The sequence below is a fragment of the Dermacentor variabilis genome, chromosome 3 (genome assembly GCF_050947875.1).
Source record: "Dermacentor variabilis isolate Ectoservices chromosome 3, ASM5094787v1, whole genome shotgun sequence".
Classification (NCBI taxonomy): domain Eukaryota; kingdom Metazoa; phylum Arthropoda; class Arachnida; order Ixodida; family Ixodidae; genus Dermacentor; species Dermacentor variabilis.
Genome location: NC_134570.1, coordinates 39,844,972 through 39,989,150, shown reverse-complemented (window position 1 = coordinate 39,989,150; position 144,179 = coordinate 39,844,972). Strand labels below are relative to the sequence as shown.

General features: G+C 45.5%; 5 protein-coding genes across 5 annotated transcripts in view; 2 read left to right on the top strand and 3 right to left on the bottom strand.

The window, feature by feature from the left end:
- LOC142574481 (scoloptoxin SSD14-like) overlaps positions 1 to 12,179 on the bottom strand; it is a 14,513-nt gene extending 2,334 nt beyond the window's left edge. The window contains exons 1-5 of the mRNA XM_075683545.1: positions 12,079 to 12,179; positions 8,152 to 8,274; positions 5,102 to 5,199; positions 3,688 to 3,880; positions 663 to 826 (exon numbers count right to left, since the gene is read on the bottom strand). Coding sequence (XP_075539660.1) covers positions 663 to 826; positions 3,688 to 3,880; positions 5,102 to 5,199; positions 8,152 to 8,274; positions 12,079 to 12,179 — 679 coding nt within the window. The remainder of the gene's footprint in view (positions 1 to 662; positions 827 to 3,687; positions 3,881 to 5,101; positions 5,200 to 8,151; positions 8,275 to 12,078) is intronic.
- A 16,780-nt stretch (positions 12,180 to 28,959) lies between these two features.
- On the bottom strand, positions 28,960 to 58,074 carry LOC142574480 (scoloptoxin SSD14-like). The gene is made up of 13 exons (XM_075683544.1): positions 57,980 to 58,074; positions 55,396 to 55,584; positions 53,809 to 53,931; positions 51,061 to 51,158; positions 47,810 to 48,002; positions 47,069 to 47,232; positions 45,943 to 45,999; positions 44,081 to 44,234; positions 43,062 to 43,130; positions 39,305 to 39,374; positions 38,329 to 38,516; positions 30,477 to 30,714; positions 28,960 to 28,989 (listed from the first exon to the last, which is right to left on the bottom strand). Exons 1-13 carry the CDS (start codon positions 58,072 to 58,074, stop codon positions 28,960 to 28,962), a joined length of 1,668 nt encoding a protein of 555 aa, XP_075539659.1.
- A 9,054-nt stretch (positions 58,075 to 67,128) lies between these two features.
- Positions 67,129 to 77,899, top strand: LOC142575451 (RRP15-like protein). The gene is made up of 5 exons (XM_075684831.1): positions 67,129 to 67,204; positions 67,742 to 68,049; positions 71,588 to 71,667; positions 74,748 to 74,898; positions 77,719 to 77,899. The coding sequence occupies exons 1-5, from the start codon at positions 67,186 to 67,188 to the stop codon at positions 77,821 to 77,823; spliced, it is 663 nt and encodes a 220-aa protein (XP_075540946.1). The 5' UTR covers positions 67,129 to 67,185; the 3' UTR covers positions 77,824 to 77,899.
- Positions 77,900 to 83,250: 5,351 nt separating this feature from the next.
- Acox3 (Acyl-CoA oxidase 3) lies at positions 83,251 to 123,587 on the top strand. Its single transcript, XM_075684829.1, has 14 exons — positions 83,251 to 83,613; positions 86,555 to 86,788; positions 87,875 to 87,949; positions 88,028 to 88,117; positions 89,488 to 89,720; positions 90,905 to 91,001; positions 92,665 to 92,847; positions 97,199 to 97,321; positions 103,225 to 103,345; positions 104,348 to 104,581; positions 106,524 to 106,678; positions 108,970 to 109,102; positions 112,192 to 112,346; positions 119,520 to 123,587. The coding sequence occupies exons 1-14, from the start codon at positions 83,464 to 83,466 to the stop codon at positions 119,634 to 119,636; spliced, it is 2,100 nt and encodes a 699-aa protein (XP_075540944.1). The 5' UTR covers positions 83,251 to 83,463; the 3' UTR covers positions 119,637 to 123,587.
- LOC142575450 (neprilysin-like) lies at positions 123,321 to 141,513 on the bottom strand. The gene is made up of 3 exons (XM_075684830.1): positions 141,157 to 141,513; positions 138,609 to 138,728; positions 123,321 to 130,644 (listed from the first exon to the last, which is right to left on the bottom strand). The coding sequence occupies exons 1-3, from the start codon at positions 141,244 to 141,246 to the stop codon at positions 128,947 to 128,949; spliced, it is 1,908 nt and encodes a 635-aa protein (XP_075540945.1). The 5' UTR covers positions 141,247 to 141,513; the 3' UTR covers positions 123,321 to 128,946.
- Positions 141,514 to 144,179: the final 2,666 nt, after the last annotated feature.

Here is a 144,179-nt window from a genome sequence, read left to right as displayed (position 1 = left end):
CATCGGGACGATGCCTATAGTTCGGACGCACGCAGATGCCGCGCCTGTACTCCGACGAATAAGAGGACAATGTGAATAAGGATGAGCGTTTTTATCAAGGCGCAATGAATAAGTCCCGGTTGCGCTCAGTATTAAAAAGACGACTTAAACTCTTAAACTCCTGCCTTCCTCCCACATCTTAAGTATAAGGAACACACTTAAACGTATTGATTTCATTTGTTTCCAATACTGCCAGTCTTATTTCGTACGTCTGCATGATTTATACGATGAAGAATGCAGCAGATCTATGTATATGTGTGCGTAGTAAACGTTTCCACATATTGAGCGTTTAATAGTAAAAATAAAAAGCAACACTTTCTGTACACTTCGGGCTCGGATATAACTCGAACACTCAGTGAGAATCACTCCACAGAGGCATATGTTGCACACATGCTAGAGGAAATGTTGACACTTTCTATTAAGCTGCAGTATAAAATTTACCGATATTACAGGCGAATAAACAAGTACATAAAAACAGTAAGTCTACGTGTAGTAAACATAAGTTGGAATTGGGACGAAAAAGCTGGAAAACTACCTTTTTTCAATAGCTATAGAAATAGACATGTATAGTGCGTCAGCCATCGTACGAACGGTGCGAATAGGCTGAAACCTGTCTACGTTACCGGCGTCCGCAATGTTCTTTTCGATCTCGTCGGCGAGCTCATTTTCGTAAAGGTGCTCCGGACCGTGCTCGGCCAGCTTCGTCAGCAGCTCGGCGAGTTGTGCCTGGACGAGCTTGTCCCCGCGGCGCAACAGAGTGCCGGTGGCGCTGTTGGAGAATCGCTTCCTGCATCAAAAAAATGGGACCACGCTGTTCCAACTAGGGATTGATATGTTTGTAACGGGGAGATTTCTCTCTCTCTCTCTCTCTTTCTTTCTTTTCTTTCCTTTTTTTTTTTTGATGTGCAGAAACCATTCACAATTATTGTCTACGTAAGCGAATATCCGAACGCTTCTAGAAAGTTATTCGTTCTATGTAAAAAGGAACGATGCGCTAGAAGGCGCGTATTTGTTGCAGTGAGGACATTTAGCCAACGTTTGTGGCTTCCCTGCGCATTTCCGCGAAGAACAGTGCCGCGAATACACACAGTTGTAGGGGTAGTACAGGTAGATATATACATAGAAGCTCATTCGTCACATGTGATGGGTCTTGTCTCCAGCGGCAAGAGCGCCGGCGTACAACCAACCTCCTCTCCCGCTGTCGAGGCCCTCTCCCGCCGCCTCCAACAGAAGGGGGAAGAGAGCGACTGCCTTTCAGCAGCGCTGAAGCCACCACACAGCGTCTTGCTGAGACAGGGAGAGCAACTTCAACGGACGGTGCGATGCATATCTAACCAGCACAGAGCTCTGCAAGAAGAGCGTCTGCTGCTGCAACTCAGAGATGCGCCACTCATGTCCCGATTTGCGGTGCCACCTTCCACACACTAACCTCAACAAGAACCACATCATCTACAAATCTCTCGCGCGACATCAGGTGCGTTACAAAGCGGTATATAGATCGCTTTCGACAGTGAACGCACCGCGAAACTCGGTTGCACGCGACCACGTGCCTTTTTTTTTTTACATCGTCGCCTTTGCATCAGCGGTGAAGGAGCGACCACTGCCAACCGCCGCGAAAGAGCCAAAAAAGGTTATCAATACGCTAGCACTCTTAGGGTACTTCACGCACTTCCTGGAAGGTACCTATCTATGTATGTTTGTGTCAAACTGATTTCCCTCCTCCCTGGGCCGCTGGGTATATCCCATGGTCAAATGGTTGTAGCGCATTGGGCTGCTATACGGAGGTAACAGGGTTCGAAACCAACTGTTGAACCAACTTGGGTCACTGAGTATGTGGCAATGTGCAAATATGTGCCGCCCTTCGAGGAGCCACTTTGAAGCCGACATAAGTCACTGTAGATGCGGGACTGGGTTGGCACCGCTGTTCGAAGAAACTATTTGACGCCGACTTGGAGCACTCGGTATGTGACCCTCGGTCTGCGCTGGCCTTCAATGAACTTCTCTGATGACAACTTGGGTAACTATGTATGCACTGCAGGGAACGTGCCACTCTACAATGACGAAAAAGGCCCCTTAAATTTCGCCTATGCTGAGCGGAATCGAGCCCACGTCCCAACGGTTCGTCGAGGACGGCAACCCGACGCGTTAGCCGGCTGCACCACACATGTACCGGGTATATGCCGCTTTCAAATGAACGCTTTTCAGGACAACGCTTTAGAGACCGGAGCCATAAGCGCACTGGGTATACGTGCGGATTGTCGATGAACGTCTCGCCAACTTGGGTTCCGCCCGTGTCGTTTTTGCGTTCTCTTCCGCTGTCCCCGTCTTTAGTTACGGTCAATATAATAGGCAGTAAACACCAACTAGGCCAAACTGAAGTTCTTCTTGGGTCACTGAATATGTGCCACTGGCTGTGCGGCAAGCCAGAGAATAATTGTCAGCATTCGCAGGCACCGGTGCGCTACGCTTCTCGTCTCGGAGGCCACGTGCGACCTTCTCGGCCGTGCCACTAGATGGCGCAGCGTATCCATAAAGAAGAGCGAGAGAGGAGTCCCCGCTCATACGACTCATACATAACTCGTTTCGACGATGGCAATACGTTGTGTGGCTATACCGATTCAATGCTCACGCATCAATGTCGCCAGTCATTCGGAGATGCGTCCTGCCAATTTTTTTTTTACTTTTTTACTGAATATTTCCACAAGCGACAGAAACAAGCTCAGAACAGTCTCAAAGAGAGCAGAGTTACGCGGCTGTTTTCCCACCACCCGCTCGCGCCGCTACTCGCCGAGAGCTATCACGTGGACCAAAGTGACGGGAAATGTTCAGTCGCCCTGAGGAGAAGCCAACTTTATGGACGCGATGCCTACTTTCAGTCTCCTTCAGTCCCATCGCCATCCCAGTCCAGCGCTGCTGAGAAGCTAGCCTGCGTTTCATCCATCGGCTATGGTGACAGAGGATAACGGTGGTGTTCCCTTGTTTTGCGCATGTGAAGTTGTATGAACCACGTCATAACGACAAATATTATGTTCCAGTATGACAACCTGCATCGCACCAAACTATATACAAGCCATAACGAAACGCCAAACTATCTTGGAATGTCGACGCCGTGAGTAATCACTTCTTACGGCAACAGACGCACAGCTACAATTTGCACAACTCCAGAGCGATAGGGGTAGCCCTGCTTGCGCTTTAACCACAACTCCCATGAGGCATAGAGTTCCATACTAAGTGTAGTAGAGGGAAACCGGCGGGGATTCCCACATGCACGAGCAGTAAAATGACTAAGCCGGGGAGGAAGCGACAGGCATTTCAGAGATGTGAGGCAACTTGCATGGATTACATAGATGCGTCCTCATGACTTCAAAGGCTTCTTTTCGATTTACTATCGGAAACCTACGTTAGCAAAGAAATTAGTCCCACACAAAAATATTTCATTACTATATAAGGTTACGCCGCGAAGCTAGCGCGCCGCTCAAGCAATAAAAGATATGCAACATTCTTTCTCACATAATTAGCGCCGCATCGTATAGTAATTTCTCTCGAGTGCAACGGTTAGAGAACGATTGCAGCGTCACAGGCTTCTCCGGCAATCTTAGCATTAAGCTCGTCTGAGACCAACTTTCTCCGGCTGAAGGGATCATATACCTGAGGGAAGCCGACACTTTCAGTACATTCTTATTGTTCGCCAGGGCGGTGGCAAGGTGCGATCCGACGGTGAAGCCCTCCTTGGCCAAGCGGATGGCCGGCTGGAACACGGCCTTCCAGGGAAGCTTGCCCACCTTGGTGTGCAGAGCCTTCAACCCGGCCAGCGCGCCCGGCACGATCGGAGCGTTGGCGCCTGAGAGGACGGAACGCACGAAATGCAAGCACCGACGCGAGCATGCGCTGATGTTTATTTTTCCGGTGACCATTTTCAACGTCTGAGAAGTGTTCGATGTTACAACGGTTCACATTCGGGAACGCACGCGAGCACCAGCGATTACGCTGGAATGTACGATGAGTCATGGATGAATTGCCGAGGCGCCACGTAGACCAAATATGGACGACCGCTTACTGCCTGCCTGTCACAACAGTCTACCTCAATTTGCCGATTGGACGATGTTCCACAAGGTGAATAGTTAAAGCGCTTATTAGTCTATATTTAATTATTGGCTCGAAAATCACGATTTATCGTAGATATAATTTACGTCGCCTCTTGTAAGTCATCTGAATATGCAGAATTGCGCTATATGTGTGTTCAATGCGATTTCTAAAATATATCATTTTATTATTATTATTATTAATTAGGAGTACTTGCCGCAAGTCATGTTCTCCCCAGAACTGCACTTCAGCCACGAGTGCTCCGGCTAGTGCAAGTTTTCAAGTGTAGCGAACAGGTGAATACGAAACTTCCGAGTGTTCGTTTTTTCTGAGTCCCGCGCGCTTGTATCCTGCGCTTTCAAAACTGTAACGGCTTAGAAGAAAGAACCGCACACCGATAGATCCTCATGTTCGCCACAATTTATGGTATGCGAGCCAAAGTACATCTACCGAACTGGACTTTATGTTATAAACCACTGGAGGTTCATTGCTTTTACGCGTTACATAAGCTATCCAACTACACTCCCCCCATCTCCTTTATTATCAAGCCCCCCAAATAACCTGCCAGCGTTTCACCTCTAATCCATGCTATCTTCTTTCTACATTTCTTAACGTTAAGCCTAACATTACACTTTGCATCGTTTTGTGGTCGTTTACTTACTTTCAATTTCCTGTGCACCCTTCCGTATATCTTTCTTACATTAGGTTGCCAATATTAGAGTATCCGTTACTGTATATATAATGCTCCTATTCAATTTTTACTATCGCTCAGGTTTAGGAATCAAAATTAAATTCAAGTTCAGCGCCCCAAAGCAATCCGCGCTTTTTCAGACGTTCCCGACTGGAATGTGGCCGCTGTAGCCAGGATTTAAACCCATGAGGTCAGCAGAAAGCCCTAAACCACCGCGAAGGGTCCTACAGAATTCCAAGTCACGGTGTGGGTATACCCCGTGACCACGTGGTCAATATTATAGCGTACCGCGTTTCAACGCCGACGTCTTGTTTGAAAACATATCCGCTGTGACGCTTGCCGGAGACACTCCCAGGGCGTCCAGGGCTTGAACACTCATCGTGGACCTGAAATCCGCAGAGAACATGATTCATTGTTCCTTGGAGTCCTTCGAGACGACTCGTGTCTGTAGGTCGCTCTGCATCCGTTATCAGAAATTTACTTCACGCATGACTCTTTGTGGCCAAACTTAGCGTAAAAAAAAAAGAACGGTATTTGTACCTCCTATATTATTTCGACCGCCACCAGAATCAACTTTGCTCGTGCTAACCATGTTACTAAAGCGCGGCGTGCGAACATTGACACCACTATACGGACGACAAGGGCAACAAAAAAACTGACTGTCACCAAAAAGTTCCACAGTGCCGGAGAAAAAGATAAACAAAAAAAAGCTCATCTGCGCATGCTCAAACCCACACCATCTCCATTCTTATAAAAATTAATAAGCTTTCCTTGTGCATTGAAGCTTTGCATATCATTCATTTTGGTAGCACGCCCGCGAGTCAGCCCTCGATTATCGTGCACAAAGAAAGGTTCTCGTGCACAAACAGTTCTCTATCGCGGGTGCAGGCGCGTGTCCAGAATTGACGGAGTGGCGCTGCCTACCCGTAAACAGGAGCCGGTGAGTTTTGTGTCCTCCTAGCGTTCCGCTACTCTGCGGCCCGTCATTTGATAGCTAGCGTGTTGTGTTTTCATCGCTGCTTACGGGTGTGTGCGCAGCACGCCTTCATTCTTACCCGTGACGCTTGCGGCTGTCAAAAAAAAAAAACGTCCAACAATTTCTGTGCATCTGCCACCGTTACAGTACACGTTAGGTTAATATCAGGTGCTGTGTTCCTCGTTAGAGACACTGTCATAGCCAGACATACTTGGACAGTGGTCACAACGGTCGTGAGTGACCAAGGAAGCCAGGGTGCTGTCGTTCGCTTCGTGCAGTCTACTGGCCTGCCAGATAGGCTGTGATAGTGACGCCTGCCACCAATCCCGTTTCTGTACTCCTCCTTCTCCCTTCCTAAATATTTAAATTTCCTTTCCTTCATCCTGGATGCAAACCAGACATTTTCTAGTTAACTTCCGTGCCTTTTCTCTAGTTCTCTCTCTCTTACCAACTTGCTCAACTTTCAGTAGCTTTCAGACTGTAACTGCGAGTTGTACTAACTACCGTCACGTGAGAAACATGATGACAAAGTTGACCGCCGAGGCGCTATGCGAAATTAGCGAGATAGTGTGCATCTATGCGCGAAGGAGAAAATACGACTGAAGAACACAGGGTCTTTCGTGTTTGTCCACATATGCGCTTTCCTTATCACGAGACGCTATGCTGACGACCACATGATAAATAATTCCAGGATATCAGAAAAACGAAATGAATAGATGTCAAAACCGGAGCACTCAAGCCATTGAATAGTTGGGTCTGACGTCCAAAATAGATACCTGGGTTCTATACATACTGCATTAGGACGTCTACTTGCGGAAGCTGGCAAAACTTTAAAGCGAATGCAACTGAATCGTTCATTGACGCAGTAACATACATAAACATAAAGTGCACCTTGGCGTGGGCATTCTGCCTATGTAAATTCAGTAAATTTTTTTTTTCGTTACCAGAATTTTAAGAAAGCTCCCGTGGCATGTATTACAATTCTACTTTTTTAAGTGAACTGCTCGAAGGAGCAGATATTATTTGCACAAGAAATCAAAATTCTTAATTGCCCAATCACCAAAATATCGTTAATTAACTTTACGGCACACATTGCAATCTACGAATTCTAACCGCCAAGTTCGCAAGTCGTATCCACTTGGAACGAATTTTTATAAACACAGCCGCAATACGTGCTTGCGCAAATGCTTGATCACTGCGAATTAGTGCACTTAAGGCGCTATATTTTGCTAGGAGTTGTCAGTTCGCAAAGTCACAAACCTGTTTGAAGCGCAGATGGACAAAGTTTAGGCAAACCCATGCACTGCTTATATTTCCTATGAGACCTGAACCGTCATATTTGCAGCTCCTATAGCCACATTTTAAAATTATTTTTACTGACATGGAGACAAAGGTTGGCGCTCTTATGTGGCACCAGTTACTGCTCGTCGCTAGCCAAAGATAAATGCTATCGCCAAACATTTCCCACAATATGTCACGAAATGAGTCACTAATAAAGTCGAGCTCGTTTACAACGATATGACATGTAAAACGAAGGAATTGTGAGCTGTGCGTTACATGACTTTATTGTCCTGCACAAGCCCCAAGCATTTCGGTATAAAGGCGTTCGACTGCATGCATAGCAAAATCAGACAGCATGAACACAAAGATGTGAGCATGACTACAGATATCCAGAGAAGACCAACACGAACACAGCTGCATATGCAAACACAAGCATGCACATTGCATGCTTGTGTCCATATTTTCACAGACAAGGGTTCAAAACTTTAGTTCTATCGGCGTGAAACGAAACGCGAACAGCGGAGCGCATGGCATACATGAGTGGACGGCGGCATAGCTCGCTGTCCACTCATCACTATTGAGAGACGTGCACATTCGGTTTGACCGCACTGCGCGATGACGCTCCCCCCTTACTGCGATATTTTCGTTTCTGTTCTAGCTCTCTTTTATTGAAAGCGAGAAAAGATGGCGGCGCAAACTGTGCCAAGCGCAGCGCTGTTCTCGTTTCACTTGACGATGGTTAACATACGTAACGTACTGCATGGTTGTTTTTGTGCCTAACTCCACCTTAGATTGAAATCCCGCATAACCTCACATATGCAACTTAAATGTATTACACGCCTAATATATTGGTATTTTCTATGAAAAGCGACAAGCGCTTTTTTCCCCAGTCTCGCTGTTGGCCAAGGGACAAGTAGCTTTACCTTTTTTTTTTTTTTTGGTTCAGTGTGAATGGTCATTGATCTAGCACCAGAGTTCCCTATTGCGAGTTTTGCCTGATATCACGTGATAACAGTCACTGAGTCCCTGCGGCAGGTTTCATCGCAATCTGTCGCGCCAATATGCGTAGAATCCGGCTCACTTGTCGTAAAGGACGGCCATTAGACCACCGCCGATGCCGGTGGCATGTGGTGCGGTGACGCCCATACACAGCAGCGCGGCCACGGCGGCGTCCCCGATGGCGCCGCCCTTGTAGAACATCTCTCTATACGGATAACAGTACAAAGAAGTCAGCTACAAGTTAAGTTTCTGTAAGTTTTCTATAAGGCCCATTTAAGTCGTAGGTTCCTTTAGTATATAATGCATTCACTTTGTTCACACATAAATATTTAGCTATAAACGATAACAATCCTGACATCTGAAACACCGGCTACCTCCGACTGAAATTCCAGTGCGAACGAGCTAGCGTTTTACCAGAAGAGTTATCAACAGAGGCTTGCGTCTTTCTCTGCAGGTAATTAAACAATTTCGTGTTTGCCACTGCTCTGTTATTACTCGAATTTTGTATTGAGATTACATTCTATGGTACCGACCGTCCAATATACCTTCTCTTCTTTCAGTGCGAATTTGTCTTCGTCTTTTTAGCGGTCCAAAAGACGCGGAAACATGTAAAAGAAGTACCGGACAGAAAAGAGTGTCTTCCCTGTATTCTTCTTTCTTTACATGCTTTCTCATTTTCTTGTTTGTTTCTTTCTTTTTTCGCACCGCAAAAAGTATGAACTAAATAGAGCACAAAGAAATTAAGTAGCGATACGTTGCCTTCGTCTGCATTCCTCGATGATGTCCACATTGCACACACCAGCGACTAGTCGTAATCAATACGGAAGGACACGCCTTCCCGCACAGCAAACCACGGAAGCGATCAGGTGACGTTATGGCCGCCCTACCTTGGTCACGAAAATTTCAGACGAAGATAACACGGCATCTTTTTCTTGAAAACCAGCTAAGCCACAATGTCAAGCGTCATGTTGAACTATCCGGACCATAAGATGTCATCTTGCTGCGAAATCTGAGCAAGAAGCAGACGGTGAAACAAACTGGACGACAAACAACGCACTCGCATGCACGCACACACCCACACACGCAATCACTGCAATCACGCAACCACTCTGTCTGGAGTGGTTGCGTGTGTTGTGTGTGCATGAATGCTGGAGTCATATTTTGCGCTCCAATTTGTTTTATCATAACGAGTTACCAACTGGCCCAACAGCTAGTTCTTCTACCAGCGGATGAGCGGTAAACGCAAAATCATTCGTCGCATTGCAGTAGGTGATGCCTACTTCAGCGTTATTCTTGCCGGAACAAAAAAAAATAATAATGCATGCACAGTGAGATTCCACTTCTGTGCGAGACGTCAGTGGGAGCTAGCCAGCATTTTGACATCAGGGAGTTCGGCAGACGTTTTGGAATCTCACTTGGCGACGTCTGCGCAATGCGGCGCGTCGCAGACCACGGCCCACTTCTCGAACGTGGTGTCGACGGGTTTAGGCACCGCGTGGGTGATCACGCCAGCGGAGGACATGACGAGTAGGACAAATAGGAAGCAGCAGCAGCAGCAGCAGCAGCATAACATTGTGGCAAGGTTGCACATATCGTCGACGGCGCTGCGCAGACAGAATATTGGGGGTGGGGGGAACACTTTACACGAGAGTTGGGACGTGCGAATGTTCGAAACTTTCGAATAAGGAATCGAATGACGTCCCATTTGATTCGGTATTGGAGTCGAAATAGTTTTCCATAACTTTTCGAATGCCTCAAAACGTCGACTGCGCCCACTTAAACATACAGTTGGAGCAAAAGTATTCGGTAAGTTTTAATCCCCGCGAGCATATGGGTATAGACATAAAACACGCGTGGTGCAGCAGGCTACGTCACTTAGGTAGCCTCACGTTACAAGCTGCGCAGCGACCGTTCACGCTCTCTGAAGAGCCCTGTGCCTGCGAAGAAACCACTCGTCTGCTGCTGATGTTTTATTTGTTCTTTTAATAAACGGCGTTTCATAACGTACCATGCATAGTACGTGACAGAAACTTGCCAAGGTTAACAATACTAGGAGGCGAGCATCGTTTTATATTAGTAGCGTTAACTAACGCCTGTTCATTATTCGAAAACTATTCGACATTCGATTCGACTCTATAGCACTATTCGATTCGTATTGAATTCGGTCTGAAAATCACTATTTGCGCACCCTTATACACATGGGAAAAGCTAACAGCTACGAAGCTAACGGCTAACAGAAACTTTAGATTGGAGTCAACCGCGACTTTCCTATGCAAGTAATATATTAGTTGGTGGTCACAGAAACTGGTTGCGATGTGTTTTTGAAGTGGTTATGCACAACTACTACGCGAAGTGGCTACAATCCTCGTAAAAACATTGATGAATCCTATCGACAGATATTAGTTCGGCAATGTCTCAGTATATGAGAGCCTCCGGATTGGACGTGGTAACTGATCTATCACAGTAAATGTATACAGAGGGCTTGAGAAAATGTGTTTGAAATTTCCTAAATATCGGGAATATCCGATAGTTCAGCGACATTTTTCGGTATTGCTTTAATCGCATACGCACACATCGTGAGACGATTCGATATCTATTATAAACAAGAAATTGTGAAATTGAGGAAGAATAATCGATTATTTAAATGAAATAGACGGTTTACCCCAATATAAGACTTTGGAAGTCCGTCATCCGAGGTGTTTAAGGCTCACTTACACTACAGGCCGACCCGACACCGATTTCGGTCTGCCAGCTGTCGGCGACAACGTTCTTGCCTTCGTGTCGGCGCCTCTGTCACACTGTATCGACGCCGACAATCTGCCGACGGTCGGCGGAAATCTCGGCGGCGGTACAGTCTGACAAAGCGCCGACATGAAGGTGAAAAAAAAAGAAAAACACCGCTGCCGACTGAAATCGGTGTCGGGTCGGCCTATTTTTAGTGAGCTTTTACCGGCTCGCAGACACCGCCTTTTTATCAAGTCCCGCTCTCTTCACGCTTGTCCAAGAATGAAGCGTGAACAGTGAAGTCAGTCTTGGGCATCTGCTAGGGACGCGACAGAGGGGCTCTTAAATTTAAATTCTGGGGCTTTACGTGCCAGAGCTCCGATATAATTACAAGGAACGCCGAAATTGGGGACTCCGAATTAATTTTTACCACCTGGGGTTCTTTAACGTTCACATAATGCACAGCTAGAACACGAGTGTCCTTGCATTTCTCCCCCATCATGATGCGGCTGCCGCGGCGGGGATTCGAACCCGCGCCCACGGGCTTAGCAGCGCAACACCAAATCCACTACGCCACCACGGCGGGTGGGTGGCTCTCTTCGGCAGTTCAGGTTGTTTTCTAGGCAAGATGACCCGTAATTCGTTACTCTGCAGAAATTAGCAGCGTTAGTTTTTTGCATATGTGAAACCGGTCATGAACGTCTCGGTTGAGGGGCTCCGAATCTTACAGCAGAACGAATCGTTCGACTCGTTCGGTTATAAGGTTATCTAGTCAGATTTTTATAATTCATTGTCTAATTATTACCCGAGTAAATTTAAAATGCATAAATAAAAGCAGTCCCGAGGAATACAAATCACACCATCTTCCCTACTTTAAAGCAGTTTCTAGAGCATTTTATGAAACTTTTCACAACGAAGTTGTAAAATTTATGCTTCGTTATCTGAGCTTTACCACAACCGGCAGTTCCAGCTAAAAGAAAAATTCAAGACATGGGCAAAAACAAAAATTCGCAACAGCTGTTGTACGTTTCATCTTTTCGTTCAAGTTAACGTAGCTATGAAAAAAACAGTGGATCCCGAGCCAAAGAATTTCCCCTTTTCCCCGTATGGTAGCGTCCGAAGTAAGGAATAATGGATATTATCGCCGTAAAGTTTTTTCTTTTTTTTTTTCACATCTCCCCATGCGGGCCGTGTCATTGCACGATGCGTCTCAGTGCGTTAGGCTTAACGAGAACGGTCATTACAGCCCTCGTATTTTAACCACTACGGCGACCTCTTGACATACTTGAAGCCATGGCGGATCGGAATAAATCGAACACCGCCGCCTCCACCGCCAGCGCCGCATGCTCCGCCAATGGCAGTGCCGATTAAGGATGGGTCATCCATGGTCTTGAGCCCTTGACCGTCCGCGAGATTGAGTGGTTAGCTGGTTGGTTGGTTTGTTTGTTTGTTGGTTACGGCGATAATGATGATGCCTTATTTAATGGCACGCACCCACTGTGGGTGATAGGCCACGAACCGGGTGGTATTATGATAAAAAAGAAACAAGGCGAAATAAATAACTAATTTAGGATGCGAAAGAAACCGATAATAAATAAAATTAGTGTGTAATAAGGCAGTCAGCCTTGCCTAGAGAGATTGTTGGTTTGGCTTCTATGAATGACTCATACCCACTATATACGATATTGGCCAAGCGTCGAATGAGTTTGCAAAATAGTAAATGAAATCTGACAAAAAAGGAAACACTCGTGAAAATGTTTGAATAGATCAAAGGGAGGTACCAGCAGCGAGGTACCAGCAGCCCGACGCTGTTCAGATCGGGTTCTCGGCAAGCACGTCATAGATAAGCCTCGTGTTCCCCAGCCCACTCTCAGAACTTTCCGTCGGACTTTCTTTAATCGCGTTTCATCTTTAATTTAATTATTCATCGCGTGCTAATTCTTGTATGTCCTGGTAGTGTAGTATTTGCCGTGTTTAGTGTCGCGTGTATTTTTCATTTGTGTCGCGTATTTTTTGTTATTTCGCGAGTGTTAGTAGTTCCCACGTGGTGGGCTTTGTGTAGCGCGTCGCGTTAGGGCTTGTGTTGTATGTGACCCGCACGCCTTCCGCGAAGCTAGGACCATCTGCTTGTAGTTTGCATATTCTTTCTATCATTATGTCTCGGGCATGATTTTAGTTTATTAAATTGAGCGTATGTTTGTACGTCGCCTCCCGTGTCATGTCTCTGGTTCACGGTCGATCAGGCGTGGACCTTATCGCCGGTCAGCAGTCGAACCATCAATAAATGCATGCAGGGTGGGTTTGGTGTCGCCCCATCCCCTCCGACTCGGAGAGTGCGACTAGCTTACCCCAATCCTTGACAGACACCCATAGAGTTTCTCACTTATTATAGTGAGAAACTCTATGGTGACACCGCTGTGGTCACTGCGACACCATCGTATCGCTCCTGCTGCTGTCAGTACCTGCTGTGCGAGCATAGAAGAATGGTTTCCAGGCGTCGTGTGCGCGCCCCGATAGAAAACAATTACACGCCCTTGATTGCTGAAATTCTGGTGTGAAATTATTGAACATTAAAGCCAACTTATGTTGCCTCCTACGAGTTCGATTTGGCTCTGGTGTCTTTTATTCACTAATGCCGACGGCCGACGATAACCGCACTTTTAACACTCCGTTTGGCATTTCATGCACTTCTCTCGCCCACATTACGTGGGATTGCCAGAACAGGCCACCCAAAATTATTACACCAATATTAACCGGCAAGCTTTCCGGAAGGGAGCAGTGGGAGACTTGGCTCGCCAGCGAGGATCCGGAGATGCAACTAGCGCTCCTCGACCAGGCACGGCGAACCGCTCAAGCCAGCGGGGCCCTCAACTAGGGGCTCCACCCACTCGCTTTCCCGAATGTATTTACCAAAATAGACTCTAGTGACACAAGTAGTGGGTTTTACCGCGAATAGAATATATACTAGCGTATTCCAGGAGCTGAGGTCATGTTTAGAAAAAATTCTATTTTCACTCTTATCATAGACCAAGACGTCTATAGCCGTTTGTAGCCGTTTCAAGACGCTCTTGAGGCGTTCTGTGTTTCGTGGGTTGGAGATCGCTGGGGGGGAGAGGCCTTCTTCCTGCAGTGGACAGAAGAATAGGCTGATGATGATGATAATAATTCTCATGATGATTCAGGGTGCGGACGCCATGGAAGAGAGCTAACATATATCGGACGAAAATACTTGGCAGTATGTACTTGTGCAATACTCTACAGCCGGCAGTGTGTGTGTGTGTGTGTGTTTGTGTGTGTGTGTGTGTGTGTGTGTTTTACCGCGCTTTTATACATTCAGTCATGCAGAACAAACTAGCTCAATTTTTGACGGTACCTTCAGAGGAAATGTGATAAATGAGAACTCGTTCACGTTGAGGAACAGACGAACAGTATTAAGCGGCACAGTTTCCAGCACAAAAGGATCGTTTGCGGTAAGACAGATGGGAATCAGATCGCAGCAAAAGCAACAACGCCAACCAGCCCAGCTCTTTGATTCACGTATTACGCCACTCTTCTAGTGTACAGATGCATGTTTGTAGGTTTTTATTCAGTTCCTTAACGTCCTTAGCCACTGAAAAGAATGATGGTTTGTTTTCCCCTCTGCTGATGGTTCATACCCACTATGGGGGACCGAACAACATTCGAATGGAGTTAAGTACTTTCTTAGGGCTATAGCAGACACAGAAAAAGTTTAGAAACACACACGCGCGCACGCACACACACAGACAGACGCACAAGAACATCAGCAGAGCTTTCATGGCCACACAACGCGAAGGTGGTGCTTTGCCACGGAATGAGAACATGCCTCAGTTTCAAGCTCGAGTCCCGCTACAAGTGCAGTTAGTCCTTCAAAGACTCGCTTCACTACATGTGGCGGCAGTATAGTCTCACATTATATGATGTAGGTCTCTTCAGGGGCTTTATACACACAGAGCACGTTGAAGAAAGAGCGAAAGCAAGCAGTCCCTTATGAAAATATGAGATGAGTTTCACAAGAAAGTCTGACGAGTTTTGACATCACAGCCATTAGACTTTCTGATGAGTTTCTTTGGAATTTTCTGATGTATTCCTAATGTCATTCTAAAACATATTGGCCACCGTCTTTCTGTAGAATTCTTGACGAGTGTTTTTCTTGTGAGCATGAAATGTGTTCCTAATGTGCGCTCCAAAGCAGTTTTCTTGTGACTTTCTCACGTCTTCCTAATGAATCTCTAATGAGCCTATACATTAGACTGCTGGTGCTCATATTACTCCTATAACAAAATTGGCCAACACGTGTGGTAACATTTTCTCATGTGTCCCAATGGCAGTCAGACCTTATTTAAATATGTTACCTGTGCGTGACTGTCTTTGGTGCTTGATATATGCAGCCTGTATGCATGTATGTATGTCCAGCGAAGATGCAGCACTTTTGACAACATGTACATGGGCCCAACATATGCTGCATGTGAGACATTACTCAAAGAAAGATATTTAACAAAAACATTTATTGGGCATATCAATGCTTCCTTAAATGCAGAAGGAGGTTAAATGGAAGGAAAACACAGTATCAGTCTGGTTACGGATGTGATATTTTCCTTTCATTTAATCTCGCTACTTATCACTGAGGAGAGGCTGTTCTTGAGGTGGAGTGTCGTCATCTTGAAGTAAGTGCACGTGTACCCTGCATGGTAGAAAGGACAGAAAATTAACAAAACTTGGCAATCAACCACAGAAATACACACTGCATCACTTGCTGCAGAACGATCTGGAGATGTTATAGTTAGTTCTGCGAAAAATTTATGTGGGGTCGGTTCACACAAAGTTGTTGAGGAACCACTGTGTGGACTTTGGGTGGAGCAGTAACTACAGTCAGCAGAAATTGCTCTTGGCTGTAAAAACGTGCAACGTGGATCAGCTGTGGCGTGTGTACATTTCGTGAACTGCTTCAGCTATATCGGTTTCCACTTGACAAAGGACAGCAGTGTCTGTGGACTGCTAGCGTGAATGAGAAAATCTCACTAATTACTTGGCTTGGAAATAAGCGTAGGAGTGTTTGTGCACGGGCAACCCAATGCATCCCAGAGACATCCAAGTGCCAGTCGTTACAGAATATTTGCATCAGCTACGGGCACAGTTCTCACACATTCCAAGCCTACTATGTCATGCATGTGTTGGCCTCCTGAATGATGGCATACATCCCATTCAAGAAATACACCCCACCATGTCTGGTGTTTTTTTATCATTTAAACCCGAGCGCTGCTTTCAGAGGGAGGGCACAAGTTGAAAAACAAATGCGTAGAAGCATGATAAACAAGCTTGCATAAAAATAATTTAATAAATAAGCATGGTGGTTGCTATCCCACGTCATTATTGAGTATTCCTCTTTGTCATGCAATCATAATGAGCGTTGACTGACACACGTCCCATTTTTGTATGTGGTATTCCTCACTGATTTTGTTGTATCAATCGGTTGCCATAGGCGAACGAAACAGATAAACAATCTAAATCTAGTGCACAGCTTGTCGTGTCAATGCATGGTCAAATGGGACGAGCACACTGGTCCTTTGAGTGAATTATGGTGCTCTCCTAGGCGCATGCTGAGGCACCGGCTAGTCAGCGCGCCCAATGTACCTTGGACCAAATATGCATGTGATCAAAAGAATAGCCTACATTGCCCCTCAGAGATACGAAACAAATTTTGGGTATCTTTAACTAAGCAAGCCTCCAATGCCTGGGTGCCTTTGTCAATTCACTTGCGGACTGCAATGCACATATATTTCCAGCAAAAATAAATTAGGCAGCATATGCACAACAGTCATGTTGTGTGGTCTCCCGTCCCTCGCTGCGCAAATTTTGTCCTGAAAAGTTACATGAACTGATTGAATTGAAAATTGAATCGAGAAAGGCAAGGAGGCAAGCGAGGGTTGCTTGGTTAAAGGTGGCACCAAATTTGTCCAGTACGTGTCAGAGGCACTGTACTGTATTCCTTTCACATGTGGTCAAATGTACATAGCGCAGACTGGCTGGTGCCTAAATATGTAACTATGAGATCACCATAATTCACTCAAAAGACCAGTATGCTCGTCCGACTCGGCCACACATATCCGCAATGGGGCTTCAGGCCGGATTAGGTTTGTTTATCTGTTTTCACCCATGGATGAAAATTGGCAAGAGAAATCAGTCAGGCACACCACATAAATAACAATAAGTGTGAGCCAGCCCCCATTATCAATGCATGAAGAAAGGCATCCTTTGTAGATTACAAGGGACAGAAATTAGTGAGTGCCTATTCACTTACTTCTTTTTATGCAAACACCATTTATCATGATTTTATGCCTTTGTTTTACAACTTCTGCCATCCCTCAAATTAACTGGTGCACAACACAAGTGCACGAGTGCTATTTTTGTTAGTCCTTCCAACAACTTAAACAGTCAGTTGTTAGCCAAGATCATGCTGCGTGGTCTCCCTTCCCTCGCTGCGTAAATTTTGTCCTGAAAAGTTACATGAACTGATTGGCAAATTCAAATAGACACTACAAGTTTTGCCGAGTGGACACAGCTGGTTCTCAGAAATGCACAAAAACAGTGATGGGTATCTGTTGGTATCCTGTAGTGTGTGCAAACTAGCTGTGACATTGCTGCAGTAGACACACTCACAACTGCTACAATGCCTACCAGCATAAATAGGGGCAGCTTGCAAAGAAAAGAATACGAAGAAAGTGAGAGAAAAAATAGAAAGCTTACCAGAAAAGACCTCATTACTTAACTAACTGCAGCACAATGAATACTGGCCTTCCTATTTCATTTCAAGAAATTCGAGTTCATCAAATGTGTATTTGCCAGTGACAGTTATTCTGAGAACAAAACAGACATAATTGTAAATATCAATGTTAAACAATGGTATGCACACTGCGTGCTTAGACCTGTGACATATATGGCACACTACACTTCGAATTCTTACATGGCCAAAAACAGCACATGTGTGTATCATAAGCAGAAAGGAAAACAGGGAAATATATGCTACAGCATAAGAAACAGTTCCAAACAAATAAAACCAAAATAAAAAAGAAACATAGTGCGTAATAGGCAAAAATAAAATGGACTTGCAGCCAAGCAATTGATGCGAGAAAAATACTAAACGTCAGGACATGCGAGGTGTAGTTTTAACAGAACAAGATTACGTGTGCATAATGTCTACAAACACAAATAAGCAGCAAGTGGAATAAAGTTGCATAAATATTTAGCCTATTTAGCAAGATTCATTAAGTAATATGTCGATACACTTATCCACTAATGATACCGAAGCCCACTTTTGTGAACACGTACACTTAAAGCATACCTGATATCTCCATCCAGATTACATGCCGTGCTGCTGCAGCCATGGCCACGGGTTATGTGGACACTGCTGTGGGTCACGGCTTCACCACTACAAAGAGAATTCTGTGTTAACTTATAGCTGTGGCAGAATAAGACCATCACATCGTGAACACATGCAAGGAGCATGTAAAAACAGTCACGAAAACAATGCCTGCACTGGTGCAGGGTGGCAACAGAGCACAAAGTCGAAGTCACTGATGAATGTCACGATAACGGGGACCCCTTCAACAAGGCAAAATTTCACACGCAGCAGCAGCGCATTACATGAATGTTTGTTTACATAACGATTCTAGAGTTTCTTTAATGACTTTATGTAACTATCCCTTGTAATGTTTAGTTACGTCAAAGTTATGGCAACACCCCTTCAAAACAAACCTGTACCAGTAGCACGCTGTGATTGCTTACATTTTTTTTCTCCTAATACTACTCCTAAATCGAAAACTTTGTAAGCAGAGATTATCTACAACGTCGAATCATTTATAAGCGAGGAAACGTCATTGCAGTGAGAATCGGTCAAGAGGTCGATGAGTCGTTATTATGCGACTTCAGCAGAAATGCGGGAGCTCACGCACAAGCGCGCATGATGAACACGATTATTTCCGAACTTAATCTTTCTCATCAGAAGAAAACGCTTATCAAGATTTTCAATTCCGCATTATGGCAATAAATTCGCGCAACTAAACTCTGACACCCAGCAAGCATCGGCATAGGTTTCACTGTTGTCGTGGGAGTTCTCTTTCCTACGTTTGCAAGGCACCCTATGCCCACACCGAGAAGCACGCACAACACGTGTGTAGTTAGCAAGCACGGTTACTCACCTTTTGAATGGCACGACGCGGTCGAAAAGCGCCCTCCAAGTTGCCGATGCTTCGATGTTACTCCCAGCAGACATACCGGTGCATAGTGGAGCAGCAGTGGCACGCTAACAATACGCATTATTTCTTCGCGACGTCCACCCAACTTTCCACGACAACCAGAGACAAAGGGAACGCACTCCACGGCATGAACATCGTTGGTCCACATTTGGCTGGCGCGCCACGCACACGGCGAGTTTGCAGCGAGACACAAGCTGTCTGTGGCACTTATGCGCACGCGAACTAAGTCATATTTCATTACAGCAAACACAAAAACACACGATCAAACAAGCACATCGTTGCAGCTCGCACACCCGACCGACTCGTAAACAGACCGACAGGCTGATTGGATTGGATTGGATTGGAAACGGGATGGTAGGTGGCGCCACCAACAGGTCGGTTGGGGCCGGCCAATGCCTCGGCTAGCGTCATCTGAGGATTTGTGCGGCTGCCTAATTGCGCATAGCTGTTGCAAGACAAACAGAACCGCATATAAGTCTATATTGTAAGCTATAGTTTGGCATAGAAAGAAATTCTATAACGCATTTTCAATTTGAATCGCTTCTGCTATCTGCAGCCAGCAAAAGCATGGCCTTCGAGATCTGAAAATCTTAACCCTATAGGAAGCCGTTGCGGTGACGTTATTCGAACGATTTTCGCTTCGGTTACCTCTCATAAAACCCGTGAATTACGCATTTCGCTGCTCCCCGTGCTACCTGCGCCATCACTTCAATTTAAATAACTTCCTGCTGTCGTTAACATCAACTATATGGCCTCAGACATCGTTGACGTGATCTCCGAGGGACACATGTGCAGTGTGCGATGTTTTAGTGCCAGTTGCAACAGCGTCAGTCGGAAAGCATCAAATCTGCTCGTGTGACGCAGCTTACGCCCCTGTCGTCCGTATCTTGCTTTCGTGTTAGTGCGTTTAATGTGCGCTGGTTGCCCTCCTGTCGCTCGTGCCTTCTGTGTTGATCGTGCTATCCACGAAGATTCCTCGAAAAACCCACATGTCTCGGTAGCTTGCATTTATCCTATGTGGTATGTGCCAGAAATGTGCGCTGGCGTACGATGTGCTTTCAACCAAGTACTACAGTGCGTTCCAGCAAATAGACGCTGACGCTTACGCGCAGTTTTTTTTTTTCTTTTTCTTTTCTTTTTACCCGTCGTGGTTGGTCAGTGGCTATGGTGTTTGGCTGCTGAGCACGAGGTCGCGGGATCGAATTCCGGCCTCGGCGGCCGCATTTCCATGGGGCCGACATGCGAAAACACCCGTGTACTTAGATTTAGGTGCACGTTAAAGAACCCCAGGTGGTCGAAATTTCCAGAGTCCTCCACTACGGCGTGCCTCATAATCAGAAAGTGATTTTCGCACGTAAAACCCCATAATTTTTTACGCACAGTTTTCCATGTCATGATCATGTCAATCTGCACAATTGTCGGTTTGCCACTTAAAGACTAGTAACACATCCGAGAAATCAAACTGCTCAGAACAAGGCATACGCTATAGGATTGCATTGTTTACCAAATGTGATAACGGGGTAACACCATCTTACAGTGCTCTTTAAAAAGGAAAGAAAATGACGTCGTTGTTTTGTGCCTAGCCCTGATATATCGGAAGCGTTTCCTGAGTACTCGGCGCTCACGCTGTGTTATATCGTTTTCATCATTTTTGTCTCTTAGACTGTCCCTAACGATGAATCGGAACCACTTCCACCAAAGGCCAAGGGTCCGAGTGTCTTAATTAACTGTATCCTAATACACGGTTCATTACTTAACATCGTCATCATTAACACCAATGGTCACGGATTGGACTCCCACCAATAGTCATGTGTCCGAGTGCTTTCATCAACTATATCCTAATTAACTGTACATTAATTAGCATCGCCTTCATTAGCGACAAAGTTCGTGGGCACAACTCCTACACAAGATCATGGGTTCGAGTGCTTTCAGTAACTATATATTAATTGAATATGCCTAATTAACATAACCTTTAACAACAAACGCCGTGGGATCGAGTGCCTTAACTGACTATATTAATTAACAGTACCTTAATTAACATCGCCTTCATTACCAACAAAGGTCGTGGGTTGGATTCGCACCCAAGGTACTGGGTGCGAGTGACTTAATTGCTAGATCTTAATTAACTGTGCCTTAATTAGCACCATCTTCATTAACAAAGGCCGTGGGTTCGAGTGCCTCAAATAACTGTATCATAACTGTGCCTTAATTAACACCGCCTTCATTAACACATAAGATCGGGGGTTCGAGGGTGTTAATTGCCTATATCTTAATTAACATTACCTCAAATAATATCGCCTTCATTAACAACAATGGTCGTGGGTTCGATTCCCACACAAGGTAATGTGTTCAAGTGACTTAATTCCTAGATCGTAATTAACTGTACCTTAATTAGCATCCTCATCATTAACAAAGGTCGTGGGTTCGAGTGCCTCAAATAACTGAATCTTAACTGCGCGTTAATTAACAGCGCCTTCATGAGCACCAAGGGTCGTGGGTAGGAGTGTCTTAATTAACAACATAATAATTAGCTGCGCCTTAATTAACATATAAATAACAGGCTTCGACTTCCACTAAGAGTCGTACGTGCGTTCGAGTGCATTAATTAACCATATCTTCAATAACTGTCTTAATTAACGGTGCCTTAATCAACACCAAAGGTAGTGGGTTCGTAGCCTTAATTGCCGCCAAAGGTAGTGTGTTTGACTCCCATGAAAGGTTGAGAGTTTGTAACCTCTTTGTACATCGAGTGCTCACGCCGACAATGCCGGATTTTGCGGCTCATGAGCCATTTAATGCTATCGCATTACAAAGAATTTTTCACGACTTGGCATCGTACACATTCATATATGATGTACTTTGACATTAGCAATAACACAAAAAAGCTGTACACTCCTCTCATCAGAAATCCTAAGGTGCATTGTCATTTGAGTGTCTGATGTACTTGTGATGCCAAAAAACATTAGACGATGCATTTCTTATGAATGTCTGATGTCACCTTAGGAACACATCACGTCCTCTACAGAAACTCATGGTTCATTTTCATAAGGGGTGTTGCTAAACCGAAGAGCTTCTGGTTGGCTAACCTGCGCGGGAAAAGGAAAACGGGGGAATAGAAATAACGGGTGAACATGTGCCCGTGCGGGCCACCTTCGAAAGAGGCACGAACCCTGATCGTCGAGAATCGGGTGGTATTACGGGAAAAAACAAAGTAATCTGGTAAATAAAGCTTTTCTTAAATAAAAAAAAATGCATAATGCAGAAGTTAGCCTGCCATGAAAAATAAGAGAATTAATAAAATGAATTAAGAAAAATACTAGGGAAAAGCAACGGCAGAGTGTGGTAAAGTGGATCTCACCCTTTCGACGTATTGGTAAGGAAGCAGGCGCAAGACTTCCAAGGGATAGCTTAAAGATAAGAATAGCTAAGCTACAAACAAAACACAAATTATTTGAGCAAATGAGGTGGTTTTACCTCGGGACCAAATCTAATTTCCCGTTCGAATACACGAGAAACACAGAAATGCTTAGACAACTGTTGTAGGAATGTGAACGAAATTTGTTGCAATAAAGGCAATAAGGTGACTGTAGGAAGCACAATTTTGATTTTGAGCCAACAAATGACCCAAAGAGCGAACTTTACAAATTGGGATCTTTGCCCTGAAGAACTGATATCGCAGTTTTGTATTTAGAAAAGAAGTTACTACAGCATCTGAGGCGGACAAATGCGACATAATTGTTCCCGGCTCACATGGAATTGCTACATCCTTACGCATGTCTTACTAAAGTCCCACTTACAAAACTTTGTTAAATTTTATAGCTTTGTACAACACATCAACTTTATTCGCTTGCTATTGCGAATGCGCGTTTCTGTTTGTATTGTTGATTTGCAGTGTTGTAAGCTTGATGCTTGTTTTGTAAAAAAAAATGACTTAATAATAAATCTACTGCGACAGTCGGTAGCTTTTAACTGCTGCTAGTGCAATACGCGCTACGAGAGCGCTCACAATCTTCATCGGGTATACCCTGGCCTGAACCAGACACTCTAGTGAATTTTACAGCGTTTCCTTGTGTTCGTTGCTGGTGTGTGTTTTGTGCATGTGCAATATAAATGCCATTTCCAGAACTAATTTCCAGAACAGAATTTCCAGAACTACAGCGATTAGTGAGTACCGAGTACTGCGCAGAATCCGCCATATATTAACTGGATCCAGTCGTAGATGAAGCTTTTGATTTAGAAGCGTCGCGAACTGTAAATTAGAAATTATCTTGCATCAGGTATAGCAGCAACTGGCACTAAGCTTTCGATAGAGAACTAAAACTTCACAGGTGTCTCTTCTCTGTCACATAAGGGTGCGCAATAATTGAGACGAAGGGTTTCTGTCTTAGTGAATGGCTCCGAAGTGAGATATTTTGAGGCGAAAGAAAACAACATTTTTTTTCCTTCTTTTTCTTCCGTCGTCTTAGGAGCGATGTTATTTTGCTCATGCTCCCGAGCGGCTGCCATCAACATGCTTCGTGTCATTGGGTGCCAGAAGAGAGCCGCTCTTTGTGACGATGATGCCCGTGGCTGCAGACATGATGGTCTTCTCTGTAACGCTGTCGCCCAACTTGCGAAGAAGGGATACCTGCGACAGGGCGTTTCGTGTAGGCATGGGTACATAGTAACGTTAGATTGATGGATGTGGCGTTGGTGTATGCACGGGTCCAAAGCCTGTAGGTAAAAGGCTTCAGGTTAGCACCATTCTTTCATCTAGCTGCAATCATCCTCAAACTTGAGCTCACCCACCACTGAACGTGCGTGATTGGCTAAGTGCAGTCACATGGCCCGGAAAAGATTTCAAAGTATTTATCACAAAGCGTAATTTACCCCGACATATACACGAACAAGATTTACCGCACGAGAAAGTGCTTCAAAACGAGTGTTTATAATAAGTTAGTGTCACACAACCCAGGAGCTATTTGTTTTCTGCACGCGCGTGAAGAGGTCTGAAACCTTTTGAGGAGGCGCTAGCGACGCTCCATGTAGGGGGACAATTACTGGGGGAAGGGAGCGCAAGAGGGAGAATGGCGATACCTTCAGTCTTTCCTAGGGACCTTACAGAAGCAGCAGCGCATCAACCAGCATGATAAGGATAGTATGTACCCGAGCGTTTTCAAAGCACACCTGCAGGGGGAAATGTGGCGTTAAAATGTTTGTAGGTATTGTTTAACCTAGGTAGGACATTAGGCAGTATAAATGCAAGAGCTTGGTGGCGCAACCCACCGCCCCGTTCCAAAGGGGATCCGTCAGTCCGTCCGTCCATCCATCGATCCGTCCGTCCATCCATCGATCCGTCCGTCCATCCATCGATCCATCCATCCATCCATCCATCCATCCGTCCATCCATCCATCAATCCATCCATCCATCCATCCATCCATCCATCCATCCATCCATCCATCCATCCATCCATCCATCCATCCATCTATCGTACATGCGGAGCTGCACTGGCTGAACTGGTGAATCGTGTACGAACAAACAGGCAGTCACTGAAAATGTTTAATTAACGAACGCAAGAACTCTATGTTCCACGTTCACCCTTGTCGCTATGATTATGTCTCACCGCAGTACACAAGATGCCTTAATGCATAGCGATTTGCTCTTGCGGCTATTCGTATGCTTCGCCGCGATGCTCTGCTGTGGGTAAAACCTTCTTCCTGGGCAAGTTGGTACAATTTGGACAACACGGCTTTCGGGCGCTCAAAAGATACACACACAAGAGAGAAACACCGACACACTGGCGCCATGCGTGTCTCGTGTTTCTCTCGTATGTGTTTCCTTAGCACCCTAAGATCATATTGTTCTCGCTGCACGCTGTTTTTCAGAAATTAGGAAGCGCCATTGTGCTTCAACGCAAGTCAACTTGTACAAAATGCTCTGCATAAAGCACGTTTGTATTGCGGTGAAGCATACAAAAGCGCGACCGTGAATACGGTACACGCACGGGACACTTGTCCCGGCCCTCGTAGCGATAGCGTATGCGTACCGGGTCGAAGTGCTCGGTCTTGGGCTCCGCAAACACCGAGTTGGGCGCAGTAGAACGAAAGCTGGGCTGCACACGCGTATCGTTCCACACGCAGCTAGGCAGCGTGTACTTGCGAACGCAGGTGATAAGCTGCAATTAACAAATGTTGCGAATATACTCAGTACCCCGTACAGACGCTTACTAAGAGAAGAAGCGATGAAATGTTCGGTCGATCAAAACGAGAAGTATAACTTGGCAATAGTCCAAGTGCACGCCGTGCAGGATATAGGACTGTAAGCCGCAGCCTCGGGATACTAGCTAAAGGACTTAGCGCCAACTACACCAAGCTTTTCGATGGCAACTGACGTTCGGTATTGGCCGGCTGCCTTCGCTTAAATACGAGGGTCGTTCAACTCAATCGGGAACTTTTTTTCTTTTCCGGTTTAAATGGACGCGTAGGCTGGAGGTTTTGTATGCAATAGAAGCTGGAGCTGTGTCCTGTTACTGGTAGACGGCGCTCATTTACCGCGCTTCTGGATAGACTGTTATTCAAGATGGCGGACAACATTGTGAACGTCTACGTGGAACATCGTCTCGTGATGAACTTTTTAGCGAACGAGGGCGTAAAACCTGCTGAAATTTACAGAAGGCTTCAGGCTCAGTACGGTGATGTGACACTCAGTCGCAGTAAGACATTTCAATGGTGTAAGCCTTTCAAAGATGGCCGTATCTCTATTACTGACGATCGCGATCCTGGTGGATCACAGCCCACAATAGTCATACCAGAGAACATTCAGCGCGTGGAGCAGCTGATCGTGGACAATCGTTGCATAACCTGTCGTGAAATTGCAAGGGTGTGTAATCTGTCGTTAGGAACAGTGAACACAATAATACATGCCCATTTGTTGTTCCGAAAAATGAGTGCACGCTGGGTCCCAAAGCAGCTGTCTGCTTTTGACAGACAGAGAAGAGTTGAAGTCTGTTGAGAACTGAAGGAACGCTTTGAAAGGGAAGGCCCGGATTTTCTGAATTGCATCATGACATGTGACAAAAGATGGGTTCACCATTTCACCCCAGAATCCAAAAGAGCACCGATGCAGTGGAAGCATACGAAACCACCACCTTCCAAGAAATTTCGAACAGCTGCGTCTGCCGGTTAAGCGATTGGAAGTGTATTCTGGGATAAACAGGGAATAATTCACGCTGATTTTTTTAACAAATGGTGTCACTATCAACAGTGAGTATTACTGCTGTGTTCTGCTTGATGTGCACAGGAGTTTACGGAAGAAACGTCCGGGTTTGATCACAAAGGGCGTGGTCTTTTTACAAGACAATGCATGACCGCATACCGCTCAACGCACATTCCAAACAATCCAGGAACTTGGCTGGCAGATACTACCCCACACACCCCTATAGTCCTGACTTAGCACCCAGTGATTTCCACCTGTTTGGACGCCTGAAGGAGTTCCTTGGAGGAAAACATTTGAACACTGATGATGAAGTGAAGAATGGTGTCCTACAATGGTTCCATTGTAATAATAAATCTTTTTATACCGAAGCATTTCAGGCGTTTGTTAAACGCTGGGATAAGTGTATAAATGTACCTGAAGGTTATGTGGAAAAATAAACCCACTTTCCGCACTTTGAAATTTCTTCTTCTATTTGTTTTTAAAAAAAAGTCCCGGATTGACTTGAACGACCCTCGTATATGTCTAACAACGTTTGGCTACCGTCACTTGCTAGGAACAGTTCTATCGTAAGAATTAACTTCTTCGTGAATACAGGACTTGTTTCGTTGAGACTACACGCTTCGAATATTCCATGTTCCAGTGAGGACATTTCGCCCGCTTAAGGGATGTAGCAAGATGGACAGCCATCATTTAAGAATAACCGGTGGAAACAGATTCATTCGCGTATGATGTTCAAAGTATGGAAGTCTATTAAAAAACCCGCCGTTTGGAGGTAATTTCGCGCAGTCAACAGAGATTTGCGAATAAGCTACCACCCAAGTGGTTTATTCTTAGTGTTTTTCAAACTGCAATAACTGCGCTTTCAGTCGGCCTTGAAGGTATTTCCGTTCCGTTCCGTTCCGTTCCGTTCGTTCGTTCGTTCGTTCGTTCGTTCGTTCGTTCGTTCGTTCGTTCGTTCGTTCGCTCGTTCGCTCGTTCGCTCGCTCGCTCGTTCGTTCGTTCGTTCGTTCGTTCGTTCGTTCGTTCGTTCGTTCCGTTTCGTTTCGTTTCGTTTCGTTTCGTTTCGTTCGTTTCGTTCGTTCGTTCGTTCGTTCGTTCGTTCGTTCGTTGGTTCGTTCGTTCGTTTTCGCTTACATTGACGATCATCGTCAATGGTTCCTGCACACTTTTTTTCGCTATCTGTGATTTGAGCTATGCAACCAACCACCTTCCTAATCTTTCTTGAAGTGAGCAATTAAAAATCGCAAGAAATAAGATTTCTTTCTTTCACTTAGACGTTTCAAGCACTGCAGAAGAATACGCATTTGGACTGGTTGGTTCATGATTACCAACCAGTCCAAGAGGACGGAGAGAGGGACACAGACCACAGCGCTCACTAACAACCAAGTGTCTTTATTCTTTCAGTCAGCATATATAAATTCTACCGCTATCTCAAAGCATAAAGGCCAGAGAAATTCAGCATGCGCAGCCGAAACAAACTGCAATCAATGAGATATTGCCGAAGCCTTTCAGATTCATAATAGCGGCGAAACATGTGTAAGCCTCCCCTCCATTTCTCTCCTTCCGAAGGAGATAGCCTTCGTATCTCATTGATTGCAATTTATTGCCCTTGCGCATGCTGAATTTCTGTCGCTTTTGCGCTTTGAGACAGTGGTAGAGTGTATATATATGCTGACTGAAAGAATAAGGACACTTGGTTGTTAGTGCTGTGGTCTTTGTTCCTCTCTTCGTCCTGCTGTTTAGCGCTGTTTCCTGATCGGTTCGCGCACCTTTCGTTCTTTCACATAATAGTTTTCGGTACACATTTCTTTCTTGCCTTTTTTATCATCGGAATTTGTCATCACGAACACTTTCTTTATATAGCAGGCCATAAACGTCGAAGCAGAGCTTTGTTTCGCAGCCTACTAATGGCGCGTCAGACAGTGATCTCCCGAAAATTGACACGCGGAGCTTTTCCCGACTTAGAAGGCGAGTTTCCGAAATAGCATATCTGAAAGAGTTATTTATTTCTGTGTTTTTTTCAATGCCTGCCCAGCGACGCGAAATACGGGCGTCACTTCGAGGACGCCAGTTTCCCAGTAGCAGGTTACAGACCATGGGATACGGTTATGGTAGCGCGAACTTTCTTCCATCGCATGTCATGCAGAACAGCGGCAGCTTTGCCGGCCGAAAATTGTCCATGCTTTACCAACAACAAATACGGAATGCGTGTTCCACGGTCCTGTGCCTCCACAGCACCGGACCGTGACTCCTTTGCCTTGGGGAGCAACTGGGCAGACTTTGTAAAAATGCAGGAGGCTGTAACAGAAGAACTGTGTGTAGGAGCAAGAAACTGCTCAGTGGTCATCACGCTATGAGAAGATCGTAGTTTTTTTACTATTTATATTCGATGTTCTTTGAAAGTTTCCCTAAGACCTCAGCAGACGCCGCGATGGCCCAATGGTTACGGTGTTGTGGCTGCTGAGCACGTGGTTCCGGGTTCGATTCTCAACCTCGGCTGCTGCATTTCCGATGGGGATGAAGTGCAAAAAAAAAAGATGTATGATGTGCTTTGCGTGCTCGTTAAGAGAGACGCGGGTGGGCAACGAGCCGATCCGACGACGTCCCGCGTAACCCACCGAACAGTTTCGATTCGTCAACGCCGTATTTCAATTCAGTTCACCAAGATAAAACATGTGCGTGCAGTTTCATGCAATAATCACTGGAGGGAACTCAATAGCACCAGTGTCTACGGGAGCAGCAAGCGAAGCGTTTAAGCCAGCGTGAAACTTGCGGTTAGTAGATAGATTTGGCTTAGGTTGGTCCTTCTGGCTTTAAACGGCTCCGTGACTTTGTAAACTCACCATTTTCAACAAAGTACTGCGTTTTAAATAATTTGATAAGCATTGCTAAGAGTGTCTGATGGGAGGATTCGAACACGGGACCTCGCGCATTTGGAGACCCGATATGGAAACCATTATGCCACGGACGCATGCATCGGCAAGTGGCACAGAACGCCATCATGAATTTCTCGCGGACAACTCAGCGCGTTGACATTTGGCGCGTTTCGATTTGGCCAGCTCGACAGGCTAAACCGCTGCGACTATACCTGTTCGCTGAGTCCTCTGCTTTCACAAAAGTATACGTTGCTTTAAAATTTAAGAAATTGAAGGCAGGTAAAGCGTAAGAAACAAAGCCAAAACCGTTTAAGAATCCACACGCACGAAGAGCAGACAAGCCTGTGTACCACCCATCATTCCCGCAGTAACTGAACGATTGCAGCGCCAAAGTTCCCTTTTGTACATATTGTAGGAAACTCCGTGGTTCTTTATCAGTAAGTATGTTTAGTGCAATAAACGAGAAGAAAGGGGGTTAACCGAGGGACCCGATTCTTATTAATCGTATCATATGAAGCCAACAAACATGGACACCAAGGACAACATAGGGGAAATTACTTGTACTTATTAAGTGAATTAAGAAATGATAAATTCACGGAAATGAAAGTGGATGAAGAAAACAACTTGCCGCGGGTGGGAAGGGATCCCACGTCTTCGCATTGCACTTGCGATGCTTCCAGAGCATCGCACGCGTAACGCGAAGACGTGAGATCGTTCCCCACCTACGGCAAGTTCTTTTTTCCTCCACTTTCATTTCCATTAATTTATCGTTTCTTTAATTCACTTATTAAGTACAAGTAATTTCCCCCATGTTGTCCTTGGTGTCCATGTTTGTTGGCTTCTTATGATATAATTTTAATGCAGGTATATATAACGAGACAAAGTGGTTGCAGGCAGTGCGTTGATTATGGCATTCGATAGCTGGGGGGGGGGGGGCTATTCTGTAAGTGTCCACCTAGTGGACCTGTTCATTTCGTCTGGTTCTAAAGTGCTGATTGCCTGGTGGCACCTGTCTCGTTCTGGCGCGTGGCCCAGCCCAGCCCGGCAGAACTCCAGCAGCAGACAAAATGGCCATGTCCACTAGGTGGACACTTGCAGAATAGCCCCGCCCTCCCCGCCCCCTGCTGTCTAGTACATTATCCTCTCCTCTAGACTCACCACTATAATCTCTCTGTGTCCTTTTACTACCTTCCCATACTGCATTTCCGCTGGCCACCATTTATGTGTCAGCGTACCGCGCTACACCGTTACAATGCGGTCAGCAATAATGTCCTTCCAATCCTTTTCCGTTGTTTGTTTTGTTCATTTTAATAAACCACCATTGAGGCCTACTTCTTACCTGCGCCACTGCAGAGATGGCCGGGAGGCCTCCGCTGCCGCCGAAGGCGCCCACCAGCTCGGAAGGCGTGGAGAACTTGGTGATGATGGTGGGGACCATGGACGTCATGGGCCTCTTGCCGGGACCCAACTGGTTCGCCGGTGATGGGTCCAGGTTGAAGTGCTTTCCAGGCTTGGCGAAGGCGTCCATGTAATTATTGAGCAACAGTCCGGACGAGGACTCGAAGCCACTCCCGAACCTGTGTTGTTAATTTATGCGAGAGACCAGGGGTGACAGTGATGAAGCTCGCTTCGCGACTCCGTCGCTCTCATAATCGCCAGAATTTGACTTAAAGACGTGTATTAAATTCATCCGGCATGGAGCAATGAATGCATGTTATCACGAGTGATCTGTGAATGGCACTATAAGATTATGGCAATATTATTATGCAGAAAACAAAGGTAATGTTGAATAGCCTGGCAAGGGAAAAATAATTTATGACCTGCAGTCAGCCTCTGGAGTCTGCGCAGAAGTATGTTTATCTAGGTCAGCTACTCATACGAGACTGTAATTATGAGAAAGAAATTTACAGAAAAATAAAAATGGGTTGGAGAGCATACGGCAGGCATTGCCAAATCCTGAATGAGAGCATACCACTATATTTGAAGAAAAAAAAAGTACAATCATTGCATTCTACTGAAGGTTAAAGAAAATCGAGAACAATTTAAGGACCGTGCAAAGAGTGATGCAAAGAACATTGTTAGACGTAAAGTTGATGATGCGTGGTGTTTTATGGCCAAGGGCCAGGTTTGGTCAAAGAGCGCCATGACAAGTGCTAATGTTGACGATGTATTATGGATTGCGTGCACAATGAATTCCTCATGGTAGATGTGACACGGTTGTAAAAGGGCCTAAAACCTGTAGCTGTAAGTGGCGTAGAATATATAAGTGCTGAAATAATGACGGCGACCAGGCAGATGTGGGCTATGGCAATGGGCTTTCGTTAAAACATGATGCAATAAAACATAACACTGACACCAGAGTTTCAAGAAAGCCCTTGAATGCAGGGCTGCTAGTCATGTGCTAAAAGTTGCCTGGCCAAATGATTTTCAGGGTGTCAGTTTCGGCTAAAAAATCTAAGACTGCAGATTAAAAAGCGGTTCATTGCTAAGAAAAAATGCAGGGTGAAGGGGCATATTCTTGTGATATACAGCAGGGAAATACTTTTTCCTCTCTGTTTCTATGGCAGGCCACTGAATAAGAACATGGTTGGCTGAGAGACTATTGCCGCACTTAATACAAGTTGGAGGATCGCTCCCAGTCAAAAGGTATGAGTGAGTACCGTATGTGTGGCCTATCCTTAATCGGCAAAGAAGTAATTCCTTGTACCGTGCTGTTTTTCAACTTATTCAGTTCCCCAGTTTTGTTTTTACAATGTGAAGCTTATTCATTGTTTGTGTATCCCACTCGCCTTGTCAATGATTCCTCAATTTGCGGCGCAGAAAAGTCTTTAGGTCTGTGGCAAGTATGGCGGTATTTCCATGTTTGTCGCTAAAACTCACTGACGTAGCCATTTTGTCAGAAGCCTCTTTGCCATCTATACCCCTGTGGCCAGGTACCCAGCATAAGACAATCACTTGGTTGCACATATTTGCAGAGCATAACAAGAGATATAGTTCATTTTAAAACAGAGTTCTTTTGTTTTCGCAGGCTAATTAGGGCTCTCACTACACTTAATGAGTCTGTGAAGAGAACAGCCTTAGCGACGTTTGTGAGCCTTATGTGTTTAATAGCCGAGAGTATTGGCGGCGAGGAGTTACGGAGTCGCCATCTATCGGAAGCGCCTCGCTGGCGTAGTATGAGGGATCACGCGGCGCGCTCATCATAGGTTTTGCTGTCAGCGCTCATTGAAAACACCACGCGGGAGCTCTCCCGGACATTTTCTTAAGTACTTTAGAAACGAGAGAAGGTTTTTACTGTCTAAATAATAATCTTGGGCAAACTGAAAGCACAGAATCGTTTACAGACGCCATCTCTTTACCGAATACGTACAGTGAATTAACGCCATTGTGCACGGTCGACGCGATGGAGTCTCCCGGACCGGCTTCTTGCGTGAAAGGTAGGTAAACGCTGAGGCCAAACTATGTGAAATGTGTTCTTATAGTGTTTGTATAACTAAATGGAGCGTAATAGAATGAAGCCTCAATGCGGCGATCGCACAGATTCGCAGCGACCGACTGCGCGTCTGCATGCTTGTCCGCGCACTGTTTCGCTTTCTCCGCGCGCGCGTTCTCGCACCGTTCCATGAGCTTTAGGCCGCAGAATATGAGCATTTGACAGTATACAAGCAACCATTGTTGCGTGGGAGCTATCAGAGCTGTTCAAAAATAACTTCATTGTAGAGACTTCGACGCCTATGATGACTGTGATGACGACTGTGATGTGCCGTCGCGACGATTCAGTCTTTCTTTTTTAATTCTTGGACGTTTCAATATTATTTCTCGAGTTGCGTCGCACTATATGTTTATCGGTGTCCTCAGCATGCGGTTTCCCGCTGCTTCTTTTTTTTGTAATCCAGTACATTATTTCATAACACAAACATGACCATATGCCATGCTTTTTTTTAACGTGCTTCTTACTGCTCCCTTTCCACTCCAGTGAACTTGCCAGTATCTATAGCATCGACAAGTTCACAGACCAAACCGTCATGACATTAGTCGGGCAACGGACCCGGGCGAGCGTGTCAGTGCACGTTTTTGGAACATCGCAGACCGGGCACCGTAGCAGAAATCTTCCTCGCGTCTGTGCTTGCTGCATACGCGAGTTGTAGCCGATGACTGTTTGCCGGTTTTATGTTTCGCGAGCCAAGCTTATGCAGCTTCTTGTCCTGCGGCTACGTATGAATAAGACTGACACCGGGCTCCGTTGCGTACGTCTGGCACTGCAGCATCGAGCAGTAGCCTACCATGTTGCGCGCCTTCAAAGGCAGCCACTACCTATTGTAGTGCTTTCAATAGTTGTAAAGGAGACACTCGAAGCGGGAAAATATCGCCCCTAAATGAGGACCGCAGGGCACGAGGGAACAAACTCTCATTTCCAGCTCGCTTCGGCGCTCCCGAAGCAGCCGACGCGGCCGCTATGTCCACGTGATCCTTCATAGCACGTCATGCCGACGGTGGCGCCAGATTTTCCAGTGGTGGAGCTCGAGGTCATTAGCGTATGCTTCCGCTGGAAAGATGCTTGTGTGTGGGTTTAGTGCCCCAGATGTGGAAAATGAGGGTCCGAGAGCTGCGTAAGCAGCACCACCAGTAGACCTCGAAGCATCTGTGTAAAATTCAGCGCAGGAATACTTCTCTTTAAGTTCAAGAAAATGTGATTGTGTGTGAGCCTCAGGCGCTCGTTTCAATATTTTTAAGAAAGAGATGTCACATTCGATAGTTTGCCACTCCCAAGGCGGTGGAAGCCGAGTAGGAGCCATTAGGACATTCTCTAAAAAAGGGATGCCTGTTTCTTCTGACAGTGCTTCCAATCGGAGGGACAGAGGCCTGGTGGCTGGGCGGTTACGGAATAGCCTGGCAGTGGACAAGTCACTAATTGTAAAATGATATGGATGCTGAATATCTGATTTAACTTTCAGGGCGTAAGAGAAAGTTAAATATGCTCTTTGTAGATGTAGAGACCATTCGTTGGATTCAATGTACACGCTCTCTACAGGACTAGTCCTGAAAGCACACCTAACAAGACGGATACCCAAGTGGTGAATCGAATCTAGCATCTTCGAGGCACTGGGTGTAGCAGAGTTATACACTATAGCACCGTAGTCAAGGCGTGACCTTATCAGAGTTCTATACAAGCTCAAAAGGCACTTTCTGTCACTTCCCCAGGATGTACGGAACAAGAGCTTCAGAAGGTTCATTGTCGTCATGCACTTCACTTTCAGATATTTCAAATGGGGGATAAGTGTTCATTTAAAGTCTAAAATGAAGCCCAAAAATTTGTGTTCATGGCTCACAGGTAGTTGTCGTCGATTAAGGAAAATAGCGGTTTCAGGTACTATACCTCTCTTGTTCGAGAATAGAACACACGTGCTTTTTTGCGGGTTTAACTTAAACCCATTCTCCTCAGCCAACTTTGACAATTTATTTAGCCCAAGCTGAACATGTCGCTCACAGATGGAAAGACTACATGATTTAAAACCTATTTGTACGTCATCCACGTACACAGAATAAAACATTGTACGTGGTATGATGGTATAAAGCGAGTCCCTTTTTACAAGGAATAGAGTGCAGCTCAGCACGCTACTTTGTGGTACACCCGTTTCCTGTGTAAATAGAGGAGACAGCACATTACCAGCTCTGACGGGGAACGTGCGGTTAGATAGGTAACTCTGGATGACATTCAGCAAATTGCCTCGCGCTCCCATTTCAGCCAGGTCACGGAGAATTCCGAAAGGCCACGTCATGTCATACGCCTTCTCCATGTCAATAAATACTGACAAAAAGAACTGCTTATGCACGAAAGCATCGCGAATATTCGTCTGAATGCGAACAAGGTGATCAGTTGTGGATCTAGCTTCCTTGAAGCCACACTGTAGGGAATCTAATAGTTTGTTACTTTCAAGGAAATGAAGGAGACGCCGGTTAACCATTTTCTGTTAGACTTAAAGTTAGGAGCCAGGAAGAGAGTGGTGTGAATCAGAAAGGAAACAGGAATAGCCGATATTCTAGTTGACATTAAGAGATAGAAATGCAGCTGGGAAGGCCATATAATGCGTAGAGCAGATAGCCGGTGGACGATAAGAGTTACAGAATGGGTGCCAAGGGAAAAGAAGCACAGTCGAGGATGACAGAAAATTAGGCAAGGTGACGAAATTAAAAGGTCATAACTTCAACATGATAGCGAAAAAATATTTCTTACAATTAATTCTCTTATCAGGACATTGTCTTCACCTCTCATTTCCCTATACAATTGCTTCATATATGTATTATCTTTTGATATTTCTCACAATGAAGATTTGTATTACGTGATGAGCCAATAAGAATTTCAAACTACCTTGTTCGTCTACCATTTGTATATTATGTATTAGTATTGAATGTATTATAGTTTAGCGTTGTTCTTTATGGTTTTGTTTGCTGTATTTTTTGTCATAATTTTTTTATACAAGATGAAAATTGTGAGCTTCGTCTATTGTTATCATGCTTTCAATGCGAGTTTGAAACCTATACCCGCGTGCCTTATTTCACTTCAGTATTGGACCCATTAATAAGCCTTTGGCTACGGCTCCAAACAGCTGATGGAAATTTTATGTACGCTTCTAATCAAATAAACTTGACGAATGAAAAATTAGGAAATTTGCAGGTGCAGGTTGGAATCGGCCAGCAAGAGACAGGGGTAATTGGAAATCGCTGAGAGAGGCCTTAGTCCGGCAGTGGACTTAAAATAGGCTGATGATGATCAAACTGATGATGTTGATAAATATTATGAAGTGAATTCTGAAGGCGTTTAACGAAAAAGGGTGGCTGCTTGGTCCCGTTGGTGAAACACGGTTTAAACAACGAAATTGCGCCCCCCCCTCCCTCTGTCCTGTCGCCTTCTTCCTTTCTTCCATCCAGCGGATTGCGCACTAAAAAAGGTTTTGCAAAAAATACAAAAACAAAAAGCATATAATAAAACGTGGTGAAAGTGTCAGCCTATACCATATGCAGGAAAGGGAGCCCTGGCAATTCTATTTTTGTCCTGGCAACACGTAACTGAGTGTTGGAGGACACAAGCACTATCCTAATTGGATGTAAATATATTGTCAAGTAGTAGTGACGGTGAAGAAGGCAGCAAAACTTTGACGAAACTAGTATTTTATTGGGAGAACTTGTGCCCTCAAAAGCAGGCTACACCCAAAGAACAATGATAGCGGCAAGTGAACTTTACGTGCGCGCCTTCGATAGCTGCATTGCGTTGCATTCGATAGCGGCGGCTCCCTTTTATAGGCGGCCACTAAACACGAGACTTTTATTCTTAATCATGATGTAAAAGAGAGTTGTCTTGTCTTTCCTCGCCATACGTGCATAACATTGATTAGGAATTTTATTTTTGTTGAACGAAATCCAACTGTTTCTTTTAAATAAAAAACGCTTTTTGTTCCTGAATGTTGGTCCCCTCCTCACAAAGTCACGCTTCAATCGCTGCATCCACAACTATATACCCTTGCTACATGATGTCCGTGGCCAATGGCTCTGGACCGCTTTTCGCCGGAAGCTTCGCGGCCCATTTGAATCGACCTTGACCGGACGCGGTAAGTCGCGGGATAACGCGGATGGATAAGGCGTTAAATAGCGATGATGGCTTATAACGATCGGAACGTCATCAGCGCACCTGGCGCCGCCATCTGCAGAACTTGGCTTGTGCCATGCTTGCGCCATAAAGTAACATAGTAAACGTAAAGAGCGGACACTTCCGTCAATGCGCCGTCAATGCTACTCGCGGCACCGCCCGCACCAGTTCTTGTCGCCGCAGCGCTGTTGTTTGTACTGGCCGGATCAAGTTTCATAACATTCATAATGATACTGGGCTGCGTGGACATGAGCAAATGGCAGAATGCTTACGCTTACTTAGACAATTTCCAGGGGAGTTTCTGTGCAACTTTTCTAAATCTTTCGTGCGCGCTGTGTGTGTGTGTGTGTGTGTGTGTGTGTGTGTGTGTGTGTGTGTGTGTGTGTGTGCGTGCGTGCGTGCGTGCGTGCGTGCGTGCGTGCGTGCGTGCGTGCGTGCGTGCGTGCGTGCGTGCGTGCGTGCGTGCGTGCGTGCGTGTGTGTGTGTGTGTGTGTGTGTGTGTGTGTGTGTGTGTGTGTGTGTGTGTGTGTGTGTGTGTGTGTGTGTGTGTGTGTGTGTGTGTGTGTGTGTGTGCTACTTCGCCGAGCACATACGCATAAGAGGACATGTTTAAGTATTCTAGGCAACATTATAAGTATTCTGAACACGGTTCGTTATGAATTTCGCATTATTCTAGCGTAGCTCCCTTTTTGTTCCTGGGAAAGGCCACGGAAGTTTGAAGGTGTCTTCCTTCACCTAACGCATTGAACGCAGCATATTTAGGGGCAATGTAGAAGACGCTGACACAAACGCTGACACGACACGTGCTAGGCGGTGCGGGCACATCAAGATGGTGTCGCGTCCTGCAATTCACCTCTCGGAACGTCTTCTGGCATATCAATACTCCGTGGTTGGTCAAAGGGAGGCGGCTGGTATCGCGTAAGAGTGATCTATAAATGAATTTCTACCGGGAATTTTCTTACCAGTAAAAATGTTCGCGCGACTTTATGCGGTGCAAAACAACCACAAGAAACACGCGCACCAATCGACCGCGCAAAAATACAGTTAAGGTTCTGGTCCTATTGCTCCGGTGCTATCGCAACCGAAACTTCTGAACCGCAAAAATGCCCTAACGTTATAACCAATAAGCGCACCATTCACAGCAGCCTCGTTGTCTCTGCAAAGCTTGCTTCCCTGGAATACACGTTGAGATTCAGCAAGGTTGCGCTAATCTGTCGCTATGTTGTTGTTGTCTTTTCTCTTCTTTTTTGTACTTTATAAATGAAGATTCATACAGTCCTCGTTAACCACTCCATTACCTTATAGCCAATAAACTCATTCACAAAAACACAGGACACATATAGAGCACTATCAGTTATTACGACACAATTCTAAGACATATGGAACACATAGACGAGCATGTATCAAAAGTTCAAAAGCAATAGCTTTGATTACCATGCGTTAACGCCAAGTTTCACCTGATTTGGCTCAGGACTGCGAACGAGTCGCAAAAACATATCCCGTCTGTTCCCGGTGCCTTTTTGCGCTGTTAGGTAAAGAAACTCACATTCCGTTGAGCCCGGACGTGACACACAGAGCGTCGCCGTTGGGCGCCACGATAGTCAGCTGCGCGCCGCCAAAGTCCTCGTCGGGCGCGTACTTGATGCCGTAATCTTGTGGCGATGCCAGGGGCTTCGTCTTGTCGTAATTTTGCGCAGCGAATCCGATTGTGTCGGTCACCATGCTAGTCTGCCTCTGTAATACAGAGACAAATCAGCCCTACTTGGCACTATACTGCTCGCGGATAGTCGGTTAGTTCGCGCCAGTGGCGTAGCTAGGTCGTCTGGCACCCGGGGCTCTTAGCTCTTCTGTCACCCCCCCCCCCCCGGGTGTAGTCGAGGAAGGCGGGGATATCGACCATTTTCGGGTGTCTTCAGACGTATATGACACCCCCCCCCTCTACTGGCCCCGTGCACCCAGGGCCCATGGCCCCCCGGCCCCCCCTGTTGCTACGCCAGTGGTTCGCGCAGAAAAGTAGTTAGTCGGGACTAGTTGGTTGACAAACCTTGAAGAAGCATAGTAAGTGGCCGTAGTGTTTTCGAGATGAGATGAGATGAGATTAGATAGATAGATAGATAGATAGATAGATAGATAGATAGATAGATAGATAGATAGATAGATAGATAGATAGATAGATAGATAGATGGATGGATAGATGGATGGATAGATGGATAGATGGATGGATAGATAGATAGATAGATAGATAGATAGATAGATAGATAGATAGATAGATAGATAGATAGATAGATAGATAGATAGATAGATAGATAGATAGATAGATAGATAGATAGATAGATAGATAGATAGATAGATAGATAGATAGATAGATAGATGGATGGATGGATGGAGCGTGTGCGTGCGTGTTTGTGTGTGTGCATGTGTGTGCGTGTGTGTGTTTGTGCACACCTAAATGTTGCGTCGATAGCGACGACAATTATTTCAGTGAATTTACATTTGCCACCGATTCCATGGAATGTACTCACGTCTTTGACGTTTTGATCGTCTCCAAGCTCTGGCCGCTTTGCCAAGGCAAACTTCAAGGCCTCCACGAAACTTTGGAGAAGAAAGCGAAAGGGCGGTACAGCGTCTCAATCGAGATTTGTTCAGCACAGCTTCAAATCAAATAAAAATAACAGCTTACGTATCAAACTTAAACGTCTATATATATATATATATATATATATATATATATATATATATATATATATATATATATTAACGCGATAGCGTTAAGGGCCCGGTGTCGTAGAAAATCCGGCGTCAGCGCCACACGTCGCCGCCGAGCGTACAGTGTCGGACGTCATTTCGGTAAAAAAGAATTCGGACCACCTATACCCCGGTCTCCGGTGTGGTGCAAGGAAGTTACAGAAATAATTGAATTTCTCAAGCTAAAGTGCGAATAAAAATCGTAAAGTACGACTTACACGGAAGCTACAGACATGATAGCGTCGTATCGTAATTTGACTATAGGAGAAAACATAATTCTGTTACGCAAAAACTCAAAGAAACCTCTTTTTCAGCGTCTCTACCAACCATAGACCGGCCACGGCGTCCGCCATTTGCGCGCGCCGGTACGCGAGTATCTTGGAGGCCACGGAGCGGCGCGCCCGGTTCCTTGCAATACCGCCAGATGGCTTCTAACTTTCGCCGCATCGTGGCCTACAAAGAGGCCGCGTTTCTACCAGAAAGCTCGCTTTCGTTCATAGCGTTCGCGGCCAGCGTTTCCCGTAAACATTACGGTTACATACGCTCTAGTTGCTGGGAAGCGTGAGAAGTCAGGGATCTTTGAATGCTATCGCATTCCGACGCGGCCTATTCCAATACATGTAAAACGCAAAAACGTTTGTCTGAGATAACTCCTGGACCGATTTTAATAAAATTTGTTGCATGTGAGAAATAAAGTTAAATTCTATTGTCCGTTGAAACGGAATTCCGGTTTAGGGCCTGAATTTCGTTTAAGAAATTTTCAAATTTTGGGAGCTTGAAAAAAATAGAAGCCCGAAGTTTACAAAGTGATAACTTTGCATCAAGAACAGATATCGTGGTTCTGTAAACGACACACATTAGAGCATGGAAAGCGGAGAAATTCGATGTTCATGTTATATCTTACGTGAATTTGTTACGTATTGAACAAGGGTTCTGCAAAAGCAGTATTTTCATATTTCTGATTTTTTTTAGATTCATGTGTAACATCTATTTTTTCCGCTTTAGATGTACTATTATATGCAATTCACAGAACTCTGATATTTTAATTGCTGAGTTACAGAGTTGTAAACATGATAGTTTCGTTTTCTGAAAATGTTTGACATTTGCCTATATTTAATAAAAAGATGGCGACCTAAATGAAAAATTCGAGACCAACCGTCAATAGATATAAAGTTTTCTTTTAAATGCAACAAACCTTGCCAAATATGGTGCAGTGGTTGCCGAGAAAAACGAATTCTCCGAAACGGCCTCCAAATTTTTCTAACTGCAATGGCTCTGATGATAATTGCTTCGCCGAACAGTTCCTTTCATTTGGCCAGCAGCGGTCTCTATTGTTTTTGCCTCTGGCATTTAGCGCTGTTCCGTCTCGTAGGATGGATTATTGCAGAAAATGGGGGAGCGCCCTGCAAACCACAATGTGAAATTGTCACTAAGGTTGCCAACCGTGCCGAATATGACACGACCAGGTTTTGTTCACAACGCCTGAGCGCTGTCTCGGTTGCACGTCCCTTTTTCTTTTTTGTCCTTTGATGCGTTCTCGTAAGCATAAAGGCTGTTTAGTTGTCGTCGCCGTTATATTTCAGTTGGCGTTTGTGTTAGCGAGGCAATTACTGCACCTTTCTTGGTGTACATCACCGACTAGAAAAAGATTTGATGCCTTTGTAACACGTAGAGTTCTCGGCGATTGGAACACAATACTCGGAGTGCATATAACTGCCGGTCTTTTTGCGGCCACCGTGGGCGCTGGGGAACTGATGCATTCTAACGTGCGTCGAAAGCTAACGCCGTTGTGAGTCATTGGGACTTAAATTCGTGCCCCAGCAATCAACCGGCGCTCACCAGTAGCAAGAAAAGCGCCGGCCCCCATGCGGTGTGAGTATCGCGTTTCAATCTCTCAGCGCCACACACGGGGGGCTCCTAGCACCGGCTGGGTCGCCAGCCGCCACGAACGTCCGCCAAGCCTCCTTAAAACCCTTCGGGGAGGAACTACGTTGGTTAACGGCCTATTTCGAAGCACAATTCGGAGACGTTATCACTCGATATCTGCGCCTGTATCAGTGGTCCTACGTGCTTTCCTTTGAGCACCCACCTGCCTTAACCCTTTAATGCCAGTAATATTAGGGCACAGTAGAAAAAAGTTCTTTCAGCAGATTTTGACTTTATCCCCTCGCAATCGATCCCCACGAATATTTCGTGCGAATACCAAACTTCGTATGATTTTGGGGGGTATTTCGGAAATCCACGATATCGAGCACACAGGCCAACCAATGTTTCACACATATTGGAAGAAAAAGAAGTGAGTCTGAGGCAGTTCCTGGCTTAACTTGAGCAGAGCTGTTTATTTTTCACTAAAGATCACCAGATAATTAACGAAGTGCCTACGCGACCTTTTCTGGTAACCTATGACTGGTGAAAATACTGAACGCCCTTGTCATTTTTGTTTTGCACTTTGCGGTCCCAAAAAAAAATTTTTTTTGGTTTTCCTTTGCACTCTCTATAGTCGCTTGCATGGTTGGCGTGTGCCGCTAACGGCTGGTCACTGTCTGGTGCTGTCAGAGCTCACGCTGACTAGAAGCACGAGGCGTAGCAAGGTGGGAGGGGGAGGGAAAAGCATTGCGAACACGCACCCCCCCCCCCCGCACCCGTCTAAAATGTTTGTGTGTCAAGGTTGCCCGGCATAGAATGACGTGCGACAACACCCGCCTGCACCGCGCCCCCTTACCCCGGTCGAGTATGCGGCTGCATGCCCACAAAAAAGTTTTCTGGCTACCCCACTGGCTACAGGTACTGGCTTGACACGACCTCTCTTCCTTTTAGGCTGCTCTCATCGCTTATATCTTCCGGCACAAGGCGCACGTGAAGCCACTTCAAATCGTAAAAAGACTTAACGTTCATTCATTGCCGAGAAAAACGAGGCCCTTTCCAAGTCCCTTGACAGCATGTTTCTACAGCAATTGATTGCCGCAAATGCCGAATGACGCGAATTCGCCACCACAGGAGTGACAGCGGTAATGCAAACGTAAACTGCATCCTCAAGCTCACTATATACGCGTCGAAATATCTGCTACGTAAACAACCCGAAGAAAATTTTGTAAGCATGCCATTGGACTTCCGCGAAAGTAGTGTGTGCCATGAAGTAACCATCTCGCAGCGGCAGAGTAAGGACGGGCCAGCACGTTTACTACGGGAGCCAGCCTGGCCAAGGGCTCGGGCGTGACGCCTGTGGAGCATCTAATATGGCGATCGCCCATTCACGCGCCGAGCGTGGTCTCTTTGGGAGCGAGGCCAGCATCAAGATCGCCGTCACGACTGTTATCGTGAAGCTACAGTCTAAAATCTTCATTAGTGAAATTGTTAATTCGGTAACATGCATAGCGTACAATAAGAGTGCCCGATGTAACAATAATAATAATAATAATACCTTTATTCATAAAAACAAGTGGTGCAAAGTGCCAAGGCATTAAGAAAAAAGATGCTACAAAAGCAACTTGGCTGGTCTTAATAACCGGAAGGTGCAAAACGCGATTCACTTACTGATGTATCCTGGCAGGAGACATGGTGGGATATATGTGCTTTTTCTCAGCCTCTTCGAGGGACCTCATGCTGCGATTGAACACGAAGTGTACCACGGGTAAACGTGCGAGCGCAAAAAGCTTACAGTTGCTAGACTAGACTTTTTGCATTTACCACTCCCCCTCTGTAATGCCCTTGGCCCTGAGGGCTATAATAAATGAAATGAAAATGAAAACTATTCCTGCGTTTATGCACACGCGCAGGTATTATATTGCTTTAATTCAGTGTATGGCGTCTGTAGTCAGCATCCATGAAGCCAAGGACACTTGACTGAAGCTTACAGCGCCTTGAAATGAAGGGCGGTAGCGCCACTTCCGTTTCTGGCTATTTATTTTCCAGCTTACCTGTCGGCCTCATCTCACGGTAAGAGAGACCGTTGTCGTATTACAAGGATGTTTAATTTACTGATACAGCTTAACGTATTACTCATCTTTATCGCCTTTAGGTTCATCTACTGACGCTGTTACGTGCGCGCGTGTGTGTGCTCGGACAGGTTCTGGCTTCAAGCGCTCTCAACAGCCGGCCCTATGATACCGTGAAAGCATCGGCTAGTTGGTTGTCCATAGTGAGGCGGGAAACAGCGATAAAGACACGAACACAGGTGAAGGCAGACGACACTTGTCGCAACGTGTCTTTTTCTATGTGCCTTCACCTGCGTCCATGTCTGCAAATCTGCGTCGCGTCTGATGCTGTAATACTTTAACATTTCAACTGCAGGGTCGTGCAAATGCACAGCCGAACCAATGCTCTTTCGCGCCGGCGGTTCTCGTTACCCAAGCTCGCTCAACGGGCTCCTCGCTTTGCCTAAAGCTCCCTAATGGAAAGGGTGATCAGTGCCGCTTAATGTAAGTGCATATATTGGCTTGCCGTTTTCGCCACGTCTGAAGGCAGCATCCTCGGCCTCTCGTCGGATACGCCCGCAGTGTGGCAAGGCGACCCAAAAAGCCGGCGCGCACGTGAGACAGAATGACGAAACTCACGCCACGTGTATCTTGTGGACGGCCACGGCGAGCACAACGCCGGCGCCCGGAATGGGAGCCGAGTGTATGTGCTGCCTGCCCCCGATCTTGGAAGACAGTGGGTCCTGCCAGACGGGTTGGTATACGGACAGGTCGCTTTTCTTGAGGGACCCACCTGCGGAAAGAGTGAGAAAATGGAGCGAGAAACGCCGCCCCCGAATGACGTATACTGTCGGTGCGGCCACTTCTCACGAGCAACCCGTCGTAGGATCGAAACAACTCCAGATTACGATCACGAAATGAGGATACCCTTCCTAACCACTGGGTGGCGCCGGCTGACCTTGTACGACGTTTCCAAATTGCATCTCCGTCATTTCGCAGCCCACGTGTTCATGTTCGCGAGTATATTGTGCTTGAAATGAGGCACTCCCGAGGGACCTCACGTTAAACTATCTGCCCGGAAACATTTGTATTTTGCAAAATACTCTAACCCACCGAGTGAGCTCCGGCTGATTCGATAGCCTGCTACACTTCTACATCGGGAGCGCAGTGAGTAGCAGCATAGCAGACAATCGAACTAGCCGGGGCGACTGCCAGGACATCGCGACGTCCTGCTGTGGATGTGCGCCCTGATTAGAGAACTCCACATTGTGCATCGCCTCCTCGGCCAGATAACACGTGAAATCCTTGAAACGTATCGCCCGGAAAAAAAAGAAAATTCTCTCTGTGTCAGCCAGCCATCCACACTGATGCGAACAACGTTGTCCTTGGCGCCGTATAGGGGTGCAGTGGCAAGACTGCTCCGGAAAAGTAATCGCTACGTCAGCCGAACTCTATCTCGTACTTAGGAAAACTACTCGTCTACCGAGAAGGAATGCTTCGCCGCGGTGTGGGCGGTTATCAAGTTTCGCTCGTATTTTTACGGCCGTTTATTCAAGGTTGTCAGCGAGCAATAATTCTCTTTGTTGGCTGACTAACTTAAAAGACCCATCTGGCCGTCTGGGGCTCTGGAGTCTCAGGCTTCAGGAGCTCGACGTGACCATAATTTACGAATTATGGAAGAGGCACACCGACGCCGACTGCCTCACGCGGTCACCCGTCGAGTCCGCAGGTATCAATCACGTAGACGTGGACGCTGTATTTTTCGGCGTCGTCGACACCGTCACCATTTCACAGAAGCAACGCCACGACCCACAGTTGCTCTCCCAATTCATTTCTTGGAAGGCCGAAGTAAAGACGTTCCGCGACTCTATGCCAGGGGACTGCGCTTGTTTTGTCTGCGGAACGATGTCCTCTGTAAGAACTTTTCTACCCGTGGCAGCACGTACCTGCTTGTACGGGCACCACTTCGAAAAAGAAATACAAAAAGCATGCCACGATGAAACCAACGCCGATCATGGAGGCTACGCGAGGACATTGTCCCGACTCCGACGCAAGTACTACTGCACGAAGCTACCCGCTGCTGTAAAACATCACGTACAAACATGTGCCGACTGCCAAAGACGTAAAGCGCCTTCCGGCAAGCCTGCAGGTCTCTTACATCCAGCCCAGGTACCAGGCCAGCCATTCGCCCAAGTTGGAATGGATTTCCTGGGCCCATTTCAAACTACTACAGCAGGCAACAGATGGATCATTGTTGCCACCGATTACCTGACGCGCTACGAGGAGACGAAAGCTACACAGCCGGGCACAGCAGCCGAAGCAGCCCACTTTCTTCATCGAAAACGTCGTCCTTAGGCACGGCGCCCCAAGAGTAGTCATCACAGACAGGGGAACTGCCTTCACTGCCGAACTCCCTGACTCGGTTCTCAGACTCAGTGGTACAAGCCACTCGAAAATAACCGCACACCTCTCCAGACCAACTGGCGGTTGGTCATACCTACCGACGTTGAATTCACTCAGCGCCCTGAAGAAACCAGACAGCTTGCCGGCGTACTTCCCTGCCTTCAGCAAGACCAAGATGCAAAACGGTACGATCTTCGACACAGAGTCTGGATACCCATATGTCGTCGTGGACTTTCCGAAGATCTGCTAAGATGGTACTTTGGGCCGTACAGAGTGATCCGCCGCCTGGGCGACTTGCATGAGGCCGTTCCTGACAGTGACAAATAGCTCCAGTCGCCGCAAACACTTACCCGAAGTGGTGCATGGGGTACAGATGAAGCCGCACCTCTCGAACTAACTTTCGTTTGTTTCTTTTCTCTTTGCTTTTTTTTTTGCCTGCTTTACTCTGTGCCGTTGTACACCGGCCTCATACACTTAAATTGCACATAGGGACGATGCCTATAGTTCGGAGGCACGCACATGCCGCGCCTGTACTCCCACGAATAAGAGGACAATGTGAGTAAGCATGAGCGTTTTTATGAAGGCGCAATGAATAAGTCCCGGTTGCGTTCAGTATTAAAAAGGCGAAATGCCACTGGGCCTCCTGAATAGTGCTCTACGACCCCTGTTTTTGACGTTGCGACAATAATAAAATGCCCCCACAAATTTTTTTTTTAGTTTTTAAATTCCTACCTTCCTCCCACTTCTTAAGTATTAGGAACACACTCAAACGTACTGATTTCATTTATTTCCAGTGCTTCCCATCTAATTTCGTACGATTGCATGATTTATACGATGGAGAATGCAGCAGGTTTATGTATATGTGTGTGCAGTAACCGTTTCCACATATTGAGCGTATATATAGTAAAAATACAAAGAAGCACTTTCTGTACACTTCGGCCTCGGATATAACACGAACACCCAGTGGAATCACTGCACAGAGGCATATGTCGCACACATGCTAGAGAAAATGTTGACACTTTGCAGTATAAAATTTACCGACGCTACAGGCGAATAAACAAGCACATAAAAACAGTAAGTCTACGTATAGTAAACGTAAGTTGGAATTGGGATGAAAAAGGATGGAAAACTACATTTTCTCAATACCTATAGAAATAAGACATCTATATAGTGCGTCAGCCATCGTACGAACGGTGCGAATATGCTGAAACATGTCTACGTTACCGGCGTCCGCAATGTTCTTTTCGATCTCGTCGGCGAGCTCATTTTGGTAAAGGTGCTCCGGACCGTGCTCGGCCAGCTTCGTCAGCAGCTCGGCGAGTTGCGCCTGGACGAGCTTGTCCCCGCGCCGCAACAGAGTGCCGGTGGCGCTGTTGGAGAATCGCTTCCTGCATCAAAAAAAAAAAAAAAAAAAAAAGGGACCACGCTGTTTCAACTAGGGATCGTTATGTTTGTAACAGGGACATCTCTCTCTCTCTCTCTCTCTCTCTCTCTCTTTTCCTTTTTTTTTTTGATGTGCAGAAACCATACACAATTATTGTCTACCTAAGCGACTATCCGAACGCTTCTAGAAAGTTATTCGTTCTACGTAAAAAGGAACGATGCGCTAGAAGGCGCGTATTTGTTGCAGTGAGGACATTTAGCCAACGTTTGTGGCTTCCCTGCGTATTCCCGCGAAGCAACAGAGCCGCCAATATACACAGTTGTAAGGGTAGTACAGGTAGATATATACATAGAAGCTCATTCGTCACATGTGATGGGTCTTGTCTCCAGCGGCAAGAGCGCCGGCGTGCAAGGCGACATCCGTCCTCCTCTCCCGCAGCTCACATAATTAGTGCCGAATCGTGTAGTAATTTCTCTCGAGTGCGACGGTTACAGAACGATTGCAGCGTGACAGTCTTCTCCGGCAATCTTAGCATTAAGCTCGTCTGAGACCAACTTTCTCCGGCTGAAGGGATCACATACCTGAGGGAAGCCGACACGCTGAGTACATTCTCGTTGTTCGCCAGGGCGGCGGCAAGGTGATGTCCGACGGTGAAGCCCTCCTTGGCCAAGCGGATGGCCGGCTGGAACACGGCCTTCCAGGGAAGCTTGCCCACCTTGGTGTGCAGAGCCTTCAACCCGGCCAGCGCGCCCGGCACGATCGGAGCGTCGGCACCTGAGAGGACGGAACGCACGAAATGCAAGCACTGGCGCGAGCATGCAATGGTGTTTTTCCGGTGACCATTTTCAACGCCTAACAAGTGTTTCATGTTACAACGGTTCACATTGGGGAACGCACGCGAGCACCAGCGATTACGCTGGAATGTACGATGAGTCATGGATGAATTGCCGAGGCGCCACGTAGACCAAATTTCGGCCACCGCCTGTCACTGCCTGTGGCAGTGACAGGCGGTGGCCGAAATGACCGGCGGTGACCGGCGGTGGCCGACAGGCGGTGGCCACAGTGACAGGCAGGCCACCGCCTGCCTGTCACTACAGTCTACCTCAATTTGCCGATTGGACGATGTTCCACAAAGTGAATAGTTAAAGCGCTTATTAGTCTATATTTAATTATTCTCTCGAAAATCACGATTTATCGTAGATATAATTTCCGTCACCTCGTGTAAGTCATCTGAATATGCAGAACTGCGCTATATGTGTGTTCCGTGCGATTTCTGAAATATTCGTTCGAACTAGAAAAATAAAAGGTTATATAAATGCTCTTGCGATATATCTTGCGTCGCTGTTGAATGTTGTTGGCTCCCGTGAATTTAACTCAAACTGGACCAAAGTTTAGGCCTCACATTACTTGGTGCCTATCACTATCGTTATATTCGGCGAATTAGGATTTTTTAGAACAGAATGGCCATTATCAAGGCTAAAGAATTGCCGGCTTAAAACGGAAACATGACAACGTACGTTTATATGGATGCTGCCGTGTTTGGTAAATATCAAGTTAAAGAAAAACACGGGTTACATGTATGTTATAAAAACAGTGGACTGGAGAAGAATAAGACGATCACGCGTGGTCGGGTCAACGTTTCTTCTACACAGTCGATCAGTCGCGGCCAAGAAAGTTCTAAAGAACATGCTGGAAGGGAAGCTCCCGCCGCTCTTGCCCCAACTTCACCTTTGAAATAGAGCCTTGGCGGGTGCATGGCGTCCGCATACAGTTAGGTGCTTTGGTTGTGTTATTGTAAATGCTAGGTTAATTAGAAAATAATAGCTGGCTGCGCCCAACGAAAGTAATTCCTTCGACTGAGTTTTGATGATATTATCGCCAATAAAGCATATCAAGGCGTTCAGGCTTCATTTTAAAACCAGTAACACAATGACAAACGCCCACCAGCCTCTGTATACAGCAAATTAAGGCACGTCCGCGGGCATTGTGATGAAAGCGCTTATTTTCTTTCTCTCTGAGCTAATGTACTATTATGCGCTTTTCAAGATGGCGGTGCTCCGGCTTCGCTTTTCGGGACATCATTTAGACTGCAGCAATTTTTTATCGACCGCTTCATAGCCCAGTAGTCATGGGAGACTGAGCCAAACTTGCCCGACGCATTATATTTGGCAACATCAATTTTAAACCAATTGGCTGTAAAGCGAGAAATGCTAAATCCGCATAGCACATTCAGAGTGGCCCGCAAGTTGTACCACGCATGTAGCGGCGTCCGCCGTCGCCACGGTCTCGCTCGGACGATTGTATATTGTACGATCCAGTCATATCTTATCATTTGTCGCTCAGAACGACCGATCATTTTGATAGCAGCAGCACGCTAGCGTATAGGAGACAAAGACGAAAAATGGAAAATACTGCTACTACAAGTACCTACTACTACTACTATACTGCTACTGCTGCTGCTACTGCTGCTGCCACTTATAATAATAATAATAATAATAATAATAATAATAATAATAATAATAATAATAATAATAATAATAATAACAATAATAATAATAATAATAATAATAATAATAATAATAATAATAATAATAATAATAATAATAATAATAATAATAATAATCTTTATTACAAATAATGAAATTGTACATATGATTTTGCTAGGTCTGCCGAAGCCTTCTGTGGGCTTGTATATATATGGCAGAAACCTGGCAGTCAGGGCAATGCATTATGTACCTTAATACAGACAAACTAAATGTCAAACTAAAAAAAATAAGAAAGAACGAATAAGAAGGAATAAAGAACGAATAAGAAGAACGAATAATAATAATAATAATAATAAATAAAGAATAATGAGCACATCCCGTATGTGTAAAACATGGTTTAAATATGTCGAAGCATCACATAGGAGCATCAAAGGCAATTGTTTAGAATGCAGTGCTTGGCGGGCAACAGACGCTGCGTTGCACACACAGATCCAGTATTATTATTATTATTATTATTATTATTATTATTATTATTATTATTATTATTATTATTATTATTATTATTATTATTATTATTTAGGAGCGTTTGCCGCAGGTTCAGTTCTCCCCAGAACTGCGCTTCAGCCACGCGGGCTCCGGCTGGTGCAAGTTTGCAAGTGTAGCGCACAGATCAATGCGAAACTTCCACGTTTTCGTTTTCCTGGGCCCCACGCTTGTATCCTGCGCTTTCAAAACTGTAACGGCTTATAAGAAAGAACCGCACTCCAACATCCTCTTGTTCGCCACAATTTATGGCATGCGGGCTAAAGTACTTGTACCGAAGTGGACTTTTTGTAATAAACCACTGGCTTATTGCTTTTACACGTTACAGAAGCTGTACAACTACACTCCCCCATTTTCCTTATCATCAAGCCCTCCCCCCCCAAAAAAAAATAAAAAAATTATCTGCCAGCGTTTCACCTCTAATCTATGATGTCTCCTTTCTACATTTCTTAGCGTTATGCCTAACGTTATACTTTGCATCGTGTGCGGTCATTTGTTTACTTTCAATTACCTTTGCACGCTTCCATATGTTTTCTTGCATTAGGTTGCCGGTATAAGAACATCCGTTGGTGTATAGTCCTTCTAATCGATTTTTACTGTCGTTCAGGTTTAGAAATCAAGTTCAACGCCCCAAAGCAATTCGCGCTTTTGCAGACCTTCCCGACCAGAATGTATATGGCCGCTGTAACCAGGATTCGAACTCATGAACTTAGTAGAGAGCACTCAACCAACGCGAAGGGTCCTACAGGGTTCCAAGTCACGGTAAGGGGAAACCCCGTGACCATCTGGTCAACATGACGTACCGAGTTTCAACACCGACGCGTTGGCTGAAAACATATCCGGTGTGACGCTTGCCGGAGACACTCCCAGGGCGTCCAGGGCTTGAACCTTCATCGTGGACCTGAAACCCGCAGAGAACATGATTCATTGCTCCTTCAAGACGACTCGCGTCTGCAGGTCGCTTTGCATCCATTATCAGAAATGTAGTTCACGCATGACTCTTTGCGGTCAAGGCTGGGGTAAAAAAACGGTATTTTGACCTCGTATATTATTTCGACCGCCACCAGAATCAGCTATGCTCGTGCTACCAATGTTACTAAAGGCAGGCGTGCAAACATGGACACCAGTATAGGGACGAAAAGGGCAACGAAAAAGCCGACTGTCCCTAAAACGTTCCACAGTGCCGGAGCAAAAAAGTACACAAAAAAAAAAGGAAGCTCATCTGCGCATGCTCAAACGCACACTTCTCCGTTCTCATAAAAATGTATAACCTTTCCTCGTGCATTGAAGCTTTGCATATTATTCATTTCGGTAGCACATGCGTAAGTCAGCCCTTGATTACGGTGCACGAAGAAAAATCCTTGTGCCGTGTGCCAACCCATAAACACGAGCTGGTCAGTTTTGTGTCCTCCTAGCTTTGCGCTACTCTGCGGCTCTTCGGTTGATACCTAGCGCTTTGTGTTTTTATCCCTGCTTGTGGCTGTGTGCGCAGCACGCCTGCATTCGTACCTGTAACATTTGTGGCTGTCAAAAAAAAAGAAATCTAACAATTTCTGTGCATCTACCACGGTTACAGTACGCGTTAGGTGAATATCAATTGCTGTGTTCCTCGTTAGAGACACTGGACAGGCGGCCACTGTCATAGCCGGACATACTTGGACAGTGGTCACAACGGTCGTTAGTGACCAAGGAAGTCACAGTGCTATCGTTCGCTTCGTGTGGTCTACTGGCCTGCCAGTTAGACTGTGATAGTGACGCCTGCCACCTCATAATTTTGTGCTCCAATTTCCGTTTGAATACTCCTCTTCCTACCTCCGTAAATATTCAGATCTCCTTTCCCCCATCCTGAATGGCAAAGCAGACTTTTTTCTAGTTAACTTCCCTGCACTTTTTCTCTTTCTCTCTTACCAACTTGCTCAACTTCCTGTCGTTTTAAGACCGTAACTGCTGGTTGAACTAACTGCCGTCACGTGAGAAACATGACGACAAAGTTGACCGCTGAGGCGCTATCGAAATGAGCGAGATAGTTTGCATCCATGCGCGAAGGGGCAAATACGACTGAAGAACACAGGGCGTCCTGTGTTCTTCAGTCTTCTTTGTCCCTGTGTGCTTTCCTTACCACGAGACGCTATGCTGACGACCGTGGCGTGTATTAAAAGCTCCCGTGGCAGGTATTACAATTCTACTTCTTGAAGTGGATGGCTCGAAGAGACAGATGTACTTTGCACAAGAAATCAAACTGCTTATTTGACTAATTACCAAAACATCGCTAACTACATTTACTGCACTTATTGCAATCTACGAATTCTAACCGGCGAGTTCGCAAGTCGTATCCAATTGGAACGAATTTTTTATAAACACAGCCCCAATACATCCGTGCGCACATGTTTGATTTTTCTAGGACTTGTCAGCTCGCAAAGTCACAAACATGTTTGAAGGGCAGAGGAAGAAACTTTAGGCAAACCCATGTACTGCTTATCTTTCCTGCGACACTTGAACCGTCATATTTGCAGCTCCTATAGCCACTTTCTTTAATTATTATTACTGACATGGTGACATATAGGTTGGCACTCTTATGCGGCACCAGTTACTGCTGGTCGCTTGCCAAAGTAAAATGCTGTCGCAAAACATTTCCCCAAATATGTCACAAAATGAGTCACTAATAAGGTCGAGCTCGTTTACAACGAAACGACCTGTAAAACGAAGGAATTGTGAGCTGTGTGTTGCGTGGCTCTTGCAACCAAATGTCCTGCACAACGAATGATCTCGGAGGCCCCAAGAACTTAGGTATAAAGGCGTTCGACTGCATGCATAGCAAAGTAAGACAGCTTGAGCACAAAGCTCTGAACGCGATTCCAGGAACCCACAGAAGACCAACACGTACACAGCTGCATATGCAAACACAAGCATGCACTTTGCATTGTCCGAGCACTCGCACAGGAGTTCAGGGTTTCGAAGAACGAGTGCGCAAAACTTTAGTACTATCGGCGTGAAACGAAACGCGAACAGCGCGGCGCGTGGTCGAAGCATAAATAAAGGCATAGAGCGCGCCGTCCATTCGTCGCTATTGACAGACGTGTACATCCGGTTTGACCGAACTGCGCGATGATGTTCCCCTTATGCTGCGATATTTCCGTTTCTGTTCTAGTTCTCCTTTATTTGAAAGCGAGAAAAGCTGGTGACGCAAACTTTACCAAGCGCAGCGCTGTTCTCGGTTCATTTGACGACATACGTAGCCTAGCTGCTTTTCTGCTTAACTACTAGCTTAGACTAACACTACGCTTAATCTTTCATATGACACCTAAGTGTATTATGCACCTAATATATTGGCATTTTTTATGAAAGGCGACAAGCGCTTTGCTTCGCAGCCTCACTCTTGGCCAAGGGCCAAGTATGTTTTTTTTTTTTTTGTTCAGTGTGAATGGTCATTGATCTAGCGCCAGAGTTCCCTATTGCGAGTTTTGCCTGAAATCACGTGATAGTAGCCACTAAGTCCCTGCGGCAGGTGTCATCGCAATCTGTCGCACCAATATGCGTAGAATCCGGCTCACTTGTTGTAAAGGACGGCCATTAGACCACCGCCGATGCCGGTGGCATGTGGTGCGGTGACGCCCATACACAGCAGCGCGGCCACGGCGGCGTCCCCGATGGCGCCGCCCTTGTCGAACATCTCTCTATACGGATAACAGTACAAAGAAGTCAGCTTCAAGTAAGGTTTCTATAAGGTCCATTGAAGTCGTAGGTTCCTTTAGTATGTAATGCAGTTACTGTTTTTTTACACACAAATATTTTTACACACAAACTATAAACGATTTTTTTTTTAATTATGGGGTTTTACGTGCCAAAACCACCTTTGATTATGAGGCACGCCGTAGTGGAGGACTCCGGAAATTTCGACCACCTGGGGTTCTTTACCGTGCACTTAAATCTAAGTACACGGGTATTTTCGCATTTTGCTCTCCATCGAAATGCGGCCGCCGTGGGCAGGATTCGATCCCGCGACCTCGTGCTCAGCAGCCCAACACCATAGCCACTGAGCAACCACGGGGGGTGACTATAAACGATAACAATCTTGACATCTGAAACACCGGCTACCTCCGATTGAAATTCCAGTGCGAATGAGCTAGCGTTTTACCAGAAGAGTTATGAACAGAGACCTGCGTATTTCTCAGCAGATAATTAAACAGTTCCATGTTTGCCACTGCTCTGTTACTACTCGAATATTGTATTAAGATCATATTCTATGGTACCGACCGTTCAATATAACACTTCTTTTCTTTCGGTGCGAATTTGTCTTCGTCTTCTTGGCGGTCCAAAAGACGCGGAAACATGTAAAAAAAGTACCGGACAGAAAATAGTGCCTTTCCTGTGTTGTTCTTTCTTTACATGTTTTCTCATTTTCTTGTTGTTGTTTTTTCGCACCACAAGTATGAACTAACTAGAGCACAAACAAGTAGCGATACGTTGCCTTCGTCTGCACTCCTCGATGATGTTCACATTGCACACACCAGCGACTAGTCGTAACCAATCACGAAGGACACGCCTTCCCGCGCAGCAAATGACGGAAGCGACCAGGTGACGTTATGACCGTCCTGCCTTGGTCACGAAAATTTTAGACGAAGATACCACGGCATCTTTTTCTTGAAAACCAGCTAAGCAACAATGTCAAGCGTCATGTTGAACTATCCGGACCATAAGATGTCATCTTGCTGCGAAATCTGAGCAAGAAGCAGACGGTGAAACAAACTGGACGACAAAGAACGCACTCGCATGCACGCACACAGCCACACACGCAATCGCTGCAAGACCCCCCACTCTCGCAACCACTCTGTCTGGAGTGGTTGCATGTGTTGTGTGTGCATGAATGCTGGAGTCATATTTTGCGCTCCAATTTGTTTTATCATAACGAGTTACCAACTGGCCCAACAGCTAGTTCTTCTACCAGCGGATGAGCGGTAAACGCAAAATCATTTGTCGCATCGCAGTAGGTGATGCCTACTTCAGCGTTATTCTTGCCGGAACAAAAAAATAATAATAATAATGCATTCACAGCGAGATTCCACTTCTGTGCGAGACGTCAGTGGGAGCTAGCCAGCATTTTGACATCAGGGAGTTCGGCAGACGTTTCGGAATCTCACTTGGCGACGTCGGCGCAATGAGGCGCGTCGCAGACCACGGCCCACTTCTCGAACGTGGTGTCGACGGGCGTAGGCTTCGCTAAGGTGACCAAGCCAAATAGGGAGAGGATGGCGAACACGACCAAAAAGATGCAGCAGCAGCAGCAGCAGCACATCAATATGGCAAGGTTGCACATATCCTCGATGGGGCTGTGCAGACAGAATATTGGGCGGGAAGACACCTTACACGAGAGTTGGGGTGTGCGAATATTCGAAACTTTCGAATAAGGCATCGAATGACGTCCTATTTGATTCGGTATTCGAGTCGAAATAGTATTCCATAACTTTTCGAATGCCTCAAAACGTCGACTGCGCCCACTTAAACATACAATTGGAGCAAAAGTATTCGGTAAGTTTTAATCCCCGCGAGCATATGGGTATAGACATAAAACACGCGTGGTGCAGCAGGCTACGTCACTTAGGTAGCCTCACGTTACAAGCTGCGCAGCGACCGTTCACGCTCTCTGAAGAGCCCTGTGCCTGCGAACAAACCACTCGTCTGCCGCTGATGTTTCATTTGTTCTTTTAAAAACGGCGCTTCATAACGTGCCATAACGTGACAGAAACTTGCTAAGGTTAACAATACTAGGATGCGAATATCGTTTTATCTTAGTTGCGTTAACTAACGCCTGGTCATTATTCGAAAACTATACGACATTCGATTCGATTCTATAGCACTATTCGATTCATACTCGATTCGGACTGAAAAATAACTACTTGCGCACCCCTACATACATGAGAAAAGCTAACAGCTACGAAGCTAACAGCTAACAGAAACTTTAGATGGGAGTCAACCGCGACTTTCCTATGCAAGTAATACATTAGTTGGAGGTCACAGAAACTGGTTGCGAAGTGATTATGAAGTGGTTATGCACAACCATTACGCGAAGTGGCTACAATCCTTGCAAAAACATTGATGAATCCTATCGACAGATATTAGTTCGGCAATGTCTCAGTATATGAGGGCCTGCGGATTGCACATGGTAACTAATCACAGTAAATGTATACAGAGTGCTTGAGAAAATGTGTTCGAAATTTCCTATATATCGGGAATATATCCGATAGTTCAGCGACATTTTTCGGTATTGCTTTAATAGCATACGCACACATCGTGAGACGATTCGATGTGTATCACAAACAAGAAATTGTGATATTGAGGAAGAATAATCGATTATTTAAATGAAATAGACGGTTTACCCCAATGTAAGACTTTGGAAGTCCGTCATCCGAGGTGTTTAGGCTCACTCACACTGGGCCGACCCGACACCGATTTCGGTCTGCCAGCTGTCGGCGACAACGTTTTTGCCTTCGTGTCGGCGCCTCTGTCACACTGTATCGACGCCGCCAATCTGCCGACGGTCGGCGGAAATCTCGGCGTCGGTACAGTCTGACAAAGCGCCGACATGAAGGTGAAAAAAAAAAAAAAAAGCACCGCTGCCGACAGTCGGCAGACTGAAATCGGTGTCGGGTCGGCCTATTTTTAGTGAGCTTTTACCCCTTCGCAGACACCGCCTTTTTATCAAGTCCGGCTCTCGCTCGCTTGTCCAAGAATGAAACATGAACAGTGAAGTCAGTCTTGGGCATCTGCTAGGGACGCGACAGAAGGGCTCTTAAATTTAAATTCTGGGGCTTTACGTGCCAGAGCTCCGATATAATTACAAGGAACGCCGTAATTGGGGACTCCTGATTAATTTTTACCACCTGGGGTTCTTTAACGTTCACATAATGCACAGCTAGAACACGGGTGTTTTTGCATTTCTCCCCCATCGTGACGAGGCAGCCGCGGCCGGGATTCGAACCGGCGCCCACGGGCTTAGCAGCGCAACACCAAATCCACTACGCCACCACGGCGGGTGGGTGGCTCTCTTCGGCAGTTCAGGTTGTTTTCTAGGCAAGATGACCCGTAATTCGTTACTCTGCAGAAATTAGCAGCGTTAGTTTTTTTCATATGTGAAACCGGTCATGAACGTCTCGGTTGAGGGGCTCCGAATCTTACAGCAGAACGAATCGTTCGAGTCGTTCGGTTATAAGGTTATCTAGTCAGATTTTTATAATTAATTGTCTAATTATTACCCGAGTAAATTTAAAATGTATAAATAAAAGCAGTCCCGAGGAATACAAATCACACCATCTTCCCTACTTTAAAGCAGTTTCTAGAGCATTTTATGAAACTTTTCACAACGAAGTTGTAAAATTTATGCTTCGTTATCTCAGCTTTACCACAACCGGCAGTTCCAGCTAAAAGAAAAATTCAAGACATGGACAAAAAAAGAAATCGCAACAGCTCTTAGTACGTTTCCTCTTTTTCGTTCAAGTTAACGTAGCTGATAAAAAACAGTGAATCCCGAGCCAAATGATTTCCCCTTTTCCGCGTATGGTAGCGTCCGAGGTAAGGAATAATGGATATTATCGCCGTAAAGTGTTTTGTTTCACTTCTCCCCGCGCGTGCCGTGTCATTCCCCGATGCGTCTCAGTGCGTTAGGCTTAACCAGAACGGTCATTACAGCCCTTGTACTTTAACCACTACGACGGCCACATGACATACTTGTAGCCAAGGGGGCTCGGACCAAATCCAGCAGAACCGCCTTCATCGCCAGATCCTCCGCCAATGTCGAAGCCAAGTGCGGATGGGTCATCCATGGTCTTGAGCCCTTGACCGTTCGCGAGATCGAGTGGTTAGCTGTTTGGTCGGTTTGTTTGTTTGTTGGTTGGTTGGTTGATTATGGTGATAATGATGGTGCCTTATTTAATGGCACGCACCCACTGTGGGTGATGGGCCACGAACCGGGTGGTATAATATGATAAAAAAGAAACAAGGCCAAATAAATAACTAATTTAGGATGCGAAAGAAACCGATAATAAATAAAATTAGTGTGTGATAAGGCAGTGAGCCTTGCATAGACAGATTGTTGGTTTGGCGTCTATGAATGACTCATACCCACTATATACGAGATTGGCCAAGCGTCGAATGAGTTGGCAAAATAGTAAGTCAAATCTAAAAAAAAAAGGAAACACGCATGAAATTTTTTGAATAGAACAAAACAAAAGTAATATAAGACAGATATTTAAGAATTCAGCAAGGGAATTGTCCTTATTCACTTAGAAGCTTCTCAACATCTGCAAAGTCATGCTTGTTTCTTTGTTTCCCCTTTGCTGATGACTCATACCTACCATAAAAGATTGACCAAGAGTTGAACGGATTTAGAAGGCGTTTAATACACTGACCATAGCAAAAAAACTGAAATATTTGTGTAAGAATCCAAGGAATGAAAAATAACACTAAAACTACCGAAATCTTACAAGAAATTGGTTTTTAGAAACAGTTTGAACTACCTCAACCGCTGAGCAAGCATACCTGTGACAGCGTCCAAGAAGATTCAAAAGAAAAAAATAATAATCAAGAATTGAAATCTTCATTCCGATTTGTCTGATTACACGGTATACTTGGAGCTGCGGCTGTTCTCTTCTTTTTTTCTTCATCTTAATGGCGCTTTCCCGCTGCGGCTCATTGATGATGACGATGCTGATTTCCTTCCAGAGAGAGAAAAGAGAGAATGTGGGCATATTAACCAGAAAAGTGTCTGGTATGGTTGACAAGCAAGGGCGGACGCAGAGGGCGCCCACCGGGTACGTGTACCCCTCTCACCTCGAAAAGCAATTCCTGCAGGCGGTGACTTTGCGCACTGAGGCATGTAAGAACATGTGCAAGAAGTGGACACGTGTGAGCCTCCCCCAAAAGTATGCTACAAACTCAAGGAGATAGGCCGGGAATCGGTTGGCATTACGAGAACAAAAACAGTGAATATGCGAAGGAAGCTGAAACTGATTATAAGTCGAAGGAATGCGAATAATGAGAAGTCACCCGGCGCCAGCCGCGAAGTCTTCGTGTGTTGCATGTCTCAGTATATACTCAGACAAAAGCATCTGAATGTATATGATGTCGTTTCAATTTTGCTCAGTACCACATCAATTTTAAGGGGTCTTGTATGTTTTTTTTTCTTTCTTTTGTCATTGAGGAGCGGCGCATACTTAGTGCCACGAACTCAATGGCACCTACAGTGTGACCCTAAATGACGTGAAAGAAAAGCCATTAGGTACCGCGGTACAGATATCGGAAAGTGCGTGAACTATCCTAAGAATGCTAATCGCACTAAAAGAATGTGGAAACAAAAAGTCTAAGGGAAAGCAACGAGGAAATGTTGTAAAGCGTATTTCACTCTTTGGACGCATTTCCTCCTCGGCACTTTGCGAGGAAAAAAAGAAGAAAGATATCTAAAGACATTCGGAAGATAACCTAACACGAGTATAGCTATCAGTTAGAAATCAAAATATATATCGATTGAGTTTAGGAAGAGGCTTTAGCGCCGGAACAACTCCAATTTCTTGTACGAATACAATAGAAGAGCAAGAGCGCTTCGAGAATCGCTGGACAGATTCGAACGAAATTTGTTTCACATAAGAGAGTAAGGTAAGTTCTACGGACTGTCGGAAGCGATATTTTGATTTTGGGCCTCAAATATGTTACAAAAATTGCAGAAAATTTATGTCTATGTTTCGAAAAACTGATATTGCAGCGTTGTAAAGTGCAGCTTTTACAGCATCTAAAGGGGACATATGGCTCATTTTGTTTATGGGGGACGTGAAATTCTTCCAACGTTTAGTTCAGAATGTTTTCACAAAGCCTCACTTGCAGATTAAGGTTAAATTTCAGAGCAGTATTTATAATGCACCAATTTTAACCGCTGCAGCAGCATTGCCAGGTGGAATTTAATAATGTTTAGTAGAATACAAAATCAGTATACAAAAGTTGGCATGCAAACCACAAGCGAGATACTGAGAGGCAGCACCAGCAGCTGGAGACATTAAAACACAGTCACGAAAATTGATAAGTAACAGGTCTAAATGCCATAAATTTTAAAAAATTTATTTATTCGCGCGTTTATTGCGTGTTTTCTTCTTCGCGAAGTTATTTCTTCGAAAGTGTCCAACTTAAGAGATAAAATAGAATTCGCAGAACTGACAAAACTGATCAACAAGGCGAAAATAAGTGATATTGGAAATTATAACGTGGGAAAGACTGAAGAAGCCGTAAAAAATGGACGCAGCCTGAAATCAGTGAGAAGAAAACTTGGCATAGGACAAACCAAGATGTATGTGCTGAAAGATAAGCAGGGTAATATCGTCAGCAATCTCGAAGGTATAAAGAAGCCGCGGAAAATTTTATGCTGACCTGTACAGTACCCAGAGGACTCAGGAGTACTCCATTCGAAACAATAATGAACAAGATACAGAAACTCCTTCTATAACTAGAAATGACGTCAGAAGGGTCTTGCAAGACATGAAACGGGGAAAGCGGCAGGAGAAGATGGAGTATGGATGGATGGATGCAAAACTTTAATAAGGTCCTGAGGTACGCGACTCAGCGCGCTGCGGGCCGCTCCCACGTTGGGACTGTCAGGCCTTGCCCGACCGCCGCATCGTGGGCCCTCTGGACAGTCCATAGTTGCGCCCCGGCATCGGGGCTCTTGATAGCGGAGAGCCACTTGTCCACATTGATTTGTTCCGTGCCTCGTAACGAGGGGCAACGCCAGAGCATATGGTCTAGGCTAGCGATGTCATTGCAGTGCCTGCAAGAACTAGTGGCATAGGTGTCGGGATAAATTTTGTGGAATAAAGCCGGTTTGGGATATGAACCTGTTTGCAATAATCTGAGGGTCAATGCCTGCGCTCTATTTAACTTCTTGTGTGGAAGGGGAAAGTCTCTCCTGCCGAGATAATAGTGCTGCGCAGTTTCGTTGTATGTGGTCGGTTGATCTCTGTTCTCCACCACTGCGGGCCGGCGTTGGAGTTCTCCATGGTCGCGGAAAGCGAGACCTCGCGCCTTGGAGTGGGCCAGCTCGTTGAGGTTTGTTGGGCCTCCCATGATGGATCCCATGTGAGCGGGGAACCACGTGAGAGTGTGGGTGGCGATGCTTTTGCCTTCGAGGATGCGACAGGCTTCCTTACACACGGCGCCAACGCTGAAGGCCCGGATGGCTGCCCTGGAGTCGCTAAAGATATTGGCATGTCCGTCGTCCAGGAGGGCCAAGGCAATGGCCACTTGCTCGGCCGCATGCGACGACGTGCTTCGTACCGAAGCGGCGTTAACGGTCGAACCTCTGTGGTTGATTGAAACTACCGTGAAATTGTTGCTGTTTGCATACTGGGCCGCGTCAACGAAGCAGCTGCCGCCAGGGAGTTCTGTTGCGCGGCGTAGGAGCGCTACCGCTCTGGCCTGCCTTCTTTCCACGTTGCGCTGGGGATGCATATTGCGCGGGGCGGGCGATATTATGATGTTATCTTTCTGCTCTTTCGGAAGGCCCTGGTAGGCATCTTCGACAGTGGCCGGAGGGACGCCCATCTCAGTTAGGAGTCGTCTGCCCGCCCTGGTGCCCGAGAGCCTAAGAATCTGTGCCCTTTCTTGTGCTTCTGCAATCTCTTCCAGGGTATGAATACCCAACTGCAGGAGTCGGTCGGTGCGTGTGTAGTTGGGTAGTCCGAGCGCGCTCTTGATCCCCCTCCTTATCATGGCATATAGCTTGTCTCGTTCGGCCCTCTTCCAGACGTGCATGGCCGCTACGTACGTAAAATGGCACAACAAGAAAGCGTGGACTAGCCTTAACAGATTCTCTTCGCTCAGGCATCTCCTTCTGTTAGCTACCCGCCTGATTAGACCGATGATGCTATCCGTCTTTTTTGCTAGTTTTTGAATGGTGATGTTATTCGAGCCCGCCCCTTCGAGTGCCATTCCCAAGATTCGAATGGACGGTACTTTGGGAATGGGATCTCCGCAATTGGTGTAGAGATTAATGTCAATTTCAGAGGGGGGTTTCCAGATCTGTGGCTTGCGGCCCATTCTACTTGGGCTGTAGAGAAGGAGCTCCGATTTCTTTGGGGAGCACCGGAGTCCCGTGTCGGTTAGAAAACGCTCTGTAGTGTCGACAGCTTCTTGGAGAGCGGCTTCGACTTGTCCGTCACTGCCACCCGCGCACCAGACAGTGATGTCGTCCGCGTAGATCGTGTGACCGATGCCCTGGACCTTGCCTAGATACCTTGAGAGGTCGACCATTGCGATGTTGAAGAGGAGTGGTGAGATGACTGACCCCTGGGGGGTGCCTCTTCTGCTCAGCTCCATTTTCTCCGATTCCAAATCTCCAGCCTTGAGGATGGCGCATCGTTTGTTCAAGAAAGACCTGACGAAGGCATGGAAGGACGAGCCCAGGTCGAGTTTGGAAATGGCGTCGAGACCAACTCGTGACGGATGTTATCAAAGGCCTTCTCCAGGTCCAAACCAAGGATGGCTCTCGTGTCCCGAGTGCAGCGTTCCAGGATTTGGATCTTGATAAGCTTCATGGAGTCCTGGGTGGAGAGGCCTGGCCTGAAACCTATCATGTTGTGAGGGAAAAGGTTGTTGGTCTCGATATACTCGGCAATTCTGTTATGGATGGCGTGCTCGGCCACCTTCCCTACACATGACGTCAGTGAGATTGGCCGGAGGTTGTCCAGGCTCGGCGGTTTACCGGGCTTTGGGATTAGTATGACCTTCGCCAACTTCCATTCTTCCGGTACAATTTTCTGCTCCCAAATCCGATTTATCTCATCTGTAAGAAACTCGATCGATGCGTCCTCTAGGTTTCTGAGAGCCTTGTTGTTAATGTGATCCGGGCCGGGTGCTGACCTACCGTTGAGGTCGTGTAGGGCGCGGCGGATTTCACTGATTTTGAAAGGTTCGTCCAGCGCGGAGTTCGGCTTCCCTTTGTATACTGGGTATGCCACCTCATCGGCCACAGTTTTGAGCGGCAGGTACTTCTTAGCCAGCATCTCCAGCATGTCCTTTTCCGAAGACGACTTCTTGGCTTCGTGGAGCGCTTTAGCGAGGACACTTCTCTGGTTTGACTTGGTGCCGGAGTCGTCGAGCAAGTGTTTGAGAAGATTCCACTTCCCTCCCGTGCGCATCTGCCCGTCAATTGAATTGCAAATGTCGTCCCATTGCTGCCTAGACAGGGCTTGGCAGTGCTCGTCGATCTGCTTGTTGATCTCGGCTATCTTTTTTCTGAGCTTGTGATTCAAGCGTTGGCTTTTCCACCTCTCGAGAAGTGATTGCTTAGCCTCGAGAAGGTGCGCTAGCCTGCTATCCATTTTGTCTGTCTGTAGATCCGTCTCTATGGTTTTGGTTGTGGAGCAGACATCTTGCACAATTAGTGCGCACCACTGGACGAGACTCTCCGGCTTTTCTCCACGGGCGGCGCGGGCCTTGCGAATCTCACGGAATTTGTCCCAGTCGGGCACCGAGAACGCCTTCTTTCTTTTCTGCTCCACTTGTAAGCTGGTGACCGTGATGTTGTGATCACTACCGAGGTCTATGAGCAGATTCGACCATATGGCTGAGCCAGCGTTTTTAACAAAGGCGAAATCCGGGACAGAGTCCCTGGTCGAGGAGGTGCCCCGTCTGGTGGGAAAGGCTGGGTCCGTCAATAGATAGAGGAGACATAATGCTAGAAGAGCTGGCGGCCCTCTACAAGAAGTGTCTATCGAGTGCAAGGGTCCTAGAAAACTGGTAGAATGCAAACATTATACTAATCCACAAAAAGAGAGGCGTTAAAGAACTGAAAAATTATAGGCCCATTACCTTACTCCCAGCATTATATAAAATACTTACCGAAATAACCTCCAATAGAATAAGGGCAACACTGGACTTTAGTCAACCAAGGGAACAGGCTGGCTTCAGGAAGGGATACTCTACAATGGATCACATCCATGTCATTAATCAGGTTATCGAGAAATCCACAGACTACAATAAGCCTCTCTGTATGGCTTTTATAGATAGATAGATAGATAGATAGTACTTTTTATTCGTATCAATTCTCATACACAAAAATCAGGCCTACCAAAGCCTCACCAAGGGCTTGAGTGGCAGCGCCTGGCAGACAGCGAATAGTAGCAAAACAAAGAATAGAGATATTGCAACAAACTCGACAAGCAAACAAAAAAAAAGAAAATTTAACAACTCAGAGAGACAGATATGGAGACATAACTATTACAACATCAAAAGGGATGAGAACAATATGGAATTAAGATAGTAACACTCGATTAAATAATTACGGGGTAGGAAGCAACGCAGAGACGTACCGCAAAATTTTTTTCAGGGTGTATTTTGTTCTCATGCGGAATACACTAGGTGGCATAATATTGAAACAGGCAGGTACATAGTATTGACGTGTGCGCTTTCCGTACCGGGTTGAGGAGCGAGGAATGCAGTAACGGTATTTTGGTCTTAAATCACGTGCAGGAACATATGGAATGGTGAACTGACTGCACCAAAAATGTTTAAGCGCAATAGTTTCTGTTAATAAAGCGTTAAAATTTGGAAACTTTAATCTTCTGAAAATATCGATGTTATTACCGATGGGCAGGTCGTAGGCAATATTTTTTAAAAGTAAACGCAGAAGCGAATTCACCCTGCGCTGCCAGCGAACAGTGCAGTGACCATAAACAGTGATTCCGTATCTTAGTACACTATAGGCTAAAGATTACGAAAAAAACGTTTGATTCAGTAGAGATACCAGCAGTCATAGAGGCACTACGTAATCAAGGAGTACACACCGCTTACGTGATTACCCTGGAAAATATCAACAGAGATTTTACAGCCACTTTAGTGCTACACAAGAAAAGTAGGAATATACCTTATAAAGAAAGGGATACATGTAAGGAGACACAATATCTCCAATGCTATTCACTGCGTGCTTGGAAGAAGTATTCAAGCTAATAAACTGGGAATGTTTATGAGTATGGATCGACGGTGAATACCTCAGCAACCTTCGGTTTACCGATGACATTGTTCTATTCAGAAAAACTGCAGACGAGTTACAACAAATGATTGAGAACATTACCAGGGAGAGTGTAAGAGTGGGGCTGAAGATTCATACGCGGAAGACAAAGATAATGATGAATCACCGGGCAAGGGAACAAGAGTTCAGGATCGCAAGCCAGCCCCTAGAGCCTGTGAAGGAGTACGTTTACCTAGGTCAACTAATCACAGGGAACCCTGACCATAAGAAGGAAATTCACAGAAAAATAAAAATGGGTTGGATCGCATACAGTAGACATCGTGTGCTCCTGACTGAAAGCTTACCGTTATCATTGAAAAGGAAGGTATACAATCAGTGCATTTTACCGGTGCTGACATATGGGGCAGAGACTTGGAGACTGACAAATAATCTTGAAAACAAATTAAGTACCGCGCAAAGAGCGATGGAATGAATAATGCTAGGCATAACTTTAAGAGGCAGAAAGAGAGCGGTTTGGGATCAGAGAGTAAACGGGTATAGACGATATTCTAATTGACATTAAGAGAAAAAAAAACGGCGCTGGGCAGGTCATGTAATGCGCAGATTAGATAACCGTTGGACCATTAGGGTGACACAATGGGTACCAAGAGAAAGGAAGCGCAGGAGAGGACTGCAGAAGACTAGGTGGTGCGATGAAATTAGGAAATTTGCGGGTGCTAGTTGGAATCGGTTGGCGCAGGACAGGGGCAATTGGAGATCGCAGGGCCTTCGTCCTGCAGTGGACATAAAATAGGCTGATGATGATGATGATGATAATTGTGCTTGAAAGTGAAGTATTCACGGAGAGAACCAATTCGGTTTTGACGAATTCTGCTAGCACATATTGAATTGGTGATGCGCGTTGTTTCTTCTCGCGAAAAACTCTAGCCAGGTGTCCCTTGATTAAAACTTCTTTCTGGGCGAGTCGGTGCATACTTGACATACGAATTGTAACAGCGCAAACACATGCAACCACAAAGTAACAAGGATGAAACGCAAGCGCTGACTGTCAACTAAATTTTATTGACGGAAGACGCATACGTTATATAAGGGGAAAGGCAGAAGTGAAGGGGGAAGGGAGTGATACAATCGGGGAAAATGACATTGCGCGTCGATGAACGAACGTGCCGGCAGTGAACGGAATCAGGCGCAGAAAAACAAGAAAACTAGAAAAAAAATAGAAAAAGTAGAAAAAAGGCGAGGGATACTAACATACAATCACATCAGTAAGCGGTCGCTTCCAAAAATTGAAGCTCTGCAGCAAAAAACGATACAGAGGGGGTGGTTACGCACTTGCTGCCATACTTCTGTATGTGAAACGCTTCCAAACTGACGCGCACCGTCGCGTCGGCACTCCTACCGAGAAGAATCTTCATCTCTTCCAGTCGAGCCTCGCAACCTGTGCATTCAATCACGTGCGCGACCAAATGTGCGTACTTGTCCTTTAAGTTACTTAAATTTCGGGCATGTTCCCCCTATTAATGCAGCGGCCGGCTTGGCTGAATCTCTTTCCAACGCATCGCGGAAGGGCTTCAGGGCCGGCGGCGCGGTACGCACACTTCCCTATTCTAGACACTGTAGTAGAACACCATAACTGTAGCAATAGTTTGGAAGTCACTTGCGGGAAACCATGAAATAGGTTGAGTTATGCCAATTTTGAAATTCCCGCTGATTAAAAAAGAAATAAAAGAAAGAAAGAAAAGTGCTGAAAAAAAAAAAGGATGCTCTCCTTACAAACACCCTTCGCAGAATTGTAACAATGTTGAAGCGAAAGAAAATTTTTAATATTCACTTGATTTATGACCGTCGCCGAGCGCTTTGATGCAAAAGACGACACTTTCGGCCTTTAACATATAAAGCTACAGGGGTGGCTACATTGTGCAACATGGCGGCGCGCAGCTCAGGTAAGCGTGGATATTTCGTGCGTCGCCAAATCAACGTTTTAATTTGGCACACTGAGTTGTGAGGTCTGTTTTGTGGACAGATACAACTGCATTGAAATCTCTATTTTCGTTTAACTTGCCATAGTCGTGTACAGTGCCACGTAGGCTATCCTCGGTTGTGCGCACACGCTCGCGTGAGTCCAACAAGCTGTCAGCCGCCGTGAATTTAAGTTCGCTCTAACTGTGATACGATCGTCGTGTACAGTCCTTTGACGTCAAATGTTCTTTAAGGCTAGAAAAGTCGTTATACGTGAAACTAGAGCCGCTTCCTTAAGTGAAACCTTTGTGTACCGCGCACGGCATGTTCTGTGAAATTTACTGGGCAAAGTGCGAAGTGTCAGTCGCGTCTTTCGATCTTTCCGCGAAATTATCGGCCGCCCACGTGCATGTTTAATAGTTCTCATTTCTGCTTACTACTGTAACACTCGCTATTTTATACCTGTCTTCATTTGTTGACTACAGTTCAGGTGAACGAATCACTGCTAATCTCATTTTTAGACGATGAGTCTGAACACAGTGCTGACGAACAGCGGCCGGCGCTCGCCAGCGGCTCCGATGACTCCGCAGCAGAAGGCAACGAGGCCTGGGCCGACGTGCTGGGCAAGCTCCTCCATACAAAGGCGCCCAGGACAAAGACTCCTATCCTTTTCAAAGCGAAGAAGGATGGACAACAGAGACGCCAAAAGCCGGCCACCGTCCTTGAAATTGTGGGCGATGGAGGAGAAGTGAAAGAACAGGAGACACAGAAACTGCCTGACGAGCCTGAGTTTCTGTCCAAACGGGAACTTCGGGAAAGGAAAGAGAAGGTTCGACCCTCATTCTGGTTACAATTTTGTTGCGCGCTTGTTTATTTGCGCACGTGCATAACCGTGTCGTGTGGCGAGTTTTTCAGTTGATCGTGAGTGTGTGTTGAAACAATTACTGGCAGTTTAAGACAGGTGCACTAAAAAATCAATAAAAGCCGTGCAGATCCCTTGCACAGTAGGAATAGATGTTATGCGAGGCATGTTGATGGTATTCATTATGCTAAAAAGACGTGAGGCGTGAGCTTTCTGTCGTTCTAATGTTGAAAGTAGCTGGCTGTCCATCATTAGATGACAGCAGCAGGGCGGAGGCAACAGTGGTGGCACGATGACTTACTTATTCTACTCCACTAAAGAAATGTCACAACTTGTTCTGTTACAAACTGGGCCAGTCTCAATGGCAGTACAATGTGAGAAAAACTGGCATGGCTCTTGCTTCTTGCTCTTGCTTCTTGCCTCTACTGGTGCTAACCCATGGGTCCCGTTTTGTTTGAGGAAGGAGGGCCTCCCCTTGACTCACACAGTTCACGGGAGGTGGCACCCATCCCCTGTCCCGCATGCATGTTTCTATTTGCTCCCAAGCCCAGATCTCGATCGCTGCGCCGCCCACATGTACCACATTTCTAGGTACTTTTCTGCCGAAGCGCCATTGCACGCGCCCTAGATCCTTCTATGTATTTGGTTTTGCGTCGCTGGCTATGCCAGGGCGCGCAGTGTGTTCGGGCCAGCCTGCATTTGCAGAGTTAAGGTGGTGTAGGTAAATTTTAATTCTGAATGCGTGAGCATTTGTATGCTTGCCCAACGAGAGAACCGTCCCTTCGTCCGTCCCGTAGTAAGACGACCGGTTTCGAGATAGCGCCTGCAGTAGCGAATGAATTTGCCTTTGCGCTGCCTTCGAAGCGAGAAAAACATAGTGCTGGTGGTGCTCTCAGTTAATGCCTCATTCTGCAACTTTCGTACATCGCTTTGAAGTTAAGCGGGCACGCATCTCTTCAAGACTATGTAAGTGGCAAAAACACAGCGCGCGAGGCTATGAGCAGTTGGCACTCTTTTGTGGGCATCGCAGATCGCTTTCAAGCTGCGGCCCACGCGGCATTGCTTGAAGAAGCCGCCATTTGAGTACGTTCATGGCTCAATAATAGTGAATTTTAGTGCTTTCAGGATTTCGGCAAGCGCGGGCGGTTTGCCGGGTGAACGGGAGCGTAAACGTGAGCGGCCAGATTGGTGGCGCCAGCTGTTGGCACAAAGCTCAACCACACAAACACGGAGCTAATTGCTATATTCTGCTTAGCCGCTGGTTTAAATTATGGACAGCGGCGTAATCGTGTGGACAATTACGCAACTGCTGAAAATTTGCACCAGCAGCGAAGCAGGATATAGTAGCTTACTGCAATTTTATCTCTGTGTTTTTCTGGTTGAGTTCTACGCCACCAAGGCGGCTGCACCGCTCCGGTCGCTCACGTTGCCCCCGCCCATCCAGTAATCCGCCCAAACCACCCTGTTTGCCGGAATAGCAGAGACGCTAAAAGTCTCCAGTGGTTTCACGCGGATGAATAAGGCACTAAAGAGTGATAACGGCTTATATAATGATCGGAACCGTCATCAGCGCACCTCGGGTCTCCACCTGCAGTACTTTGCTTGCGTAATCAATGCTCCTTGCGCCGCCGTCAGCACCAGTTCGTGTCGCCACTGAGCTGTCGTTAGTAATGGCCTTATCAAGTTCCATAACATTGGTAATGACACCAGGCTGCGCGGAGATTGAGATAGTGGCACAATGCTTACGCAGAGTCTTAACTCCCAGAGGAGTTACTGCGTGATTTCTTTCTTGTTCCTGGATGTTTAATATGCATTGTGTATGGCACCAGTGCCTTGCTATTGTTTCTGCTGAAAGAGAGATAGTGATGTCAAGAAGGAAAGGAAGCTTGAGCGCAGCGATGATGTGGCTCATGGTGCAAGAAACCCTCCATGCCCCACGATTATCCCAGCTTTTGTAGATTGAAGCGCATCACACACCACGACAAACTTCTTATCACATCCCTTTATCCCCTTATCCAAACTGAAATATTTCGTCCAGTATTGCGTCAGCTTCTGCATGCAACTCTTATTTCGAAACAGCGTAGGCATCTTGTTTTCAATAACCTGTTTTCTCTTAGCGACAGCTGGGTGAGCAGATGTGCGCCCAGGCATAACACCTCCCTAGTCCCACCAAGTAACTACAAGGATCTAGGGCACTCGCTGTGACGCTTCGCGGAAAAAAGTACCTAGAAACGTGGTACACGCGAGCGGCGCATGGTGGCGCAGCGGTCGAGCACTGGGCTTGGGCGTAAATAGAAACACGCGTCCCGCACACACACAGAGGGGCCCGCGGGCCACCAGCCCAACCACGAACCACCTGAGACACCCATAGAAATTTGGTATCTACCCTGTGCTTTCCGATTAGGCATGATTTTTCAATAATCCTATTTGCACTGGGTGCTTCACATTAATTGTATCAGCAGATAATCCCATTTGCTCTGGGTACATCACGCCAATCATAATACCATCTCCGTGGGGGGGGAAAGGAAGGTCCCGATGCGTAGGGGCTAGCAGCCACTGGGTGAGGGATCAGCGTATCGGCAGTGGAATTTCATTCGGTGGTGACAAGGCCTTTGTTCGTAGCACGTAGATTCCCTGGAGTTGTTCATCTGGCCTCATGGTGCTCTTGTGTGCCTTTTCTCCCTGATCTGGTTTGTGATCTGGTTTGGTGAAACTGAACGTGCAGAGCAGTCCCGCAACTTCTTGTCTCCTATTTGGCAAGCAGTCAGTTGAGAACAGTGCTGAACCCACAACCACAAAGCAAGCAAGTACAAGGCTACCCTCTTGCGAGGCACACCAGGCCTTACAAGAAAAAAAAAGAAGGAAGGAAAGGAACTCGCCACTGCTTTCCTTTCCCTTTCGCACGTCCTCCCCCTTAAACACTAGAAACAGCCATTTCCTAAAAGCTCCAAGAACTGATCACCAAAATCGGCTAACAATCAGCTGCACCTATGCGATAATAATAAAAAACTGTATGAAAAAAAATCCAACAGAAGAATGACACACACACCAGTGTGAGCATAAGGCTTTCGCTGCACTAGCGACGACTACTCAGACCATCTACGTATTCATTAAGTTCTCTTTGTTGTTGAAACAGCCCCAAGACTGTTGTAAATCGTGTCACATGGTACGGATAGGCTATTATTTTTTTTTTTTAAGAATCTAGATTCTCTCCCGGTAGCATGTCCCACATCCTCAAACTCTGCTTTTCCGAGCTAACAATTCACCTACGTGGTGCATGATTCTCAAATCCCCGCAGAAAAGAAAACAAAGGCACATTTTGAACCAGGGAAGTTTTGACTGCTATCGATTATTTAAATTGTTTAAAAGCTGTCTTTGATGACCAGCAGAGCTGGAATAATAACACTGCTCTTGTATCATTCACATCTGTGTGTTCCTCCTTTTATGACTTGTGATTGCCATTTGTAATATGCAAGTCATCTGTGTCAATTTCTTGCCTTTTCAGAAGCGGCAGTGGGAGGAAATGAGTAGGACGAAACCGGTGCACGATGAAGTTGAGAAACGGTTAAGAAGCATTGCCACGAGGTGAGGAAAGTTTTGCACCAATGTTTATAATCTAGAATTTAATCTTGTCTACAAAAGCAGCACATAGTAATTTTTGGAACAAGTGGGTGATGTCCATTCGCCTTTAACACTGAGCACTTCCTTGCTGTTTATTGACTGCAATATTAAGTTAGGCTGAGATATATTTCAGTGAATTAAAATCTAACCACAACAAAATTTTTGGCTATATAAAGACCTTGTTTCATGTAATATATATGTATGCATAATTTTACCTTTCAAATATGAGTGGGTGCGCCACAAAACTTTTGGAAAAATAGACATTCACGACAGCAAAGCTTAGAAAGCATGGTGCTATTACCACTTGCCAGAATTATGCTATATTGAGCAGGTAAAGTTGAGTGCGTGACGGAAGTCTTTATGGTCAGACTTGCATCACACACTTGACAGTTCTGCATGAGAGCCTTGTGGCCGAGCCAACACGTTAAAAACGATTTCAAATCCTTTTTCTTGGCTGGTGTCTTGACCCATCCTTTAAAAATTTAGCAGATAGCTCACTATCCAACATCGCTTGGGTTTCTGCAAACCATTACCAAATGAACCAAGATGTTTCTGTAAGGCGAGCAATCTGCCTTTTTCATGACGTGATGGCACATGTGCCCTGCCCTAGTGGATTAGTCACAAAATGTTTTGGAAGGGACGCACACGTGGTCGCGTGGCCTGAAATCTGGGGAAAGTCCCGGAAAAAGTACGGCTCGGACACACACTGCGGCTAACACTCGTTCCATGTACTGTATTGGAACTCCGCTGGTAGCTTGATCTACATTGGTACACTGCCGAAAACGTGCGTAGTACAAGACTGCAGCTCCACCTTAAAACAGAAAGCAGCCAGGGCTTTGTCCAAATAGCATCGTGGACTACTTTGTCGCGGTCTTGTATTTCTTGTATTGATGGCTAACGAATTTACCGAAAACCCCCATCATTACTCGGCCGACTCTTCAAAAATACCACATTGCTGATGAAATCTTCTCGTAGCATCGGCCCTCTCTTACACGTGATGGCTGCTCCTGCATGATGTCATGTATAGCACGTAACAGTGGGTCAATACGAGACCAACAAGACCCTGACGCCAATGATTGACAAACTATTCAGCACAGTGTGTCGCTGAGACCATTTTGTTATAATAGGCTGACAACAACACAACTGACGGGCACAAGTTGTAGCGCGACGAGGTTTCTTGTCGATGGCACCGACAAAATCAGCATACCGATCATGATCTCTCCACCAAACCCCGTGTGATCAGCCGTTGAACCGATAATGCGATAGCCGCTGCCCCTTTGCTTGTATATATAATTATTCGTGCTCAAAATGTCGAAACATGATTTTGCAGTTGAAATGCCAATGCGTCAGTCCTTTCAAGCTGTGCACATGAAGTTTGAGCCAATGTTGATCCTGTTTAGTGAACATTTGGTTAGGCCTGGCCCCATCGGGTTCGTGCTTCTGCTACCGGTCGACATGAACTTAAAAAGAGGCAGTTACGATGAAGGAAACTGATATTATAGTCCAGTTGTGGCCTTATAGTTATTTGATATTAACTACTCTTTGCTTCGTACGGCGCATACACAAGCAGGAGTGGCGACACAGCGCTGTGCCAGTATCTGTACATCTTTCCTGAAAGCTGCCGGTCACATTCGCCATGTGGTCTGTACGTGTTGTTACGCTGACACATTTTTTTTAATTCTGGAGAAGCACCGTTTACCTCTGCTTCAAACGGGAAACAAGAGACAGTTTATTCGGTACAGCAGCATAAACAACCGGCTCGTTGAGTTACCAACTGTGTCATCCGCATATTTATGAGAGAACTACACAGCTTATGAATGAATGTTTATGCTGAGCACACTTTTCTCTAATAATAGTTTATAGAATGCGCAAGCTGTAAGTATGATGACGTTAAATAAAAGTGAGAAACAGCAATAACAGCTATATGTGTCTGGATCACAGTTGCCATTGTTTAAGTGGCTCGGCTGCTTATATTGACTTGCCTTAGGCTAGAACAGTGCAGCTCATATGGGCAGATATGTAAGTTTTGCTATGTTTTGACATTGTTTCATGTCGGCAGTGAGCCTTTTCCACAGTATTTGAAACTAACAATGATCTGTGGCTGTAGATTTCGATGTAAACAAGTGCACTGTTTTGGCTAATCCAACATGGAAGGCTGCGCTCGAAGACGTCTTGAATGTGGAAAATCTCTAAAGAATGTGTAAAAGGAATACAAAAAGCTAGGTGCAAGAGCTGACATCAGTGGCAACAAACTCCAAGGCAGCCGCGTCGGCAGGCCGAACTCAGCGTGCCTTTATCATCCACACTGTTGGCACAACAGCGCTTTCAGGCCTGCTCACCCAGTAGTCGGTGAGTGCTGCATGACTTCCTGAAACGACATGCTGCCCCAAAGAAGCCATTAATAATTAATTTAGATCCACGAGATGTACAAACAACGCACACTCAACATGGGCACAGGTGCCCAAATCAACTGCCGAAAGACGCGGCACCATTCCAAAACGTTTCCGGTGGCGTGCAGTAGAGGGCAGCACAGGAACATGAAAAAGGCAGAGCATTTTCTGCAGCGAATGCATACAACATGCTTGTTTATTTTTTCATGGAGAACAGCATCATACCTAGCCTTATAGATGTCGCATTTCCAAAAACAACATTATGGCCAAAATTATGAGGCCGTATGAATTTTTGCCGGCCTTTGTAATTTTCAAGTTTCATCCATTTACGTGCAACAAAAGTGTGGTAGAGTCCTTGCAATCTGGAAAATGTGTTGGTACTGCTTTTACCGCTCTGAGTCCATAGTCATCTCCTGAATTACCAGGTCATTGATATATACATTTCCTATCTTCTAAACGGCCTCACCACTGGTAAGCGTAAAATTTGTCATGAAAATAACAAAGGAGTTCTATCTAAAAAAATGTTGATTGTTTAGGGATAGAGATCGGGAGAAAAGCGGCTACAGCATGGTTACGTTTGCTCAGACTTTGTGGCTCTGCTTTTTCATACAGCAATTATTGTAAAATCTGGAATAAGTGTATTTTAATTTTCAGAGGTGTTGTACAGCTCTTCAACGCCGTCAAGACTCACCAAAAGGAAGTTGACGAGAAGCTCCGTGCTGCTGGCCAATCGGAGACCAAGAGAGATAAAGTGTTGAAATCTTTCAGCAAGGGTGCTTTCCTGGATATGCTTAAGGAAAAGAAGGTACTGCAAAAAGATTGTTTTTTCAACATTCCTTATACTGTGTGCAGCAGTTTATCAGTAAACAAAGGCCTCATATTGCATCCTTGGCTGTGACGTAACATGTGATGCCTGTAAATTTCTGAAGGGGTTTTAAAACTTCCAGTCATTAAACAGTGACGTCATTGGCATCTGCATTTCTGGTGCGAGGAGAGTTCAAGGAAATGGAGCCTTCAGCTATGATTTTCGTCATGAGCCATCTATTACTTGCACATAACAAATGTGCAGCAAATTCAAGGTCAGATTGCAGCATCCCTGCTTTCAGTGCCAAGGTCGCCTACTGCTATGATCACTTAGTTGTCATCAGGTCATAGTGCTTGTGGCCCATATACAGTTGTCAGCAACAACTGCTAGAAAGAATTCCTGTTCTGCAATCTTCCATTTATCATGGGAGGAATGGTGGTTAATACCAGGGTTTAATTATTATGCTTTACCTTTCTAATCCAAGCGCTCATACTTTTCTAAACCAGAATTGTCACATGTGTAATGCAATATTTTGTTGAAATTGATCAATTTGCGAAAAGGCGAAGCCATCTGAAGAGAGAAGGACAAAGTTTAGGCAAATCTGGGTCTTGTCCTTCATTCTCATGCTGACTGAACTGCCATGCTTGCAGCTTCCCTAGACTACCAGTGCCAGAGTACTCTCTAATAGTTTTTGTACAAAACTAAATCGTTGTACGACTTCATAGTTTCATAAGTAGCCTGTGTATTGCCACTGTTGCCTTGTTCAGAGACTTTCTACTAGATCTAGTAGCTTTTTAGCTTTCTTGGCATAGAAAAGGCACCTTTAGAAGGTATTGCATGAATATTGTTTTTGCACAATACAGTCGCCGACCGTTTATTCGGACCTCACGGGGACTGCGAAAATTTCCGAATAAGCAGGTGTCCGAAAAAGCAGATTAAGAAAAAAAAATGAAATCCTTTATTTCCACGCACTTATGCTGGCTCGGCAGTAGGCTTGAAGAAATCGTGAATGTGCCGTTGCACGCTGTTCTGTTTACGTGCAATCAGATAAGCCTGAATCTTGGAGAGGGTCGTACGGTCACTATAAGCGGCTGAAAGCACAGTCACTGTTTGTACACGCTCTGCATGCGACGGCAGCGTAGCACATGGTGCGTCGTCTTCCAACTCAGAGTCATTGTCCGGCGGTGCAGCAGAAACCAGATGAATGATCTCGCCGTCGTCGAGTTCTGCGCATGTCAGTACAGCAGTGTCAGCACCTGTGAAACTGTCAAATAAGACGGTGTCCGGAATCGCAACGCAACCACTGCGCAAGTCTCGGCAGAACATTTTCTGCGTCAGTAGGGAGCACATCGGAAGGCGACAAATCTTAGGCCTCCCGGCACCCGCTTGCCGGCATTCCCCAGCGCAGTCTGCGCAGGCACTGTTGGCGGCATTAGACACTTGACGCGATGTTTCCGTATGCCACGTTGGATCACCGGAACCTCGACACAGCACACAAAGCAAACACCACCATGCGGACACCAGTCGCACAAATGAAAAACGTGGCCTACTCGCAGCATCGTGCGCGAAGAAACAAATTAGCTGCTGGGTTGTCTTGACATGACTTACTAAGCTGAAACCGGAGCTGCTGTAGAACCACCCTATCTAACCAGGCAGAAACGATGATGATGATGAGCGGGGATTTGCAGTAGCGCCACTTCGTGGGGCAGCAAGGAGGCTCCGTTCAAAACAAAAATGGCGTTCAGCAAGTCGAACCATGCACCAGTCAGAGTCGGTGCATGGTGCTCTTGATCGAGTTGGCTCAAGGAGTGTCCGAAAAATCAGATGAGAGGTTGCAAGGTGTCCGAACTTTTGGCAGTTGTTATACATTATGGTCTATGGGGAGAATGGCGGTGCCGCGAAGCAGACCGAATAATCGAGCATGTCCGAATTTTTGGAGTCCGGAAAATCAGTCGGCAACTGTACTACCACTATCAGATTCATGTGAATATATATAAGGGACCTTAGTGGATTTTGAATGTTGTTTTAATGGAATCTTCCAGTTTAGCAGAATTTCAACAAGGTTATGCAGTGCTTGCCTTTGGTGACAGGGTGTGCACACATAAATTGTGCCAAAGTTTAAAAATATACCAGTCTCATGCAGCCAGACAGAAACAAGGTGTAATGTATTCCTTAATTTGGAGCAAGTCAGGCTATTCTTTTTATTTCACCTAACTGCATAATTAGTCATTTTAATTAATCAACCGCTCAAGTATTCACAGCAAAATTCCCCATGAGAAAGCCACTGACAGTTCTGAAAAATATCTGATCCAGCTGTCTGCTGCTTAATATGTGTTGAATAAATGTTCTTTCCAAGCTCAAAAGAAAGTCCACGGAATACGAAAATGTGTGACAAGCCGCACGCTGCGACAGTGGTGCTTTCACATGCGCAGTGCACGAACTCTCCTGTTTCTAGCCAGGCGTGATCCCAAGCAGGAATTTGTTTATCCACGAGTGGAGACTGTTTTTGCAAATGTCTGAGCTTAGTTTTATGCAGTTATTTTTGCAGGTTTATAAGCATGATAAGCATGGATATTTTGTTCTTTTTTCTGTCTGGGGTGTTGTAATTTGAGGTGGAAGTTATATGCGAAAAAATGTGGTATTTACTACTGTATTACCAGAATGCTTGCAAAACAATGTTGTGCACATGCAAGCAATATAAGACACGCTGCTGAGTAGCTTTAAGCAGCAAATAGCGCAGTCCACCTGTCCGACTCCTATAAATTTTAAAATGTGTGAGCTTTGTGAACACGAACGCCTTCTACGTTTGTTTACTTACAGGAAAAATCGTCTGACAAACAGCAGTCTTGGGGAGTGCTTCGAGACGACTTCATGCTTGGTGCTGAGATGAAGGACTGGGATAAGGAGGAAGAAATAGTCTCTTAGCTGTTGCTTTTGTGACTAGCAGCAAATGTGACCACACACATTACACTCTGTATAAAGTCAGTTTCACATTCATAGAGTCTGTGCCACATGTCTCTTTTGAAGCACCATCTGTGCTGGTTAGGATTGACACATTGCAAGGCATATGACATGGGGAAGATGATTTAGACGCTGAATCTTGTTACAACACAAAAAATTGCATTAAGTCGGCACACAGCCATTACACATATGAAAAGCTGAGTCAAACACGAGGGAATATAAAATAAAGCTACTCTATCTAGCAAGATCGCTGGGGCCAAGGCTGAAGACTTGCAGTGAAGGTGGGGCCCATTGTGGTAGAACTGTCTCTGGTGGGGTGATGGGCAATGCAGGAGGAAGGAACAGCAGAACAGGCAAGAAAAGTAAGCTGTGCCAGGCTTGGCAGATGGCAGTGAACTCCAACTGAAGCCAGCAGCAGCCTCAAATAGGTGACGGCAACAAACTCGTACTGCTCCAACGGCACGCTTCTAATGGCGACGACCTGAAGTGCTCTCAGTCCTGTAGACAAGCCTTCGGTCTTCAGAACCTTGTGTGTAGATGTGGGTTTGGCTGACCCTGTGGGCCTGGTTGCGTCCACCCAGGCCAGCGGCATTCGAACAGTCTCGCCCGACTGCTGTTCACTTTACGTGCCAAGAGTGATTTTTTTTCTTGTGCTACACAGGACTTTCACTTCTGTTTTGTTGTCCTCTTGTTGGCATCAGCTGCTTTGTCGTCTGCTATCCTAGCTGCCAGCTGCCCTGCCTTCTGCCGTGTACTTCACACCATTCTAAAATTCAGCCAGGACTATTTTTGTGTTTCTGTTTTGTCTTGGCTGGCTAACACAAACATTCATGTCTCTCTTTTGTACTTTGCAATTACATATTTTTGTATCTGCATAGCAAATCATGTTTATTCAAAAGATTGTTAGCATAATGGCTTGGGCCAGCTGTAATCCTTTTGAGTAACTTCATAGCGTAACATCACCCACAGGACAGTGTGCCCCTACTGTCCTGCTGCATTATAGTAACTTATTGTATTTACAGAGGACAAAATGTGGGAAAGAATGAGAAAGTCTGTAGCCATCGTTACTGCTTCACCTCAGTTAGGAAGTTATTGAAGAGAATTTCATTACTTCAAACCTGACCCTTGTGTGTGTCAGGTAATATGATGCTTGATACACATCCTGCAAAACGCGCGTCAGAAGACAACTTCTGAAGGCAAATGAGTGTTGGATTGCATGCTTTATTTCATATACTTGCTCTTTATCTTGTGCACTTCCAGAAATAGGTGAGGGTGTAGAGGTCATAGCAGTGGATATATATGCACTTGTAGAACTAAGTGGTTTTGTAAAACTTGCATTAAATGAAAGTCCTAGACCTCTAAACCCCAGAAAGAAATAGTTACAAGCCTCGGAGTGCTATTAATAATTAAGTATAATAGCTTTCCCACAGCCAGCTTTGGCATCATTCCCAGGAGGATACTGTGTCGTGACATTACGATGCATTGTGATGTGGGCGAAACACAAAAATGCTCGTGTCCCGTGCAATGGGGGATGTTAAAGGTCCCTTGGTGGTCAGTATTGATCCAGAGTGCCCGACTGTGGTGTTCCCCATAATCTAATCGGGTTTCGGCATGTAAAACCCCAGAATTCAATTCAATTTGTGTGATGCATTTGAATGCTTGATCAGATCTGTGTAACACCATGTCATGGCTAATAAAATTTTCTAATTCTGCAAGCTGTAGGCATGGCATACCATAGCATTTAGGTAAAGTTTCACATTAACTGGACTGTTCTTGCCAGAGGATCTGGGTGCATCTAAATTTTTCGCAGAAGTGGGTGCACTTTTTATTTCCATTAAGCACCATTTTTATTTCACAGGTGATAATTAAACATGATGACTTTATCAGCATTGATTAGATGTATGATATTTATGGGTATTGTCAGTAACTCTGCATTCTTTTTTTTTTTTCCTTCAAAGAGTTGTGGCATTGCCCATGCTAGCCAACCTTTTATGCGTGACTTTCTCGGATTGTGGAGAACTGCAATGCCACTGGATAATGAAGTTGTTGGTTTCATTTTATAACGATAAGCATAGTCATACTCACTTCGACAGTAAAAAACCACTGCACAGAGCAAGCCACTTAACAGTTCTGGCAAGTTTCATTTTTTTCACTCCATGATGCACTTCATCAAGCTTCAAATGTTTGGGCAGCCATTCAGCTAAAAGCACCCGTGTCCTAAAGTGCTTGATCGCATAATAGTGCAGCACATGTTTTGCAAATGATTTAGATGAGGCTTGAAAAAATTTGCCATGTGTGCATTACTGACACTTCTGTGGCCGATGGTGTTGAAGGCGTTTCAGATTTGTTCTCATGTTCAGTCCACAATACTGGTGCAGAAATGTTGGTCACCATTTCGTAACAGTGGGATGCTACAAGTGCTTGTCATAGGCACTCTGTGACCTGCTAGCACCCTGGTCAGCACGGATACAGCAGTGACCTCCCTGGAAAGGTGCTTAATTGTCCTGGGTTAAGTCCTGGGACCATGATGAAGTTTTTACAACTGCAAAGCTTGCCGAGAAACCCTTACGAGCTTCCATTGTAGCTTCATGCTAGTGTCAAGTAGAACATCATTTTCTCTTTCATGATACTTCCTCCACCTTGCAGGTTCTGACAGAACTGAGTTGTGAGAGATATTAAGCGTGGAGAGACTAGGATATCAGAGTAGCATGAACATATATTATGAACAGCCTGTTCCATGTGCTGAACATGAAAAGGCAAAGAAAACAGTGTCGTACAAGCTGACTTTTGTGAGCAGCATAACTGAAAGTGCTGAAAGAAATCTGACACTATGGCTGAATAGAGGGATTTCTTTCGCGATTGTCAAGTCTCATAGTTATTCCCTTGAACTGAGCAAGAAAAAATAAATGTTCAATTTCCAAGCAGTCTGTAACAGTACTCAGTAAAACCAAACATCGCAGTTTTGTTCACATATATTGGTAGAGGCTGTAAATGCGAATATTAGGCTGCATTGTGAGACTGTGCAGATATTCAGCTTTTTCTCAGACTTCGTGTTATGCAAAATTTTGTGGTTGACTGTATGTGACTGCCTGCGATGCCCTAAATAAACGTTTACAGCCTTTACTGCACACATATACAGTTGCAGGTGTAATACTGGTAATACAATGGGGGAGAGCGAACAAGTTATGCTGAAATATGAATAAGCTATGATGGAGTTTATAGTGTAATTACTAGTCCGCTGTTATGTGCGGGCAGGAAGACGGGAAGAAGTTGCGAAGGTCAAGTGCCTGTGTAGTGCCCCTTGCCTTTCCATGAAAAGTCGCATCGTACAAGACGCCAAGTTGTGAACCTCGTCTGCTGGAGATCTTTTGTGTCGCTTCATAGTAGAATAAGCTCAGATGGTAGAGCAGATGCCCTGGAAAGGCGGTGGTTCCGGGTTCGAGTCCCGGACCAAGACGAATTTTTCTTCAACTGCGAGGCTTTTATTTCGAGGAACCCTTATCGGTTCCCTTTGTAGCAGTTGCTACGAAAGGGTGGATGTCTGATTTTCCCTTTATTAATTACTTCTCTCCACCTTGCGGATTTGCGTAGAACTATTACGTCAAACTCTTGCCTTTGCTTCGAGTTGTTGACAAATTCGACTTCGCCCTACCATCTGCTAGCCGCCTGGTTAGCTCAGATGGTAGAGCGGCTGCCCCGGAAAGACTGTAGTCCCGGGTTCGAGTCCCGGGCCTAGACGAATTTTTCTTCAACTGTGAGGCTTTTCTTTCGAGGAACCCGTATGGCTTCCCTTTGTAGCAGTTGCTACGAACGGGTGGATGTCTGATTTTCCCTTTATTAATAGTAGAATAACATGCGCACACAAACAGGAGACGCGCTCATTCATAACAATAAAACAAAAAAAGCCCGACAGTTGCGATACTCCCTAATGCGAAATTCGAGCGCAGTTCGTTACATGTTTTCATTTCGCGATTTATGGAGGCAAAGAATTAGAGCCCGAAATCATCGCACCGACTGGCAGTGGGCCGGTGGGCCAATGCAGTCGACGCCTTCGCATAGGGAGGACACTCCGTGAGGGAGGGGCAGCGTGGGAACGCTGGCATGATCGGCATCGGAGCCGGCTGTAGAAGACGACGACGACAAACGGACGAACGCGCGCGCAGTGGGGGCGAGCGCGTTCGCACGGTTACGCCGAGGGCCGCCGACGCTTTCCTTTTCTTTATTTCTAAAAAGTACAAATAATTCTGGCGCAGCGAGAAGTACGTTGAGTGGCTAAAATGTATGGGTAAGGCTTAAGAGGAAGCTTTAGCTCGAGTGCTCCTATCTAAATACATGTAAAAGGAGAATTCGTTTTTCTCGGCAACCACTGCATCAAATTTGACGAGGTTCGTTGCATTTAAAAGACAAACTTAAAATCTAGTGACTGTTGGTTTCGAATTTTTCAGTTAGGTCGTCAATTTTTTTATTAAAAATTGGCAAAAATCGTAAATTTTCAAAATACGAAACTATCAAGTTTACAACTCAGTAACTCAACCACTAAAAATGATAATACGATTCTGTGAATTGCATCTAATAGTACATCCAAAGCGGACAAGATTGATATTTTACATATGAATATTAAAAAAATTTAATCATAGGGAAATACAACTTTTGTAAAACCATTGTAACCAACGTAACAAATTCACGTAAGATGTAAAATGACATACTGAATTTGTCCGCTTCGAATGATCTAATGGATGCCGTTTACAGAACCGCGATATCAGTTATTTATGCAGAGCTATGAATTTGTAAACTTCGTGCTTCTATTTTTTTCATACGGTCAAATATTTGAAAATCGTTTTAAGAAAATTCAAGTCCTAAATCGAAATTTCGCTACCAACAGTCACTAGAATTTACCTTTCTCTTTCAAATGCAACAAATTTCATCAAAATCGGTCCAGGGGTTATCTCATAAAAACGTTTTTGCGTTTTACATGTATTTGAATAGGCCGCGTCGGAGTTGGGCCCGAGCTAAAGCTTCCTCTTAAGTGGCTTTGGAAGGATACATTTAAACAAGCCGCGCTTAAGAGACGACTACTGACAACATATTGTACGAAACACTATGACTGAATAAATGCATTTTTTCTGTCCTACATCGTTAAAACCAGGGAATTTCCTTCCTCTATGGTTAAAGGCAAACTAGAGTAAAGAAAAGCTATGGGTGAAAACATTTCAGTTAAAGTAGTTAAACTAAGAAATATTGAGCGTTTTGTCACTCACATTTTTCCACTGCTACTTTTTATTTGTCCTAAAGTATTTTGTTTGGTATTGGTTTGTAATGCAAAATTTTTTGTAAAGTTTGACATCGTGACTGTCACGACCCTTGCGTAGTACAAGTGAAAGTTGTCGCTGCTCTTCCGTTACAATGAGTGGAACCTGAATGGCCAGTTTGTTTCGGAATCGAGGGAAATTCAGCAGGAAAAGTGCACCGTGATTTTGTTTTTGCTTTGGTGCTGCAAGATTGCCACGGTCTAAGCGGAAATATAATTAAACTCTTTCCCATGCGGTTCGCACAGTGTGACACAAGTTAATACGAGGCGCAAAGCGCAACGACTGCCCGCTTGTCATGTCGTCTCAGGATGAGAACTCCGATTCTCTGCTCGAATACATGCCATCGTTTCCACCGGGACCCTTGGACAGCTACAGGAAACTGGCCTCCTTTGACTGGCGAAAGTTGAAAGTGGCCCTAGAGGGCGAAGATATTATACGTTTCAAGGTATGAGGCATGCAGTGATTGGCGATTGGTGGGTTGGTGCACGCGTGTCTTCGCGCGATGTCCGATGCAGTAGTCAAGGTTCTGCAAAGTTATTGCACCAACTACTTCGCTATCTAGAAGACGCACTACCAGTGTAGATAACGCATGAAGCGGACAAGAAATATTATTGTGTTATAGTGTGCATATTCTATGCCATTAGAAGTATTGGCGATCGTTTTCCTCCTGTTATTCACTTGCATAGCATTGTTGCTTTAGGGGGCGGCAACGAATTTGCCTGCCTCACGTCGTCAATGAAAGTGGAATGCCAACATCGTTCTCCTTGGATTTCAGATTGTATTGTAAATAATAATACTAACAATAAAAAAAAAACGCAACAACGATCGCAGTTCGAACGACATGATGCGATACCAGAGACCAGAGATTAAAAATATATATATATATGGACATAAAACGAAGACGACAGAACACGCCGTGATGTGACGCCGTCAAGTCATGTCACATGACATCACCCTATACCAACGCTATGGTTTAAACCACATCAAGCCCAGTCAGTGCCTGCCCAGTGCAATGTGATGGAGTGGGAGTTGTTCGCAGTTGTCAAATATCGACTGCTGAGCTTACATAGTCGGCGTTCAGTACCGTTGACGCAATGCTGACGAGAATCGCTTATGCATATGAAAGACGGTGCAATTAAAGGGGAGCTTAAAGCCCGTCGCATTATTTGTGCGAGAGCTTATTATTTCTGAACTTTTCCTCGCATGCTTTACCTTTGCACGCACGCTGTGTTTAACCAAACTCGATAAAGGCGCTCATGTGCTCAGAAGTTTTGCACATCCTTGCTATTTTTCTTATAATATAGCGCAGCGTGTCAGCTGCTTTGTAGTGGCTAGGGGAACTCCTGAAGCGAACGAAAACCTGGAAATCGCCTTGCGCACCCGCGAATAACGTCGCCGAACCTGCCACTGACACGCCGTGCGGTCGACGCACACGCGATATCATTATGTAAGGGTGTACATGCGTAGTGTCATCGCGCATAGGACACAGGTGTCCATGTGCATAATGTGTCATGTTAGCCTTGCGAATTCTTTTCTCACGTTATCAACTGTGTGTTCAAACACACATCTTTCCAGTGGCCCTGTCCAATCATAAGGATTCATCTACCATAACTATGTTCGAGTGCAAGCTCAGCGATTTTCTCCAACTTTTGTAACCTTTAATTTGCTTGTTACTGTGTAAAGCTGATTACTACCGTCAAAACTGTTGTCAATTTCAGTTACCCTTTGCTGTCGTAGAGACCTTGATAATGGAACATTCTTTCTCATGTAGTGTTTACGTTATACACACTTATGGCACACAACAAAATTATTTGATTTGATGAGCGAACAAATCAGCTTAGCAACTTATCATATCGACCCAGTACAACCATTCACTGCATTACGCCATAGCTTATTTCACCATAGGGAACTCGGACGTTATGCGAGGCTCTGAAGGAAAGTTTCCTTGTTGGAGCATTGAGACCAGGTTGAAGCTTTCCTTGTTTGCTCACTGTTCATCAATTCAAGCCTCTGCCTTTCCTGTAACGACCTGTGTCGTATTTCAGCATCTTTAAAGGGACTGAACTGATATTTAAGGATCCAGTTTTTTTATGACGCAACGAAAACTCACCTTCGGTAGCGTTTACACCTGCAGTGGCTACTTCCAAAAGTGCGTGGATATTTTGTAAGCAGAATTTTTTTTTATGTGAGCAGCCACTAAAAAAGAGAGTCCCGCCTCCAGCAATGCTGAGAAGTGAGAGCAGTGGTGCTACCCCGTCTCGCAAATTGTGAAAGCACATTCTGCCATCATTCTGGTTTCACAGGAGGAGTGAGTGCAGCTGTGGTTAAACACCTATGTTTTGACCTTTGCGACCACTTCTGCAAATAAAGTGCTCGTACAACAAGTTTGTGTCGTTGTACAGACCTTTCCTATATTCGTACCGCATTCTTCCTCAAGCACGCACCCATGTCTATCCTGGCTGTTCCCGCATTGTTATTTTGTTGATAGACAAGCCAAGCCAACTCATTAAAGCAGAGGCAGCGCCACTTTTCTGCTCACTACAAAGGGTGGCTTATCTGCAAATTGTAAGTTAGAAAAAAGAATTTAGGTGGAAAAAAGTGTGCTGCATTTCATACTAATAAAAAGACCAGGAACTGCGTGCCCTAGTAGAAGGTCACTTGATAGGTCACTTATGCATCTTCATGTTTTTGCCGCATGGGGTGCCAAACATAATTTCTCACCAATTTTAGCAAATAACTAAAAATATAAATCCATGTTTAATGGGCCAAAGCAGGGCCATTAGAAGAGGCAATCTTTCCACAGTCTGGGTTATCTCAATTCACGTTCAGTGTTTGTCTATCCCTTTAATGTGTTTCATTCTATATGTTTATGTCTAGTGCACTTAAAGGCAGTTTTAGGCTCGCTTTATTTCAAAAGCTCTAAAGAGAGAGAGTGATGGAGGTAATGATAGGTTGGTTAACTATACTTTGTCTAGTTTGTTACCCTAAACAAGGTCAGAGGGAATGAAATAAAGAGAAGCCAAATTCAAGTTATGTGCATGTGCTGGACTATGCCCAGCATTTCTGGAGTTAGTTAGGTCAAGTTTGTCACCTTCAAGTGTTTCAGAATGGCCCCCGGGGGTTTCTGCCATGATGAGCTGTGAGGCGAGCCTCCCACATCGTGTGCTTCGATAAAATGCCAATTGTTTAGTCTGATCCGGACATACTTGGAGTCTTAACGTCATTTATCGAAGTAGTAATAGTAACAGATCGCTCAGTGCAGATTTGAAAAGATCTGTAAAGGTTTACTTGAGAAGGGCACTTGATACAGTTGACCTTGTTTAATTCAAACATCTAGGGTCCACAGCTTTGGAACTAAGCTTTGAAACTCTAATCTTTGCACCCAGGCCAAGGTATTCAAGACTCTGGAGAATGACCCTCTCTTTGCACGCCAGCCTTTCGATGACATCACCTTGGAAGAGCACCGTCACTTGTGCTTCCAGCGGATGAAGCGCATCTTCGAGTACCAGTTCTACTCACAGGAGGAGTTCTTCCAGAATCCATTCCTCTCATCTGCATGCAACAACTGCATCGGGGCCTATGACTGGTCACTCTCCATAAAGAAAGTTCTCTGTTTTGATGTAAGTTGGCATTTTTGTTTTGTTTCATGTCATTCTATTTTCGTTAAGACAGACTTTGCATTTTTGCACTTCATGCTTATAGTTCCTCACATAGAATAGGCTTACAGTTCGTTTTGTTTTCAATGCTATAAGAAAGCTTAACCCTTTCAGTGCCAAGAAAGCTTAACCCTTTCAGTGCCACCGACCTACCGGTATGTTTCCCACTCTCTCCAGTCAGATGTGCTCAGTAACACAAATTTGGCAACCTCCGAGGTAGTCTCACCATCTGTTGTGTATTTCTAGAAGCATATTTTCTGATCTCTGTGGGTTTGCTCATCCTGGGTATTTGTTAGCACGCTGGGGAATGTGTTCCTTTGTGAGCGTGGTTGTGCTGCGCGAAGTGCACATCCACCAATAAGAGGGGCGGCTCCTGGACTTCGTGCTCCACTACCATGGCGATTCTCCGTACATATATTTGCACCATAGCACAAGCACCTCTCTTGCGCGTCCCTGCCATCTGTTGTACGTTTATTGCAGGGTGTTTTTCTTTTCTTTGACCCGGACACAGTGACGCTATTGTGGAAGCGTGCGCATTAGTACAAAACTACGTAGGACGCCGAAAACGAATATAGGAATGTGAGGACCATACTAATAATGCATCGGCCATTATCTGTGTCATTCTTTCCCTTCTGAATAACTGAATTTCAACCGTTGTGTTTGTTCTAGAATATCCAAGAAAAAGATCCTGCACTGAAATGGTTAACGGTTGTAGCCGACACATTATATTCTTTTGTTTCAAGGCATATGCTACCTTTCTTCCTCACCGTTCTTGTTAGTGCGATAAAAAGTCTTGCACACTTGTTTACGCTACAACCTATGAAAACTAAATGTTGCATTGAGTTTAAACTTGAGGAAATAGAAAGTGCAATATGGGTGAGGGAATAGAAAGTGCAGTATGGGTGACGTGGGCAGTTTTGAAGTGTGTGTGTTGATTGCGAGATTTTGAAAAATTTTACTATGATATGAGCACATGAAAGCAACAACTTTACTCAAAATTTAGTTGTGATTCTGCAAGGTCAGACAAGTCTTGCCTTCTTTTTTGCTTAGATGTTCATTGGAGCTGTGAGAGGACTGGGCACAAAGAGGCACATGAGAATGTTTCATGAAATACTCAAGTTTGAGGTAAGTCTACTCGACCTCTGCTACCTGATGGGTTTAGTTAGCTTTTGTGACATATTATACGTGCCTTTTACTTACTAGGCAGCTGGATGTTTTGCACTGACTGAACTCAGCCATGGAACGAATACAAGAGCCATGCGTACAGAGGCATTATATGACCCGAACACACAGGCAAGTGACAGCATCTTACCTGTCCTTTCTTTTTAGAGGAAGTAGCCAGTATCGTCGAACCTCATTACAATGGAGTCACATTCGAATGAAATTCCTTTGTTGTATTTGTCCGATATTCATTATAAGCATATATTTATTACACATGGATATAGGCGAGACACATTTTAGATTTTATTTGGTATATGACTGTTGGAGCTAGATTTAACTGTATTATCACATTCCATTGATGACATCACTTACTGTGTTATGTTGCAGTTTTTATAGTCAATTTGTGTAGTTGGGGCCTTTCATTCTCAGCTCCTTATATCTGTTCTTCACCTCACAGTATGGTGCTTAGAGGCTGAACATTTCAGACAACTGAATACTTGGAAGCTCTCTTTTTAGTGAGCTCACAGCATAGCTTTGGGGGCCAAATATTCCAGAGGGTTTATAAGTGCAGTGTTCTGTCTGTTGACCTTGTAGAAGGACACAGAAAAACCAAGTGTCTCAGCTTAGGGGACTGAGCACGCATCATTCTTTTGTTAGCAGTCTGTAGAGTTGCATAGCTGCATAGAGAGACAAAGAAAGGTGCATGGAGAGACCAACTGTCTCAGAGGACTGAGAGCATTATGTAAAAGGAGTCTCAAGAGGCATCCTAAAATGACAGTAAAGGCAAATGCTGTCACACTGCACTCTACGAGCCATTTCAGAAACTCTTGTAATTTGTTTGACAAGAAAGTTAGATTTCAAGGTGAAAGTGCATTGACAACATTGCTTTTTTCCTTGATTGTCCTCACAGCCGAATGCACCACTAGTGCCACTGACAGTAAGCGACTGTACTGATATCATTGTCCTACATTGTTGGGTTTCTTTTTGGGCTTTTATAAGTGTGTGAAAAATTGCCCCTTTGGGTTTTCCACGTTGGGTTTTTAAAATTTCCTGGATGCAGCGTGACTTTCTAAAGGACACTCAACTGTCCTCGCGCACTGGTAGCTTCAATATGTGTCATTTAATGAGAGTTGCATAGGGAGTTCAAAACTTGCGTAGTGATGTGTGTGGCATTCACAATCTTTCCTACCATTCCAAACCTCTGCCTTCAATAAAAGTGGCCCTTCAGAAGTGGTCCATGGTGCATCTCAGGGTATTCGCCAACCTAGTTTTTATATAAACATTGCAGTCTCACACCATATAAGGTCTCGGCTTCCAAAAGCTTTCAAAGGCTTTCAGAAGAGCTGCTCGGCTGCGCGGCGGTCCTTGAAATGAAATAAGTATGTTTTTAGCCAGCAGTTCTTTGCTATATCTGATGGAAAGCAGCTTAAAATACCTGTAGATGGAAACGCGAGAAAAAAAATTCCGACTTCGAGTTTTTAATGTTTGGCCTCTTTGTGCAGGAGTTCATCCTGAACACTCCTGACATCGAAGCCATCAAGGTCTGGTCGGGAAACATGGGCCAGACGGCTACGGACGCCATAGTGTTTGCTCAGTTGCTGACCGCTGATCGGAAGAACCGGGGCCTGCATGCTTTCATTGTTCCCATCAGAAACCGCAAGACTCTGCTTCCATTCCCGGGTGTCCTTGTGGGTGACATGGGTCCCAAGCTGGGCCTCAATGGCATCGACAATGGGTGGGTAGCGTTCTGCGTTAAGAGCCGTCCTCGTGACTGCGCAGTCCGCATCTCTTTCGCAAAAAAAATTTGTTACATGGCAACAAAATCCTATCTTTGTTGGGAGATATAGTGACGTCAATATGCTCCCCTTTCCTCCCCTTTGGCCAAGGGACATCTTGTTTGTGAGGAAGTTGCTCAATACACGTGGTGTTCCAGCTAATACACAGCAAGTTTTAGTTAAGAAATGAAGCCTTGTGTGCGGATGAAGCCGACTGTATACTCTCAGCAACCTCCAGAAGACTCTGACAGTATATTTTTGTCCTTGTTAACCCCCTTCTGTGCCATCGATAAGCTGGATTTATCCATTCATTTCTGGTACAATCAGCCAAGGACAAGCTCGGATTGTTAACGACACTTTTCATTTTCTAGCAACGCTGTGGACAAGTTGGTTTAGTTTCAATGCTCTGTTGTGCTTCTGGTAGATGGTAGCACACAGTTGAAGCAAGAGTGAGTTTATTCTGGTGGAGCAAGTAAAACAAGTTGGCAACTGGGGTCTTTAAACATAATATGACTACTTTTGGTCAAAATTTGAGATGATAGTGTGGCGTGGAAGGATTGAATAATTAACCAACATTTTGCCGATTAACTTTATGGCCACAATGATTCTGTTAGTGAAAATCTTATATACTAAGAAGAGCAACATGGAAACAGCGCAGTTTGGACACATTTTTGCCGACTTGAATTGGCTGTCCTGCAGCTGCCAAGCCAATGGGCCGGCACATTTCTGTATGTTCTTACTAATTGCACGTTTGCATACTAACGGGTGTGCAAGGTACATTTATAATTTAACGTTTTTCATGTGCCATATATTAGCACGGCAAGTTGCTAAAGTGCCATCAGAATCGATAAGGAACCCTTTGATGACTCATTGGAATCATCACATTTGCATTTCCTTCATGTGGACTTTATTGTGATTTTTTTGTCTTTTTCACCAATGTTGACACGCATGCTTACAATGAGTATCGGACATAACAAAAATATTTTAGTGTCAGGCATGACTTCTTTGTGACGAGGTTCAACTGTACATACTTTCTTATTGCAAACTCGTGCCTTTGATGGAATGGCACAATCGTAATCCTAACTAGCAGCAAAAAATTCTTTGTGGAGTTAACGGCAGCACCTAATTTTTCTTTTTTGTTTAGGTTTCTGTCCTTTCATGACTACCGCATACCTCGAGAGAACCTGCTGAATAGGACTGCAGACGTGACACCTGAAGGGGAATACGTCACACCACTGAAAGTAGGGGTGCCTGAGTGCTTTTGGTTGTAATTATTCATTTGCTAGGCTACTTAGCTCGAAGTCAAAGGACTGTAGAGCATGCTTGCATGACAAATCGTTCAGAGTATGAGATGATAGGTGGGTTCGTTTAAGGAGTGTATATTCGGCTTTAGAGCCTGGAACCAGCAACACCAAAACAAGTAGTTTGACGAGTTTGTAATGAAAGTGTTTTCATATTAACTGTTATCCCTTGCTTGAACAGTCTCTGGGTTGTGTACAGAATAAGCTCATTAAATTATTCAATTCAATTCAGTTTTTATTCTCATAAGCATGAAAAGTACTTTTCAAGCAATGCATAAGTGCAGGAGGTCTCATTGTCAGACATTTGAGTGTGAAACGTCCTGTTAATGTGTGCATCATGCAAATATAACTCTATGGTGATGTATTAATAATGCATAACAGCTGTATTAAACTACAGCTGTAATGTCATATGCTATTTCATCTCTTGAAGAATAAATATCTTCACTCCTCACAAGTACTTCCCCAGTGAAATGTTCACAATGTAGTACAGTAATCACTGCTTTTCTTGCTTTCTCTCTCTCTCTCTTTTTCTCTCTCTCTTTTTACTTCAGAAGCCTGCTTTAAAGGGCCCTGGAACACTTTTTTAACTAATTATATAATGACGTCACTATTAAAGGACATTGTCTCAGGAATCTCTTGCCGTCAAAATTTTTCAAATAGTTCAAGCATAAGTGCAATTTATGCACCACTACGTGGCTTTCTCTCTCTTTTGGCCTCCGCTAGCATTCTGGAAGCTACACGAGTGGAAAGCCAGGTGGGCAAAGCCCCACCCAAGAGCTGTGTGTCTCAGTGGCGAAAGGGTTCATCGCGGCACCCCATGGTGGCTGTGGTAGAGTACACTATGCAGCACATTGCTGCTATGATGAAGAAATTGTGGTCACTGACCAAGTCAAGGTGAAAATAACACAGAGACGTTTTGGGAAATTTCTTCATCATCATGTTACCTGACCAGACAAACTTTCATCGAACTCTTGACTACGTTGCTGCTATCTCAGAGGTCATGCACAGCAGACGCAGCTATGCGTAGTTGTAGCGTCTAGACTGGCAGTGCAAAGGTGAAATGATTTTCCCTGTGTTTCTGTGATCACAGACATACATATGTTTAATTTATTTAACTTGAATTTGGCAATTATATATTACTGAGAATGTTCTCGCGATCACGAAATCAGCCAATAGCATTTGCGGGCCCAGCTGCTTGCAGTGACACTGCATCACAATGCGGAAGTGAGAGGAAGCAATTTTTTTACAGTTTTTGTCGCGAGATTGTAGGTTACCTGATACATGCAGTGCATTAATCTTTGGCTCACATGTTCACAGCAGCCTCTGCGACAGATTGGCGATGTTTTCTTACTATGTTCAAGATGTGTTTCAGGGCCCCTTTGAGGCACAATTGATACTTTGAGCAGTTTGGACAAGTGTCGTAGTGGTGCATTGGAAGCACAATATAATCCCATTGCATCGTGAGTGTTACAAGCCACGTTCAGTTTTCTTTGTTTATAGCTATATTGTAGTGCTTTGAACTGTTGTTTCATAATTGTTACTGGGCAATGTTCATTTTCCTTTCATAGTGACCACATGTGTATGTATCATTTTGCATGGTTAGGATCCAAAAAAGAGGTTTGGAATGACCCTGGGCTCCCTGTCTATGGGACGTGTGGCCATCGTGGGCATCTGCACCACCAACCTCATCAAGAGTGTTGTCATCTCCACCCGGTATTCAGCTGTGCGTCGCCAGTTCGGTCCAGAGAACCAGGAGGAGTGGCCAGTCATTGAGTACCAGCTGCAGGTGTGACCAGGTTGTCTCAAAGACAATTATTAGGCTCATGAAAGTGTTCACTGTGGCACAAGATGACAGATGTGAAGCAGGACACGCCCAAGTAGCATTGTGTAATGTTTTGTATTTTGTTTGTGTGCTGCTTTGTGTTATGTTGAATGCTTTCGTGCTATGCCAGCTAGCCAATATTGCGTCCCAGCTCTGTGGCAGAAAAGGAGGTGTGCTGGGGTTCTGCTATCGAGCACAATGTCCTGGGTGCGATTCCTGGCTTCAAGGGCTGCATGTTGATGTGGGAGATTTAGGTGCACTAAACAGAAACGCTGAATGACTTAAGACTGGTAGAACATTCCTTCAGAACCCCATGTTCATTAATTTCACGGTAGTGGGCTGAGTATTAGAAGAGACAGGGTCAAAGTTAAGTTTTTTGAATTTCGCGCCAAAACCGCAGCAACAGTATGACAATGTTACACCACAGGTTTCAGAGTATTTTTTCCTATTTCGGCTGTTGTGGCTCAGCAACCGTTCTACAAAATTGTTAAGTTTAGTCTTTGGCTTGTTTATAATACAATGTAGTTCATCTTTACTGATGAAAAGTCAAGCAGGCCGGAGCAGACACCGTAAAAATCCATGACGGCCTAGCGAGCTGCTGCAGAAACTTTAAAGGGACACTAAAGGTTACTATTAAGTCAACGTGGACTGTTGAAATACCATCACAGAAACCTCGAAACGCTTGTTTCGGGCCAAGGAGAGACTTATTTTAAGAGAAAATGCGTTCTGAAGCGTCCGCGTACCTTTAGCGCAGTTCAAATCGCCCGCCCTCCGATCGAGGAGTACTGACATCATGGTCTCATAGTGACGTTGCGCCATCGGTGAGTAGAACGGCGTCCGCAGACGGTGCTACGGCTTTTCTGCGCAAAACGCGAACGCGCGGCCAGAAACGGAGCCAAGACAGAGCCGACAGCAGAGCGAAAGCGGGAGTATGGTGGCTAGTGGAAGGAGAAACGAATTACGTCCCACATTACGTCCCACGGCACACGGAGAGTCCGTTTTCGTTAAACTATAGGCTGCGGTGAGCTCGCAGCGTGGTCGGCGTGGTCTATGAAAAGCGACGAGCCTTTTCGCGCTCGCAACAGGGCATAAAAATGTGCGAATCGACGCAAAACTCGGCCTAGAAACGTGCTTCGCCACAGCCAGGGCTCAATACGACCCAAGCTGGCATGACCCAGATGTCGTTTCCCGCACCGCCACCAGGCGCCGCTACTATACCTCAAACTCCAGCGCAAGACGCCCATAAGCTGGTACTTCATTCTATGACGCTAACTTCGACGCTCGTCGCAATGGACCCTGACACCGACAGATTGGCTCGCGATGGTGGGCTCAACTTCAGCGATTTGAGCACCGACGAGCGCGACCTGCTGCTGAGGGCTCGCACTGCCGGCGTCGTTGCGTACTACGACGGCGGCCTCGACACCGGCTCTCCGGAGCGGGAAAGCAACGAGGGCTTCCCACGACATCACATGGACGTGGCATTCTCGCTGCTTGTTCCAAATGAAAGTTTCGCGAGCCAGCAGAACCCTCACAGCACGACGCGATAATGAAACTACTGAAACTCCAAAGCGTGCGCGGCGCAGAGTCGAGCGCGCAGAGTCGAGCGAAAACGAAACCTTTCGAACACCCATATTACTGAAGGGCAACGTCAAAATGTTATTTTTTCTTAGAATCGAATAGACGTAGACAAGTAGCTTTTTTTTCCGTCTTATAATCGAATGAAATGATATTTTTAATACGAGTAGTTGAGTATTAGTAACACAAATTATGAGGAGTCCTTTCGTCATCGGGCTAGTACCGGAATGTCGCTGGGGGGTCTCAAATCGTGTCATGCATTTACCTCAATTTCTCGGTTACTAAAGCTCTGTTCGCGATTACATTGACGCCTTAGACGTTCTAGAACATTGCTCTACCACTTTAACTTGAGTTTCTGGTAACCTTTAGTGTCCCTTTAAGGCAGTGTTAGCTTTTGCACGTTTTCTAGTTTACCAGGCCTCTTCTTATGGTAAGGGCGGCTTTTTCTGGTAATACAGTGAAGCCTAGTTAAACCGTAGTTGGCCACAGCGTGGAAAAAGTACGTACTAAACAGTAGTACTACTTAAGGGGGGACACTTCGCAGCCGGAATAGCACGAGCTCGCCCACTTACCTGTAAAAAACAGAACTCTGAGAGAGTGCGATGAAAGGGCATGAACGTGTAGCATTTATTCACTTTGCGCGACAAAAGTGTTATTTTCGATTGATGACGCCGCGGCCTAGCAGCAACGACAGCGGCCTCAAACTTACTGAAGCTGTGAGCCAGCTTTTCAGCCAGCCTATTCTCGGCAAACACCCGCATGGCAGATTCCTCATTGGCATTGCATGTTCTTCGTGCATGGGCGCGATAGCGCTACTGAAGTCACGGGGTGCCTTTTTTATTGCCGGGTACTGTTCTCGTCACTGCGATTGTATTCACGAGGCTGACGTAACGCACAGCTTTTGCTGCCACTGTCGGGCCTCAGTCACCCGCGCCCTCGCTTTCCGTGTCGTCTTTATCACTGTTGTTAGCAACACTGCAGCGACAACAAAGGCGACAGTAGTGAAAAGTCGAACCTTGCAGCCGACATCTCTTTGCGGTCGCAGCAGCGCTGCTGAGCAACTTTTTCGCATTCCAAATGCCACACACCATAGTCAACAATAGATCCCTGTTGCCTGCCAGTGCCGACTTCTTCCTGCCGCGTTTGATAGCACGAATGATGTCCAATCTTTTTTCTATGCTGAGCACCGGGTGTTTTTTATCCGAGCTTCGACATAATGCGAGTCTTAGCTTGCACGATGCTACGATGTTCTCTGGACCGCTCACAGGCACGGCACTGAAATTATTTAACGTTGATGTGGCTTCACGCGCAAATGCACTGGGCACTTAGAGGCCATTGTTCTGATCTCTGAGGCTTGTTGTTCTGCCGGGCTGCCCGATGGGGTCGACACACCACCGTGATTGCGCTACGAAAAGTGGCAACACTACATGTTAACCGATACTTACGCGATAAGCTGGTATGGTTTATGCAGATACAAAATGCATTATGTTCAGTGGCCGCTGAATTGGGGATTTGACTTTACTACTTTAAAATGAAACTACAGTTTAAGCGGGGACAGTTTAAGCCTTACTGTATAGAAAGGCACGTATGAATACAGCTCAAATAATTCTTCTCTATAATGCCCCTTTAAAGAACTCCAGGTAACCCGAATTAGTTCAGAGTCTCCTGGTAAGGTAGCTGCCCCAATTTTTGTTTAAGACATTAAATGCAATCAATCAAACCAATCAGTCGTGATCTTGGTCGTTATCATGATGATTCAATGTATTGCTCCTTCTGTGAGTTTGGAACCTTGGTGGCATGTTACAAGCGACTTAGCATGCCTTTAATAGAACCTTTGCGTTTGGAGTGAAATATCCTAGGTTACAGCCTAATAAAGTAGCAAGAAATGCAGCTCGAAAAGGAATCTGTGTTCATAAACCAGCTAATCAGAATCGCTATTTTTCCTTGTCCTTGCAATGTGTGCATGTAAAAGCATTTCAGTGCTCACAGAACCCTTAATATCATCATTGGAACCACGCTATTTCACAGAAACAAGAACAGGAATCCCCGCTCTGTGTTGTAAGAGTAAGTCAGGATGTTGATGAGTACTTTTCTTTCTTGGCATCTCAGTTCCTGCTGCTTATCAGCTCACAACTATATTTTGGCACCTTATGTTTTATCGATCGTGTTGTCAGAAGACTAGGTAAACAAGCGTAAATAGGCAGTTTTAGCTGAGCGTTGCTTGCAGTCTGTTCTGCACACATTTCATGCGCTCGGGCCCTTGAAAGAACTGCTTTGATTTCACATTTTTGTGTCTCTCAGAGATGCCTACAAAGTGCAGACGACTTGGCTAAAAAATGACCAAAAAGCCGAGTGTCACACTTCTCTCAATCGACTTAGAAGTGGAGCGGAGGCAGCATCGGGCCTTCCACTGCTGGCATGGACATTACGTGCACACGTGTTCAGTGTTCCCACTGAGCAGCTCTGTGCATATTGTTGGGATACACTTGTCCAAGCAGAGTGGACAGTAAATCTTAAAAGCTGTCTGATACACATAGCATCATGGATGCTTCCGAGAGTGCCTAGAGTAAACTGCTCTAAAGGAGCCGTTGCTGAGTGAATAAAATCCAGAAGTTTCATTTCGTTCAGCTTCTGCGTTTCAGTTCGTAGAATTCTTTAGTAGCATCTTGGAGAAGAGCTACAGTGTTCAAGAGGTGTTGTGTACTCCTTGTGCTCATGCCTTTTCCTTTTTTCCTTCCAGCAATGGAGGCTAATCCCATTCCTCGCAGCCGCGCATGTGTTCAACTACTACTCGGCCGCATTGTACCGAGAGTTTGTCAGCTTCCACATTGCAGTCCTTTTTGGCGAGAAGTCTCCTGAAGTGGTGAGTGCAGCAAGCATTCATTCTCCTGTACGAGAATGTGAAATTGGGCTAGTAGTAGGTTTGTGAATATCATAGCAAGCAGCACAGACACAGGCTTTCCTGATAACTCCAGGTTATACAGTAAAACCTCGTTAATTCGGATTTCACGGGACTGAAAAAAAATGTCCGAGGTAACCGAATGTAGAATTATTGTGTGAAAAAAAGTAATAAACTGTGAGGGCATCCATCCATGATGGGGGAAGTAGGTGGTGCTATCTGGGCGCAGTGGTGGAAGACTCGAGGTCCGTTTGATTCGCCTGCATCACTGTGAACCACTTCACGGTGGTTCACGAGGAGTTCAGAAATTGTACAGCTTGATTTCTTCGATGCAGGCACAGCATGTGACACTCGAAACAAATGTCAAGGTGCAGATGCCGTGCAGGCATTTTGTTTTTTCCAACTAATCTGCACGGAGTGTGTAAGTTTGAGAATTCCTGTTGAGCTGCTGATATGATTGGCTTCTGAAGTGTAAATGCACCCGACCCACGCTTGCGTAGACACAGCAGACACACGTAAGGTGGTTTTAACGGCACTTGCGCATGCGTACTGTGCTGTCTGCTGCACTGCTGTTTCGCGCCTGTACGTCTGCACCAAGCTGCACCGACAGTAGAGAGGGTGCAGCAAAATCTTGAACCAGCCCTGCACCATTTGAAACGAACGGTGTAGTTCAGATGGCGCCATTGCTGCACCGCTGAAACGAAAGGCATTGTACAGCACCTCGTGAACTGGTTCAGGTGGTGCAGGTGAATCAAACGCATCTTCGGTGTGTGTGTGTGTGTACCATGGGGTCGTCAGAGGTTTAGGCCTTATAAACCTGACAGAATAAATGTTTACTACATCAGCATGCTTTTCTTCACTGAGTGAATGAGCAAATCCGGTTTCTATCTTGCACAAGTGCAGCGTGTGAACGCGGTGCTTCTCGTCATCTTGTGACTGATTGGCTCTTGCAGCGGCGAAAGCTTGGCAACTTCCTTCGCAACGGAGCCGTGCCGTGCGCCTTCATCTGTGACATGCTTTTCCCTACCACGCTCACATCTTGATTATTTTTTCACTAGTGATCTGGTTGCCAACAAATCGTCCATCCATCGCGATGTAGCCTGCTCCTCTTCATCCTCAACAGCTGTACACTGAGTCAAAACGGAACTGTTTATCGAAACCACAGCCTCTGTCGACATGATCATGCAACACGATCATGGACAATGATCTCTCGGTTCTGAAGGCATGTGGCTGACATGCACACTGATTCAAAACTATACAACTGTTTGCCCCAACCGCTGTGGAGGAAACTGTGGTGGCTGATGACGCGATCATGGATGGTGACTATGCAGTTATGAATGCACGCAGCTGACGCGGTGTTATGTACGGGGGTAAATTAAGAATGAAGGCTTTAAAGGCACAAACAGGCACAAAGCATTCCGGCATTGCTGTCATTTACATACTATTTCCACTGATGACTATGGCAATGCACACACTGCTGCTTCGTTTCGGTGGGACACTAGCACCGTTTTTGCTCTTGTTCATTGCACATTTGCTGTGCTCTACAATCACTTAGCTCTGAGAGTTAAAGAAATTGACTGATGTGTGGCCATATTTTGTCCAAGTTAGCAAGAGTTTGATTGCATTAAATAATACATACGCCTACCAGGACCAGAGGGCAAGTCTGAATTATCCGATTACCCAAGTTAACGAGGGTCCAATTAACTAGGTTTTACGTTAAGTACTGCAGTATTCGAAATAAGACTATCAGTTGGTAGTCAACACATGTGTTCAGTATTTCTTGTCCAGGCACCTGCACTGTTTGCCGGGCTTTGCCAATAATAAAATTGCCAACCAATAAAATTTGTGTTTTCTTATAGCAGGCAAGCTGTTGACAGTTGTACAGTAAAACCTCGTTAAACCGTACCCGCTTAAACAGTAGTTTCGGTTTAAAAGTAGTAAAGTCAATTCCCCGACTCAGCGGCCATTGAACATAACGTATTTTGTATCCGCATAAACCGTACCAGCTTATTGCGTACGCATCGGTTAAAACGTAGCGTTTCCACTTTTCGTCGCGCAAACACGGCGGTGCGTCGTCTCCATCGGGCGGCCCGGCAGAACAACAAGCCTCAGAGATCGGTACAACGGCCTCCAAGCGCCCAGTGCGTTTGCACGTGAAGCCGCATCAACATCAACATCATTTCGACGCCGCATGGACGCCGTGCCAGAGAGCGTTGTGGCGTCGTGCAAGCGAGGACTCGCGTCATGCCGAAGCTAGGATAAAAAAGACGCCGGATGTTCAGCATAGAAGAAAAGTTAGACATCGTCCGTGCTACTGAACGTGACACGAAGAAGTCGGCGCTGGCCCGCGACATGGATCTGCTGTTGACTACAGTGTGTGGCATTTGGAATGCGAAGTTGCTCGGCAGCGCTGCTGCGACCGCGAAGAGATGTCGGCTACGAGGTTCGACTTTTCACCATCGTTGCCGCTGTTGTTGCCGAAGTGTCAACTAGCGACAGTGATGAGGACGACACGGAAAGCGACAGCACGGGCTATTCAGGCCCGGCAGTGGCAGAAGCTGCGCGTTACGTCAGCCTCATGAATGCGATCGTCGCAAGGAAAACAGGGGCGCGATAACGTAACTATTCCAAACGAAAAGTTTTCCGAAGTCCGGCACCCGGCAATGAAAAAGGCGCCCTGGGACTTATGCAGCAATACTGCGCGCGTGCACGGAGAATACGTAACGCCAACGAGGAATCTGCCGTGCGAGTGTTTGCCGAGAGGAGGGGGGCTGGCTCAGAAGCTGACACGCAGCTTCAGTAAGTTTGAGGCCGCTGTCGTCGTGCTAGGCCGCCGCGACATCAAACGAAAATAACACTTACGTCCCGCGAAGTGAATAAATACTGCATGTTTTTTCTCCTTTCATTGCACTCTCTCTGAGTTCGGTTTTTGACAGGAAAGTGGGCGATCTCATGCTATTTCGCTTAAACAGTACTACCGTTTAGTACGTACTTTTTCCGAGCTCCGGCCGACTACGGTTTAACGAGGTTTCACTGTATACAGTTAAACCTCAATATAATGAAATTCTCGATATAACGAAGTACTTGACGTTTTATAACCTCTTGTCCATAGAACCCCATGTGTTTAGAACCTCATTATAATGAAGTGTGTTCGCATGCGATTTCAGTAGCACGAAATTTCGCTTCCAGCACAAAAGAATGCTGAGACAGTAAATGGAAACTTCCATGGGTGCAGATGGTCAAATGATTGAATTACAAGTGGCTACTTGTAAACGCACCTCTAAAATTTTGCATGGCGCAACAAGAGCAACCGCTGAAGTGGAGCCGCATCATGTTCCATATAAAGTTCAAGTGTGATAAGATCCTGTCGTATCCCCGCGTACTTTGTGTGCGAGTGAAAGTGTGGGGTGAGACAAGAAAGATGGTGGCTCCACGAGTGCTGCCTTCCCATGCAAGCAAAGAGAAAGGGGGAGGGGAGCAAGCTCATGATCACGAGCGCACAAATGGCGGAGGGGGGAGGGTTAAGTGCATGCGCGTCACGATTTCTGGCCTGCGTCTCATGGCTGCATGTGGCTGTAAGTGCGGCTAAGTGCACACGCAGCTGCGCACCCTCCTTAAGAGGTAATCTGCTGCATGTGCAAAAAGTTGGCGTGCCAAGACGGCATGGTATCATGTTACTAAGCTGTTAAATATTGGAGGCTGCGTAATCATGAGTTTTGGTGACCCACTGCTGGTGCTTTTCCTGATAGCATCATCCCAGTGCGGGTGGCGCTATCAGCCACGGGGGCGGAGTGCACGCGAAAGCTTGGCTGGCTTCGTTTAATTTGTACCTCCAATGTGAAGACATCATTGACGTGGCATGAAACCGTATCATTCGACGCCAGCTCCCAAATTCATCAATATGAATTGTTTTCTCATCCAAATTTGCTTTTTTTTTTTTTTTTTTTACTGCCCGATGATTCAGGGAGTTCCTTGGCCCCTTTCTGGGAGAAAAATAGACTTGTACCCCTGACACATGGGCACTCTAAAAGTCCTTTAGGTAAGGGGACATCTAACGGAAAGGCGTTCAAGTGCAGTGATACACAACAAAGGAGCATCTCCCTCCCGGTGAAGTCCCTTTAGAGAAAAGGAGATGGAACATCTACTTTTTGAGCAGAAAAGGCGTTACTCTCACACACAACTTGCACAACTCGTCAATAGAAAGAAACCTGCCACACAACTACAGTGCCCCATAAGTATTTCTTACTTTGTGAAAACGCTTTAATTTTTAGCGGTAATCTGATTTGTCGAACAGTGAAGATGTGCTGTAGCTATACTCTCAAACGCTTGCAACACGTCGCTAGTGCTGCCATGTTGAATTTCGGCAGTGTCATTTGCTGCGTCGTCTTTGGTGCGTTAGCATCGTGAAACTATCGTTTCTTGCGCACTTAGGTCCCCCTTCCGCGGTCGGTGGCTTGAAGGTACAGTGCCGAAGCAGTCAGCATGGAGCTGTTCATGATGAGTCGACGTTTGATGTTTTCCACTTTCGCCTTGGCTGCGTTTATCTCATCTTCGAGAGATTCGAGAGTAACAAGCGTCAGAGCGACCTCAACTCTTGCTTCATCGCTAGCGTTTTGCTGAGCCATGGTGCAACTACGCAGTTCTGTCACGTCATCACAATTGTGCAAATAACACTTTGAATAAAATGCGTTACGCCTGCATGCACGATGGAAGGGAGAACAAGAACCTGGGCAGCACCAGAATAAACAGCATGAACAGAAAATGACAGCAAAACACCGATTGTATACATAGTTGCTGGACCAATTTAAATTGCTGCTAAGAGCGTAAAAATGCGAATTAAATAAATGAATATGTGCATTATAAGCCATCAACAACGAAAAAAAAAATAATGTTTTGGGGTTCTGCAGTAGCTAAATGCAATCTAAATACGCAGCTTTTTAAAAATGTTTTCTCTCTTGCTGCTTTAACAAGCAGCACTATTTTTCTTGCGGTGTTTATCTGAGGAACCACCTAAAGTAGTTAGTGCGGTACCGTGTGTCATTGGCGCAACTCCTTTCTGCAAAAGGTCCTTCAGAGTAACAAAAGGGGTTTACTGGAAAGGACTTTACTTTTTCCCGTGTGTCAGGGGTATTACTTGCATAAAAGGTCGAATTTCAATACATTGAAACTTCTGTGTAGCGAAACAAATTGCCAATTTTACGTACTTTGTTATATCGAGGTCTGCGCTGTAGCTGTGAAGGTGACGAGGAGCGTAGGCAATGCATGGTCCAGCTGACTACACTGCATTCGGCTAATCGAGTAAAATGGTCGAAATAATAAAAAAGGAGGGATTAAAGAAAAATTTTTATTGTTTACATAAACATGAAAAATTTGACAACTCTTTAAGCCTGTCAAGAACCCACATGCCGTTATCAACACAGAAGGCATTAGATGTTGTTTCTAGGAAAGAGTGAAATCTACTGGCCTACAGCCAAAATGAGAACTCTCATCAAAGGCCATTGTTTTTGGACATGCACCCAGCCTGTTTGTGTTCTGACCCAATAATTTAAGAGAAATGGTATTTCGTTAGTGTTTTGTTGCACTCTGCAAGCACGAAGGAGTTTTGAATGTTGTAGCCATCTTGGTGGTTCCCTGGCTATGGGGTTTTGCTGCTGAGCAGGTTTGGTTCCCAGCCATGGTGGCAGCATTGTGATGGAGACAAAATGCAAAGTCACTTAACCCCTGCTGATCAAAATCACTTGGAGCCCCTCACTACAGCATCTCTCATAGCCCTAGTGTTATTTTGGTATGTGAACTCAATGAATGAAAGAATCAATCATTCAATCCCATCAACAGTCTCCTTTTCTTTTGTTTCTGGTACCATGTAGTCGGAACAAGGTGTGGAGCTGCACATCTTGTCATGCGCTGCCAAGTGCAAAGCAGGCTGGCTGGCCAGGGATGCGATACAGGAGAGCCGTGAAGCCTGCGGTGGCCATGGCTATCTCAAAGGTACTGTTTTATCTGCTCCTCCGCACCATTCACATACTTTGTGACAGCCTTGTAATTCAGTACAAGCTCTCTCTGCTTACAAAATTATCGGGACTCTTTGCGTCAGCACCACTGACTCGGTCGATCCAATGTATAACGGTGTCTGAAATTGGTGATGCCACGACGTTTTCACTCTCGTCGTGACAGGTGTTACAGTTACAGTGGTGCAGTACCCTGTGGCCTTTCGCGCTTTGACTCTGTTCATTCGCGACATTATGGTGACGTAGCACATTCAATGTGATGCCCGCTTCAAGAGACAAGCAATTTTGACGGCTGAGGAGCTGGGAAACTCTGCCGTGGCTTGGCCAGCTCGCCGTAAACGAGTTGCCGATTTGCACATGGCGGGACCAGCAGCATAATTGCGAAGCCAGCCAAAAGTGCTTGATCCGTAGACCTTGCAGGGGCCTGGTACTGTCCCCAAACAATATGGTTGGGCACTCTTTTAAGAAGTGCATAATCCGAAACGAGCTCTGTGGCATGGAAGATAACTTGATTCTTGGGTGATCACTATTGGAAATAGTTTCGCTTTCATGAGACTTGACTCATCCCAGCACCAAACTCTTGGCTTTGTGCGATGATAGTGAGCCTGGCACAACACCAAAAACACTTATCCTCCGGGGACATGCTTTGTGAAAGTGAAACTACCTTCAAAAGTGGTCGCCTGAGAATAACGCCCAAGGGAAGCTGTGACACCTCCTGAGACAACAATGAGTGAGAAGAACTCGTTTCCAAATTGTGAGTGCTTGAATGAAGGTGCCATTTCTTTTTTCGTTTATATCGCATTACATTTGCAGTTTTATTTATTTTGCATGACTGGAAAGTGAAAGTCGACCATTCTGTTACAATTACGGTCACATTACATTCGAGTAAATACGGTATTGTTGCAGTTTACCTTTAAATTTGTGCTGCACATTGCACAGCTCCCAACACAGCCTGTACCACTTGATTCTTTCTGAAATACAGTGTCGGGTCTTGGTGAGCTGCGCAATGACAACGATGCCAACTGCACCTACGAGGGGGACAACAACGTGCTTCTGCAGCAAACAAGCAATGTGCTGCTGTCGTTGGTGCAAGGGCGCAAGACGGGTCAGCCCCTACCAGCCTCCATGGCAACCATTCAATTCCTCAATGACATGGAGACTATCCTGCAGGGCACCCTGGCAGCGACCACTGTTCGTGAGATGACCGACATTAATGGTCAGTTATGTGGCACATTGAAAGTGAACTATGACATAGGCATGCTTTGTAGAGGAATTAAGGAACCTTATCAAAGCTAACAAGACACCTGACTGCAAATAGGTGAAAGCTTATCTCGCTTTTTTTTTTTATTAAGGAGGAAGCCGGGGCTATAAGCTTAGAGGCCTGAAGGAGGCCTCTGCTCCTCTATACAGTTTCACATTATAGATTGCAACACAACACGGTCAACTGGTTGTAAACACATAAATTACAGGCGCACTCTATGTGCTGCACTGAAGCACCCAACTACAGTGAAGCCTCATTACTACAAACACCGCATAAACAAACTTTCCTGATTAACGAACTTTTCAGAAATCCCTGCTGACTTCTTATAGCTTCTGTGTAAAGATATATCAGTACTGCGAACTTCAGAATACTAAACCTTTCAGAATAACTATTGTTATTCAGTTTCCCTGTGATGTTAACAACACTTCCGTACTACGAACTAATATTCCCGAAATCTGGGGATTCTTAGACTTTCATGTATCCTTCACAGCAGCCGAAACAGTAGGCTAGCAGACGACAAGGCGCAGAGAGTGCAGACATTGCAGCGCAGGGGTTTGAAAGACCTAAGACTGCGATTGAGTAAAAAAGGATGCCGGTGAGCAGAAGCAACGCCGCATCTGGCTTTGCGAGCATATGCTCCGCCAAGAAAAGTGTCACCTAGCAGTGGAGGCATGTCTCTTCCTTCTTTCTGCGCATTCCTCCTTCTTTTGCGCTTCTTTCTGCAGCGTACGAGCACGGTACGCGGTGAAATAACGTGAGTACTCACAGGGATGCCATACGGTCGCACTTTACACTTGCCAGACAGTGTCGTTTATGTGCGCTTGCACTTTGACGTAGTTAAGGTGTCCGCCTCGAGTGAGACAGTTGTGGTGTCCATGGGGAGCAAGAAATATAAAAAACAACAAAAAGCAAGAAACATTGTGCTTTGGAGGTGACATGGGCCTACCTTTCTTTCAGTAATTTTCTCAAAGTCAGCGTCTGTTTTGTGCGTGTCACTTTTATTGTACGGTGCTTCAGTACTGTGTGGCGGCGGAATCTATGGAAAATAGCAACAGCTCGTGCCGAGAGCCAACTGCAACATTTTCTTGGATAGCTGAAATGGTGAAAACTTATGAACTGATGGGTTATTGGGCAAAATGGTTCATCTTATGGCCTTCACTCTAACTATCTTTCACTATAACGAATAATTTACCGTGGTCCCCTGAAGTTTGTTATATTGAGACTTCACTGTAGTGAAAGGCAGCATGATAAACAAACTGTTGCTACTACAGAAAACAGAAGTTTGAAGTAGCTAAATCTTGCTTAATTTTCTTTGCGAATATGTTCCAAGACGCACCAAAGTGGATGCCCGCCAACATCTTATTACCTGTTGCAATTTCTTGGAAATTTAATTATGTTTGCTTAGTATGAGCTATAGGGATTTATAGTGCTTGTGATTGAAAAAAAAAATATCTGTCATTAGAAACAGTGTTGCTTTGAGTGTATGGATTATTCGATTATTGAGTGTAACTGATATTTTAGAAGGTAAGTTAAAAATGAGGAAGAAATGTAATTATTTATGCATGTGATGCGTAGAGCAGGTAACTGGTGATATTGAAGTAACAGAATGGATGCCAAGGAAAAGGAAACGCAATCGAGGACAGGCCAGAATTCACTTGTGGGATCAGAGTGGGAAATTCACAGGCATAAAATGGACTCTGCAAATACAAGACAGGTAATTACAGTGGTAGGGGGTTTCCTTTTTTTTCTTTTTGACAAACGTCACGCTTATAAATTTTACTCAACAAATAAAAGCTGCTTAAAATCTTGCGAATTTTTGTTTTCGAAGTTGCAGTTACGAACTGCTTCAACATGGTCATGTCTTGGGAATTTTCATGATTGCTCGTCTCGTATGCAGTGATCTTGGCGGCGTATAAGTGGCTGGTCTGCTATCTGCTGAGGGTAAGCGACGAGAAGTACACAACGCTGGTGTCTCAGGGAGAGGACCAGTTTTCAGCCAAGAACAACACACAAGCCTTCTGCCTCCGAGAACTGGCCCTGGCTTACATTGAGGTACTGTAGCGTGCAATCCTTGTCTACAGAGAAGACTACTAGGTAAAATTCGCAGAAATTAGTCATTTAATGACTTACCTTTGTACGGATTTGCAAGAAGCGATATGGTCCAGTCTTGAAAAAGAAGTGAAAACATAAAAAGGACTGAAAATACAGTAAAACCTCGTTAATATACCACTCCGTATGATTTCTTGGTGCCAACATTTGCTATTGAAAACACAAAAAAATGACCCTGTATAGTTACGCTTCTTTTTTACCGGTTCATATGTTCCCGTAAAACACATGCTTTTAGTACTAATGTTCAGTACTTCACCAAACTGCGATTGTATAATACATTTTCTGACTGCTAGATCTGGTGTGAACAAGAAACAGCATGAGGCGCATGCGATCGAGAGCTGTTAGGCGCCCACCACAGCAGCTTCCCTGCAGTACTCGCCTGCTTGTGTCACGTGAAAATGCTGGCATGCACTCGGCTTTCTCCTCCGGTACCAACAAATCTGGCAGGTCGTTGCGCGTGGCATTCGCAGCTATCCTTGCCGTCCCTATTGCGATAAGTATCTTCACCTATTTGTTTTGCAGTGTTTGTGGCGTAGTGCCGTTGGAAGTGTACTGCACACTTTTAGTGAGTGATGACTCCAACCCACCGCCATTCCCTGCTGCAGGTGGGATTAAGTAAGCAAAATGTTTCGCTCTGGTGGCGTCGTATTCCACCGTTGCCCGCCAGCTCGATTTTGTTTCAATTTCCTGTCGCACCTTAGAACACTATGCAATAGGAAAACAACAAAGCCCATCTTGGGCCTCTTGAGCCCCACCAGCTCGAAGCGCGTCGGCATGTCATGGCAATGATTCTCGCCAAGTGGGCACATCAGAACAGCTGCCGACCCGGGCCAAATTCGATAGCAATGCAAACGTAAGCTTGCCAAAGCCGCAAATATAACAGTGCGCACTTCATATTGTTGAGGCCCCACCAGGTCAGCACGGTGTGGCTACATCTCAGGCTGCAACTATATTCAGGCAACACTTCGCATTTCGTAAGTGTCACCTACAGTCGAGTCGGCCAAATATTTTTTTGTGACTTCTGAGGACCAGCTATGGGCCGTCCAGCGGGCCAAGGATGCCGCCAGGACCCAGGAACTCCTGGCCGTCATCTAGGCGGGGCCTTTGGCCCTCCCCACCAACTCGCAGGGCACACAATAAAGTTATTTCCTCCTCCTCTGAGTGTATATTCTCCCGGTCAGTATGTACTTCCCGCATTCTCTTTAGCAAAATGTATATATGAGGTTTTAGTCTAATTACTAAACCTTTGAAGTTAGCAAACATGTCTGTTTTGAGCGTCATTAGTGAATATTCCTTAGGTTTAAATAAAAGTTGCCCATAGTATGTTGGAGGTTAGTTCTTAAGTGTTTTCGTGGTTTTATATGCTTCATTCTTGAGTTTGAATACAACTACAAGAGAGAAAAAAACATCACTGTTGATTGCACTATCTGTGTGAAACATCTTGGTAGATTTCTAGGTAGCTTTTAATGGTTATGTTGTTTTTTGACAGTTGGTCAGAGTTTCAGATTAGAAATATACTTGACCATTGTGTTCTCGTGAAAAGCTACAACACTAATCGATACACCCTGCTTACATTATTACGTGACATAGCCTAGTCTGGTGACATGAAATATTGGGGCCTTGTTGCTTTTATGATCAGTGCAGACAGCCAAGAGGAAGTTATCACTGTAGATCAGATCGAGCCATGACCATTGACCTTTGTCATGGTCAATCATTCCACTCCGGCCCCTCCGCATTATCGGCTCACTCCCAATGCGAGTCAAGTGTATGGCCTAGAACCTGGATGCTATTCTTGGTGCTACAGTCTGCCAGGCAGAGCATTCTTGCTGCCTGAGCTTTATCGCCACTATGGCATTACTCATCATCCAGCTGTTTCTCTGGGATGCTAACCCTCACTGTAGTACGCTAATCTGGTGCAGTATGCGAGGCACGTGACCTGGCAAATATATTCAGCACCCATTAAAAATATGACTCTTTCTTTGACCCTGACTAGTCAATAAACGTGTCTAACAGCACAGAGTGTATCGGTTGTCATGCCATACCTTTGCTATTGATAGTGCCTAGACATGCATCAGTGTTTGTTGTAAAGTGCACAATAATTGAATGCATTCATTTCATTCAAACTATAATTAAACTAGCCAGAAATGTCAGTTGGAAGCTAGGACCTGACCTTCGAATCGCTATGGAATGATGTTCCCTGCCTTCTCAACATTGCATTCCCTTTTTCTCTCCAGCACACCATCGTGGAAAAGTTCCAGAATTTCATTGCTGACCTGAAGGACCCTCAACTGTGTGTCGTGCTGCAGCGAATTAACTCCCTTTTTGCGCTTTGGAGCCTGGAAAAGCGCATAGGGGACCTCTATGGTGGTGAGCTCAAATTTCTTGCCCCATTCTAATGCAGTCGACTTCCATCAATTCGACCTTGCTGGACTGACACAACGGATCGAATTATTTGGTGGGTTTAATTAAATGAAGAAGCTTCTGAATCTAAGGCATATGCTGTTATGAGTTCTAAGTTGCAAAGACTGTCCACTCAAATCAACACGCACCCTATATATAAAAAGGAAAATGCAGCATTCCTTCGATTTTGGCTATAAATAAAATTAATAAATCCTGTAGGCTAGCTGTGCAGAGTTGCAATTCATTTTCATCTAATGCTCCTCATCACCACTCACAAACAGCTCTTTATTGTTGCGGGCCACAACATGTCCTCCATGCAGTACATTGCATTTGATATTCTGCATTCCTCTCTTTTTTTTTGCAACCCCACAGCCAACCTATACAAAAATGTGTTCTGTCGCCATCTTATGATGACATTGGCAATGCTGCTGGCTCTGCTGGTAGACCGTTGGCAATGTCAGAAACCTGACTTCTGTTTTGTATACAATTGCGCATATCAGGATCATTTGTAAGTGCTAATTATTCATTGTGAACTGCCGTATTCACTTGGAAATCTGTCAAGGGCAGACTGGAAACGCTTTCAATGGGGGGTAGCACATCTTGAAACAATCACTGTTCTTTAGCACCGTTAAGGCAGACACTGCAGGGTCACCATAGGGGCCGCATGAGTGTGTGCTGAACACTCGTGTTTGAGTTATCCAGTCAGGGCCGATATTGTATCAACGAGAATCTACTGTAGTGCAGATCTAGTACTGTGCACAGAAACATATGACAGATACACCCAGAGAGTATATAGGTACAATAGACTTCTGTTAGTTTGACTCTGGTTAATTTAACTGCTCAGTTGATTCAGTCTTGACCAAACACCCAGCCGGCGCTTCATTCATATCTGTGGGCCGATTATTTCAATGACAAAATTGGCCCTCACTGGATAATACAAACATGAGTGCTCAGCACGTACTGACATGGCCCCTATGGTGACCCTGACCTTCACGGGAACTGGAAAATAAAACGCAATCATAATAACCATACGAAAATATATTGCTCCTATGAGACATTGGCTGGGCAAATAAAATAAAATGTATTGTTCAGAAAAGCAGATTATGCAGCATTGTATCAGCGAGATTCTACCGTATCTCACTATATCCGGTGTGCTCCTTCAATATTCCTGGAGTCTTGTGCACGCTTTAATAAGAAACTACCTGAAATTTACCTCAGGCCATGGAAACACTTCAATATATTCAGTGCAACTCATTCTCAATACTGAAGCCTTTCCATACACTTCATTATATCTGAGCTTTGTACTCCTATGCGTTCATTGCTATATTCAGTGCATGTCTCACTAGTGTACCAGCTGTACGAGGTGTGACACAAAAGAAACGAGACTAAGTGTGTACCTTGAAAAAAGGGTTGAGTTGGCAACAACTGTCTTGCTGACGTAATCCCACACTCCGCCTCTATTCATGCGTCCAATTTCAACGGAACCTATCACTCCAGTTGGGAGTGCTGCGTCATTGAGTGAACATGTGCAGCTGCATTCTACCGGAAAAATGTCTGGTGTAAAAACCGAACAGCGAATCAACATCAAGTTTCTTGTGAAACTTAAGAAATCAGCCACGGAAACATTTCAAATAATAACCGAAGCTTATGGAGATGTAACTTTGTCTCGTGCACGTGTGTTTGAATGGCATAAGCGGTTTTCAGGGGGGAGGGATAGTGTGGAAGATGATGAACGTGCTGGACGCCCAAGGTCAGTGATTAGAGACCAAAACATTGCCAAAGTTCATGATGTTATCAGCGGTGACCGAAGATTAAGTGTTCGTATAGTGGCGGAGTTGGTTCACTTGGATAAGGAAGCTGTTCGACGCATTTTAACGGATGAATTACACATGAGGAAGATTTGTGCGAAGGTTGTTCCAAAAGTTCTGTCCATTGACCAAAAACAGTGCCGTAAAGACGTGTATGTGGACATGTTAGAACGCATTGCAAACGAGCCAAATTTGTTGGAATCTGTTGTAACATGTGATGAGACATGTATTTTTACCTATGACCCAGACAGTAAGCACCAGTCAATGCAGTGGGAGTCTCCGGGATCCCCAAGACCCAAAAAAGCATGCATGTCAAAATCAAAATTCAAGCCAATGTTGATTGTCTTCTTTGACATTAATGGAATTGTAATGATTGAGTGGGTTCCCAGTGGTCAGACTGTTAATCAACACTACTACATCGAAGTACTAAACATACTTCGTGAAAAAATTAGGAAAGAAAGGTCACAGTTGTGGAGTGATGGAGGGCTGTTGCACCAGGACAATGCACCCGCTCACACGGCCCTATCTGTCAAGCAGTTTCTGACCAGCAAAAACATTACTGTGATGGGGCATTCTCCTTATTCACCTGATTTGGCTATATGCGACTTTGGTTTACATCCTAAAGTTAAATCTTGCTCAAGGGAAGCCATTTTACCTCATTTGAAGAGGTTCAGGCAAAAACGGAGAATCTCCTGAAGGGCCTTCCAAAAACGTCATTCCAGAACTGTTACCTGCAATGGCAGCACCAAATGCAGAAGTGTGTGAATGCTGAGGGGGACTACTTAGAAGGTGATAATGTCACATAGAATTTATTTAGTAAGTACAATAAGTTATTGGACCAGTCTCGTTATTTTTGTGTCACACCTCGTAGTTTGCCGATTCCGCTTTGTATACTGCACCATTATGGAACTAACTCTCCTGTTGTAAAGAGAAGCTGGAGACCTCACAAGAGGATTTTGCAAGGAGACGAAAACAAGCGGAAAGGGTTTTGAAACACAAAAAGAAAACAGGAAGGGTTAACAGTCAGTGCTGCAAAGACGGCTGTTCACTATAAATTAAGTGTATCTGATGATTTGTCACTCATAAAGATTTGAACAAATGTATCACTACATGTCTGCGTGCTTTTGTGTGATCTTAAGATGCCTGGCTAGCCTTTTTTTCTGTCTTATTGTATTTGCTGTATTTCTCCATTTTTTGGCAGCTTTTGCATTCTGTTAGAGTTGACCCCATCTAAATTCTCTGTTCCAGGTGGATATTGCGCAGGCGAAGCTGCCAAGAATTTGATGAGAGAAGGCATCTTGCAGCTGTGCCGTGAGCTGAAGGACGATGCTGTCACACTGGCAGATGTCATTGCTCCGCCCGACGTCGCCCTCAATTCTGTTCTTGGCTGCTCAGATGGACAGGTCAGGTTCAAATGCATTATCAGGTTTATTCAAGCGTACTTCGAGGTATTTTCTAGTTTTCAATATTTTTGCTCCCCGACATTCATTCTCGTTTTATGATGAAGTTCCACTGTACAGTCGCCAACTGATTATTCGGACACCAATAATTCACGCATGCTTGATTATTCGGGCAGCTCCGTGGTACCTCCACTAGCCCCATAGACGTAATGCATAGTGTAAAGAGAAATTTCGCACACATTATAGTGCGCCGTGCTATAATTCGGAGTCCGACTGCACAGCCGTATGCTAATTTGGCCACCAAGTAGAGCAGGAATAGCAATGTTATTATTTGGTAAATGTTGCCGGCGTGGTCGTTGGCTATGTCACCGGCTTTTCCTTGAAATCGAAAATAGCGAAGCCTAGTCAATCTAATAATCGCTGATAAACAGTCGGTGCGTGAATTGACTATACTTTTGCCTATCTGTAGCAACAGCGTGACAGCGGTCGAGATATGGGCCACAAGTTTGTGGTGATGCCTTCCGCTCGATTCTATGCCACTCTTATTATCTGCCATTCATGGCCAGCTGACAACATTGATAAGATATGCAGAGCATCACTGTAATCACTGCCGAAAACGCGAAAACGAGTGCAGCACAAAAGTAGGGGAGTGCAAATACTGAATAATGCATTTCGAATTGAATATCAAATTGAATATCAAATATCAGAAAATTTAACACAAATTTTTATGCTTCTAAATTTTGTACCAAAATCACAGTGCTGTACATGCTCATGAGGCTAATCACATTACTTCGTTACTTAACAGGAATCCTGCCAGCTATCAGTAACTTATGTACCTATGAATTGAGATGCATAGTATACTCTACTATTATTGATTAAAGGAAACATCAGATTATTTCAAAATATCATTTCAAAATAGCTCATTTTGTATACGAAGGTCTGGAATATATTTTTATCGATAGAATGTCTGTCAAAGAGAATTAAGTGTTTTTTCCCCCTGAAGCTGAAGACATAGCGAAGTTGTCCTATATACCAATGGGGTTTTCGGTTTAATAGTTGGCCTTACTGTGCTTAATGGCAATCTTATATTGCTTTGGAAGTGTTCTAGTTTTCTTCCAGAAAGCAGGAATGTTTTCCCATGTTTATAGCAGTTCGTTCTTGTGGGTTATTGTCAGCTGGTTAAGGCCAATCTTCACGACAGAGAAAAACTAGGAATGCACTTCATTTCACTCGCTGTCGCACACATTGACCGCGGTCGATCGTTTCCGGTTGGCCTTGTAGAACCTTATAGCAAACCTCGTTAATTCGACCCTTGTTAATTCTGAAAATTGGATCATTCGGGCTTGTCCTTTGGTCCTGGCAGGCCTATGCCTTATTTAATGCAATGAAACTCCCGTTAATTCGGACATATTTGGCAGCACATCGGTTCATTCGAACAACTCTCGGAGCTCAGCAAGCGTGGAGCGCCGCAAATGTGCAACACAAAAGAGCAAAAATGGCGTTAGTGTCCATCGAAACAAAGCAGTGGAGTTTGCGTCACCATGGTCACCAGTGGAAATCGTACGTGAATGACAGCAACGCCATAATGCTTTGTGCCTATTTGTGCCTTTAAAGCATTTATTCTTGCATTTGCCACCACGCATGGCACCACGGTGGCCGCCTGCCTTCGTGGCTGCATATTCGCCATCCATGATCACATCGATAGCAGACGTGCTTTCATCCACAACAGTTGCAGCAGTAGTTTCGCTTTGACTCGGTGTGCACGTCGGCCGGGTGCCTCCATGGTTGCGTAGTCGTCATCTATGATCGCATCGATAGCGACCGCGATTTTGTCCGCAGTTGCAGCAAACGGTTGTTTAGTTTTGACTCGGTGCATGTGTCCGCGGCACACCTTCAGAACCACAAGGTTGCTGTCCACGATTGTGTCGACAGCAAATGGTAGTCTCGTTTTTACTCGGTGCAAAGCTGTTGTGAATGAAGTCTATATCGCGATGGGCAAAAAAATAATTGGGACGTGTGCGTGGTAGTGAAAAGTGTGTTTCAGATTAAGACACGTGCCGCAGCCACGCTGCAAAGGAAATCACGAGGCCTTCGCCGCTAATCATCAATTCTCGTGATCAGTCACAAGGTGATGAGAACTGCAACTTCCACACTGCTTTTGTGCAAAATAGAAGCAGGGTTTGCCAATTCAATCAGTAAATAAAAGCGTGTTGATGTAGTAAGCATTACTTTATTGTTTTCTTGATATCCTTGATAATTTGACATTCGCTTAATTTGGACATTTTTTTTCGGTTCCATTAAATCAGAATTAACGAGGTTTAACTACCGATGAAGATTGTGGGCTGTGGGAACGCTGTGTGAGTCAGGGCACTGACCACGGATGGGTCATTCACCGAAGGCACCGATATTCCGAAAATGAAATATTCGAGAAAAAGAATATTAGATATTCGATTTGCGAGTCAAATTATTCGAATGTTCACTATTTAATTCGAAATATAGTATTCGAGTGTTCGCACAACCCTACATAAAGGGTTGTGTGAACTAGAAAATTGCGGCCATAGACTGTCTAGCCCAAAGGCAAGCATACCGTACTTACACGATTGTAAGTCGGCCTATGTTTTTTAATTTGAAAATCTGAAGTGGGGGGGTCAGCTTACAGTCGAAACCAAAACATGGCACCGCTCAAAAAGCGAGATTAACGAGATATGGGGGGAGCTACAACGTAGTTGCAAATTTGTTTTCTCTACGGCCCTACCTGTACCTTTTCACTATCCCGCACGTTTGTTCACTTTTTGGAAGGGTTTTTCAACATTTTTGAGAGTTTTACCATAGTTTTACAGTGCACGCAACACTCATGGGGTGTTGTTGATAGCTGATGAAAGTGCCACTGTTCCATTCGCAGCGGCACCCTCAGAATGGCGGCACTTGCCAGGAGTATCATTAGTTCATGGAAGAGCAGACACCACTCACGTGTTTCTCTTTTCCTGTAGCTATTAGTTTGATGCACTCAACTTGACTGACATTTACATGCTACTTCCATGCTTCCTCAGTCATCATGAGTGCTCCAGGCCCACTAAACATTCGGCGCTCGTTCACAGCAGTGTTCAAGAGGGCTACCATCCTTTACACCGAAGAAACAAATCACTGCGCAGCGGGCTGCAAGTTCAATGCTTCTGAATGGGTGGTGCGAAAGTGGCGACTGCAGTAAAGCAAAATTTTCACCTGTGACGGCAAGTGAAGAATTTCCCCGAAGTCTGGATGCTTTCTGGAGCTGTAGGCCAAGCTTGCAATGTACGTCGCTGAAATGCGTGATCAGTCCCCGCTAGTGAAGTGCGACATGGTCATGAAACAAGCCCGGATCTTCGCCTTTTAAGGACCTGCTCCGCCGTGAGTACAACGACTGGCTGGCGGCAGAAGACCACTAACTCACGCCAACCGGACCTGTCAAAAGAGCCTCCCTGACGGTTGCGTGTGGTTGGGTGCATTTAGCCTGGGCTGCTGTTCCACAAGATGTCAGGCTGCGGTCACTTGCCAAATGTGGAATTTCGCTGGACGACGATGCGCTGTGGGACCGTAGCAGCGATGGCAATGGCGGCACTAGTGAGGACGATGGCACAAGTGAAGACGAGTAGTCCAGTGACCATGCCAGCTACCAATAAATTTTTGTTATGGAATGTGCCCTTGGGTGTGCTTTTTTTTTTCCCCTGTCACGTGCGATATGGGGGGGGCCGACTTACATTCTAGTCAACTTACAATCATGTAAATATGGTACGTGTGCGCAGCAATGGGTTGAAAAACTTGGGCCACATTCTGAGCGATCACTTTCGAAGATAGTACTTTCATTGTTGCGGTATTTTACGTGGCTAGCACCTAGCACCGAACACATCGACGAGCAGCAGCATTTCTGCGCTGCGGTAAGATAGCGTGCTTGGCACTATGCCAAGAATGTCATTGATGGTAGAGGCTGAGCTGTCTTGCGCTGGCCATGGGAAAGATAGTGTGCTTGACTCTGTGACAAGAATACTGTCGCTCATAGATGCCACTGTGTGCTCGTAGATGCTGATGTGCCTTGCACTTGTCACGCAAAAGACGGCGTGCTTGGCACTGTGCTTAGAATGCCTTCGGTCATCCCCCAAAAGTGACATCCAAGAATGTGGCACACTTTTTTTTGGCCACTTCTGGTCGGGCGAATCTGGTATTTCTGACTTTTTTGGCAGTCTGTGTCGAGTACAAGTTATCGGTCGGTGACTGTACTGGCCAAATGGGTAACACAATGCAGTTATCTTAATTTTCCAGCAATTTTGAGTGCTTGCCACTTTAACATACTAAATTGGCAAGATGCAGCCATAAGTGAGGAACGGGTAAGTGGTCGTAAACTTTTGCCTGATGTTCTTAGCATTAAAGATGCATGTTGTTTCCATGGTTGAAGATATGTCGTTAGTACGCATGTTCACTTAACGAGGTGTTTCACATGGACGCCACCACTCATATATGAGAGAGATAAGTTGCACAAAAGAAAACAAAAGACCAACTTGAACCACTCTCATTATTGTCTCTGTGCCCTCCACATTTGACAACTGCTTGTTCAAGAGAGCAGCCAACAGTTTGCCAACATGCCTGCCCGCCAAGGCTAAATCCACTGCTCCCATTATCAAGATGCGGCTCTAATTCCAATGCCATGGCTCCCTGTACATTCGCAGTTCCTTCCTAGGTGTGCTGAAATGTGGGGGGAGTCACTAGATCATTGCTGTGGCATTATTCCTTCCCAGAAATTTTTATATGCATCATTGCTAGCGCACGGAAAGCTTCTGCAGCATGCAGTCATTGCTCCTGTGTTGTTCACAGACTCCGTGAGCAACACTGAAAAGTATGGGTGTGCAAATACCAAATAGCTGATCTTGAATCGAACATCAAATTGAATCAAGAAAAAAAATTTAAAAAGCTGAGTATTGAATCGAATATTAGAAACCTTATCACAGAGTTTAATGCTTACTACAAATTTTGTGCAAGAAAACATGATGCTCAACATGCTCAGGAGTCTAGAATTGCATAACAATAATGTTGAAAGCTATCAGTAACTTAGGTACCTAGAAATCAAGGTGTGCAGTATGGTCTACTCTTACTTAAATGAACACCAAATTAGTATGCCAGCATTGATTGCAGCTCAGTTCCATATGAATGTCTGCAAAATATTTTTATTATCTATAGAATAAATGTTGGGTAGAATCAAGCGGCTTTTTCTCTCTGAAATTGAATATTTTCAGTTTAATAGTGGACCTCTGTTTGGCAATCTGTTATTGCGTAGGAAGTATTCCTTTCCAGTTTTCCTCCAAAATACAAAAAGGGTTTTCCTAGCTTGATAGGTGGGTGGACTTCGCATTGAGTTTTATCGTTGGCTCATGAATGTCAATCTTCGTGACCTGCGAAAGCGCAGACCACGCATCACATGACTCCATTACCACTTAGCACGTAGCCATTGTTAGCACTGTACAGGTCAACTGCAGCTGTGCCAACGGTAAAGAGCTGGGCCTTTTTCATTGTCAGGCTTAGCGTCATTTGCCACCTGTCAAATGTTCTGCAATCGAGAGGGCTAAGCCAATTTCGTGTGAGGCAGCTCCCCCTCCCTCCCCCTTCACTCTGTGTCCATCCGCAGTCCAGGCAGATGGTCGGGCAGTTGGCGCACTGGTCATATGACACTTTCAGGCCTGCCATGTAAATCTAAAGCCAGCCTTGTGAGGGGTTGCTCGAAGCCACAAAAACAAGACCTATGTACGTCTACGAAAGGGATTGGGAACGAGAGGCCAGCGTACAATGCTTCGCAAAAAGGGGGGTGCATTGGGCATTGTCGGTGCCATCCTGTACACTTGCTTTCGTTGGCAAGACTGTTTGTCGGCTTTCAGAGTATCATGCAGCTGCTGCGAACAGATCTGCGTTGATTCGGCACCAAACTAACTTTAGCTGCCGACACTCGACATGCCGCTAGGCCTGACAGATAGCTGACTGATGGGTTTGACTGACAGCAGTTGAAGTGGTGTTCGAGTACGCAAGTGTGCCTGCCAAGTTCATCTGTGCACTTCAGCTTGTGTGTGGACAGAAAGCTCCAAAGTGTGTGAATGCTTGTGTGAACATGGACATGCTATGCAATCTACATGCCTTACGGCGGCTGGTCGGCCTGATCTTCGCATATGCTTTGTAAAATATGTGCTGTTTTTGTTGCCATTCCCTCTGTCCACATGTGTTGTCATTTCGATTGGTCTTGCCAAACAGTGAGTGCCTTGTACTTACTGACACCACGTGTCGTGAAAAGGCTGCATGCGTTAAGGCACCGGCAAATGTTCCGCAAATATGAACATCCGAAAGGTCTAATAGCGGATAATTGATTTACGACTCCAATAATTAAAACATTCACTATTCAATCCAGGGATATTCGATCATTTGCACACCATTATAACGAAAAGCACTGAAAGAAGGAAACTCATTTTCACCCTACCCACTCCCTGAAAACAGTAGTCACTTGCATATGAAAAGGCAGAATCATACATTTGGTGTGAGTGAAGTTGACAGCTTATAATCGCAGAGTGCTTAAGAACTGCGAAAAATGAATAAGACACAGTCACGAAGCAGTTTCAGCTCAGAAACTTGTTTTGCATGGTGCTCCAGTATGAAAGGAATCACCAGGCTTGCATTCACTGCCTGTAATTTTCTTTCATTCTTGCGCTGAAATCTGAGAAGTTTCAGGAGACAGATTCTTCTTCACGATAACTCTATGTTGGAGGCAGCAGAAAGTGTGGTCCAAACTTGCATGTCTGCAGGAATCACTATTTGAACACAAACTGTGTGTTCCCTTTTACTATATTGGTATGCAGTGTGCCATTGTGGATAGCTGAAGCATGAACAATAACTTATAAAAGTAGAGCACCTCTTACAAGTGCCTTGAAAGAATGGTACCGTGCTCTTGAATTACTATTCACCTAGTTGCCAAAGGTCCTGGAGAAGCTGAAGTCATGCCACTGTCATGGAGTGTGGTGAAAGCAGGCACAAAATATAATGTGCTCAATGTAGTCCTGACGTTTTCATGTGATGTATCACAGATAGTACACATCTCTCTTGTTTCACTTTTGAGTAAGTCCTTGCCACGGAGAAAATTCAATTTATTATTTTTTTTTATGCTTCCAGGTGTACAAGAAGCTGTTCCAGTCGTTCGTTCTTTCTCCGGGAGGCACGCAGCGGGCACCTTGGTGGAAGGAGTTCCTTGACAAACCTGTCATGGGCTCCCTTATGGCAAAGCTCTGAGGTGACATGTTGCCAGGGGCACAACATCTTACGATATGACGTCTGTGAACGCATTCATGTGTCAGGTCAGCGTTACCAGATTGTGCTCCCATGCGCACTCTGCATATTTGGTGAACAAAGAAACAATGCCACTGAATGGCAGGTTTTACACAGTACCAGTTGACCTGGTAGGCACCAGGGTAAGAGCTAGTGAGTCTCAGCAGATGGGTGCCTTACACCATTCACTTTAAGCAAGATTTTTTTTTTTTTTATTGAGAAACTGTTAGTTCACTTGCAGAGAGCTGCTTTTTAAATTTAATACAGTATTCAGAGATGTAACAAGCATTCACTGCATCAGCGCAGCAACTGTAGTATTCTGCTGCCAAGCATGGTGTTGAGTGTTCTACTCCTGGGTGCCATGGCCACATTTCGATGAGACTCGTAGGCAAAAACATTTGTGGCATTGATATTTGAGTATACAGCATAGGCCGCTTATAACTTAAGCACCCGGAGTCGTGAATTTCTGCATTATAAGCAGTACCGCACTATAACCAAAACAACGTTTGTCAAAAGCTGTGCACATGCAAAACATGTAGACCGAGCAGCTCTGTGTGTCCAGGAATCGAAGCATACAATGAGACATTGTGCTCCCACTTTCATTGGCGAGGTGGTTCCTCCGCTTTCCAAGTGCATTATTAACCTTGCAGCCACTGTGAAGCATTTCATTGATTCTGTACCAAACCGCAACGTTGGCTGCTGACTCCCGATGCGAAGCTGCTGGTTAGGCCTAGTTGGCGGGGGTGTTGGGCAGCATTCCATTGTGGGAAGCTCGCCCTTGTATGTGTTCATGTCCACAGACAAATACACGGAGGTCTGCTGCAAGATGATACGCACAGTCTGCACTGATGGCAGCATGTGCGAGGCAGGGTTCATGGGCAGTCAGCCAGCAACTACTGCAAACGCTTATACCTAAAGCTTGTACCTGCGCACACTGGTAAGAATGGTGAAAGCTCGCATGTGGTCAACATTTCGAACTGGTGAATTTTCAGAACACAGTTTAATCTGTCAATGTCACGGAGTCACGGTCACACACGCGATACCTAAACTTCGAGACAATGCGCATCGCGAATGCAAAATGCACTTACGGCCTTGACCGATTTTTCCACGGTGATGGATTTGTAAAAAACAGCGAATCGATTTTGCTGTCGAAAGTCGTTTTTCTGGCATGCCCAATAATTCAGACATTTTTGTGAGCCCATTTGTGTCTCAAAAAAATCAGTTGATGATTGTACTTACTTTCCGCACACCAAGTGAAGAGCCAAAGAGTGACAATGTGCATGCGTTCATTGCGGACTGTGCTCACTTTGGTGCATACACTTTGTGACAGTATTAGAAATTCACTGTTTGTGAGAGTCATTGCAAAGACCTTTTGCTTTGCTTTACTTAGCCACTATACTTGTGCTCATAGGTAAATTGTATGAAATTGAAAACGCAAACAGCCCATCCATGCATCTTGCTTTGTTGGGAACCGCTGGTAAAGTTGGACTTGCTGGTGGACTAAGTAGTTATAGTCGTTTAACAAGATGACAGCAATTGTCCTACTAGGGGCATTACTGGGTTGTCACTGATTTTTTTCGTTATGGTGGTGGTTGCTTGGGAAAAATGTCTGGCAATAGCTGTTGTGTTGACTGTTTCAGGGAAGAAATCAATGGCAAATGGTCATATCACACTGCAGTACATTGGAGATTTGTTTGCGGCAAGTTTGGTGCACAGTGTATACAGTCGAATCCATTTATAACAAACTCTATAGTTAGTGGTTGTTATATCAGCAATTTGTTATTGTCGACTTGCCCACAAAAACTCTCAAAAATTAACCCCAGCGAAGCTGGCGCTGCAAATCAGCAGCATTTAAGTCCGAAGACCATATTTTAAGTGTTATTTTTGTTCCCGGTGTGTTTCTGCACCTAGCTGCGAATTTCCATTCGGAATGTCCATCTAAAGAATGAAATGCAGCGTCATATACAGTAAAAGCTCATTAATTCGAATTCCACAGGGATGCTACAAGAATTTGAATTATACAAAATTTTAACTAATGAAAGTCAGAGAAAAAAAATCGCTCGGTTAAGGCGCATGTATAGTCTATGTAGTGTGAGCACGTGCACACACACGCTACGTCACATTGGCGTGAAGAACATCTATACTTCAAAGCACTGGCACATTCAACGAAACCGGATGCGACCAGTGCGGCCCGATGTACCCGACGTCGAGATGGCTATTGCTCCATTTGCGCGTTCCATCATGTTGACTAGCACAGAGAAAAAAAGTATCGCAGTTCTGCCCGAAAAGCGAAGCATCGATTGCAATAGCAAAATAGTAGATAGCTATACAACGTAAGGATGGTAGTTTTATCGGCCGTATAAACTTGTGAACATTCGCTTACTATATAAATTAGCTAGCACGGTGTCACGCGTGCACAGGTAAGCATACGACAGTGACAGCACTAGTCAAATCATGTTCAGGAAAACGTGTTCCTGCGTAAGGCATTTGGCTAGTGCTGTCACTGTCGTATGTGTGCATCCTAGAATGTATCTCGAGAGTGGGAGAAGGGGTTATGCTTTTGAACCACGGGCTCAAAGAAAATTCTGTTATGGCCACAGCAATTTGCTTACAGGGACGTTGGACTGATGGCAACATTGTTGCACGAACAAATTTTACCATGCCGCTAAATGTGAAACAGCCTTAACACTTAGATGATATGTTTCAGATTAAATGTGTATCTCCCGAGTGATGCAGTGGCGTATTCTTTTCACACCACATGGTAAGCAAGCTGTTATCATGGCCGAAATAAGTAACACAGCATAGTATATCTTGTCTGCTTATCTACTCTGAATGCATTGTGGCCAGTACTACAATGCAGCCCTCGCACTGCATAAAATGGATATGCAGACTAGGCAACACCACACTGAAAACATGTTTAAAACATGTTGAAAACATGTTGAAAACATTGTAAAAACATGTTTCATGGGAGCATCTCTTTAGGCAACACAATCGTCCTTGTAGCGCCATACTTGTGCTGCTGCCTCTCTTTGGGTATGTACTATCTTAGATTGGGACAATCTGCTCAGTGTCTTACCTTTCACTCAAATGTCTGTGATGTTCCTTATTTCTAAACTGGAGTGAATGTGTTACAGTGTACCAATTTTATACAACTCTTGTCAAACTTATTGTGTATACAGTGTTTTACATATTGGTGGTAATGACTTCTGCTGTCTGTTCCTAGAAGAATTGGAGTAGAGGTACTGAGGATTTGTAAATGGCTCGACTGTCTGGTGATATTAATAGACAAAGAGCAAGAAAAATGAAAATAATTTATATTTAGGTTATATATAATCAGTCCATATATTACACATATACAAGACATACAAAACAAGAGGTACCGTTTGGAGTATGTCATTAGGCCATGGAGCAAGAAACATTTAGGAGTGGGAACTTCGCTGTTTGCAGCGACCAGAAAAGATCACAAGCCTGCGGAGCCACTATCATGCTGGTGGCGCCTGGTGGCCGTTTCGGTTTCCAGGACAATCGGTCGAGCGTGTTGCTCCCGTGCGGCCGCGCGCCTGACTTCTATTGAGGGCACGGAGGAAGTGGCCGGAGAGCACGCTGGAGCCGCCTGCCTGGGCGCTGTGTTTTTTTTTTTTTTTTTACCACTGTGGCTTCTACAAAGTGCCGCATGGCGCTGCCACTTGCATACGGCCCCGTCGGCGCATACAATTGTGACCTTATTTGGTCGCCCGCGCTCACTCGCGCTGACCGGAGTTTCACCTCCTAAATGTCTTCCTCCATGAATTAGGCCAAGTTTCCATTTACAACTGCTCTATCACTGTTTGAAGACCTCTCAAGTTATTGTTGCACATGATGTTTGTGTGTGAACTGTTAAAGGCCTTGAGAAACAATAAATGGTGACTGGGAAAACTGGTGGCTTTTGGCATAGGCACCTACAGTATTTATTCGAATCTAGGTCGATTTTTTTTTAGTAATCATATACCAAACTCTAGGTTCGGCTTAGAGGATCTTAAAGAACACACCAATTTGTAATTTAAAATTATAAGTATGGTGCATAGCTAGCGCCATCTAGAAAAGTCAGTATCACAGCCGCTACTAGCCGCACCAGTGCACGAGTGACGTCGCTATTTTGACCTGTGTCGTATCAGGTTATGGCGTGGCCCATGGCATGGCCCATAGCGTGACGTTATCGTAATGGCACCAAACAGGCGATGCCACTGTTATGCTGCTTCCAAACAAAAATTTCTGCTAGCCGCAGAGACATCGTCAAACGTTCGAGTCAGGTGGGACGTCAGCATCAATGAGAAAAATGTCCATCATTGTAGGGGCAACGGGAGATACTTTTCGCTTCTGCTGCAATGAGGAGATCATAGCGATAAGGAAAGCAAGCATGCGATAACAGAGACGAACTGTTCACTGAGATCGCGCCGCGTTTCGATGCATGCGAGCCATGCCACATGTCTGCACATGCATGGGCACGCGTCCGCAAGGGTGCGTGTGGTCTGGGCTATAGTGACAAGGCTAGCAGCGATTATAACATAGAGTGAGCTCGGCGCGTTTATATTAAATTATGTTTTCATTTTGTGAACACTGTCCTCACTTTCTTGTTCGGCTTACATTCGAGGTAAGATGCAAGATCTTTTATATTTTCTGGCTTTGGCCATCCAGGGGTCAGCTTAGAATCTGGGCCAGCCTAGGTTCAAGTAAATAAGGTAATTGACGCTAAAGTGACCATGCTTAACAATACAAGTGTCTCTTGTTCTTCTTAGTTTTGTGACTCTGCATTAAACAGCTGTGATCATACAGTAATTCTTAGCAATATCTAATTTAGACAGAATGAGATAGACAGCAGAATTGAATGCGTCATTGAAGTTACACTGTTACGCAGGTGTACTAGCCTGTTTCATATTAACGCAAAGCTTTCTTTGATTCCTCCCCCCACTTTCCATAGTTGATTGTCTGGCCAAAAATAAATTGTGTCAATTCAAGAAACAGTAATTAAGTATGGTTACTTAATGGACCGATCCTGATACCAGGGCACAATGGGCGTCCTTGCAAAGGTTTGTAACACACGCTGGTCCTGAAGGCAGTTTATCACTGCACCCACATGCTTGATAGCATTCTCAAATACAGCTAAGAGATAAGTGCTCTCAGCAACATATCTCGGCAGGTGTACAGTAAAACCTCGTTAAAGTGTACCCACTTAAAAGTAGTTTCATTTTAAAAATAGTAAAGCCAAATCCCCGACTCAGCAGCCACTGAACATATGTTTTGTACCTGCATAAACCAGCTTGTTGCCTATATATTGGTTAACATGTAGTGTTTCCCCTTTTTTGTTGCGCAATCACGGTGGTGCGTCATCCCCATCAGGCGCCCCATCAGAACAACAAGCCTCAGAGATCGGAACATGGCCTCAAAGTGCCCTGTGCGCTTGCACGTGAAGCCACATCAACATCATTTTGGCGTTATGCAAGCAAGGACTCGTGTCATGCTGAAGCTCGGATGAAAACAAAAGTCGGCACTGGCACATGACGGGGATGTACTGTTGACTACGGTGTGTGGCATTGGGAATGCGAAGAAGTTGCTCGGCAGTGCTGCATGCAATCGCGAAAAGACGTCAGCTATGAGGTTTGATTTTTCTCCATCGTTGCCTCTGTTGCCAAAGTGTCGCCTAACGAGAGGGACGAGAACGACATGGAAAACGACAGCACAGGCAATTCAGGCCCGACAGTGGCAGAAGCTGCACATTACGTCAGCCTCATGAATGCAATTGTCGTGACGAGAACAGCACCCCACAATGAAAAAGACGCCCCGCAACTTCTGCAGCACTGCCACACCTGCGCACTGAGAATATGCAATGCCAATGAGGAATCTGCCATGCAAGTGTTTGCCGAGAAGAGGGGGCTGGCTGGAAAGCTGGCTCGCAGCTTCAGTAGGTGTGAGGCCGCTGTCGTCGCTGCTGAGCAGCAACGGCATGAAGCAAAAATAGTATGTTGTCGCGCGAAGGGAATAAAAACTGCATGTTTTTGCCCTTTCACCACACTCTCCCGGAGATCTGTTTTCGATAGATAAGTGGGCGATCTCATGCTATTTCGGTTAAGCAGTACTACCATTTAGTGCGCACTTTTTCCGAGCACCAGCCAACTACGGTTTAACGATGTTTGACTGTACTAGGAAGCTATCACCCAGACTTGTGTATGTTACAGAAGAAGATTACCGGCCACGATTATAATTGCGTTATTTAAGAATGTAATCGATTACAATGGACCAGTCAAGCAGAATCTCGTTAATTCTGACTTCATAAGACCCCTAGAAAGTACAAATTAATCAAATGTCAAATTATCGAGGGTACCAAGAGAATAAAACAAATGCTTACTACAAAAACATGATTGTATTAATCAAGTGAATAAGTAAATCCTGTTTCTGGGTAGTTTGCACAAATGCAGTGTGAAAAAGTGCTGAAGTGACTGCTACTGTGTGAAAACTTCAATGCTCGTCATCTCATGACCGATTAGAGGTCAAAGCGTAAAAGGCTTTGTGGCTTCTTTCGACAGTGCAAGACCCTCACCTCGTCTTCATCCAAGGTATGCTTTTCGCTACCACATGCACGTCCAGATTATATTTTTAGCCAGTGAACTGGTCAGCAACAAACAATGGTCTATCACGATGTAGCCGGCAGATTTGATGGCAGCGTGCATGCTGCAGTATTGCTTACGCATTACACTAAGTAAAAGCAAAACTACTGTTAACTGCAACCCCTGTGGATGAAACTGTGGTCGCTTTCAATGTAATCATGGTCAGGTGGTGACCATGCAATTACGAAGGCATGCAGGCAACCCACACCGAGTCGAAACAAAACTAGTACTGCTTTGCGTGTCCACTGCAGACAAAGCTGTGGTCACTATCGATGCCGCAATTCCGAATGCTGTCTACATAGTTTTGAAGGTGCACGGCCAACGTGCACTAACTTGAAACTGCTGTTAGGCGCAAATGCGGTGGACAGGAGTGCGGTCGCTATTGACGCGATCATTGATCACGGTTTCATGCGCAGTGGCAAACAAGCATGCAGGCTATAAAGACAAACATGATGCGTTCGGGCATTCCTGCCGTTTTCCACTGATGGATAGAGATGCAGACTCCACTGTTTCATTTAGGTTGGATGCTAGCACTGCTCTTGCTCTCTTTATGTCACGCATTTGAGGGACTGGACGTTGCTCATGCTCTGAGGGTTGTCCGAATTAACCGGTGTATGGCCACATATGTCCAAGTGAATGAGCGTTTGATGCCATTAAATGCATAGACCTGTCAGGACAAGAGGACTAGTCCGAATCATCCGATTTTCTGAGTTATCAGAAGTCGAATTAAGTAGGTACTACGCGTTAACAAAACACACAAAATTGCCATGTGACTAGCCACTCAAGGCTCTTTGCATGTATTCATGGGCTTCTTTCTTGCTCAGAAAAACACTTTTGTGTAGCACATATTGAGCAACAGAAAGCTGTATCAGGATTTTTAAATTGAAAGCATTTCTTGGCAACATTTGCCACTTTGACAGTATCTATCTATCTAACCACCTACGTCTTGTTGCTCTCATGGTAGTTTCACTAACTTGGTATGTAGCAAAGTTGCCATGGCATTACAGGATGATGAACATAATTGATAGGTCATGACAAGAATCTCATGACATGCCTGTCATGTAGGTCATGAAACAGCCACCTATGTCTTTGGTACTCTCATGGTCATTTGATCAACTTGGTATGTACCATAATTGCTATAGTATGCCAAAAGTGTATGACAAAAATTGATATGAATGCCATTAATGATATAAATGACATGAATCTCGTGACATGCCTGTCATGAAACAGCCACCTATGTCTTGGTGCCCTCATGGCTGTTTCGTTAACTTCATAGGCTCCCCGCACACTGCTTCGCATAACATCGATTCCCACATGGCATGGGATCTGCTGGCTTTTTATCTTCTTGCTCTACAATTTTCACATTGACATTTTTCATCTAATTTAAGAAGTTGGTGAAATAATTAAGTATAATCTGATCTGGCAGAAAGCAAGAAGTAGTCTGAGTATCTGCAAGCAACAGCAAGCAACATTACCTTGGTTCTGTCCAGCTATGTAGCATTTGCATATATTTAAATCTTTGTGCATTATAGTTTGGACACCCTGAATAAAAAAAGCTAGATGCACAGACAGGCGCCCACTTCTCAGCCAGCTGTGCTGCTCCGCTATTTAGATTCTTTATCAAGGAGTAACTGTGCAGCGCGTTCACGCTCGAAATCAAGATAATATACAAAGGCAAAACATGCAAAAGTTCACTGCTAGTGCCTGTTATCGTCGCAGTTTGTTAAAACGATATCTTAATTACGCAGGTCGTTAAGGTAGGATGCAAGGCATCGAGGCGGCCGAAGTCTCTGACACCATCTGCACATGCTTTCAGAAACATGCACAGCTGCACACAGCCCCCCTAATTCGGGAAACCTAGCTTTGCAAGGTCTGCGAAGCATCTGGTCATGTAAGGCAATATTGCGTGAATAGCTGGCTCCATGCTCACCATAAAAAGCTGCTCAAGTCTGACACAATGTAACGGTCAGAAAAGAAACCTGGGACTTGTAAGTACAGTGTCTTGGAAATTTTGAACGCCAATAGAATTGCGAAGTGTACATGAGGGTACACCATGTGCTATTCGAGGCAACCGATTGTTCAATACTAATTGCCGGCGTTGCTGTATGCCGCCAAATTTTTTTTCTTGAGAGGATAAAACTGAAATTGTTGACAGCACATTACCTAAGCTGAGTCATTAGTTTCTATCATAAAATCGACATTCTAAAAAACAGCAATGCAGTGAACCAAGGAAATTAATACTATAAAAAAAGAAAACGTGCTGTCACAATCACGAGAAAAAAGTGCACTTCTCTGGGTTCATCGGTGAACCGGGGCTGCACCGGAACGCACTAGCGAATCTCTGCATCTGTCGTAGGGGCACATTGCAGGTCTCACCGGTGCCGTTTGTGGCACAAGTCATGAGGCAGTAGGTCAGGAAGAAGACCTGGTCATCGGTGTAGTCGTCGAGACCGTGCAGGCGGTGTTGGACGTACCTGCCGTGTTTTATGCTAGCCCTGCGGTGCGCAATGAACGATGTGGTAAGTGCCGGTGCCAGGGGGAACAAGGCCGCGAAACGAAGCTCCCGTGGGTCGTGGCTGCCAGCTGGCAGCGTGTTCGCATCAGAGGTTGTGCCACTGCCTCCAGACTTGCGGTCAGATAACAAGTCGCAGCCGACTCGTTGTGTGTAAGCCGGGGAGTCCCACCAAAGCTCTCTCTTGGCCCGTGATGAGGACAGCGCGCTTGTCGAACGAGCGGACGATGCACTCTGCGATGAGCGTGCCAAAGCTGCCATACTTCATGGCTGTTGTGCCACTCAGGCAGAGTATCGGGGGCTCCATGGCACCCAGATATATGTAGGCAATGTTGTAGTAGTAGTCGTATCGACTTGGCGAGCCGTCCCCGAGCCTCTTGGAGTAGACGCTGATGAAGTAGTCATGGCCGATGAGGAGCCGGTAGGCTTTGGAGACATTGACGTAGTTTTCCAAGTACGAGGTGCCCATACTTGGAAAGTGCCGATATAACCGAGCCAGGTAGACATCAGAGAAGAAGTTATCCTCTGGCAACATGTCCAGCGTCAGCGCGTCGATTTTGATGGTCGCCTTACTCTTGATGGTGGCTTCAATCCACTCGGCGTCTTCCAGCTGCTGCTTGATAACCCTATGAATGCTCTGGTAGAAACGTGCGAGTTTGCCGCGCACACTGCTGCTGTAGCGCGTGTAAATGTGCTTGGCCAAAATGAGGAGGCCGAAGTGGCCCGCCGCATACTTGACGCAGATCAGCTTCCATCTGCGCCTGCCAACTTTGGGGTCGGACCTGTAACGCATCTCTGGTTTTCCTGCGGCCAACCACAGGGACGTTCGGAGGAACACGAACGATAAGCCTTCCATGAGCGTCTGCCTTTTTTTCTTGTAGTTCTCAAGCAGGGTGTACACGCTCTGCAGTATTGCTTCATCTTCCAGAGCAACTGGGCTGTCCGGTGTCCACGTGAACTGGGGACTGTACAGTTTGTTCAGGCTGCTGAGCCAGTCGTACCCCCGTTTGGGCATCAGCTGCTCAATCTCTTTCATCATAATCTGCGTGTCAGTCGTGGCACCCGGTGGAAGTTTGAGCGCGGCATTTATGATGTCCTCCACGGTGCTCTTCAGTTCCTGGATGCTCGTGTCGGACGGTGGCTCGACCCCGAGTTCACCGCAGTGCCGTCTGACGACTTCGGCAAACGTAACTGGTGTCCACGTGGGATCCAAAAATCTGCGGCTCAGTATGCCACGCGTAATGTATAGCGTCTGCGGCCTCCGCTTGTATGCAGGCAAGGCCTCCAGTTGAAAGAGGAAGTTGATGTTCCAGGTGATAGTAAGGTTCAGCAACGGGAGCAGCGCGTCGATGGCCGATTGTTTTCTCTCCGGCCACAAGAAACCTAGGCCCTGCTTAAAGTCCATGTAGAGTTCTACGTCGGTCGGCGTCAAATTGCGTAGCTGGATGCAGCTCTTGAAATAGTCCATCGCCTTTGGCACCACGGCCTTCTCGCTGGGGCCTTCCATCTCTTCCATGGCGATTTGGGTCGAGTCGGCGAAGACTCGCGCTACCATGGAGCGCTCTCCCTGTTTCGGCTTCCAGGAGCCACACGTGAACTTGTAGAAGTCGTTGCAGGGGTCGACGCTAGTGTCCATGGCCTCCTTGAGCTCAGTGGCATGCCTAAGGCAATCGGGAGTGTTGCAGAACACTATGGTGGCATGTGGCTTGGACCATATCATGATCATAAGCAGGGCTCCACTGGTGAGGAACAGCACTATTGCAATGGTGACCATCTTCTTGGCATTTGAATGTTGGTGATGGGTCGTCATGTGGCTAGTCTAAAGAAAGAATGAAATAAAGAAATAGAGGTGACTTTGTTTTATACGCTGGTCGCCGCATAGGTACACAGAAACAAACTATCTTATAAGGCTACGTAATAATTCAGTGCAAACTCCGCACACATAACTGGAGTGCAGCTGCCTTCCACGCTCCGAAAAGTATATACGAGGTGTGACACAAAAGAAACGAGACTAAGTGTGTAGCTTGAAAAAAAGAGTGGAGTTGGCAACAACTGTTTTGCTGACATCGTCCCACACCCTCCTCTATTCATGCGGCCAGTTTCGACGGAACCGATCACGCCAGTTGGGAGTGCTGCGTCATTGAGTGAACATGTGCAACTGCATTCTGCTGGAAAAATGTCTGATGTAAAAACCGAACCGCGAATCAACATCAAGTTTCTTGTGAAACTTAAGAAATCAGCCACGGAAACATTTCAAATGTTACCTGAGGATTATGGAGAAGAAACTTTGTCTCGTGCACATGTGTTTGAATGGTGTAAGCGGTCTTCAGGGGGAAGGGACAGTGTGGAAGATGATGAACGTGCTGGGCGCCCAAGGTCAGCGATTACAGACCAAAACATTGCCAAAGTTCGTGATGTGATCCGTGGTGACCGAAGATTAAGTGTTCGTGCAGTGGCGGGGTTGGTTAACTTGGATAGGGAAGCTGTTCAACGCATTTTAACGGACAAATTACACATGCGGAAGATTCGTGCGAAGGTTGTTCTAAAATTTCTGTCCGATGACCAAGAACAGTGCCGTAAGGACTTGTGTGTGGACATGTTAGAACACATTGCAAACGAGCCAAATTTGTTGGAATCTGTTGCAACGTATGATGAGACATGGATTTTTACCTATGACCCAGAAAGTAAGCACAAGTCAATGCAGTCCAAGTCCCCCAGGATCCCCAAGACCCAATAAAGCACGCATGTCAAAATTAAAATTCAAGGCAATGTTAATTGTTTTCATCGACATTAATGGAATTGTGATGATTGAGTGGGATCCCAGTGGTCAGATTGTTACTCAACACTACTACATCGAAGTACTAAAAAGACAGTGAAAAATTTTGAAAAAAAAAGTCACATTTGTGTTGTGATGTATGGCTGTTGCACCGGGAGAATGCACCCGCTCACGCGGCCCTATCTGTCAAGCAGTTTCTGACCGGCAAAAACATTACTGTGATGGGGGCATCCTCCTTATCCACCTGATTTGGCTCCATGCGACTTTTTTTTTTTTATTTCCTAAAGTTAAATCTTCCTTAAAGGGAACCCATTTTACCTCAGTTGAAGTGGTTCAGGCAAGAAAGGAGAATCTCCTGAAGGGCCTTCAAAGTACCTCATTTCAGAACTGTTACCAGCAATCGCAGCACCGAATGCAGAAGTGTGTGAATGCTGAAGCGGACTACTTTGAAGGTGATAATGTCTCAGAGAACTGATTCTGTAAGTACAATAATTTATCGAACCAGTCTCGTTTTTTTTTTTTTTTTGTCGCGCCTCGTATAGTGCCCGACTGAGGCATGAGGCAAAGTCAGCGCTTGCCCTCTGACACTCATGCCAGCTGGAGTCTGCTGGAGTAGCTCAAAAGTGTAGCTATTGTTCTGCTAATGTGAATGCTAGGCTTATTGGAAAATGAAAGTTCTTATGTATCTAACTGAAGTATTACCTTTGCCTGAATACTTATACTGCTATCTCCAAAAAACAATTGGAATTTCATCTTAAAACCAGTGACAGAAAGGTATATCTATGTCAACGTACGGGAAAATTAGCCGCCTTAAGGGGCCTCTCACCAGGCCCCATAGCAAATTTTGGTTATACGCTAGAAGTTAATACAATCATTTTACTTGACAGTGCGTAGCGTTCTAGAATTAGTTTGCAGCATCTTTGGCAATGGCAGTGAAGGTATACTAATCATGTATTTGATCCCTCGACAAATTCTATAAGATGGATGCTGAGCTACAAAGGGACATTAAATATAAAACTGATTTCTTCTCTATCAGTCAGTTATCATGGTACGATATCGAAAACACCACTCCTAACACGATAAGACGCTTAGTAAGCCAGAAGAAGCGCAATTGCAGAATACTGGTGGCAACGCCGCCTTGAAGTTCTCGTGCCAGCTGCTCGCTGTGACGTCATTTATTTTAACAGCGTCCTTTAAAGGCCTATTGTGTGGTGGGTAAGATGGACTACATTGTGTTCTACAGAAACTAAATGTTGAACATGACGAGTTTCAGTAAATTTTTCTGAACCAACGCGGCGCGGCCTAAATGCGAAGAAATACTTAGAAATTCGTGACGTCACAGTTATCTACCGGCATGGGGATAAGGCGCGAAATTAAAAAACTGAATCATTGGCCTTCATTTCTTTCTTCCAATAATCAACATGTTGTTTAGAAATTAAGAACGGAGTTTTTTTTTTAGATAACGCTTTATCCTTCCAGACTGACTCGGTTGCTTTTCAGTAGCAGCGCTTATGTGAATACGACAATGGCTCATCGCATCGCATTTCGTGCACGTCCCATTCATGCAAATAGCGGTCACGCGGCAGGGGGCGAAGGCAGCGTGGCCATTTCTCCGCGTTGAAAACGGTGTATGTAACATTAGGAGTGTGTTTATTTAACCATGTTCATTGGTATGCCATTAATTTTGTTGGAAGAGCGTATGGCGCGATGCTGCAAAACTGAACAACAGGCAAGGATCAAAGGCGAGGTAAGTCTAGGATGACCGCAGGAATGCTCAAAATGCATCTGATAACCTATGTCAAAAACGGCTTGTAAGACAACCGAAAGCAGCCCACGTCTTGCAAAGCGTGCCTGTATGCATTACCACGCATTTTTCCTGTGTTAAGTAATGTGCAGTTAAAATAAAGAAGGCGTTTCCAAGCATGCGCCTATTTATTGTTTCTTGTTTATGGGGTTTCCTTTGAAAATATAAGTAATGCCTGCCAGCAAGGATTTGCATGAGTTCCTCACTTGACCTGGGAGAAGCTGTATTAGTCGTGGCATGTACCCGCGGTTCATTTCGCTTGCTTCTGGCTGCCAGGCAGAGAAAGACCTCTATATATCTGCCGTCTTTCTCTTTAAATAGAACACCCAGTTTATTACCTCCAGAATGAAAGAATTTAGTACAGCCCGTAAATGTACGACCCTACGTATGAAACAGACCAACGAGAGGTGGCGCCCTCCATATAATTCGCGTATGCGTCCGGCTTGCCAGTGGTGAATCACGCTTTGTCTGCAGTACGCAAGGTGTATTATAATCCGGGCCAGCATTGGAACCAGTCTGCTTCGACTGTCAAGTAGACAATATTGAGTCTAATTAATGGAAAGCATTTGGAACACATCCCTGCGAAATTATGTCACCTCGCTAAGACATAATAAAGTAACGAAAGTTAATATCGCTATGCTCTAAAACGTTTCGTAAGATAACCTAAGACAAACACAATATAGCAGGCAACATTTAGGTTCCGGGTTACCAAGCGGGCTGCTCAGCCGCCATCTTGTTTTGACAGCAGAGTATCCTGGATCGTATTTGACTACGATGTTTTCGCGATGCTGTCTTGTTTGCCAGTTTTGTCGGGGTAGATGGTGTCTAAATTCCATGGAGTTAATATCACCAACACTTGGAGGAAAAGCTTCCTATGGGGCCCATGTATTGAAATCGGTAACCGCAAAGGCGCCGCCATGCGTTGCCACTCCGTGCAGGCGCAGACGACGATGGCGCGATTAAGGCCGCCCCACATTCAGCGTTTCTACCGGCGTTTTTTGGCGTTGCGTCTCCCGGCGTGGTCGCATGAACGGCGCCAGAGAGGGCGTCCAGCCACACGAGCGGCACGCGGACCAGCGCCAGCGCAGCGTCGCACAATGTGACCAGATTTATTTTACCAGATACCTCCTAAGCTAATTGTGTAATATCAATGAAAAGAGCTGTCATAAGTATTCTTCAATGCAATACTTATGCCTTTTGCATAGTTTTACGCTAAATAAGATATTCAGGGCTGTGTAGAAAAATTACACAAGGCTAAGCTTCAGAAAACTGGCAGCAATATCGGCGTGAACATCACGAGCGGTCGGCGCGTCGGCGTGCGAAGCTGAGCTATGGTAGCTGAGCATCGAGGGTTCTTTATTCTATGATAGAGGGGGAAGTAGGTGCTTTTTATTGCTAGACGCCATACGCCACATCATGGAAAGAAGGCAGCAGCTTTTGCTGCTAAAAAAGAAGCTCCTGCTTCTCATTTGGTACACCCGGCAGGACGATGGCGGCGACTTCAATCCACAAAACGTTTTTTTTAACACGATTCTTGTGTTCCTTGTGTTTGGTCTGCCACAATATCGGCCTTGCTTCTACAATGGCTATAAGAAGCTCGTTATCGATGTTCGCCGGTAGCATGATTGAAGCGACCAAACAAACAGCAATGGAGGCGCGAACTGCGAATCTGCGGAAGTTTCTTGCAAGAGTTGCCAGCAGCGCGGCCACGCCCTGCCACGCGCTGATTGGTCGGTGCTGTCGAGCCGCTTCCGACGGCGGCGGCGAGATCTGGTGTCCCTTGAGCACGACGTTTTGGCTTGGCGCCAGCCTCAGCGTCGACGCCGGGTGACAAAACGCCAGAAAACGCCGGGAAAACGCTGAATGTGGGGCGGCCTTTAAGGTGAGACCATGTGAGACGCGCAATCAACGTGATCCTGATCCTGGATGGATGGATGGATGTTACACGACCGGCTTTATTACTTGGCGACCTGTTCACCGGCGCCGCCTCCGTAGCCCCCGATTTCTTACTGCTTGTTTAGTTCATTCTTAGTTCGCCCGACCGCCGCTGCTCTCCGTGGCGCTACAACTTACCCCCACGCCGAGTGCGGGCTGGCGTAGCGGTAGCAGTGGCGGCTTCCTCGTTGTGTTTTTGTGCGCGTCTCAACACCGTGTTTCCGGCTGTTCTGATTGCTGCCCGCATACGTGCCAAGAACGCAATTACTGCTGAGAGCCTGAACATTTCGTGGGCAGTTTCGAAGCCTTCGAGCCAGCACACTGGCAATGATTGCTGGCTTCTTGGCCAGAGCCGTGCAAGATTGCATTGCATGTGAGGGCTGCCTGAGTAATTTGAGGGCACCAGCTTCTCAGTCTACCACTACTGCCATCATAGCAGGCATGGACCGGGGAGGGCTATCGTACCCTACCTTAGCTTTCGTAGGGTTCGTCAGCCGCCTGGAAGGTGCTGCATCAAGTTTGGCTCCTGTGCTTGTTAGGGGGCCAACGCCGCTTAAGAAGTTTGCAGACCTAGTGCTGCCGTCACTCACAAAAAATCCGCTGTTTGTGTGCTCGAAGGACACCACAGAGCCTCACAGAAGGGCACTGCTAAAGCTGATTGTCCACAAGTTTATGAGGCCATTTTTGTCTAATTTTGCCTCTGATCTCACAGAAGTGCACGCCAAACGGAAATTAATTAATGCCAAACCGAAATCTCGAAAGGTCCTAAAAGTGTAAGGATCTGGCTGACCTGAAATAAAGTTCTGGCCACGACCGGCTATTGTGTCTGGCAAACAAGCTTTTCTAGTCTGGTTTTATTCATTTTTCATGTAGAGTGCGTCTTGAAATGATTAACAATCGGGTGAATGCTCCTGAAAATGAGTAAGTGTGCATGGCGCGCTTTTTGCCGTAAATTGGCGGAAAGTAGCGCGGCTTCGCCCTGGGATGCTGCTAGGTACAGAGCAGAAGCAATCATGTTGAGATTGTGCAGCTGTACGCGCAAAAAAGCCGCTCGAGTAGCACCAGAGCCGCGCCCACCACTACAACCGCTCTTTGAGCTTGTTTAGCTGCAAAACTGCTGCGCTGAGAAAGAAAAATATTACCGCTATCAGCCGTTAGTCGGGTACAGCTTTTTGTGGCCATGCAGGGGAATTGCTACGAGCGCGAGACGCCTGCTTCTGCGCTGTTCTCGCACGCTCATGAGCCAGAGACTTAAGCGTGTTAGCTGACAGCTCGCGCTCTTAACTACCACTGTATACAGAAAGCTGTCCACGATTATTGCATCTTATAAATATTAACACGTCTTTGCGGTGCGTGCTTAAAAAACGATGCGGTTTAACTCGGCCTACCGGCAACACGGTAACGCAAGCGTACTGAATTTAACAGAAGCGCACGGCGGGCGCTGCCGAAATGAGGGTAAGTTGTGGCGCCACCTGTTGCGGCGCGCCGTCCCTCCTGAACATTCACGTGGTATTTGCGCGGACACGCGCCGCCATAGGAGCCGGCGTAGTGAGCAGGTCGCGAGTAATAAAGCCGGTCGTGGGATGTTATGAGCGTCCCCTTTGGAACGTGGCGGTGGGTTGCGCCACCAAGCTCTTGCTACTATGCTTCCTAATATCCTACCTAGGTTAACCAATGAAAAAAGAAAAAAAACACTATGAACTACCACGTCCAACCCCTATCGCGAACTGTGCTTTAGTACGTCTTCGTCTTTTGTCGTTTCCCTACTTCCACCAATCCTCCAATCGCTTCTTACTAATGTTTATTGCGGACCTGACTCAGTATAGTGGCACCATCTGGTTCCGACACATGCAGACGCATGCTTTCACGCACCGTGAGTTTTACATACATATTTTATAGATGCCCATCCGATCTTGCTGAAAAATATACGGCATGAACTTTACACGATACCTATACGTACGTGCTACTTGTACATGCTTGTTCTTGCATAACAGTTCGAAGGCTTTCTAATGTTACAATATGAGTCGTAGCAACATGGCGGCGCCCTAGCGGTTGCCACTTTTTTCGCCCAGCATAGAGTTAGTGCACTCACTCTATGGTAAGTTTACGCCGCACTAGCGGCGCCTGCTGGAAAAAAACATATACTCATCTTAAAGTTTATGCTGTTGCTGGTTGCATGCGGTGGAAGTGATTTTGGGACACAAATGCGTCATAGGCGTCGGGTTTTGGACATCACCTATTAGAACGCAATTTAATATGACGGCTGTCCGCTTTGCTTTAGCGTTCACGGTGAGTATTCGAACACTATGGCAACTATGGTCGCGTACGCAGGCATGGAAGCCTCGTTGCAGACGATGCTCCAGACGACGCGCTGTCTGTTCTTTCACGCATCTTCGCGCGGCTTGGGGCATTAGAGAGTTTTAGAATAGGGGCCCCAAACGTTTTGGGGTCCCAAAGAAATAGCGTCGAAGCCACTGCGCATGCGCGAGACGCAAACTGCGTTTGGGTTTTGCGTTGGGAACGCTATTTCACCGATTTAGCGGGAGCCCAAATAGCGGCCCCAAAAGCTTTGCGTCAGCAAACATGGCGGCACCCATCGAAGCGACGGCTCTAACCTAGCACCAAACTGGGTTCGCTTCGTGGTAACGCGTGAAGTTCGCAAGCTAGGAGAAGTGACTGCGGTTATCGCTTTCTCTCAAATAGCGTGTGTTATGAAGATTGATTCATTAGACGCCGCTGATTCCGAATTCTATTGTAGATTTTATGGCTCGTAGGCCTAGCACGGCTAAGCTTGGCTGGTGAAGGCACGTAAAGTTGGTTTGCTCAAAACTAAGCGCAACTAATTGTTTGCTGCTTACAGAATAACCTCTAAATTGTAATTAAACGCGAATACACGTAAGTCAAAATTACTATTCCTATCATAAATTGGTATAGTTTATTTAATTATTCGTAATAGCTTTTCTTTGACGCCGTAGTGGCGCTGTCAGCGCAAGACGCTTTCCGCAAACGCAAAACCCTATTCTAAAACTCTTTACTCCTGCGTGCCCCAACGATAACGCCCGCAAAGCTCTTTGGGGCCCCAAACTATTGGGGCCCCTATTCTAAAACTCGCTATTGTCTGCTTTCGTAATTTTTCGTTGCTTGAAGCTTCGGCCTCCGGATATCATCGTAATATTTAAATTTCGCGTGCTTTTATTGAGAACCGGGCCTTAAGATCGGCTGAGAAGTCGGTGCTGATATTACGATATATTTGATGCGCGCGACTCACCGCTGCTATCATTGTAGGGCTTGCAGCGGTTTCCGAACCCTTCGCGATCGGTTTAGCCCTATTCTCCTCGAGTTCCGTGTTCTTCGTTCCTGGCCTTCCATCCTTCGATTTCCGGCTTTTCTGAACACATGTAAAGAAACAGAAAAATGCGATAAAATTCGCATTCTGCTTTCACTCCTCGCGTTTAAGCCAACAAGTACGTATGTATGAGCCAACAATGACAGCTGCAAGGAAGACACTTTAACACAACGTCATTTGCTTTATATACGCTGTACTTGTCTTTTTCCGTGGTGCTGCCTGTCTGTTGTGGATACTGGCAGACACAGGGACATGTACAGTCGTCATCAAAGTGAAACGGAAATGAGTATGTTTCTTAAAACGACTATAACAAGTAATGCATGGGTTCAAATCTGGGATTATTTATACATGAAAATAAGTTTTCTTGTTGAAGTTTTAGTCTCATTGAACGCTTTTATGACGAGCACGTGTGTTTAGGCCCTACGGAGAGTCTAAAAGAATATTTAGGTGTTACCTTTCATACTGACGGCGACTATACATGTTGCATGCACAACATACTTCAAAAACGTAATACGAAATAATGTTGGCTTAACACACTGCTCATGTGTTTTCAGCACTCTGATAATACAAACTCTTATGAAATATATGCAATAGTACTTTTTCTATAAGTTCCGACCGTAAGCACGTAGGAAAAATAACACGACTTTACTGATGCTTCGGCCGGGGTCCGGCCTTTCATATATATACAGGGTGTCCCAGCTAACTTTAGCAAGAGCTTAAAAATAGCGAATGCCACGTAGCTGGACATAACCAGGTTAATGTATGCCGTCGCTTGGAGATACTCCGAGTATATGAAATGAAAAAAAAAATCTATATGAAAAGTAAATATGAGTATATAAAAGTATATATGAAAAAAATAACCAGAGTATCTCCAAGTGACGGCAAAGAACATTACCTTGGTTCTGTCCAGCTACATGGCATTGGCATATTTTTTAACTCTGGCTAAAGTTAGCTGGAACACCCTGTATATATCGGTAACGTATAATTCCGCGATTGCATGGTTGTTCCAAAAGCAGTACCTCAAACACAAGTTTTCCCTGTGGATCGTTCGGCCCCAGGACTACACATACGACGTGCGTCACCGTGCTGGGACACAAAGCCAGCTTGGGGACGCTTTATCACGAAACCCAATCGACGAAGCCACCCCGCGGACCCGAGAAAACTGGGTCATGTTTTCTCAACAAGACCTGACAAAGGCCCAACGCGCCGACAAAGGTTTGCTTTCCCTTATAAAATCTACTTTGAAAGTGTCCGTCGAAATGCATTGGCGTTCCGTTTACATTTTTTTAAAGAAACTGTTGTGTTATGCATTAAAGTACAAAAGTAACTGGAACACCAACGCAGTTCGACGGACATTTATAAAATTAATATCTCGAGACTGGTGCTGCCCAGAGAATTCGTTCCAAGTGGATACGCCGTGCGAACTCAGCGGCCATAATTCGTATGTTTTCAATATGTCCCGTAAAATAATTAATTAAGAAAAGTTAGTGTAATTACGTTAATTGTTCAATTTAACACTCGATTTCTCGTTAGCTGGGTTAGCCGTCTCATGGAGTAGTTTAGATCAAGGGTTACAATTGCGCGATCTGCCGTAGGCAATCTTTAAACAATTTGGTGCAGCTACAAAAAACCCTGCATATGGTCGACGCTCGCGTTGTAATATACCAAGACTAACGCTTGTCGACATTGTTTCTGATCTGACATCGATTCGCTGGGCCGTTATGAGGATCATGTCCGCTCGCCTACACTCCACAACCACGATTCGACATGCTTGCTGACGTGCCCGCCTATGGGCGTGCGTGGCCTCCGAGACGCATGCAAATCTCGGAGGCTATGGGGCATATCGACATTAAAGCCCCTACATCTACGCGCCACCGCCGCTTCTGGTCGGCGGAAACGTGTATGGAGGGGCTTTAGTCGACATGAGCGTGCGCTGGCTACTGGAAAGAGCTGCGGTCGCTCGAAGTCGCCAGCACGTCAACCAACACCTCGCTGTAGCGACGCAATGCCACCCATCGCAGAGGTTCACTTCGCATCAGAATTTAAACGGGCTTAATGTGAGTCATACTTCACAGCTCCCGAGCTAACCTGCCATTGTTCGTCGCTGTGTTACAGATCCTCCAGACCAGCCATTCACAAGCTGTGTATAAATATCGCTTTCCTGGCTAATGTGGGTGAACACTTCGCTAACGCGCGTCAAGAAACGTGCCACGGCCACATTAAAAAAAAAAAACTTTACAGACGTTTCTTGCGGAAGTGACAGTCTGTGCACCCTGTGGAGTTTGTACGTGTTGCCCATTTATTAGTGTCTACAGACTGACTGTGGACCTCGAAAGACCATTGTTTGCGCACTGACGACTTTTGCCTGTAGGCAGCGTATAGAGTTATGTAGACGAAGCCCTATAAACGTGACAAAGCTGTCCTGAAGGCTGCAGAATTGATTTTCACGAGGACGCTTGCCCGCACTCACTCGTTTCGATGACGTGCTGGAGTTGGCTGATGACTTGCTAGACTCTGAGCGCTTCCGCCTCTGTAGAGCCTGTGCAGCCCTGGCGGCCATGGCGGACCTGTACGGCGAAGAAGGCAGGTGCAGGAACGAGGTGGCTATGGCTGCCGGAGTCGACGTACGCGTTCTCGGTGACGCTTGATGAGACGGCTGGCAGGCTCGCGAACCCTTGTCTCGCGAGCTCGCGCTCTCTTCTTCTTCTGCTTCTTCGTTCAAAATTTTGGCACGTATCCACGAGGGGAGGAGGGCGGGGATTGGCCATGGTTCTGAATGGAAACATGAATTTCTTGCCTCCTGTTAATTTATCGATTTGTACTATCTATATTTAATTAATGGTGATTATAAATTATGTGTCGGTTGTTTTCTTGAATAGTAGTCATACCAATTTTGGCGAAGATGCTACATTACGAAAATAACGCGATTCACTGTTAATTACGAGGAAAATGTGTTCTAACTGGAGAGTTTCCCGTTTACAATAACGTACTCATTATTGCGACTCGGGGTCGCAGACGAGAGATGGACTCTTGAGGCGGAAGAGGAGGAGACGAAAAGTTTTATAGAATCTGTGCATATAGCAGGTAATAGAGAGCTTTAGTTTAGGGGATGCAAGCGCATGCGCAGACCCAGACGTAGGGGTCTGCGCATGCGCAGTACCGGCGCCCCTAGTTCTTGCATGTGCATTTGCGTCCCTAAACTAAAACTCTCTAATAGCTTACAAGTAGCGGTGCTGAAGGGCGCACCAGACCGACGGGGCGGCTGGTGGCAACTCTCTCTTAACAAAGGGCCGGCTCTGCCTTAAATCCCTTTGCGCGTCCCATCGTCGGCAGGAACGAGGCAGCAGCGGCGCTGACGTCAACCGCGTCGCTTTCCTCTTTCGTCAAAGGAGAAGTTCAAGCTGCGTAAAAGCGGTCTCCACGGCAGGGGTTTGGCACTTTGCCGGTTGTCACCAAGGGCAACCACTTCAGAAGGACGAGGTGGGGAGGGGAAAGCACCCGTTGCCTCCATGTATGGACGCAGTGTGGCACAACATGATGCACAATTTGACATACTTCCTTTCGGGCTCGACCAAGGATAAAATGTTAATCACCGAGAGAGAAAGGCCCACATGCTCTGCGTCTCCTTCCTAGTCTTTTTCTTCTGCTTCTTTGTCGGCACCCGCAATAAGCGCTTTACCTGTAAAAGCAGATAGAGATAATTTAATTGAAAGAAGGCAGAGAGGTCGGCCTGAGCTAAGGTGCTCTAGCCTGCTACTCTGCACAGGAGGAGGGGGAACGGGGACATAAAGATGTGATGAGGGCTGATGATGACATAGCAAGAAGGATGCGCAAAGGTGAAAGCAAGTTCAGCTCTCTGATGATAAACATTCACAAATGTCATCCATGAAGCCACAATCAGGTTTCGCATCAAAAGCAAGATCTGCTCTTATTAAGGCGAAAGCCTTGTGTGGCTCGTTACAATGGCTCACACCCCCTTAAGGTGTCGTCTAGTCGAGTGGTGCAAAAACTATCATCATCAGCAATGACTCAGCCCCGTAAGCAAGTAAAAATGCATTGGCTCATACATTGATTGGAGTCATCCTTAGAACATACACAACGGTATACGTTTCAGTAAAGAACGAGCTCCAAACAAGCATCCGAACCATCAATAAAGCATTGCATACCCCCCTCGGAAGTACGCCACGGCCGAGGATGCTCGCCAAGCAAGTAACAAAGGGCGACGTGCGAAGCGGTGGGAGCAAGGCGTTCGATCGCTAGTGCTGCTTTCCCTTGCTGAGCGGATGCAACGTGAAGTCGGAGAGAAACGCCGTTGGCCTGAGTCTGACACCGCTATACAAGCGTGCGAACTACTGCTAAGCGTTGAAAACGAGCCGAAGAAACCGAACTGAGAAAGCAGCAACGCGACGATGCGGGACGGCAACGCAGAGAGGAGGCCGAAGCCCGCAGACAACGGCTTGCCACGCGTTTAATTACTTCACACTGCGGCTAGTTATGTCTTGAAAGAAGTCTCACCCCTCCGATCGTACAACTTAATTAGTTGTCAAATGTGCAGCAAGTTTTCGCCTTCACATGTTATAGGAGTTGCGAGGATTGGGAGGTCAACCCTACCGTTCGTAACCAGTTGTCAAGCTTGGAGTAGGGCATGAATTAGGTGGTAGCTGGCCCATGCCGTCGTCCAACTTATGCACGCTGAGGACGTTGTTGAAGGGAAGGACTGCTTCTCATCGAGAACGAGGAATATGGGATTATTTACAGTATCTACATAACGTTGCAGTTCATCAGTCTAACATGACTGCGAGAGAAAGTACACTGAGCAGCCGTACAACAGTGGTTTATAAACACTCGGTCCTCCCTCGATCCCAAGATGAGGTAAACGTTCGACCAGGCACCGTAGACGAGCCGCCTCTTTGCGCGTGGGCTTACACTTCCGCACAGGTGCACGGTCCCCAACCGAGGTCAGACGGTCTTCGCAGAACTCGGGGCTGACGTCAGGAACGGTGCGTGAGAAGGGGCCTCCGAAGACGTTCCCTCGAGACCTCCCTTGCTCATGGCAGACCGGGTCGGCGGTGTCGTGTTCAGGCACAAAGCCTGCTTCGTCGAACTCATCTCGGCTCCTGCGACGGAGAGTGGCGGACGCGACGTATTGTCCTTGGTACACAGTAGAATTAGCGACGCCGTTTGGCTTTCCAGGAAAAGTCGACGCCGCTGTCGCACCTGGCTGGCAAAACTTGCACCTCAGCGGGCCGTTCTTAACAGCGCCTCCATGGCCCGGAAAATCTCGGCTGGCCAGTGCTTACAACCGCTGGGCAGGAAGAGAACGGCTGGCGAGCAAGACTATGGCTTTGCTCTCTGCAACCCCTGCGCACTTGGAATGCCTGAAACCATCTCGCAACAACCGGCACAGAAGAGTCGATCCCGGCAACACAATACCACTCAACGTGCAAACGCCCGGAATCACATGTTAACCCACCAGGCTTCCCATCAAAATTT

Excerpts from the sequence above, each read along its gene's own strand:
- LOC142574480 (XM_075683544.1), bottom strand. The coding sequence starts at position 58,074 with ATGGATGACCCATCCGCACTTGGCTTCGACATTGGCGGAGGATCTGGC. Across the intron at positions 43,131-44,080 it reads GTCCACAAGATACACGTGGC|CATGAGGTCCCTCGAAGAGG; the intron begins GTGAGTTTCGTC and ends GTTCAATCGCAG. Across the intron at positions 38,517-39,304 it reads ACGATCAAAACGTCAAAGAC|AGGCAGACTAGCATGGTGAC; the intron begins GTGAGTACATTC and ends TCTGTATTACAG.
- LOC142575451 (XM_075684831.1), top strand. Across the intron at positions 68,050-71,587 it reads TTCGGGAAAGGAAAGAGAAG|AAGCGGCAGTGGGAGGAAAT; the intron begins GTTCGACCCTCA and ends TTGCCTTTTCAG. Across the intron at positions 74,899-77,718 it reads ATATGCTTAAGGAAAAGAAG|GAAAAATCGTCTGACAAACA; the intron begins GTACTGCAAAAA and ends GTTTACTTACAG.
- Acox3 (XM_075684829.1), top strand. The coding sequence starts at position 83,464 with ATGTCGTCTCAGGATGAGAACTCCGATTCTCTGCTCGAATACATGCCA. Across the intron at positions 86,789-87,874 it reads AGAAAGTTCTCTGTTTTGAT|ATGTTCATTGGAGCTGTGAG; the intron begins GTAAGTTGGCAT and ends TTTTTTGCTTAG. Across the intron at positions 104,582-106,523 it reads TGAGATGACCGACATTAATG|TGATCTTGGCGGCGTATAAG; the intron begins GTCAGTTATGTG and ends TCTCGTATGCAG.
- LOC142575450 (XM_075684830.1), bottom strand. The coding sequence starts at position 141,246 with ATGGCCGCCAGGGCTGCACAGGCTCTACAGAGGCGGAAGCGCTCAGAG. Across the intron at positions 138,729-141,156 it reads CCAGCACGTCATCGAAACGA|AAAAGCCGGAAATCGAAGGA; the intron begins GTGAGTGCGGGC and ends ACATGTGTTCAG. Across the intron at positions 130,645-138,608 it reads GCCCTACAATGATAGCAGCG|ACTAGCCACATGACGACCCA; the intron begins GTGAGTCGCGCG and ends TTCTTTCTTTAG.